Raw genomic sequence first — 144,179 nt, 5'->3', positions numbered from 1 at the left:
CAACTTGAGTATCTATTATACTTTGATCTCTCGAAAGGGATGTCCATTAGCAATGGAGTTGACGAGGATATCTATCAAATTTCCTTTGTAGGTCATTTATCTTGCATAGTGGCACACAATTTTCACCTTTTTCCAACATTAATTTTATACTTTCTTTTGTTCTTCTTATCCACCTTAGTCCACTAGCTCTCCTCAATAAAGACACTTTCTGATACTATGGTAGCATCCCAAAGATCAAAAAGGACATTAGATCTTGAAGGTCTGTTTATAAATTGTTTACTAACTTCCCCAAGGTCATAGATTTAGGGCAATAGAGAACTATCAAAATATCCAAACCTAAGTGAAAAGGAGGGCGCGGGGGGGGGGGAAGTGGCAACTTCTATCTTCAAAGAAGTCAAGGGTTTAGCTAAGTTGGATTTGACAGATTCATCCAAGATCCTTTGATGAGCAGTAGTGGGAAGAGGCAACAGCTTAGGATGAGGGAGTAAAGTAGCTATAGACCCTTCCAAAGGTCAGACATGGGGCTCCATTGATTCCTTGGGATCCACCACAGAACCTGGGGGGAGAAGATGGACAAGAAAGGTCAAAATTGCCAAAATGACTACATTTCCAACATAATAGATCTGTATTTTCATAAACCAATGGTTGAACATAGAACCCCAACTTAGAGTCCAAGGTAACCAATGTTATATGAAGAATCTTGTTCACTAAGATGCTGACACAAATTCTAGCAACCAAAAAGTGAGATTTTGTTTAAGTAACTTTGTCGATCGACAAAATGGATCCAAAGGCTTCAACTATACCTCTAAAAACCTCACTATTCTAGAACTCTAGAGATAGCCTTGGTAGTCTCACCCACATTGGTGCAAAGGCTCCCAAGTCAACGACTAGGTAAAGTTTAGGTTTCCATTAGAAAACATTAGGATTGTTCTTCTTGTTTGACCTTATATACCATAGGCCCATTAGTAAGAAAATAAATCAAATCCTCTTGATCTTTAGAGGAAAAGAAAAACAATCTATGAAGGAGAGGATTAATCTTAAAACTTCCCTTAAGAGAACAAGCCAAGGCTGTCTATTTCCTTAGGTGATCAATAAATGGCCGAAAGATCATGAAATGACCCACTAGGGATAGTTTTAGAGTAGACATCAAGTCACCAATAATATCATCCAAAACTAGGATAGTGCAGCCTTTAACTATGTAGCAGCTAAAGGATTTGGGAGGAGAAGAACCCCTTGTAGAAGCATCCACAATCTTATCAACAAAGGAGTAATTGCTTGGTCGAGTAACTAAAGATGAGCTTGTCTTATTCACCATAGCTAATGTTGAGGGAGTAACAAGAATCGTCAATGGACAAGAACTCACAATAGAGAGAGGTAGGGAATTGGGAAACCCCCCATGCCCAATCAAGAGTGGCATAAGAGGAGCACTAAAAGGAAAATCAGGTAAAGGAAAGCCAAAGCCAAGACCGTAACAAAGGCTGAGGACCAGGGGGAGGCTAAAGGGGGAGGAGATTTTTGAAAAACCATCCAAGCACAATGTTGAATGGGAATTGCAAAGCATTTGATGCCAATATTCATGAAGTTACTGTTAATAATAATAGAATAATCATGTTTGAAGTTAAGATTGAGGGAGCCAAATAATGTATGTCGAACATAGTATAAGGACTAGAATCACTTGATCAACATTTTCATATGAAATATTTATATTAATTGCAACATATTGTAACCTTTTATAAAAGTTAATTTTAGTTATAAATAAATATTAATAATTCAAATAAACTAAAGAAATATACATGTTTGTTTCAATATTCATATACATATCTAATATTCTACCAATAAAAAATTAAAGCCTAATATTTTTTTCTAATTTAACAAAATATTCAAATATAATATTAAATAATATTATTGTTTACACACGCTTATAATTCTATCTACAAAATACAACATCCATGATTGCTAAAAACAAAAAATATTTATACTTTAGTTCAGTCAGATATTACGTATATAATTACTCAGAAAACATAAATATATATCTCATATTTAATAACTAAATTATTAATATTTTTATCTGTCTACCGTTCAATAGCAGCCTGATATTTATAGCTACTAGTCATTATTACCGTAAAAATTTAAAACGTGTTCCAACTAAATATTGTCTACATTCTTTTGGGTCTTGTTGAGGTGCTGGCAAGCACTTGACATGGTTGAAAAAGCACAAACACTAGAACAAAATTTAAATACGCGTACGGCTTGCAAACCTTTCATGAATATAAGGAAAAAATGTGATGATCAGAGGACCTATTCGTATATTATTGTGCTTTGTGAGTATGTTTACAAATGGAAATAGAATGCGATTTGAAATTAGGCAACAATTGATGTAAGAGTCGCATAAATACACTTATCCTATCTACACCGTTTCGTACAGTGGCGGGTTTAACTTGACCATTTTTAATCAATTTCTTATTGCTGGTATTTTCACGTTCCAGATCAGTTATTTTTCTACCCACGGAATTCAGAAACTCAGTTTATGACGGAAACAGTGATCCAAAAATAGTCTAAATTGACGAGCCTGATGTTAAAGGTTGTTAGGCCTTACTCTAAGTCCAAAAGTTTTAAAGCTCGTTCTGTATGCTGAAAACGATTAAGATGGAGTTTTACAGTAGAGATTTATAGTGTTGGGACATGAGAATAATTAAAGCAAAGAAAAGAAGAATAAAGAAACAATTAACAGGGAACGAAGTATTAAAGAATGGACAAGTGGCATGGTCAGAATATTAAAGTAATATGGTCGGTGGCATTTTCATATTCAAACATAGATATACATTTGAGAGAGGTAGCCATCTCTACAGCGCACGAGAGGAAGCTTTTTCAAAGCTTATGTTTACACGATTCTAATTACGACAATTATTAGCATTAATGTAGACATTCAGCCGGTTGCAGAGAGCGAAAGAAAGCGCGTGGAAGGGGCCGCCTTTTACGTGTTCGATTGGTAGAGAAGCTCTCCATATCTGCACGCGAAAAGGTCGTGTCTCCATGCAAGAATTCCGGCCCCATGAAAGAAATCCGCAACGGTTCAAAGCTATTGGGGCGCTGGCGGCTGTAACAACTCCCCCCTCTTCAACGTGGAGTTTCAGATTTTCTCAGAGCGCCTTCGTCAGCAAGTTGAATAGTGCTTGTCGAGCCTGCTGTATAAATACTCATAATCGCATTGGGAGGAGAGCAAAATAAATCTGTCTGCCATTACCATATACTACGTGATGGGCAGAATGAGAATGATTGGATTAGTGTTTTTGTGTGCGGTTGTGGTGTTGTTGCATGTGTGGGGTGGCGGCGCAGTGGACGTGAAGGGCGGGTCATGGCAGCTGCTGGTGAGCAACGGTGGAGTGTCGGCGATGCATATGACCACGACGCATAAAGACACCGTTGTTATGTTCGATCGGACGGACTACGGTGCTTCTCAGCTCCGTCTCGACGGCGGGAGATGCAGGGACGATAACAACGACCTCGCGCTGAAGCACGATTGCTGGGCGCACTCCATCGAATACAACATCGCTTCCGGTGGCCTCCGCCCTCTGATGGTGATGACCGACACGTGGTGCTCTTCTGGCTCGTTCTCTGCCAACGGTGACCTGGTGAGCACCGGCGGCTACAACGACGGCGGCAAGGCTGTGCGTTATTTCGTTCCCTGCAGTAATTCTGCATGCGACTGGGACGACTCGAGGTCGAATTATCTTGCAGAGGAGCGATGGTATGCAACGAATCAGATTCTGCCGGATAACAGAGTCATCGTTGTGGGCGGCAGACGGGCTTTTTCATATGAATTCGTTCCCAAGAAGTCTGGAGAAGGGTACTATTCGCTGCCGCTTTTGAGGCAGACGAATGTGAAGGACGTGGAGAACAATCTCTACCCTTTTCTTCACCTCTCCTCCGATGGAAATCTCTTCGTCTTTGCTAACAAAGATTCGATCTTGCTCGATTATAAAAGCAACCGTGTTCTGAAGACGTTTCCTACCTTGCCCGGCGGTGCGAGGAATTACCCCTCGTCTGGTTCATCTGCAATGCTGCCATTGACGGCGTCCGATGGATTTAAACGAGTCGAAATCCTCGTCTGTGGCGGCGCTCCCGATAACGCCTTCACGTCCGCAAATGCCGGGGATTTTTTGACGGCGCTTCAGAGCTGCGGGAGAATTGTGATCACGGATTCGAACCCTGGCTGGGCGATGGAGAATATGCCTACTCCGAGAGTCATGGATGACATGTTAATTCTTCCCACCGGAGAAATTCTGATAATTAACGGTGCCCAGAGCGGGACTGCCGGTTGGGAGCTGGGTAAAAACCCTGCTTTTGCTCCGTTTCTGTACAGACCCAATTCATCGCCCGGGGTTCGATTCTCGACCCTGACGGCCTCTACCATTCCAAGAATGTATCATTCCACTGCAAATGTCTTACCCGATGGAAGGATCCTCGTCGGGGGTTCGAATCCCCACGTGGGTTACGTTCTGTCAGGAACAGCTTATCCCACGGAGTTGAGACTGGAAGCTTACAGTCCGTATTACCTGGACAGAGCGTATCAGATCTACAGGCCCACCATTGCGGCCTTGTCTTCTTCCTCAGTAAACTATGGCAAAACCATCACTGTTCAGTTCACTGTTTCCAATTACACCCCGCAGAACATTGGGTTCCATTTGTACGCGCCTTCCTTCACAACTCATTCTTTTTCTATGAACCAGAGGATGCTGATTTTGGCATCAAGCTCTCAAAAGTCAGTGAGAGGAACGTACTACGCAGTTGTGACGGCGCCGCCGAATTCTGTTATTGCGCCAGCAGGGTACTATATGCTGTTCGTGGTGAACAACGGGGTTCCAAGCGTGGGCAAATGGGTTCATGTGTCTTAGAAGGTAATTGAACTGTCTTTCTTCTGCCGAAGTCATTATTTATGTAGAGGGATGGGAACTTTGGGAAAAAATTATATTGTAAGGATTTATTTGGGGAATGGTTATAGAGTACAAAGCATACTCATATATACCATATTGAAATTCAATTGGTAATACTTAATATATTATGTATGATTTCAAATAAAACTAGAGATAGAGCAGGCGTGACAATTCTTACAAATAAAATTTCTTGCCTCTACGTATTCTATTCTTCCCAACCGATGTCAGTGATTTCGAGAGAGCTGAAATTGGTCCAAAAGATAAATTTGTAGAGGAAACTGTTGTGATATAAGTCTATAATAATTTTATAAAAGACTTTGAAATTTCAATAAAATATGTTTGATGGTTTTTGTGATATAAGCTTATAACAATTTCATAAAAGACTTTTAAATTTAAATAAAATATGTTGGACGGTTTTCATTCTGAAGAGAGGTGGTCTAGTAGTTTAAAATCACAAAATGGGAAACACTACCATCCTAATTAGAAATCGCATGGAAAAATGTTAAACAATATTACCAATTTGAATAGAATATATTAGACATGTAACAATAATTGCCTCTTTAGCTTTAAGAAATTGACGCTAGTGTTATTTGTTTGGAGAGAGTTGAGGTACAAATCACAAATCACTGTATTTAGGAGAGTTGCATGAATTTTGAAAGCACAACCATTGTAATTAAGAATCTCACTAAAGATTACTGTATGATGTAATATATTCGAAAATGATATATTAGACATCTTATTACACATACCACCATTGTGCAAATTTATTTTCTTCTCTTCAAAGAGAACAATATCTTGTGGCTAGTAGGCAAAACATATTTGGCATATAGTACCTCGTACAGAATATTTTTTCTTAGATAGGCGTGTCGATGATAGGTATGATGGTGAAATCAGAGCTATCAACTCTTTAATTATTTTAGTCTGTTATATTTTTTCCCCATAGAAGCCAATTACTATGTTACACGGCATCTGCATGGAAAATAACAAAGCATGCCTGATAGCTTCTACGCTACAGTAATTCCATATTAAATTGATTTTCTGGGTCCCTGATATCATCACATCTGGAAGATTAAAGCTTTAAAAATGACAAATCAATAAAGAAACCGGGCTCACTTCGCTAATTAATCTCGCTGTAGAAAGCCATGTTAATTGCCAATCACTTTCGCTGAACCAAGCAATCGAAGACAAAGCAAACGCTATACGTCTAACATTTGGAAATAATCAAAAGTTTATCGCACAGAAAGTAATCAGATAAATTTTCATCATTATAAAGTTCATGGAGAATAGAGATTAATTCTCAGAACCATCGTCACACACAGGAAAATTTATTTCATTTTTGTGTATACAAGTTCCTTAGTCCAACTAGTATGAATTATATTACTATTATTGAAAAATGAAATAATTATAATAAAATTCAAGTTACCAATTGATATAATTAATTATAATATAGATTAATTCTACCAATATAATTAATTATCATAATTATAATGTAGATTAAAGTAAAACATTAAAATTAGTAAATTTATAAAGAAAAAAAATAAAATTTTCAAGTCTTTACTTGTAAAATTTTAAATTATGTAAAAGAAGAGGAAAATTTAAAAAATTAAATTACCTATTTTAGTCAAATCAATAAGTTAGAATGTCAATACATATAGGATAACGCTTTAAAAAAACAAATGGGATAAAACTATTAAAAAAAAAAAATTGAAATGGAAAATATTATTTTTGATTTATCCCTATATTATTTATCTAAAAAGTGAAATTTAGGATGTTATTTATTATTGTAAAATTTTAAATTATGGAAACTATGAAATAATGGTAAATTTTCATGAAATCACATGTTAATGAAGATCTATAATTAATGATTATGTTTAATGTATTTGAACTAAATTTTGTAAAAATTAACAAATTAGTTTTCAAAATATGTATTCAAACCGAAGTTACGCTTAACAATGAAGAAATGATTAGAAAATTCTAAAATAGAATTACTTAACAAAGTTGAACTATCTATGTTTTTTTGAACTATTAATTAAGCATCAAATATATTTTGAAAAGGTCTAAAACCCTATTATACAATTTGTTACCCTAACCAAAGCATTAGTAAACCAAGAGGCAACATGTAGAAAAAAGACAACTCTAACACAAAATTAATTTAATTCAAATATTGAAAATCATATGTAATATGAACTACAATTCTTTTGAGGTTTTCCCTTATCCTAGTACATGGCACTTTGTTCTCTTTTGTATTAGCTTGAGCTTTCTTCTCGCTAATGCCACGATCATCACCACCATTTTCTCTATGTCAAGTTTATCAAATTTGTTACCCATAACACAAATGATTTTAAAGGTTTCCTTAATATAGCCTTAAGTTTGAAAGTGACTAGACTGAAGAGATTATCATTGGTACCTTCAAGTTTCTCTCAAGAGAAATATTTGTTCCCTCAAAAAAATTTCTCATTGTTTCAACATCCTTAACCAATATGCTTAATGAAGCAACAAGGGTCTTCCCTTTGTTTTCATCGCAATGAACATATTTATGTTATTTAAGTTAAATATCTTTTTATAATAGCTAAACATGAATGCTATATTCATTGGAATTATGGTCAGTTCTCTCCTCATAATTTGTGACAAACCTCATGTGGATTCTATAGGTATAGTGGTTGTATTGGGCATTGATAGGTCAATCTTTTGGTGCAATGGACCTTATTGGCGCTCAAAATTGTAGCCCAATTTTTTTGCATTATTGAAAAAAATTGAGCCCTATGAGCACTTTTAAATGAGATTGTACCTGGCTATACCTTTGAGCCCCAAGTGGTGTTTTATGTTTCTAACACCCTTCATCCAGCCTATCCATGTATTCCATGAAGTTGAACTGACGTTTTGAACCATTCTGTGAAGTCCCATTTTGAGCTAGTGTCAAAAGTTGCAATTCTGCCCAGGTGTCAAATAGCGACTAGAGGCCCAATTTGCATTTGAATATCTTTTACTCAGGAATGTGTCATGACCCACCACTTTGGGCGTGCTTAGTGTCCATACTAGAGAACCTACGCTCCAAGTTTCAAGTCATTTTGAGTCTGTTTGACTAGGTTTCGAACCCCTCAAAGTTGGTCATTTACTATTTTGTGCATTTGTATAGTTGTTCACAATTCTGGAAAGCCCTGTTCGACTAGTGGTATCTTTGACCAAGTTGACCCAAATAAAGAAATTCTTTTTGAATTATGTTCTAGGTGTTAGACACTTCATATGTTCCAATTTTGAGATCATGAAAAATCCATTTAATCAGTTTGCTAACATGATTAAAAACCTAGTTTACATTATTTTGTTACGGCTAAGGTATCCTGATTGATCCGTACCCTTATTCAAAACATTATAACTTTAATCTTGTGATGGGATAGCCTAAATGGATTGTACCATTGTGTTGTATCCTAGAAATCCTTGAAGTATGCCAATTCCCAAGTCATGAAAAATCCATTTGCCTATTATTTTATGTCCGTCCATTTCCCAAAAATTACTTTTTGACACATTTCCTAGTTAAAATTTCCAAGTGCCTGTTTTCGGAAATTTGCCAAATGCGTCCCGTGATTCGTCATGAGCCCAAACCGTAGAATTATATTCTCCTCATGGAAAAGAACCTATACCTTGGTTTTTAGAACCCCAAGTGATCAATAACCTAGTTTATAATGTCGAACCCAAGCCTAGTTCATGTTTTTTAACACTGTTTGCCTACAGGATAATTGAAGTATGGATGTTTGACAATTAAAATCTTTTGACTGGGAGTTTTTGATGGGCTAAGAATTTGTAGTATGGTAGAATGTGTAGGATTGAACACTCATGTCAATTTTTCGTGGCTTGGTTAGTTGGTTGAATCAATTTTTAAGGCTAGCTGGCAGGCCTCCAGACACAAATTCACAATTTGCAAACTTGATTAAAAGTGAGTTTTAAATAATGAATTGATTATTTGATTTGAATCATGTTAGTGTGAGATGTCCAATGGGGTCAAGGGACAAATATGAGGATGCCAGTTATTTGGAAGGCAAAAAAATTTTAATCGGACCCGCTTTGGAGTTTGGCTAATTTCTTCAGGCATGGATGATTAATATTAAATAAACATTATCATAATTCAGATTATGATAATGCACGATTAAATTTCTCAAATGCATGAGAAGAGTTTCTACTTGATGAAAACACTCTATGGTGTTAAAGGACAAGTGAGGCTATCATTTTTAAGAGGCAATGTAGTTTCATTTTTTATTTTTTAAAAATGAATGAATGACTCTTTCTACAAGTCAAAGGCAAAACATTCACATAAATTAAAAAAAGTAGCCCTGTGTTAAAGCCATGAGCAGCAGGGGAGCCAAAAGAAAACTTTGAAAGTGATTTACCACTAAAGGAGTTTCTTGAATGTTATAGGCATAAAACACAACAGATATTCTAAAGAAATTAAAGGTGAAGCTGAATAAGTATATTTGGAGCATTATTCTAAACTTTGCATATTACCTTTTTCTGAAAGGTAATATCCAGTTGTAGACTCTTGTTCTATTTCACATTAAACAATAATATGTACAAAATTAAAGAGCAATACACGGTGGGTAGTGAAGTTGAGTTATCAACAAATCAAGGTGATTGTGGAATTTATTTTAATGATTAATATGATTGTTGTGAGTCTTGCCCAAAGTATTTATAGAAGTTTGAAGACACATTCAATGCCAAGCAACACCCCGTAAAGAGGTGCAAATTTAATGGTGAGACATTCAATATAATTAAGAAAGAACCAATGCATTAAAAGGTACCACCAGGAAATCCCACACCAAAGACAAATCACGCAAAGAGGAATGTGTGACAGCAAGGAAAGGGGGAGCACTAAAAACTCCCCCAAAGAGGTGATTGAGGTTAAATTTTATTTTAATAAACTCCCACACATGGAAAAAGAGAAGGTGGCAAGTAAAGAAAACCATGTAGTCCACTCATGATCAACAACTCCCTGCTCCACATCAACAAGAATAGCCCATGCAATACAAAAGGAAACTAGTGTATGGAGTAGACACAGTATACAAAAGAGGGAGCTGGCTACCAATAGCAAGGAAAGACTATAGTCTTTATCTGAACTGAGATGAAACATCAAATCTTCCCATCTGTATTTGTTGATTTAAAAGCTGCAATCAATGCCATGAGAAGTACAAAGGTGGCTAAGATGAAGCGATTTCAAGTGAAGAGCCAGATCTTGCATGAAGTTGCAGGGTAGAGAAGCAGTTCAAACTTTTATCCCACATTGGTTATATGGTTGCCTTTTAAAATCTTTAAATACAACTGCACACATATCCATAGCGTCAACAAGACAACAGATTTTGAACAGCTAAGCCTGTGTGTGTGGGTCCCAATCGACAGTTAGATGATGTTATCAGCCAAATTTTGAACTAGTAAGCAAGAACGATGACATGGAATCTAGGCTACGAGATCATGACACGTGGCAAATTGTGTGGCCATCATTATCTCGCCAAGGAGAAGTTGCTCACGTGATAAAATGGTGACATAGCGAGTGTAAAGGTGGTGATGACATGTGGTGCTGATGTGGAAGGAGAGTCAAGATGAGATGTGGGTCCTGTTTGAGTTCATCAGCCTATAGAAAAGTGACACATGGCACTGTTGGATGGTTAGAGAAAATCAAAGGTCAACAAGTGGCATTGCCTGATTGATTAAGGGATACAAAGGAGTTAATCATTTTGAATGAAAATTTTGATTTCAAATTTTGAATATTCTATAGTTCAAACTATAGAATATGTTAAATTTTTCATTTTTATTCTTTTATTTGTGCAAAGCCATGATAGAGTTCCAATCTTCAGAAGGCCATAACAAGAGCAATTTTTAACCAAAATAGGTACTCCAATATACCACCAGAACCAAAACAAGATGAAAATTTTGAATATGAGGTTAGATTGTGCATAGGTATTCACCAGTTTGTGCTATAGGCCATTTTGTAAATTTTGGGGCATTCTCAGCAGAATGAGTTTTTTTCATCATTTAGCATCAAAGTTTGTTAAAAGGTAGTTCTAAAGGCTAGTTGGGATATGAATGTGGAGAAAATTAACTCTAAATGGTTTTCTTGCATTCTAGAGGTTATATTGAACTAATTTTCACTTTTTACTGTGAATTCACTCTGGCATCAAAAATCAGTTATGATGGTGAATCAAATTTCTGAGATATTTGATACCTTTGAGAGGTAAAATCCAAGGATTTGATTTATAATTATAGAGAGAAGGTAGAGAGATGTTTTTTAGCTTGTTCAGGAGGTCTTCCAAGCGGACACATGTCAATTATAGAGCAGATCTGGGAATTCATCTCCTCCTATATGATTCTCTTTCTTTCTCATTGTAAGGGTTCTAATTTTTCACTATGAGGCCATTGGTTCCAACTCTTTGGAAAAATTTTGCACATTACTATGATGTTAGGTTTTGGTTCAAGTCTTGATGTATTTCCAATACTGTGACACCATTCTTCAACATAATTCTCTCATGTGAACATCAGTTGTAGAGATAATACAGATAGTTCAGATCTGTTAGGTTGTTTCATGTTTTAATTTCATGCATTTGATTGTATTGTTTCAAGGAAATGAATACATATGAGCAATAATTTTACTAGTTTCATTCTGGTTCTTGTCTCCTGTCTCAACAATCTGTAAGTCTTATGTGGTCTTGGAACAAAGATCCAAGATCCATTTGCATCCCCTTTAGGTTGTATGTTTGATGTATTTTGTTGTTGGATTAAAGGGCCAAATAAATGCTTGATATGTTTAACAAGGTTACTGGTTACTTAAGAAGGATATTTTGTGAGAATAAGATCTAAATGAACATTGATGTCTGAATCACAAGGTGATTAGATAGATTTGATGTATGGGTATACAAAATATGTCCTGATGTCATAGATGTATGTTTTGAATTCATGGAATTGCCCAATGGATTAGGCAATGATTAGTTATAGGATTACTTGTTATACTGCTGCATATTTGAGTTTGTGTTGAATCAACATCATTAATCAAACATTTCCCCTTTCATGTTGAAAGTTATTCAAAGTTTAACCCACACTTAGCTTACCAGTTTCATGAGTAAGGTCATTAGCTATTTCATGCTTATGAAGTATTGGTTAAGTATAGAAGATTTAGGGGTTTTTATTTGTTATTCTAGATTCTAATTATGCTCATTGAACTAGTCACATAATTGGATCCTAAGAGGTTTACCCACCTAGGTTTTGCAAAGCCTGAAGTGAAGAAGGAGTGTAGCCTTATAGTTGGCCCAAGTTCTTGGTGAATTGTGTCCATTATTGGAGATAGCTTCTCATAGATGCAATCTTACCCTATATACTTTGTTTTTAAAACACTATTAAATTAGGAGCCAACAGACCCCAAACTCATAACAAGTAGTATTAGTTCTTGGTTATAGTCTCAAATCCCCTTGGGTAATGTTAAGGGGGGAATTGTTAGAAAAATGGTTAATGCCCCCTTCGAGATCTATGAAAAGTTACTAACTGCCTCTTATGGATTCTATAAGTATAGTAGTTGTATCAGAGGTTGACATGTCAATCTTTTAGCACAACAATAACCACACATATAACAATATTATTCTCACACACGCGAGCGCACACATGTGCATGTTAATCTAAACACCAAAAAAGTATTATACAAATGAGAACATAAATTAGAAAAATTATCACACCAAGACAAATATGTTAAGAGATTCTTATAATATCTTTACAATGATAACCTTTAAAAAGAAGATCATATCTCTTGATTAACTCAAGAAAGATGGGTTTTGATATTAAAAGTAGTCAAAACTAGGTTATTGGCTCAAATAAAAATAAACAAGACACAAGCCTTCCATGTTTAAAATAAGAAATTAAATAATATGGGAGTTTAGTAACCAACTATCTAACCACTTCTAGCAGATAGTACTCAAACTGTAACAAACTAAGCTAGAAGTATAGATGTCCTTAGTAATAAAAGTTTCCATAATCCATGTAAAAACCAAAAAGGAATTAAACTTAAGCATAAAATAAACTAACAACAAAAAGTAATCGACAGAAAATGAGTTTGAACCCTCATTTCTTCTTCTCTTCCTAGGGGGTGCTTTTGACAACAACACATTAGACCAATCATCGTGTGAGGAACCTATAGAACTTCTAGAAGTTGTTAGCCTCCTCCTCCACTTTAATCCCCCACCTTTTCCTATTGTAAAAGATAGTGGGTGGTCACCATTGCATGCTTAATTTTGACTGCAAAGTCTACCAATGTGTTGAAACACGTGTCAAGTTCTAACACATTATGCTTAAGTTTTTACATCCCCACCCACATGTTCTTAATCTTAGCTTCAATCTAAACAAATGTAATTATTTTGAAGGGGTGGAAGGGGGGAGGTGGGATAATTGATAAAGACCAATCTAAGTATTTATATATATAATGTAAATTGGACTTAGAGCAATTATTTAATTGTTTAGAAATCAATAACTCTCAAATCCTTTTTCCATACTAAATTATATATAGTACCTTTCTTATTATGGGTGAATTTAATTGACTAGTATGTTATATTTACATTGTTATTCAATTTTGACAACCTTATTAATATTTATATGTACATACAAAGTAAATAAATTAAGTCAATACAACCTAGATTTATAAATCATAACATTGACAGCTTCTAGAAAATATACATGACAATAAATTCTTCTCTTTTTTTTCTCTTTTCTTTCTTTCTTCTATCTTCTTTTTCCTCTCTACTTCTTTCTTTTTCTCCTCTTCTTCTTTCTTCCTTTTTTCTTCTTCTTCATCTTCAAAGATAGTGCAATCCACCAAATTCTTAGCAATGTCTAGGCCAATTTTTTTTAAAGGATTTGTTCCAGTATCCAAAAGTGATGCTAGTACTATCTATCTACATAGTGTCAACACTAATTGTTATCTATGGCATCTTTGCTAGTTCTTTTGCCTCTTCCATTTCTATATCCTTTTTAGTCCATGTTGTTGTTGTAGGTGTAGGCATTATATGGATTCCCCCCCATATCATTTCTTTCCTTTTCCTTGTTGGTTTCTACTGAAGTCATAGCTTTCACAATGACTTCTTTAGTTTCCTTATTGACTTCCTCATAATTGCCTCCCATTATGAGTATTTCTCTTTTCTTATTCCTCAATAAAGGCTCAATGATTTTTGTTATTCTTCATAAATGTTCATCATTTTCAACTTTACATAATTTCCTTACTATGATTACCATTATCTTTTTATTCTTTTTAACTACTCTTTTCTTTCAGTTTATTAATCTCACAAAGAGATCTTTTGGGATTTGTTTTTGTACATCTTCAAATATTTTTTAGACAAAATCATATGCATAATAACTTCATTTTCTAACTAAATTTTGTCAATACATGTATACAAATGATAATATTTGTTTAATAGAACAAAAATTCCATCACTAATGATTACACAAATAATTATTTCTATCTCAGGTCTCCAAGGTCTCCTTCTAGTAGGAGCTTTTGGCTCTATTATTTCTTTTACTATTACCTCAGCATCTTCTTCTTCTAATTCATTTGATTCAGACTCAAAAGTTTGTGTTTTTATCCTTCGAGTGCCTTTGTACTTTAGAAGTGCCTTCCTCTTCTTTTTTGGACTGATAGCCATCTACTTGACTCTCTTATGCTTAGGAGGTTGAGTTGGCTCTTGTTTAACCTAAACTAACCTCATAGACCTTCTAGTGCTAGGAGGGGTGACTGTCTGCACTTTAACAATGCTAACATCTTCTTCTGGCTACGTTTGAATTGGTCAAATAGATTGAGGTTGCACATGTGATACTATTGCATAAGTTGCATTTGGTATCTATACTAATGGATCCACTATAGTTACTCCTTCTGTAGCGCCTCTAATTTCTAAAGGCATAGCAATTATTATTTTAGATCATCTACTAGCCTTCATTTATGTTGCTATAGGGTATGTGCAAGATCATGGTGTACCAAACTATGGCCTTAAGTGGCAGTGAAAAATTAGCAAATCAGGTTTATGTCAACTTGACACATAATTTTGAAGTGGTTATGGACTTTATATCAAAAAGTTGTAACAAAATAATTTGTAGAAAATTGAATGTAGTTTCTAAACTACTAGGTCTTATCAGGAGAAAAAAATAATTGATTGGTCAAAAGTTTGAATTTTAATGCAGTACTAAGAAAATTTCAGGGCAAAAATAAAAAGTAGGTGTATGTCTGACCACCTTAATCAAAATCAAATCATAATTTTTTTTTAATATAATTATAGATATGAAAACTAGACTCATGCCCGGATGTGACGCATATTTTTTGATATTTTTATTCCAAATTTGATATTTTTAGACCACCCTAACTAATAGAAAATTTGATCAAATTTTTCATTTTTTGTTTTTTTCTTATACTAGGTGAAGTATAGAATGTGACGCAACTTTTAGATTTAAAAAATATTATACCATTTGAAAGTTATAGCTATTTTTCATTCAGTATGTCAATCAACACTTTACAATAATCTTCATTGATAATTAACTAATAAATACTTATCGAACTCAGAATTTGACAAAAATTATATTGATGGAATCTAGAGAGCGATATTAAAAAACCCATTTCGTTTCATTCAATTTCGATCAAAATAACATTGTCAGACGGCTACCCGAAGTCTGAGTATCACTAAAACTCTCTATAAACACATCTTTGGGGTTGACCGGGCACGCTTGGTAAATACCAAGCCTGATCGGATATCCGATTCAAAATCGGATATCCGATATGGCTCAGTAGTCAAATTCCAAAAATCTTCAAATTTTGGAGGGAAATTCGATTTAAACGTTCTAGTCTTTTATTTTAAAATTATTTCACTTATATTAATATGTAAAGGCATATTTTAATATATTATATATATATAATAACATAATGTAAACATACAAGATATAATCTAGTAATATATAATAAAATCTTATGTTAATCTTATTACAATCTATAAATATAATATATATTATTATTATTTTTACTAAATATAATAACGTAATTTATATATATATAAAATACGTATTATATATTATTATATTAATATGTATGTTATTAATATATACAATAACGTAATATTTTCATTAAATGTAATATGTATTATATATTATTATATTAATATGTATAATAATATAATATTTATATAACAACGTAATATTTTTATTAAATATAATATATATTATAAATATTATTATATTAATATGTATGTTATTAATATATTTATATAATAACGTAATATTTTCATTAAATATAATAATGTAAGATGTATATGTATATATATATATATATATTATTATATTGATATGTATATTATTAATATATAAGAGTCAAAGGGGGTAATAGGGTGACCTATAACCCTCTTTGACCCATTAAACGACGATATATGTCTCTAGGGGTCCTAGGACCCCTAGGGACATATGTCATCCTTTAATGGGTCAAAGGGGGTCCCTTTGACCCATTAAATGACGACATATGTCCCTAGGACCCCCAGGGACATAGTCGAATCGTTCATATCGGTCAAAGGGGGTCATAGGGTGACCTCTGACCCCCTTTGACCCATTAAATGATGACATATGTCTCTAGGGGTCCTAGGACCCCTAGGGACATATTCGAATGAGTATTATGGGTCAAAGGGGGTTATAGGGTGACCTATGACCCTCTTTGACCCATTAAACGATGACATATGTCCCTAGGGGTCCTAGGACCCCTAGGGACATAGTCGAATCGTTCATATGGGTCAAAGGGGGTCATAGGGTGACCTATGACCCCCTTTGACCCATTAAATGATGACATATGTCCCTAGGGGTCTTAGGACCCCCAAGGATATAGTCGAATCATTCATATGGGTCAAAGGGGGTCATAAGGTGACCTATGACCCTCTTTGACCCATTAAACGATGACATGGACATATTCACGACCCCTAGGGACATATTCACGACCCCTAGGGACATATTCGAATGGGTAATATGGGTCAAAGGGGGTCATAAGGTGACCTATGACCCTCTTTGACCCATTAAACGATGACATATGTCCTTAGGGGTCCTACGACCCCTAGGGACATATTCCAATCTTTCATATGGGTCAAAGGGGGTCATAGGGTGACCTATGACCCTCTTTGACCCATTAAATGACGATAAATGTCTCTAGGGGTCCTAGGACCCCTACGGACATATTCGAATGGGTAATATGGGTCAAAGGGGGTCATAGGTCTCTCACTCATTAAACAATGACATATTTCTCTAAGGGTCCTTGGACCCCTAGGGACATATTCAAATTGTTCATATGGGTCAAAGGAGGTCATAGGGTGACCTATGACCCCCTTTGACCCATTAAACGACGACATACGTCCCTAGGGGTCCTAGGACCCCTAGAGACATATTTGAATAGGTAATATGGGTCAAATGGGGTCATAGGGTAACCTATGACCCTCTTTGACCCATTAAACGACGACATATGTCCCTAGGGGTCCTCAAACCCCTAGGGACATATTCGAATCATTCATATGGGTCAAAGAGGGTCATAGGGTGACCTATGACCCTCTTACACCCATTAATCGATGACATATGTCCCTAGGGGTCCTCGGACCCCTAGGGACATATTCGAATCGTTCATATGGGTCAAAGGGGGTCATAGGGTGACCTATGACCCTCTTTGACCCATTAAACGATGACATATGTCCCTAGGGGTCCTAGGACCCCTAGGGACATATTTGAATCGTACATATGGGTCAAAGGGGGTCATAGGGTGACCTATGACCCCCTTTGACCCATTAAACGATGACATATGTCTCTAGGGCTCCTAGGACCCCTAGGGACATATTCGAATGGGTATTATGGGTCAAAGGGGGTCATAGGGTGACCTATGACACTCTTTGAGCCATTAAACGATGACATATGTCCCTAGGTGTCCTTGGATCCCAAGAGACATATTCGAATGGGTAATATGGGTAAAAGGGGGTCATAGGGTGACCTATGACCCTTTTTGACCCATTAAACGACGACATATGTCCCTAGGGGTCCTAGGACCCTAGGGACATATTCGAATTGTTCATATGGGTCAAAGGGGGTCATAGGGTGACTTATGACCCCCTTTGACCCATTAAACGATGACATATGTCCCTAGGGGTCCTAGGACCCCTAGGGACATATTCGAATGGGTAATATGGGTCAAATGGGGTCATACAGTAACCTATGACCCTCTTTGACCCATTAAACGATGACATATGTCTCTAGAGGTCCTAGCACCCCTAGGGACATATTCGAATCGTTCATATGGGTCAAAGGGGGTCATAGGGTGACCTATGACCCTCTTGACCCATTAAACGACGATATATGTGGGACATATTCGAATGGGTAATATGGGTCAAAGAGGGTCATAGGGTGACCTATGACACTCTTTGATGCATTAAACGACGACATATGTCCTTAGGGGTCCTCGGAACTCAAGGGACATATTCGAATGGGTAATATGGGTCAAAGGGAGTCATAGCGTGACCTATGACGCTCTTTGACCCATTAAACGACGACATATGTCCGTAGGGGTCATAGGACCCTAGGGACATATTCGAATCATTCATATGGGTCAAAGGGTGTCATAGGGTGACCTATGACCCCCTTTGACTCATTAAACGATGACATATGTCCCTAGGGGTCCTAGGACCCCTAGGGACATATTTGAATCGTTCATATGAGTCAAAGGGGGTCGTAGCGTGACCTATGACCCCCTTTGACCCATTGAAAGACGACATATGTCCCTAGGGGTCCTAGGACCCCTATGGACATATTTGAATTGTTCATATGAGTCAAAGGGGGTCGTAGGGTGACCTATGACCCCCTTTGACCCATTAAACGACGACATATGTCCCTAGGGGTCCTAGGACCCCTAGGGACATATTCAAATAGGTAATATGGCTCAAATGGGGTAATAGGGTCACCTATGACCCTCTTTGACCCATTAAATGACAACATATGTCTCTAGGGGTCTTAGGACCCCTAGGGACATATTCGAATCATTCATATGGGTCAAAGGGGGTCATAGGGTGACTTATGACCCTCTTGACCCATTAAACGATGACATATGTCCCTAGGGGTCCTAGGACCCCTAGGGACATATTCAAATAGGTAATATGGGTCAAATGGGTTAATAGGGTCACCTATGACCCTCTTTGACCCATTAAATGACAACATATGTCTCTAGGGGTCCTAGGACCCCTAGGGACATATTCGAATCATTCATATGGGTCAAAGGGGGTCATAGGGTGACTTATGACCCTCTTGACCCATTAAACGATGATATATGTCTCTAGGGGTCCTAGGACCCCTAGAGACATATTTGAATGGGTAATATGGGTCAAAGGGGGTCATAGGGTGACCTATGACCCTCTTTGACCCATTAAACGATGACATATGTCCCTAGGGGTCCTAGGACCCCTAGGGACATATTCGAATGGGTAATATAGGTCAAAGGGGGTCATAGGCTGACCTATGACCCTCTTTGACCCATTAAACAAAGACATATGTCCCTAGGGGTCCTAGGACTCTAGGGACATATTCGAATGGTTCATATGGGTCAAAGGGGGTCATAGGGTGACCTATGACCCCCTTTGACTCATTAAACGACGACATATGTCCCTAGGGGTCCTAGGACCCCTAGGGACATATTTGAATCGTTCATATGAGTCAAAGGGGGTCATAGAGTGACCTATGACCCCCTTTGACCCATTACACGATGACATATGTCCCTAGGGGTCCTAGGACCGTAGGGACATATTCGAATGGTTCATATTGGTCAAAGGGGGTCATAGGCTGACCTATGACCCCCTTTGACCCATTAAACGACGACATATGTCCCTAGGGGTCCTAGGACCCCTAGGGACATATTTGAATCGTTCATATGAGTCAAAGGGGGTCATTGGGTGACTTATGACCCCCTTTGACCCTTTAAATGACGACATATGTCCCTAGGGGTCCTAGGACCCCTAGGGACATATTTGAAGGGGTAATATGGGTCAAATTGGGTCATAGGTTAACCTATGACCCTTTTTGACCCATTAAACGATGACATATGTCTCTAGGGTTCCTAGGATCCCTAGGGACATATTTGAATCGTTAATATGGGTCAAAGGGGGTTATAGGGTGACCTATGACCCTCTTGACCCATTAAATGATGATATATGTCTCTAGGGGTCCTCAGACCCTTAGGGACATATTCGAATGGGTAATATGGGTCAAGGGGGGTCATAGGGTGACCTATGACCCTCTTTGACCCATTAAACGACGACATATGTCCCTAAGGGTCCTAGGACCCCTAGGGACATATTCGAATGGGTAATATGGGTCAAATGGGGTCATAGGGTAACCTATGACCCTCTTTGACCCATTAAATGATGACATATGTCTCTAGGGGTCTTAGGACCCCTAGGGACATATTCAAATCGTTCATATGGGTCAAAGGGGGTCATAGGGTGACCTATGACCCTCTTGACGCATTAAACAACGATATATGTCTCTAGGAGTCCTAGGACCCCTAGGGACATATTCGAATGGGTAATATGGGTCAAAGGGGGTCATAGGGTGACCTATGTCCCTCTTTGACCCATTAAACGATGACATATGTCCCTAGGGGTCCTCGGACCCCAAGGGACATATTTGAATACGTAATATGGTTCAAATGGAGTCGTAGGGTGACGTATGACCCTCTTTGACCCATTAAACGATGACATATGTCCCTAGGGGTCCTAGGACCCTAGGGACATATTCGAATCGTTCATATGGGTCAAAGGGGGTCATAGGGTGACCTATGACCCCTTTGACCCATTAAACTGTCCCTAGGGGTCCTAGGACCCCTAGGGACATATTTGAATCATTCATGAGTCAAAGGGGGTCATAGGGTGACCTATGACCCCCTTTGATGCATTAAACGATGACATATGTCCCTAGGGGTCCTATGACCCCTACGGACATATTCGAATAGGTAATATGGGTCAAATGGGGTCATAGGGTAACCTATGACCCTCTTTGACCCTTTAAATGACGGCATATGTCTCTAGGGGTCCTAGGACCCCTAGGGACATATTCAAATCATACATATGGGTCAAAGGGGGTCATAGGGTCACCTATGATCCTCTTTGACCCATTAAATGATGATATATGTCTCTAGGGGTCCTAAGACCCCTAGGGACATATTTGAATGGGTAATATGAGTCAAAGGGGGTCATAGGGTGACTTATGACCCTCTCTGACCCATTAAACGATGAGATATGTCGCTGGGGGTCCTAGGACCCGTAGGGACATATTCGAATGGGTAATATGGGTCAAAGGGGGTCATAGGGTGACCTATGACCCCCTTTGACCTATTAAACGATGACATATGTCTCTAGGGGTCCTAGGTCCCCTAGGGACATATTCGAATGGGTATTATGGGTCAAAGGGGGTCATAGGGTGACCTATCACCCTCTTTGACCCATTAAACGACGACATATGTCCCTAGGGGTCCTCGGACCCCAAGGGACATATTCAAATGGGTAATATGGGTCAAATGGGGTCATAGGGTGACCTATGACCCTCTTTGACCCATTAAACGATGACATATGTCCCTAGGTGTCCTAGGACCCCTAGGGCCATATTCCAATCATTCATATGGGTCAAAGGGGGTCATAGGGTGACCCATGACCCTCTTTGACCTATTAAACGACGATATATGTCTCTAAGGGTCCTAGGACCCCTAAGGATATATTCGAATGGGTAATATGGGTCAAAGGGGGTCATACGGTGACCTATGACCCTCTTTGACCCATTAAACGACGACATATGTCCCTAGGGGTCCTAGGACCCCTAGGGACATATTCGAATCATACATATGGGTCAAAGGGGGTCATAGGGTGACCTATGACCCCCTTTGACCCATTAAACGACGACATATGTCTCTAGGGGTCCTAGGACCCCTAGGGACATATTCTAATGTGTATTATGGGTCAAAGGGGGTCATAGGGTGACCTATGACCCTCTTTGACCCATTAAACGACGACATATGTCCCTAGGGGTCCTTGGACCCCAAGAGACATATTCGAATGGGTAATATGGGTCAAAGGGGGTCATAGGGTGACCTATGACCCTCTTTGACCCATTAAACGAGGACATATGTCCCTAGGGGTCCTAGGACCCTAGGGACATATTCTGATTGTTCATATAATATAACATATATATTACATTTTATATATTTTTATATTATATTTTATATTTATTATATTAATTTAGTATATATTATAATATAAAATATTATTATTATACTATATTATTATAATTTATAATATATTATACTTTTTTATTATAATTTATATTATAAGATATTACTTTTTATTATTATATTATATTATATATATATTATATTACATTACTATATATTATAATATATGAAATATTATATTATATTATTATAATATAATATGTTATTATAATATTATTATATTATAGTATAATAATTAATATAATAATAAAATTATTATATTATAGTATAATAATATTATTATATTATAGTATAATTATTATTATAATAATATTATTATTATAATATAATAGTATGATATATTATTTAATAATAATATTATTATTTTATATCAATAATAATAATATTAAATAATATATCATACTATTATATGATTTTAATTATTAGTCAGATATTGGATTTAAAATCGGATATCCTATATGATATTGGATATCTGATAAGGCTCAGCTTAACCTTCCAGGTTTGGTTCTTGGATAGGTAAAAAAAAGTCAGAGCAGATTTTGAAGCGCTTTTAGGCGTCTTCAAACTCTTTTTTTTTCACATCGCCACTTTTTGGCACACCATGATCCTGCACATACCCTATACCCATGGCATCCTTGAATTCTTCTCTACTCATGCATGATTTCTATAGAATAGTGTCTATCTTCTTATCAACTCTTTTCTTGATTTCCTTACTATGGAGTTGAGTGTCTACCTCTATGACCTTTTCTTCATATATGCCCCATCTAGGACACACACACACACACACACACACACACACTCTCTCTCTCTCTCTCTCTCTCTCTCTCTCTCTCTCTCTCTCTCTCTCTCTCTCTCTCTCTCTCATTCAAGAATTATCTTTGTGTATCCTTCTATTAATTCTTTACACATTTCATACCCCATAGGGTCAATGAACTTAGCCCTTGGTTCAACTACTTCCATATATGTTACATCAGTTTCAAGCATGAAAAAATGTCATCTTTGAACTTGTCTAGTAGGGACGGAGGGATTATGTATCTTTGTTTCATCTCTAAGCTTGAAAAATTTTGATCATTGTGGTGATATCCTCTATCATTCTATCTTCTAGATGCTTTCTCTAATGATGAGTAATCAGGTTCACAGTGCATCTTTCAATATTCCATGAACATAATCTAGAATTCTAGGGAATTTTCTTATAGCTTGGAAGAACATGTGTGTGATCAATGACTCAAATCTAAATACTACATTTGTAGTCTTCTTGATCATTCTATCTATATTATCTCGTATCTACTGCTTAAGTATCTCACACATGTTGACCTTATCCTTCTTGACTGTCATAAGGTATACTATATGGATGAATCCAAAAGGTAAAAGGTTTAACCTTGAACTGTTGTTCATTTTGTATTCAATAACCTTTCTTATCAATTTGAAACCAGTCTCCTTGATCATATCTAGCTTCATGTTCCTGCCATTTGATACAATCTTCAAGTTTGTTTCAACTAACTTCTTAACATTCTTAACATTAATGATATTTCCACCTTCATTTCTTAGTTAAGTAAGTCTATGAATTATATCATTATCTATCATGATAGGTATGACACCAACCCATAACATATCCTCATGAATTTGAGACAAGATAATCCTTGTCCACTCATGCTTGTCAAATTTAGTGTAAAAAATGTCCCTAGTGATGTTTAACTCATTCAAATTCTCAAATCCTTGGTTGAATGATAGGTCATTGTTGCAAACTAAGTCTAGGCCATTTTGAATACATTTTTTATGTATGCTCTCAAATTTAGAGTGCATGTATGCATGCCTATCGTCCAAGTGTAATACATTTTTGGGTACTTGAGCAAAAGCTCCTAATGAGTCATCTTCTAGTGAAATATAAGGATGCTTAGTACATTTATATCTAGGTCTTTAACTAACATCACACATAGTAGGGATTTTGATTTCCTTCAAATTTAAATTCTAAATTTTGATTGCATAAGTGATAAATACCTCAAATTCGTGAAACTAGAGCTTGTTAAATTTGTTTCTTAAAGCACTTCTATTTAACCTTTAAATTCATTCCAAAGATCTCTTTTAAATCTTGCACAATCAAATTGTACTCAACAGTTTGATTTAAACATTTAAATCACATCCAATTTACTTCTGCATTAATTGCATAAGTATGCAATAAATAAAAAGGTGTTTCAATTTACTAGTTAACTTCTTTTTCTTTGTACACTCACATATGAACTTCAAACAATATGTGTGCTTGGCCATATCTTGATTGCGCCATTCTTTACTACATACTAACTACACAAATCTTCAAACTTCTCCTAAGGTTTTAACTAGGTTTTTGCTCCTAAATTCCTAGTGTTTTTCTTATTAAATAAGTTATTTAATCAGATAATATTAGATTACCAATTATCACTAACTTCAATATGTTATCAAGTGCTTCACTTTATATTACAATATATGAACTTGATGGTCCCTTAACTTTAAAAAATGGTTTATCAAGGTTTTCTACAAGATCTTTCACATCTTCTCTTTGACTGTTACTGTTATTCTCATTTCTTATGTTGTTGTTTATATTCCTTCTAGGGTTAGGGCTTCTCATGTTATTTCTCATGTTCATCCTACAAAATCTTGTTGTTTCATGTTGTTAAAAATATGATAGACTATAAGATTGTTTCCATATCTAGGTCTTGACTAACCAATTTGTGCTATGCAATCTCTAGCAATATGTCCAAAGTGGTTGCACTTATAACACATAATACCATTCCTTATAAAACTGGTTCCTCCAATAGGTCTATTTTTCTTAGGGCTAGTACCTCTAAATATTCTACCATTATTATTATTATTATCAAATTTAGGCTTTCTATAATTAATTGCTCTATGACCAAAACCATGAAAATTATAACAATAACCAAAAATAGGTTTAAATGACTTACTTGTACACTCTCTTTTATGATTATGGTTAGATGTACACGATTCATTCAATTTATGATTAGATATATATATATATATATATATATATATATATATATATATATATATATATATATATATATATATATATATATATATATATATATATATATATATATAATGATTAGATGTATATGATTCAACATTAAAGCACATGATGAAAATTATTTAAAGATACATGATTGATGAAAATGTATATGTACACATGTATAAACTCCTAAACTTCATATAAAATGAACATGTAAGCATTCAATATAAGTCCTACATGTGTTAGATGAAATGAGTTTATGTACAATGACACAAGTCCCAAGTTGCATGAAATGAGTTCATGTACAATGTATACACATGTGTAAGTCCTAAGTTACATGAAATGAACACATACATACATGATATAAGTCCTACAAGTTATGTATGAAATGAACATGTACACATGTCTACACATATAATTTTCCTAAGTTACATGAAATGAACATACACAAATGAAATGTATTCAACGAAGATACATACATATATGTACACATACATTTTAATTGGATCAAAGAGTGACTTGGTAAATTTATGAAATATCTAAGAAATTTCTAGAAATATGAAATATCTAAGAAAGTGTTACAAATATGAAATATGTCAACTAGTTCCAAGTGGTTCCACATGCTCATGGAGAACATTTAATATTATTTCATTGTCCTCAATATGTAATCTCCACTTGCGACATCCACCTTTATGTTTAACTAGATGTAGAGAAATAGAGGTAGCAATAACATGGTGACTATATTGAAGCACTTTATTGTCAAGTTGGTAATCAACAAAGTGAATTCCATATTTCAATAATCTATGTTGGCTTAGATATGCTCCCTCCAAAACAACTGAACCTACACACCATGCATTTAAAGGTTAATTTAATGTATATAGGTAATAAATAAACTTATTATTTAATAATAAATTAATATTATATATATATATATATATATATATATATTCAAACAATATACCAGCAGGGAATAACATTTCATCACTTTCTTTAGGTTTAGTTAACTTCATCCTTTATGTAGTACAACACAATAAATAGTGACTCACTCCTACATTTCTAGGACCAACAATAACTGCAAAGACTTTACCTACACACCATAAATATCATACATGTATATGTGAGCTCTAAATTGTCTTTGTGAATTTAATATAAATTTATTAATTTTACTTACCAATTCAAACTAGTCTAGATATATGGTTATAATCAATATAAATCAAAGGAATGCCATCAAAGTTTTCATCTTCATCTCCATTAACTATATCAGTAACAACTAGTGGCACCAAAGTCCATAGACCTACATATCCATGATCTTGATAAATGCATTCATTGCAATTCTTAATAATGCAATAACAACAAAAATATGAATCATCTCTCGTGTATAATGTCAAAAAGCGATGATTGGTACTCATAATAGAATGCAAGGATCATGTTTTTTCTATTCTCTTGCAACCATGTATAGTTTTTCTTTGAACACCTAAAGATACATATTTAATATATACAAAAAAATTAGAGATAAAAAATATATATTCATGTACAACATGTATAACTCAAATTAGATAAGAGAAATATATACACATGCATAATTTACATGGTGTCTCACAAAATACTCTAAATGGTACCACTTGACTCATTCTTGATGATGTGTCAACCTCATTTGATACAAAATGTGTCTTGCACCATTCAACACTATCATGTGCATTATTTATGTGAACTTTCTTATAATTCATTTGATACTTTTGTATAGAACGTTTGATGCAAGCTCCAACACCATCATGTTCACCTTTTCCATGTCCACTTTCAAACAAAATCCATACATGTGGCTCATTTTCATTACAATGATATCAAAAAAGTGCATAAAATGGTCTAGATGATTTGAATTGTGCAACACACCCATATGACCAAACATAATGCTTATCGATACTTATGCCTCTTTCCTTGATATATGCAAAAACATTCTTGAAACAATTTTCTACATAATGACTATCATGTTCTTTATCATCACTTATGTAGAAGTTATATTCTTTCTTGATGAATCGTGCTTCATTTGTGCTTTTAATACCATCCAAATCTAATTGTGTATGATGATAGCACACTTGTACCATAATAGTTACCTAATATAAAAAATAATAGTCTAATTGAATAGCCTTTTGATGAACGAAATAATAGTTTTCTGCAAAATCAACAACTAATAAAATGGTTCCAAGTGGAAAGTTATCTCTAAGTGTTTGAAATTGTTGTTCTTGCCACTTTGCAAAAAAAGTATGATAAATATATGGTTGTATCAAAATTTTAAATTTGTTCACAAATTCTACAACACTCATGTCCTCTTTAACATATTCTAATCTTTTCAATCCTTTCCTAGATTTAGTTTCATTCTTTACATATTTGTAACCCTTGCAAGTTATCATTTTTGTGACATCAATATCTTTATTTTTCAAAGGAAAAATAGCCAAATTATAACATGTGTCACATGTTCCTATAATGCAATTTATTTGACCAATAGGATCATGATCTATTTTGTCAAATAAAATAGATGAGATGAACTCACTTTGTCTACTAGGAGGGGCATTTTTATAACTAAAAGTTTCTTCTATAAATTTTTGATAAAGTTGGTAATGGACATCAAATTCAATATGATAATGAAAACAACTTCTTTCTCCAACATAATATGGCTTCAATCTTTCAAATAATATTTGCCCAATCATTATATCAAGATTTGAACTACAAAATGAGACATACATTTCATGTTGTGTTATGTCCAACCAATGTTTTGTATGATGTTCATAACGAATCAATTAGCTCTAACCCTATGTCTAAGAATATCTCTAGTATTTGATAAAGGGTGAGTATTATCATTACAAAATTATATAACCAAATATTGATTCTATTATCAATCCTATCACAATGAGTAGCTCTTTACATAATTGCCCAATTTCTTTCTAAAGTGCTATCATCCAAAACCATTATCCTCTTAACATATTTTGATATGGCTTTTCTACTAAAACCAATATGTGATGAAATAGAAAATTATTGTCTCTTTAAAGTATACTACTACCAAGAATAGATGTCAACATAAATCTTCTTGTAGTGCTCTTATCTTTATTTCAAGTTGTCTTCCCTATAGAGCTCAAACCTTTCTTAACATTTTCAATAATATCACTTTTCATGTTAGAAAAATTTATCTTTTTTGATGTTGTGTCTCCACTTAACAATTTTAATGGCTCTTGAAAGTTTTTTTCTAAAAGAACATGAGAAAGCACTTGGTCTTTTTCAAGTGTTTCCAAAAAATAAAATTTACTTTTTATTTCATTTACTATCTTATTCAAAGCTCTTTTTGTGAAAAAACTTAATGATTGATTATTGGAAACTAATTTCAATTTATCCACATCCATTGCAAGTAGATGATCTAAATTTCTATGAGTGATATTTTTCTTTACACTTATGGCTAGTCTTATATGTTCATCTGTACGAATTCGAGCAACTGATCCTGACCCTTCTCCAACTTCCATTGATTCATGTCCTAAATTGTCATGTCTTGAAATGTCATGACTCAAATCTTCTCCAACATGCATTATCTTGTCTTTTGACTATTTGTTAAGAGCTACATACATATAAATGAATAAAATTATAAAATTATTTATAAAATTGAAAATATACATACATATGAATTTACATATGTACATACCATCTCCTTTTTTAATGATAATTTGCTAAAAAAAAATCACAATTTTTTTGATCTACACCAGGTGATCCATTTCTTGAAGACTTACTTTGTCTTCCCTGCTATTGTCCCATCTTTAGTCTTCAAAAAACTATCAAAATATTTTGAATTTTCTTCAAGACCTTCAAAAAAGTATCAAAATATTTCAAATTTTCTTCAGTCTTCTTCCTTTTTCTTCAAAAACAATGAATTCCTTGCAAGGTTGTTTTAGATTGATTTGAAGAATAAAGAAAAAATATTTTTTATATCAACCAAAAGTTTTTTCAAAAAAATTAGTATTAGCTGATAGACTTCGGTCAAATGTCCCTCAGACGACAAGTACAAAAAAAAATTAATTGGCAAGAGCAGATAGGGGGCTTCATTCAAATCCATGTGGAAGTTCTTAGGGCAAATATGGGGCTCTGTTTGAAGGTCCATGGAAGCCCCTTGGGAAAAAATGTCTCTTCTTTCAAATCCCTATGGAAGCCTATTGGGTAGACATGGAGGCTTGTTCGAAGCCCCTTGGAAGCCCCTAGAAGACAAGGGGCTTTTAATGAAGCCCCATGTGTAAACCCTAACGACACTCCATACCGCTGAGAAACAACCACTAAGGGATTTAAGCGAAGCCCCCATCAAATAGTCGAAATCCACCTTGGGGGCTTCACATGAAGCCCCAAAAATGGGCTTTGTGCGAAGATGGCTTCAGGAAAAGCCTCTAAAAATGGAAATTTCAATAAACTTTAATAATTTCTATCAATTTTTGCCCTTCAAAGGGTTCATACAAGGGCCGAATAGGTCCAAATTCTGAAACTAAACATAGAAAATTGTTGTTCTCTCAATAAGATTCTAATGAATATATCTTTAGCATATATTGTGTTTATTGTGATGTTTTAATTTTAGTTTTATTAAATATAGCATTTTTTTGCCATTTTATAAATCTTTGTTTGAAGCTTTGGGAAAAATAGAAAATGAGAGAATAGTATTTTTTAAATATGATCATCAAAGCTATATGTGTTAGTTTTCTACCAAATCAAGAAAAAGTTCATTTTGATAAATAAAAATCAAATTATATTGATAAAAAATAACCTATGTCTAAATTATCATTAGTGTCACACTTCCACTAAATAAAAACTATTATTTTTGATGAAATTTAATGAAACTAATAAAACTTGCTTGATATCGATGTTACTATTCTAGCCTTGAAAGAATTTTGTGATTATCATATTGTTTAAAAAAAGTTATGTTGATCAAAACACCCATTACTCTTTGAAAATATTGATTTCCATATAAACCACTTCTCAAAAGAGAAGCAAAAATGGACTTCAAATGAAAGTTTTAATTTAAAAAAAAAAATTCTTACAAACTAGATAGAAAATACTAAAAATCACTAGTTTACATCATTGTCAAAATCCTTATGGGTTTTTAGTAATATGCATTTGAAAATGAAGTAAAAAATAATAATCTACTTTATTGTAAAACTTGGCCAAAAGGTGGGAACCATTACCATTTTAGTTGTAGTTGGTACTCAAAAGCTACTATTAGAGGATCTACTATAGGGTGTATCTTCACAGGATGGTCCTCCTTCTTCCCATTATTCTTTGATCTTTTTGTTCTCTTTGTTGATATCAATATGCTTGTTCTTACTAGTCAACTCAAGTTTCTCCAACTCTTCTTGATACAACATATATAAGTAGACATTGAAGTAGTTTACAAATTGAATGTTTGAAGTAATTATTGTAATAAAGAAGTAATTATTATGATTAATATATAATACATAAATTTCTATTAACTTAAACCACAAATAATTTGAATAGTTGACCTCTAATTCAATTGAAAGAAAAATACTTAACAAGAGTGCAAAAAATTAGTAGTCCATGATGTTAAGACCTATAACATGATTAAATTATGAAATCACAAAAAACTTATTGAATGCTAACATTTAGCACTCATGTACTTACGCTTAAATGATATCTATCACTTGAGACTATAAGCCAAAGTAAAATTCAAATTTACCATTAAAAATAAATTAGACACAATGTGCCCTTTTTAAAAATTGATGCTCCCTAAGAAGAACTAAATCAATAGGAAAATACGGCAAAAGGCAAAATGAGCGATAATACATTTGACAAAAACTTATTAAATTTCCATATTTTTTGACAGGATATTAATGACACTGACAAATAATAAATTTATTCTTATCTCTTACTCACCCCCCTATTTTTTCAATTTAGAAAAATAAATAAATGCCCAGGAAATTGGTTTTTGACGAATAAAAAATTAGAAAATTGATTCTTATAATTGATTTTACAAATACATGTTCAAAAACTTTAGTTTGTAACATTTTAATTTTCTCACCAAATTAATATTAAGGGAGATAATAAAAACATTAGTTCACTACCTTACATATAAGACATAGACTAACAAGAGCTGTGTTGTACAGCTAGAGTCTCGTCGAATACAAGAAAGAAGAAGAAGTAAGACCTATGTTTATTGTTTAGGTTAACTAACCAAAAAATGTAAAACATGGTGATATAGCTACATGTTGGAGAAAATAGATATTTGATATAAGAATTTAATAGTCATAAAGGTTGTATTCTTTTATGACATATAATGTGACTAAATAACTATATAATTATAGGAATTACATTTCAATATATTATAGTAAGACAAAGTCATTCAACCAAACCACTAATTCATTCAAAACTATTAAATCTAACATTATTCTTCATAAATTGTCATACAAAATTAAATGATATCTTAAGAAAAACAAGTTATCTTTACATTATCAATACAATATGTTACCTTGTTATCCTGTATGAAGGAAGATCAAAATATGAAATCGAAGTTAAAAATATTAAGGTGTACACATGGATGTTAATTATTTTATTAATAATTTTAAATATTTAGCTTGATTAAAATGTTTACCATTATTTCTAAATATTAAAAGAAAAATATAATTTCAAGTTAATAATTATAAGCTTTGCATGAATCTTAGGTTGAGATATTGGATTTGGATGGAAATGCGAAATGCTTCACTGATAGATGGGACTTTTCTTCTACATCAATCAAATTATAATCCCAAATATATTAGATACTAAATAATAATGGAACTAGTTTAATATTGAGCTTTTTCAACTAATACTTATTCAATTCCTATCTAGAATTTTCATTTAGTGTTTCCAGAAACCCAATAAAAATAACTATTGATAAAAAAATTATTAAGAACCAATCAAGAAAAATAAACATTCTATAAATAATTCAAAATAAAAATAAAACACAACCAAATATTAAAATAGTAGAAAAAATAAATTTAGATGTCAATTCCAAGGATTTAAACTAATGTAAAGTCAATCAATCTGGAAAATTATACAACATTTATAAATTGCAGATCTATGGACCATGTCATAACATTTTTAATAATAATAATAACCTATGCGCTAATAAGCTTTTATTCATATTGATAAAAAATTAAAATATTTTATATTTGCATAGTCATGAAATTACATGAGATGACATATGCCTTTGAAGTAATCTGTCGAACACACCATATGCATTGTTTGTAATGCCATATTTTGCTTGTTTATCTAGCAGTGTGTTTCAAACATAATAATTGCCCAAACCATCATTATTCATGATGAATGCCCTTACCTTCTAATCTATTTGCATCATTTTTAAACTATGTAACTACCTATTTGATTCTATTTATGTTTTAATTTCACCCTCTATGTCTCAAATGTAGGATTGATTCACTCATTATTATCGCAATTCTTTTTTCAGTTGAATTCTTTCTTTTGACTTGTATTGATTTCTTCACTTTAAAAATGACATCTAAAAAATTATGAGTTATGATTTGGTGATGTTCTTTCTTAAACTAGGGTTATTATCTTAATCGATTAGTTAGTTAGATTAAATGTAACAATTGAGAGATGCCAAATAGGACTGAAACAAATAAAATTATTTGAAGCAAACAAATGGATTTCTTTTTCTTTTTATTGATGTCAATTGTCATTTTTTCTAGAATGTTTACACATCAATGCACATGTTATATACAACTTTATGTACTAACTCATTACTATATTTTAATCATGGTTGAATAACACAATAATTAAGTTGTTTAAAACTATGTTTAAAAAAGAAATGGTGATCCAACACTTACTTTAAAAAAAATAGTATATGGAAAAGGTTGGGGTACATGGATGGATCAATATCTAACATTTAGTGTAAGATTGACACTTGTTATCCACTCTAGTGCTTTCAAGATTACCTTTCAAAACCATCCTCATGATCATTATAGGCCCCTTTAGAGCAGATATAAAAGTATCCACTTTTATTCTATTGAATGAAACATTGTGGAGTTATGCAAACTAGAAGTTAATTATTATTATAGAACATGATACTAATGTAGAAAACATGCAATATGAATACATTTGTAAAATTATTGGATTAAATAAAATTCATAAATTGATTCAAATTTCAAATTTCAAGATTTAAAAAACTATAGTATAGATGAAAACTCTATATAGAAACTATATAAACATAGGAAATATTTGTTGTCTAAGACAGTTATGTTGAATGATACAACCATTATCATAGCACAAATTTAGACCAAAGCTACTTAAATGTGTTAGAGTAAATAATTAATTTACTAATTATTTATTCTATTACTTAAGCTTACTTAGGTAAATGCATTTATTTATTAGTTGTTGACAATACGGGAGTTTTTTCTCTCCTAAGTCATACTTATCCTCTCACATTGTTCGAGGAATTTCCACCTCAAGTGGATGTATGCTTAGTTGTCACACTTATCTCCTAGTGTCTTCTAGCTTCTTCTAGGAGATTCCTTGAGGCCTTTATAAGCAGCCTCTCTCTCATTGTATTTTGACAACAACAACAACATATCTCATATTGCATATTGTAAATACAAATTTTCTTGTGTTGCAATATCTTGTCTCTCATGTCCATTTAGGGTTTTTCCCTTGCTCCATGCTCTTCTTTCCTTGGCTTCTCTTTGATAGGTTTTCACATGCAGGTGATCTTGGGCATCTTCGGAGTTGGATTTCATCAACTCCAACAAAATGTACTCTTGAAAGCCCTTCAATCTTCATCTATTGTATGCATTCCTCACCTTCCATTCAAAATAAAAATATATATACACAACATAGACACCTACAAAAAACTCTAAAAATTGGCAATTTTAGCCAACAAATAATAAATCTTAAAGCCTACAAACTCAAACATAGATGATTTGGACTTGCAAAGACAATTTTATTGAAAAGAAAAAACAAACAAAAAGTGAGTAGAAAGTGATAGAAAATGACTATAGTGGCCATGTAAATTCCCATGATAATTTCTTATCAACATAGAAAGCCAGGGTTTCACCAATCTGAAACTCTGTTAAATAAAAATTACAACCTTGGAATGGAGTAAAACTTATTGAGAGTTAGCAGCCTAGTGATCAACTTCCGGTAATCAATTGCTTCTTATTGGTGATGATTTTGTTGTTGCCATTCAATTGTCTTGATATCAAATTTATGCCATTGTAGAATCACACAAAAACATGACAAAAGAAGAACATTGTCCCACATGTATATTGCCACTATAATTCTACAATAGACACATTATAGAGGAATACCACTCCTTATATAAAAATCATGCTAATTTTTTGAGTTAGAAAATGTAAAATACTATTAGGAACCATGACGAGAACCAATGGAAAAAGAGAAATTAAATTTCAAAAATTTATTTAATTAAAAAAATTCTAGCAACCTTAGAAGAAAGGGATTTCTTTTCCAATTTCATTGCGTCCAAAATAAAAACTAATACAAAATATCCAATTTAAAACTATAGTCTTTGCATATAAATAGACAAGACTAATAATTGGTATATATAATAAATATTTAAATCTTTCAATAATACCTTGATGTTTAGCTACTACTAATTGTCACCTTACAAATTTAAAACATGTTCCAACTCAATATTTTCAGTTCTCTTTGTGGTCTTAATTAGTTGTTGGGGAGCACTCTAGACATGATGGACAACAAAACATAAACAATAGAACAAAATTTAAATACACTTTACATTTTTAAAGCTTCTATGAACGCAAGGAGAAAAACATGATTAGAGGGAATCTTCAAATATTATTGTGCTTTGTGGATACACATAGTGCCCATTTGGTTGCTGGCATATGAATTGAAAATTAGAATAGAAAATTGGAATGAGAATGGGAATAGAGAATAGGAATAGGAAATGGAAATTCCAGTCCTGCTTGGTTCAGTTGGAATTCGATTTAGAATATGTTAATCCTTTATTTGGTTGTACAAAATTGGAATTGGAATAAGGTTGAATTTATATTTTATTATTTTTTCTTTTAGTTTTATTTGTTCTACTTTATTATTATTTTGATATTCTTTACAATAACTGTAAAGAAGAATGTATTTTTCTTAATTCATTGAAGTTATTGAGTAATTAAACTATTTAATTTTTTTTTAAATAAATAGATAACATCATGAAAATGTTAAACATGATAAATAATCATGAAACTAGTAAAATATATTTATCATTTATATACAAAATTATAAAACAAATAGTCTCCATGATCATAGTTAAGTTAAAAAACAAAATGGACATATGTCATTGCTAAAATTTGTCCACCATGAGGTATACAAAGTCATAACAAAATTTACATCTTCAGTATCTATATTTTAACCATATTTATGCATTTGGTCCCAAACCGCCATAACCAATATTGAGATTATAGAAATTAGAACACAAATAACACATCGTGCAATCATGATTTCAACTTTTTCCATGGAAGCAATCTTCCTAGCAGCAATATCTCAAATTTTTCACAACTTGCAACCATTCCTTTAATCTTCTATATAATTAGATGTGGTTGACATAGATGGGCCATCAACGACCCACTGAAAGTAATTGCATCCATTTTCGACCTTTTATTCCAAAACTACACAAGTATTTTCCATAATAATTTATTACATAAAAAATAAGTAACAACCTTTCAACTATTTGGACAATATAGAAATTTATGCCTATGATTACACCTTGTGCATGAGGTCTTCATGAATATAGTACTAGTGCCACAGTCACACAATGGAAAACTATCCGAAGCCATAAATCTTATATAAATAAGCAACACATATTAGTAGAGAAATTGAACCAAGAGCTTATAAGTTCTAAAATTCATTATCAAACTTGCATAAGAAATACACACTTGCCACAGTGCAACTACACTTCTAAAGGTTTGTGTAATTTATTTAGGACTACACAAATAATCAACAAGTTCCAGAAGGGGAGGTAAAGAATAATTACAAATTATAAACAAAATATTCCTGCTGCTCAATGTAAACACATAATAACATAACTATAACAAATGATATCTATAGGTCATATATGCCATCACAAAATATTGATTATCATCTATTTTTCATTATCTTATATACCAAAAATGAATAGGCATTGCTATTGTCTGCAATATATAGTAGTTTCGGATCTGATTAATCTATATGCTTTGATAGCTGATGATATGATTTGATAGCTAATGATATGATTTGATAGCTAATGATATGCCTCGTCAAATGGAAACCTAGCTTATATAAACCCCTTTGCAAAATTCACTACCTTGGCAAAGGAGGCATCTCTTCCAATGCCTTCTTCCTTTTCATAATTCATGATTTCTTGAAACCATCTTATTAGAATACTGCCTTAGTGCAACAATTTATCCTCAAATAAATATTTTCTTGGAGGGCTCTATGATTCCAAGAAACCTAATTTCCATCTTCAATGACAAGGAGCTTGAATTATTAATTAGTTTTCTTCCAAAGATTCATTATGAGTTTGATTTCCACTCTTTTCTTTCTTATGTATGCAAAAATTATAATAGAATTCAGGCATTGATTTTTAATTTCCACTCTTTTCTTTCTTATGTTGGCTTTTGCTGCGTAGATGGCCTTGACTCTTGGGTAAGTCTAGTCATTTCATAATTGGAAGCTCCATTACATTGGTACTAATGGGTAGACTTAGTAGTGTGTGAACAACATATTTGGTGTTTAACATTCGACTATAATCAGTGGTAAGAACTTTTCCTACAATTGCAAGTTTGAACATCCTCAAATCGGAAAAGAAATGAAGTTCTCAAGCACTCCTCCACTTGATTTTATGGATGTGCTACACCAGCTTAATTCTTGCACTGAGTGCCTTATAAAAGTATTTTCAATTCATCAAGTGGGATATGATCAAAAGCTTTGGAGAAGGGTGTGGGAATGCATCTATTCATATGAGACTTTCTAGATATTATGGTTGTGACTGCCCTATTAAATGTGGAAGCATATATAGGTAGACCAATTGTTTGACAAAATGCTTGAAAGATATTTCCTTCCATAGAATTCAATGATAGATTTTTGCATAATGCAGATTTAAAACTAAATAGAAATTTATAGTACTGAGGGGCATATGAAAAGAGACATCCTCCACATGCAAAAGTGGATGATTCATAAGATATGATCTTGAAGATGTAATCTCATGAAATGAAAAATGTTTTAGGGTATTCCTAAAATTACCATGTTGAAAATAATTGATAAACTAGAGCAATCAAATGCAAATAAAATTGTACTTCATAGTTATAATTTGAAAAAACCAATACATTAAAAATAATAACTCTACAACAAAAATATAACATAACCCAAGCTAGAAAATACTAGCTAAAACAAATAATAGTAGCTACAACTCTTCTTTTCTTACACCCTAAAATGAAATATCATACTAACTAAAACAAATAATAGTAGATAAAGCTCTTCTATATGCATATCATAAGTATTTTTCTTACCTCCTGCTCCATACTTAATTGAGATGAAAATCTAGAGTCGGATGACTGTCAAACTCCTTATGACACTCCTTGTTAACTGAGAGGGCACTTGTGGAGTTTGAATATAAGATATTATCAGTCTAGTTAGTAAAAAATCATATGCTGATGTTTCATTATGGAATATAATTTTGGAGTAGCTTTAACTACAAATAATTTTCACAAGACTGGTTGAGGGATCAAAACTATCTACTAAGTGAGAAGAATGTAATAGAAAGATTATTTTTTATGATATAAGTTTAATATTATAATTTATAGCCACAAAAATTATAAGTACAAGAGAAACAACATTTACAATAATGATATAAATGTAAATAAATGAAAATCCAATCATGCACATAATAGTTGAAGGTTCCACAATTGCAAAAGTGTGATAAAGTCAAAATGGAAACACAAACTAAACATGGAATGTTGTGTTAGGAAATCATTGAAATCCTCCAAATTTTTATGTGACATACTCTTTCTTCTCTTTTATACTCATCTCTAGGAAACCTCAGGCTTTTGTTGGTTCTAAAGTAAAAGTGTCATAAGACACAATCAAAGTTTGTTGACAAAGTCTAAGTATGGCCTTGAGGGTTGCAAATGCAACTGATATATCTTTCTTAGTTTCCCCTTTATCAACTTTGAAAAGTTGAGACTCCCTCATGCCTTCCCACATATCTTGGATACTTTCACATATCACATCCATAGAAGCAACCATGCTTTCCTTCCTCTTCTATGGCCTCCTTGATGATGCTATAGAAGTATTTTGTCTAACATATGTACTAGAATCATTCGCCCCAAGGAACCCTTCATCAAATTTGGTAGTGTCATCCATTGGCATATTGAAGCCCCCATCATTGTCAAGATCAATTGCCTCATAAAAGAGGTGCCCATATTCATTCTCTTGGGCCATTGCAACTACAATTGCATCAACAATGTCATTCCCAACAATCACTGCTAAGTCATTGTAATAGAGGAATGGTTTCCTCTTGTACACTCTGGCATTCTTGAAATCCTTTTGCTACATGAAGACAAAATTAAGGTATTAGATATTTATCTTTCATTACTTTTGATTAAGAGATATTTAACTTACTTACAAGCATTGTGTAGAGTAAGTTACCTTTAACAACTCTTCCCATATAGTATCATCAGCATCCATGCACTGAGAACTCTCATTCCATGTGAAGTCACTCATATTTCTCAAGTCTTTCATCATTCGATAATCTTTCTTCCATGTTTTCAATTTATTCTTGAAGTTGTCTCTTACTAGATTAATCTTCATATCCAAATTGAGCCACCTTTCAATGCTGGTCCAAGCTTCTTTCTAAAACCCCCCTTTTCCTTTTCTTCCTAATATGACTTGCTCATGGAGTATATCAATCAATTTTCACTCCATATTTCATCTCCAAACAAATTTCAAATTTCTAGGTGAGGAAGCAACAATAGAGACATGAACCCCTTCATAAATGCTCATCAAGAGATTGGTGATTGACATTTTCAGCAATTGGTAGCTTGAAAACAATATTTTTAGATGCATAAAACAAGATGAAAACAATAAGAAACATAAAACACGCACAAATGAACAAGAATTGACATAAAAATTATAATGTGGAAATCTAAATGTGGAAAGGTGATCATGTTGGGTGGATTTTTAGACATTTTACAGGCTTATATTGCACAATACTTACACAAGCAATAGGTCTTCACTTGGTTGTTTTCCCAAGTATTAGTAATGATGAAATATGCAACATGGAAACACATTTATGATATAATATTGGAGTATTAGACTATGTTATTTGAAGACCAAAATTATTAGAACACTGAAGAGTATTCCCATTCATGCATATGAACAATATAATTGAAAAATCATTCAACTGTTAAATGTTTACCGCCTAGATAACATAAACCAACCAAAACTAAGTAGTAATAAATTACTTTAAGATATTGATAGAAATACATAGGGTGGATGAAATAAACTAGTCATCTAAGTTCCTCATTGATTTTTGTTGTTTGAACCAAAAACCACCAACCTCCTCCTCTCTCAATGGTGACATTGTTACTTATATTTAATAGTCACTATTAATACCCTAATAAACTGTTTGTCTAGTTTACCATTCTCCACTAGAGTTATGATGCTATTGCATAGAAGGAGAGTTACCATGCTATTGCATAGAAGGATTAGCTAAACTATTACCACAAATCTTGTTTTCTATTGACAACTTATATGGAGTTGATCCTTGTTCAAAATTTCATTCTTGTTCTTGTAATACTTAAACATGATAATATATATAAAGTACCACACCAAGAGTTTTAGGTACTATTCTATTTTTCTTCTATGTCTAGTGGTTCATCCTAGATTTTCACAATGTGGAGGGTTGTAGACTTCAAACTATAGAATTCATCCATTTGTATATGAACATGGTTTGGAGATGGTGAGATATTTCCCTACATTTTAGGGAGGTAATTCTTTAATCCTAAATTTGATCTCCTTGCTTGCATGAATAACTTATTAACTATCATTGTAATAATCTCACATGCCAACATGATCTAGTTCAAGGGAGGCTTATTGACTTCATGCATACTACACTAAGTTGGATTTCAATTGACTAATGCCTTTATAACTATGTAAGTTAGATTGTTTGAGGTGATTTTGCATGTCTAGTTGTGGAATTGTTTGCATTTTCTTTACCATTTATCACATACTTTGTCCATGAAAATTTATTTACTCTATGATGATAAACAATGTTTCAATGAATGAGATTTGATATTCAATTGAATTCTTGCAAGCATTCAACATCCAAACAAAATTCTATAAATATAAACTCATCTAAAAAATAATGGTTGGTTATTTTTCCATTGCCATGTGACTGCAAGTGCCAAGCATCTTCTAGGATTTTAAATCTTGCAAGTCTAGTCACATGTTGAGGAACTCCTTTTGTAAATTACATTTGGTCATTTGTAGATCTTCTAGAAAACCCTCAAGTGGAAAACTATGCCAATGTTTTAGCCTAAGTTTTTCTCTTGCTACATCTGTTGTTGTGGTTGTAATATAAATTTGATGAATGCTGCAACAATCATAAGTCATTGCATTTTTAATGTCATTTTAATATTGCACATGGATTTGTCATTTTTCTAATAATAATTTATAACCCAACATAAGACATTGGCCATGGAAATAATGATTCTCCATGCACTTAAAATGGAAAATTTATTTTCATGTTCTACCTGAAATGACAATTTTATAGCACATATTACAAAAATATAGGATGACCAAATCAAAAAAAGATAACTAAAATTAGATTGAGTCTTTATAAGATTGCCCTTCATCACAAGAACAAATTAAACATTCTTTGGCTGATTGGGTAGTATAGCTGACCTATCCATTACATCAAGCCAACTCCCTCTTGAATGATGACAAGTTTGTATATTAATACTATGAGAAAATCTAAGAGAGGCACCCTAATCTACAAAGAGATTTTTTCAAATGACAAGGAATAATGTCATGATATCTAAGACTATTTAACAAGGAGTATTTTTAGAATACTTCATATACAAGCCACAATAAGGAAATTGGATCTTATCATTTGAAGTGATGTTTGTGTGTTGTTGTTAGGTATTAGTCACTGCAAGATAATGCATTCTTATATAGATGAGAAAATATTGTTTTAGAATTGAAATATAGAAAAATTTATTGAGAAGACAATATAACACACTTACATCCCTTTCAAACACACATTAAAATTCCATAATATAGATGACAAAATACTCATATCAAAGCTTCATATAAATATTTCTGAAACACAAAAAATGTCAAGGTAATTTAAGCAGATCCATACTATAGGTCATAGAAAATTTGCCTTCCTCCATTTAAGCGTAGATAAATGTTCATGTTTTGTGGTACAATTAAGTGTGAGAGCTGTAGTCTTCCCACATCCTTCGAGCTATTTCATCTCAAAAATTTGTCCAGTCATCTCTATCTCATTGATTCATCCCATAAGTCTCAAGAAATGGCACATTTATTAGAGAATGACCATTATTGTCTTCTAATTCCACTTCGGATGGAACACTGTCCTCCACCTTAATGAAATTGTGTAGTATGGTGCATGCTAATACAATCCTTTTTTGGGTCATGATATTATAGGATTTCGTATGCTTTAGGATAGGAAACCTTTTCTTGAAAATAGAAAATGTATGCTCTATTAAATTCCTAAGAGAGGAGTTTCGGTGGTTAAATAACTCTTGAGGACTATTGATTAGGTTTGCTCTACAAAACTCTTTTAAGTGGTAATGAGTACAACAATATGGAGCAATAAATCTAGGTGAATTTGGATATCTGACATCAACTAAATAAAATTTTCCTATGCAAATAGAAATTTTTTTTATAGTCAAAATATAACATAGAATTTTAAATTTCATATAATCATGTAAAATATGAATTAATATGCTAGGAAGAACCACAAGTGTATCTTCTCTAAAGAGAGTTGAAGCAAACACTTTACTATCTGCAACTGACCCTTCCCAACTAGCAAGAACATATTGAAATTTATAGTCAAATGAACAAACACCTAAAACATTATGTAAAAAGTTTTCTTTTCTATCATGATATTTTTCTTGGTTGTCCACTTCAACAGTAACTGGCACATGGGTTCCATCAATTGCACCAATACAATCCTATAAAAATAAATAGTATTATTTGATTCTATAGAAAACAAATATATGTCACTATGATATTTACCTTGAAGAAAGGAGCAAAATAGTCCTCCCCAATGATTTCTAGAGGAGTGGTTGGAGTAGGGGGTAAAGATAATCTTTATGTAATACTAAGATAACCTTCAAGACTTTGTATAAGTATCCACTCACTATCTCTCCCAAGTGACCAAAGTTATGGCTAATCTTACGATTCCTTAAATTGTGGCCAAGTGCAAGAACATCAAAAGTTGTTCTTCTAATGTTATGTTTATTGTATCTTGAATGCTCCCTTTTGTCTTAGAATTTTGGCCAAGTGAAAGAAGGCTACTCTACTCATGTATATTTTGTCATGGCAATCTACATGATTAGAATAGATAATATGCTTATAAAAAGGACATGTAACTCTTCTTCACTTACACCCTTATCTACTATGTCTAGAATAAGGGTGGAAAGAAAAACAACAAGCAAGCACATGATCTTCAATTTCCTAATAATGGCTCCTTGAACTCCGACCTCGTAAATAGGATCCATCAAATACCTAGAACCACAATATGGACAAAATATTTCATAAATATATAGCATAAAGAGAGGAAAATTATGAAAGTGAGGGAGCATAACTTATTCTCTCAATATCCAACATCCAACATAAGTAAGAGTATAGTATATGCAAGTAGAGAAAATTTCATGCAGATATTGGTTTAAAATCAGCATGATTCTATATAAGTTGTATAGATCTTTAGTAGGTTAATAATCTATTATAAAAGAAATAAATTTGGTGTCCTTGGTGTTTGCCTATTTGGTATAAACATGCAATAGTGTTAGGCAAGTAGAATACGGTGTATTCACCCAACATAGAAATGTGAAATAATGTACCATGTATCCATGCCATGCATATAATAATAAGCATGAAATAGATTTTTTTGACATATTCTGATCTAGAAATAACATAAGGTTCATAAATACTGTTCGATACCATTAGTCTCCCAACACTCCCATTGTGTCATTGGCTAGTAGAATACACATCAAGGTTGTGGAGTTCAACTTTAGAATTGCCAACTTTATTTGTGTAAAATTTTCTAGTGTCATTTCAAAAAACCTAAAATGTGCATATCCTACAACCATTTCTAGTGTATGAGACATCATTTTATCTCATCTTGTGAATTATCCCCATCTAGACATCTCTTTAATTATGCATTCATCATTCTCCTTGCAAAAATCTGAAAGGAAAACTTGGTCATCAACACATGTACCACTGTCAAATGTTATATAAATATCCATACCTTGTTCTAAAACAAACTATTGACTAAGAGGATTAGGAAAGTCTTGTTGTCTCACTTAGCTATTGCAAATATATGGTACCACTAATTCTGTTAGTCTTGATCAATTATTATTTTTTTGTTTTGGCTCAACTCACTTTTTAAATTTGGCCAATTAAAGCATTAATTCTTAGTATGTCAATATAATTGATTCAGATTTTGTAAATTATTCACTCTATGATAATATGCCTCTATCAAGCTCTTCTTTTTGTGTGGTTACACGAAGTTCTTCTTGTCATATAACTCCTTGCAAACTATAATTATGTCCGAACAATGAATAATATCGCATGTGAAAATTATGGTTTGGTTGAACTCTTGTCAAATTATTGATGCTAATCTAATACATGATTTATTTAGCTCCACAAACCACAATAGCTCCACAAACCACACTCTAATACATTTTCTCAGGAGGATTTGATTTACCAATTGTAGGTATCTTTGTTGAATGCTTTCTATGCATAATACATAAATCTTTTTAGCAGTATGGTTTATGGTGCTTCCATATCATCTCATTATAGCTGGTAGATATCATGCTCATGATTGGTATTATATATATTCATCCAAAGATCCATATTCCTATTAAAACCATCTAAGTCTAGAGGTAAAATCCTCGAAGTTGAAGGTACTCCATTCTAAATGCATGAACAAGACCATGATAGTATTCATCCAAAGAACCATTTGAATCTAGAAGTAAAATCCTACATAGTTACTCTATTACGAATACATATAGTTAATCTAGAACCATGATAATTACTCTATTACGAATACATATACAAGAAAAAGAAACTAATTATAATTAGTGAAAAAATGATATATAGAAACACCTAAACTATTCAAAGAAGATTGACTAGATGTTAGACACTCATCAACAACATGATTGCAACTACACAATTAGATTAGCCTTCAAAACAATAAAAAATAAACCAATTAAATGGACTATTTCTCTTCTTCATATTCTTCTGATTAACTCTTCATTTATTTTGGGGACTTCAATAAATTTTAAAAACAATATAATTAGACAGTAATTATGTATGTTGTTGTAGCATAGATAACTAAAATAAAGAGTACCATGCTTTTCCTATGGTTGTACCACTAATGATGAACCATGTAAATGCAATGTTGTTTGATTATTATTAGTGCAACTATTTGTTTCTATAAACATGAGTTTATGGAGAAATCCAAATCCAAAGAGAAGCTATGGGAAAATTTGTGGAGAAATTGAAGAAAGATGGAAGAAGCAGGTAAAGGGAGAATTCAAAAAATTGTTGGAGTAAAACATTGGAATGTGCATTCTGGGTCAAAAAAACCTTGCAATCATGCTAGAAGGAAAAGAAGAGAAAAAAGACAATGGTGATTTTCAATGCGAGTTGGAGAAATTGAACACGGCAACATTGAAGACCATGAATAATGACAATAAGTTATATATTTAATTTAAGAGATGTAAGCTCATGGTTTCCCCATCAAAGTAATTGACTTTAAGCAATTGCATTTTAATTGGAGCATCTCAACTACACATTTATGTTTTATGAATTTTTAGAATGGTTGACCAACTTCTCTATTTGCAATAATGTTAGGTGCAAAATGCCTTGGAAAAGAGTACAAATTTGTTGATATGTGTACCATTTTTCAATTCTAGCAGACAAGAACAACCAAAAGGTTTGTGCACAGTTATATTTTCTTAATCTTCCAACTAATGATACTTATTAGTCATTAGGTGGAACTTCAGTAGAACGTATGAAGTATCATTCTGAGAACATCATATTTGGAGTGCAAGATATCACTATGAAAAAACTTCAACAATCCAGTCGAACCGTTGTTTTCTTAACTGACATGTTCAATGTTTAGGATTATAAGTGTTCAAATATTTGATGGTTCACTTCAGAGATTGCCACCTGGGACCTTCCAAGTACCAAAAAATAAACCAATATAAATCATCAATATGTAGCTTTCTTCCGTCTAGAAGAAACAAACAAAATCATGCATGATGTGGCAAATGCAGGCTTCACAGACTGAAAAGGAACATTAGAACATGTATGAAGATGATAAATATAAAAATTAGTGGGGGAATAGATTTTCAAGGTTAAGTAAGTCAGAGAAAATATTGCTGCTGGAATACAATGCAGTGAGTTAGAGAGAATATCATTGTTGGGGACCAAAAAAGACAAAGGCAGAGCCGTGAAATGCAGATGGGTCCCAATGAAATTCTACAAAAAGGAAGAGAATCGTATGGGGGAAGAATAAAAAATGAAGCGCAAATGTTTTCTGCATTTGGGCATTATGACACGAAACCCCTTAGTGCCTTCTGAATTGAAAGTTCGATCAGGTCCAAAATATCTTATAGGAGAAACCCCTTAAAAGGGGACAAATGAGAGGTGAAGCTGAGTTAGTCGACCAAACAAACATAAACAACCCTCATTCATAAACGCAACGACCAAATCAAAATGAAAGCAAAGAATGTAAAATGGGAAAAACATCATGCCCAAACACGACCATGACGATCCTCACAAAAACCTTCATTACAGAGTGAATTAGGCAGGAGATGTACCATGATAAAGATGAAGAGGATTGGAGACTCCTTAGATGCCAGGCACACCAGCTGCTTAGCCCACGCACCTCATCTAACATAGAGTCCAGAGCAAAAACATTCAACATAGAAAATGATGGGCCTTCCAAAACGACGGCCAAAATGAAATAGGTCTTTGTCGAACAACGGATTCCAGGAAAAGTGTTATAGAGAATAGGAATGGTCCATTCCAAAAACAACTATTTTTTTTGGAATGGACATATGCTTGTTTTTTTGGAATAAAATTGGTATATGTATCCCTATGCCTTAGTCTGATTTGATACACCAAACAAAAGATACCAAAACAATTCCTATTTTCCTATATCTATACCAGCAATCTACACCAATCCGTACAGTTGGAGCTCTGGTCTTGACCATTTCGAATCATTTTTTAATAATTTCTTATCGCTGGTATTTTCACGCACGTTCAAGATCAATTATTTTTCTGCCCACGGAATTCAGAAACTCAGTTTATGACAGAAACAGTGATCCAAAAGTAGTCTAAATTGACGGGCCTGATGTCAGGCTTTAGTCCAAGTCGAAAAGTTTTAAAGGTCGTTCTACATATGCTGAAAACGATTAAGATGGAGTTTTAATTACAGTAGAGAATTATGGTGTTGGGACAGAATAATTGAAATCAAAGTAAAAGAAGAATAAAGAAAAAGCTAACAGGTAAGTAAGGAACTATTAAATAATGGATTTTTTCTTAGAAAGCCGTGTTGATGATAGGTATGATGGTGAAATCAGAGCTATCAACTCTTTGATTATTTTAGTCTGTTATAGAAGCCAATTACTATGTTACACGGCATGTGCATGGAAAACAACAAAGCATGCCTCACAGCTTCTAATTACAGTAATACCATATTAAATTGATTTTCCGGGTCCCTGATATCATCATATCTGGAAGATTAAAACTTAAAAAATGACAAATCAATGGCTCACTTCGCTAATTGATCTCGCTGTAGAAAGCTATGTTAATTGCCAATCACTTTCGCTGATTTAAGCAATTGAAGACAAAGTAAACGCTATACCAACATTTAGAAATAATCAAAGTAGATTGCACAGAATGTAATCAAATAAATTTGAATTATAAAGTTCATGGGAAAATACAGATTAATTGTCAAGAACGTACATCGTCACAGGAAGGAAAATTTGTCTCATTTTTTGTCTAGAAGTTCCTTAATTCAAATAGTATGATTAATAAATCTACAATAGTTTTTAACACATGAATTATTTCAATATTATTGGAAAATTAAAAAAGTTATAATAAAAGTCAAATTACCAACATAATTACTAATTATAATATAGATTAATATTATCAATATAATTAATTATAATGTAGATTAAAATAAAATTGGTAAATTGGTAAATTTATAAAGAAAAAAGTAAAATATTTTTCAACTCTTTTAGTTGTGAAATAATAAATTATGTAAAAGAAGGGAGAAATGTAAAAAGATTATATTAACAATTTTAGTCAAATCAATAAGTTTGAATGTATGTACATGTGGAATAAAAATATAAAAAATTTACTTGGAAAGAAAGATTTTTTTTTTCCTTTGTACTATTTATCTAAAAAGTGAAATTTAACTTATTATTTATTATTATGAAATTATAATTTAATAAAAACATGAAACTATGATAACTTTTCATGAAATGATATGCTAATGAAGATCTATCGTAAATTATTATGTTTGATGTAGTACTATGTTATGTAAAAATAAGAAAGTAGTTTTTCAAAACATTTTTTGGAATTCAAGTTATACCTTACAATAAGAAACAAATTTGAGATGTATTCCTTCATTCTATGTAGAAAAATGATTTAAAAATGCTAAATTAAAATTATAAAACAATGTTCTGGTGTCTATGTTTTTAAGCTTCAAATATGATTTGAAAGGATCTAAAACCCTATTATATATTTTTCACACTAACCAAAGCATTAGTATACCATGAGCTAACTAGCTAAAAAAGGACGAAACTAACACAAAATTAATACAAATCAATAAAAACAATGTAAAAATGTTTCTTTGTTGTCTCATTAGTTTTAGCCTTTGGGAAGTATCCAAAAACAATATGGCCCTTTGTTCTCTTTTGTATGATCTTGAGCCTTCTTCTCCTTAATGCCAAGATCATCAACACCATTTTCTCTAGGTGAAGTTTATAAAAAAAATTCACCTTAACACAAATGATCTCAAAGATTTCCTTAAAAGTCTTGACTAGAGTGAAGGTATTATCATTGATAGCTTCATGTTTCTCTCGAGGGAAATAATTCTTCCCTTAAAAATTGTTCTCATTATTTCCAAATCCTTAACCACTATGGTTAATGAAGTAAAAAGGATATTATCTAAGTTGAAAATATTTTCATAATGTATAAATATGAATGATATATTTGTTGGAAAAATGGTCAGTGCACCCCTCGAGATTTGTGACAAGGGACTAACCATTACCAATAGATTCTATTAGTATAATGGTTTTATTTGGCATTGATAGGTCAATCTTTTCATGAAATAGAAATCACACTTGTAACAAGTGGCATCAGAGCTTGGTAACATGCTCAAATTGCCTTAGGTAATGCCAAGAGGAAGATTGTTGAAGAAGTGGTTAACACCCCCCTCAAGATTTCTAAGATGTGACTAACAACTTCATATGGATTCTATAAACTTATAGTATTTTTATCATATGTTGATAGGTCAATATTTTAGTACAACAATAACCACACTAATAACAATATTATTTACACAATTTTTAATATATAATATTTCTTGATCCTAATGCTAGAAGTTTATCATACAGATGTAAACATAAATTAGAACAATGATCACACCAACATAAATATTTTTAAAAATTCTTAAAAATTATAACTTTTAAATAGAAGATGATCAAATCTCTTGATTTACCAAAGAAAAATAGTTGCTAAAAGGAAATCCAAATATTTATAATATATAATGTAATTGGAGTTAAATTTTGAAAACCAATAACTCTTTAATCCATTTTACATACTAAAACATATATACAATTCTTCTTGTTATGGGTAAATTTAATTGACTAGTATATTTTTGAAATTGAAAGAATCCAATAATGGGGGTTGACTCGAATGATAGGATGTTGTAGAACAACTAATAGTAAGGAAAATACAAAATTAACCAACCTCCTTTTCAACTTTAAACCCCCCCTCCCCCCCACTAAAGTTTCCCAACTATGATAAAGTAAACTATAGACAGTATACATCATCAAAATACAAAAATTATACTAAAATAAGTCCATAAAAGAACCATTAACAAAACCTTCATGGGTCAGGTGTTGTAGTAGTAAGAATAAAAAAGCCTTCAACTTAAACTAAATGGAGAACTAGTTCCCCTTATTCTTTTCCCTCCCCTTAGGTTGATCTTATAGAAGTTGGAGCCAATCGTCCACCAAGAACCTAAACAGTGAACTTGTAGTATCCATTCCCATAGTAGAAGTTAAACCCTCCCTGTTCACATGCAAACAGTAAAGGGTGGAGGCCTTCAAATGCATCACCCTTACAAGAAACCTAGTGACCTCATCAAATTTCTTCTCCATGATCTCTTTCCTTTCCTCCAACCTTTTAAGGTTTCCATTGGTGACCCTGGGATCTTCATTTTGAATACCAATAGGGGACTGTGGGGTGTCCCTCTCAAGGGCTTGATCACCTTTTTCAGTAGGACGCTGGGTGGAGGTGAGAGTCTCCCCCTTCTCACCCCTAACATATCAGGGTTATTATTCTTATGAGTATTAGAGGCAATAGATCAATGGGGGATCAACTGACTACTTTCCTCACCCTTATCATCACTAACAATTTATTTTTCCTCTTCTCTAACATATTTCCTTTGGGAGTTCTTTCTCTTATATTTTTTCTAAGGTGTTTTGTGCTTTCCACTATCATTGGATTCAGAACTAGGGGGCTTTCAAGTTTAGGTCCAAGGGCAACGTTGACCTTTTTCTTCTTATTTCTTAGGGATCACATCCTTCCACCTTCAATTTCAACATCTGAGTCCACAACCTTGATATTCTTCTCTATTTTTATTTCCTTTAGGAGGGTGGGTTTCAAGGTTTTGGTTTCCATGGTAGACAACATCATAGTAGAGATTTGTGGGGTAGAGGTAGAAAGAGCCAAATTAGGAAGAACCACTTGCACATCTATAGGTTGGATGGGGAAAAGGTTCTTATGAAGATCATACAATTTATATATAAAGCCCTAGTGCAGGGTAGTTTAGGGTTTCCCCTTTTAAATATCCTCCCCAACCCTAAAGATGTTCTATTCCATATAATGCAAAATAAAAAATGGGAAGAATATGAGGTCACAATTCTTTAAAAATATTTAATATGGGGAAATAGTAATAGTAGAAATCTGAAATCTACCCTCAAGCATGAGATATCTCATAATAGCATAGCATACCTCCTTCTAGGGATCCCAAATCTCCATTCTAACAAACCTACCATGATCATGCATAGGGCTTTCTCTAGGTCATAAAAATAGATTGAGACTCATTTCATTAATGATTTCCTCCATTTTGTTCCCTCCAGGGAGAAATTACCAACTTTTTCTATTACATGTTCATTGATCTTGAAAGAGATCCCATTAAAAACCATCCTCCTATTAGTCCAAGCATTCACAAACTCCATAGAAAATGCTTCATCGTGTCCTTAAATGCACTGCATAAAAGACACCAAAAACCACCCTCTCACAGATACATCCATGTCACCTCTTTGTACATTTCAACAATACTTGGATCAATATGAATATGGTTCCCACCCATTTCCCCACTCTTAGCCAAGTCCTTAATGAAGTCCTTAAAGATATCTAACATACCCCTAGCTTGTCTTGGGTGAAGGCTAGAAAAACTAGAGAGAGCACGAAGAAATTCATAACTTAGGAAAAAGAAATGATAGACACCCAAATACAATGACATCAAGAAATAATGCCACTCAACAAGGTTGATCCATGAAAACCTATTATTATCTTTGGTACTTTTTTTCTAACTAAAAACCACACTTGCTTTCTTCTCAATATGGGTAACTTTAATTTTAAAAATATTTTTGCTTTCCCTTTTGACATGATCCCACCAAATCTTGCAAAAATTAGAGAACCCTTTTAGGGGAGTATTGCCAAATTTATCACCCTTTTGTTGTCCAATCATGGTGCTATATGAATTAATAGTTATACAGTCACCTTTTAGCAAGCCACCCCATATAATAATTGTCATCCTCAAGGCAATATAAATAGTATCAATAAAAGGTGTCATCAATATTTGGTATCTTTTTTAAAATTAATTTTTCGATATGAGCTAGAAGCTCATTCATTTTTTTCTAGGCACACATGTCCATGGATTCATGTCCTCTCATTGCTAGTGTATCTGCCATTCCGTTGCCTCATGATAAATATGTTGAATGGATACATCCTAGAATCTTGATATAAAACTATGACAATCTTTAATTATTTGGGATAAATTCCACCCAACTCTACTTCTTCCTTTTAAATCTTCAATAATTAGTTGTGAATCTCCCTCCATAATCAAATTTTGAATATCCCATAGGTTGGAAAATTTAAGACCCCAAAATAGACCCAGAGCTTCACCAAAACTACTACGATTTTCTCCACTATTTAAAATGTTGCTTGGTCAATAGCTTAGAGTTGTCAACTTTAGAGACTAGGTCCTTAATTCAACAATTATCTACAATAACACATTCAAAAGGAGTCTATGGGTGAGAGGTAGTCTACCATTTTCAATGAGGGACAAACTCATGTAAAGTGTTAGTAGGGTAAGTGAAAGAAGTTGGCTCTTACTTTTGGGAGAAAAGTGGAAGTGTTTTTCCTATTTTTGAAATTTCTTGTCAATTGATGTCAAAATTTGAGGCATTTGGAGATTGTATATTAAAAAAAATTTGAAATAAAAATTGTAGTGTTTGAAATATAATATTTAAATATGCAATCTATTTGTGTACCCATATGATAGATTTTGTTTTTGGTATGGATCTTTAAAAACCATTTTTTCAAAATGTTTGTTTCAGGACCATAACACACTCGTGTATAAAAACCATAATTTGACACAAATAAATGAATTTTTGTAAATCATTTTGAAGGAAGTTACCTAACACACCAAAGATTGATGATATTATTTTTCCTTAATTTTTGTTATTATTAATTTTTAATTGGCTATAAAGGTAAATTTTAAAACCTCTTGTGTACAAACACCATAATTTGATCAAAATTTCATTTTTTTAATTTTTAATTTTTTAAAACTTCAAAATAATTGTATGTAGATTGATGACATATAAATTAATTTAAGAAAAAACAAAAAATAAAAAAGTTATTAAAGTTTTTATGAACCTCACTATTTTACATTTAGGTACCACCTTTGATTAAAAAATAATGCAAAAATAGTACATAAAATCGTAACACTATAAAATTTATATTTCTAAAATAAGGATAGTGAGAACTCTAATGGGTTTTTGTTTCGTAAAATTTTTTGATCAAGAAGACCCTCTAAAAATTATGGCAAGGCATGAATTTGTCAGTGTAATGCCTAAGCCAAATCTTGAGAGGTCAAGGCATAGCCTTGGTCTCACCAAACCTATCCTGAACCAAATCCTAAGGTAGGAAAAAAAATTCCACCCAATGTTATAAGAAAGAGACACGAGTTATTTGAAATTAAAAAATGGGTGCCCATTTTGAAAAAGTCAAATCAATATTTAAAACATAGTTAAAATACCAAAAAAAAAAAAAAAAAAAAAAAGGGCGCTCATTTTTTAAAAGTAAAAATGGGTACTTAATCTTTGGAAAATGGGTACCCATTTAAAAAATATTATGATATTTTTTATTTTAAAAAAATGGGTACCCATTTTTTGAAAATTAAAACAAGCACCCAATTTTTTAAAAAAATGGGTGCCCATTTTTTGAATTTTGGATTAGGCACCCGAGCCTAAAATGGGTGCTTGTTTCTAAAAGAGCGTGATCTCAAACCACAAACTTCCATGGAATTAAGACCCAACTTCTTGCCCAGTAATCAAGTGGAGAGTGTTAGTTGGGGGGGGGTGTGATCTATCCATGAAAATTTAATTGTTTCTTTCCTTCCATAATTGCTAATAGACATGTGGGGGAATCAATTTCCAAAGCAATCTTATCAGAGGATGGTAAACATGGATCTCCCATCCAAAAATAAACTATTGGACATTTTCATTGAAAAACTATTGCACACCTAATCTAAGAAGGATGCCCAACCACACTTCCCTAACAAAAGGACAATAAATCAACAAGTGGGGGTGGATTCTTCCTCTATCTCACACAATTCACCAACAGGAATCCCTGCCTTTTTAAGATTGTCAAAAGTTCACTTTGGGAATGATCCCTATATTCTAGACATATTTCCAATTAGTAAATTCATCTATACCAATCAAGATATTTTAGCCTAATTTAACACTAAAGTCTCTCAAGGTATTATGTTGCCACACCACAACATCTTCTATAGGGAAAGTTGGGACCCATATTTTTTTCTAGGTAGTTTAGTTGCTTTTAGGCTAGAGGATGAGCTAATAGTCTCTATTGTAGCTTAATCCATCTCCCATTGTTATTGATATAAGTATTGACTTTCAAACCAAATCAGTCAATACACAACTACTTCAACTAACCGAATTGAGACTAGTCTAGTGGAGAACCCAACCAATTACCCTCCTAGAATATAATCTACCTCCCATACACCATGACCCATCTGATACCTTGCCTCAAAATTTTCTAACTTTTCACAATATTAGTCCATATCCTCGAGCTCACTAGAAGACCATTATTTCCAAGGTAATGTTGGGAAGTACACCCCCCACCCCCCACCCCCATATATTTCACCTTCACGATCTTGCACCACCCAATCTCCTACTTTAATTAGCCCTCATCCAATATTTGACATTAAAGCTTTTTTAAGATAAGAGATTCTCCTGAAATTTAACCCCACTTGAGGTTTTGGTTTACAAACTATTTCCCAAGCCACTAAACTCATACTTGAATGCTTCTCCATCCCTATCCATAGAAATTTACATTGGATCTTCTTAATAGAGTATCTAACCTTACGAGAGATTTTGAATAGGGATGGGAAGTAAAAATGGATACCTTGTAATGAGGCAATAAGGAGTTGTAATTTAGCAACATTATTCAAAACCTTCCCTTTCCAACTCAAAATCTTTCTATGTGTGTTTTTGACAATGGTATTGCAAAACTGGGGTGATACTTCCTTAACAGTGAGTGGTAGTCTTAAATAAGCATTGCAAAGGTTATATTGTTGCCACTCTAGTTCTCTAGTGATTTTATCTTGTAAGCTCCTCATAGTGTTAAAGAAGTAGATTTTTCTCTTATGATAATTGATATGTTGTCTTGACACTATAACATAATCCCCTAGTACCATTTTCTAGTGTTTAGCTTCCTTGATAAACACAATCCCATAGAGAAACATGTCATCCATGAGCTATTGTATCACCTCTAGGGGGAGAGTAGTGGTTGGTTTAATTCCCTTTAATTGACCTTTTTCTTCCATAGCCAGGAAGTTCCTTCCAATCACTTTTGCCACAATAATGAAAAAATATGGGGAGATAGGTTCTCCCTATCTCACCCCCTTGTGGTCTAGAAATTTTTTCTTGGGGTTCCACTAAAGAGAAAAAAAGTTGAATAGAGTTAACTATCTCTCTGACGAACTTGATGAGTCTCTCATCAAAGCCTAGTTTCTCAAGAATGTTATAAAGAAAATCTCGTTTCACTTTATCATAGGCTTTGGAAATGTCCATCTTCATGGCCAGACCTAGATTCTTGCTCATTTTCCATAGAATGCATAACTTCATGGAAAGTGATGATTACAATTTGTCTTCTAGGGACAAAACTATTTTTGGAATAACTAATGAAGTTTCCTAAGAGACAATTTGTCTTCTAGGGACAAAACTATTTTTGGAATAACTAACAAAGTTTCCTAAGAGAGGTTTTCTTCTATTAACCAAGACCTTGGATAGGATTTTATAAAGCCTATTATTGTGGCTGATGGGTATGAAATCCCCCCATATTCGTAGGTTCACCAATGTTGAGAACAAGAACAATATACATCCAATTTAGCTCTTTAATGAATCTCCCTTTATTTATGAAGTCTCCTACAACATGGGTGAGATCATATTTTAGAATATCCTAGAATTCCTAGAAAGAAGCTGGTGGAAAACCATCAGGGCCTAGATTCTTATATTCTCCTATAGAGAAAACTATCGCCTTAACTTCCTCAAACTCAACCCTTTTCATGAAACCCTGATTCATCTCATTGTCTATCACTAGGGTTGATACTCCTTAGGAGGTCATCTCTCTTATTGAGATCTTGAGGGGTCAAATTTTGGTCATGGATATCCTGGATTTGTACGTGGAAGCCCAATTACTCATTTCCTCCTCCACAAGTTCATGAACTTTGTCATTCAACAATCTAGTGATTGTGTTTCTTTTTTGTGTGCATAGAAGAAGATCTATGGAAGAGGGCATTATTTCTATCCCCCTTATTAATCCACTATATATGTGATTTGTACTTTTGAAATATCTTCTCCTTTATGATTATATACATCAACTTCTTCCCCAATTTCCTTTCTTTACCAGTGGCCTCCTCAGACACCTCCATTACTAAGAAAAAAACTGCCACTCCTCTAGTTATTTCTCAATATCCTTTCTTTTCTTAAAGATATCCTCAAAAGTATATTCCATTGGAAAACCTCACTTGAAATAATTTCAAGTTTCTTAATAATCCTAAACATGGTCGTTCCCTCCACTGTAGTGTTCCACCAAAACTTGATACACTCCTCAAACTTTGGGTGAGAGTTCTACATAATCTCATATCTAAAGGATTTAACACCATCAAAGTTACATTTAGCCTAGCTAAACAAGATCATGGAGTGATCCAAGAGAGTCCTAGGAAATACACAAAGGGAGGTGGATGGGAGGATATCCTAACCTCACCTAGATGAGGTTATTAATGTCTCTACTACTTGAGAAAGTAAAGGGGGAACCATGGAGGAATACATCCAAGAAGTCACTACCTCTAAGGAAACTAATTAAGTCATGCATATGATTAGAGTAATCATTGAGACCTCCTACTTTTTGGGAGGATACAAGGGGTATTGAAGTCCCTTGTGCATATCAAGTTTCTGGAATTATTTCCACCAATGATAGAGAAGCATCCTCCCACACTTGAAGTCTTTCATCGCAAGTATTGGAAGCATATTATAGCAATGCCTCTTGACATTCCAGTCACCTCACTAGAAGAAAAGAAAGCACCAAGCTAGATGTAGGCTAAAGTCTACTCAACATTTCTCCAAGACATTTTAACTTCTTATATAAAGATAATGTCCACCCTATGCTCCAAAATATTTCTTTCTACAACATACTGCTTCTTGGGGCTATTGAAGCCTCTTATATTCAAGGAGATAAACTTCATTTTCTACATCTTTCAATATCTTCCAAGGTAAGTTGGGTATCTTGAGCAATGTCTCAAACAATAGCTTTTAGTTTGGTGGTCTTCTCTAGAGATCTTCCAACCTTAGAATCCAAACCAACATATGCTTTAACAGAACATCTCGATTTCCTCTTGATTGTGTTCCATTCTTCCTTTGGGTCAAAAAGAGTTTGATCTGGGGTCAACAAATACTCCAAATTCTAGTGAATGAGGGAGAGGGCCTCATGACATATTGGAAGTGATATAATTAGGGAGCCAATAGGATCACACCAAGACACCATTTCAATCCTGCTTACATAAGTATGGTTCAAAACCTACCTGCAATCATCCTTAGGAGCTTTCATACCCTAAGCAAGCTTTGAAATCTGTGGATTAGATCTAATTATAGAATACAAGAATAACACCCCTACACCCACCAAGATAGATGTCTAATTTGGATCCATAGGCTTTATCCCCAAATTCACCGAGTGGGTCCCCAAGATATCTTCCAATGCCTCTTTGGGGATTTTTCCTTCCTCTAGACTATCCTTAACATTTTTTTTCATTGTTATATTTACAATGTTAGGCAATTTTGACAACTTTTTAATACTTATATGTTCATAAAAAGTAAAGTTAAATAATCAATACAACCCAAACTTATAATTCATAACATTGAACTCATTTAGAAAATATACATCACAATATATTTACTTTTGTAAATTAATTTTGTTGCATGTAATTATATCATTAAAATTTCTTAAAATAATGTTAATATGTGCACAAATATATACTAGAATTAATTGTGTTGTTACATTTAGTCTATTTAATGGAATTAACACGATTAAATCATTTATCTAGACAATTCACAATATATCATTTTCAATTGAATGTTAGTATTGTGAGTATAACTTTTTCTTTAATTAAATTTATTAATTATTATTATTTGCAAGTTAAAAAGTTCTCTATGATGACACTTAATTTTATCCCATATAAATTCATTACTCCTAGAAGATAATAATATATATGGATTCAAAAATGCATATAAAGAATAATGTTTCAACCTATAGTTCACATGAAAAGAGTACTTAATTTATTTATATTAGTTTTTAATTTAAAATATCTTTATTGTCCAATATTTAACTTAACAAATACTGAATTAGTTTTGATTTTATGTTCTAGATTTAAAAATGAACATAAATAACAATAATAATTAGATTTAAAAAAAAATCTCACCTATTTTTCTTGGGTTTAAATACATTTATATTAGAATCTTTAACAATTATTATTATTATTATTTAATTTAAATTAGTTAACATATATTTTGGTAGTCATTTATACTTATTTTATGTCAATTTAAAGTGGTTTGGATCCTATATCCATTCTTCTTTCATCCATTTCTAAATCTTCGATTAAATTGTGTGATTGATTTCACCCTTTCATAAATATATAAATATGATTTTTCTCTCTAAGTTCAAATATATTTTTCTCTTTATTAAAGAATAATGATAATTGCTTGTCAAATCATGTGAAAGACTTCAAATAAAACACATAAATAATGGTATTTAAGTACATGTTTTATGTCTTAATTATTAAAGAAAAAGAACCCATAAAATAACATACTTAAAGATCTCAAATATTACATCACTATCAATGATGAATACAATTTGCATTTTGTATATTCTATCTACAACATGTTTCGTCTAATTTGGACTCTCAAAAAATAGTAAGATCTTATAGGGACTAATGGCTATCCATATCTTCTTAGGAAGAAACCTTCTTGAAACAAAAATCCAAGATCTAATGGCTGAAAGAAGATGATTGAAATACTAGATTCTTCCATCTTACTACTCTAAAACACAAGAGTATGTAAAGAGAATTAGATCTCTTCAAATTGCTAATGATATGGTGGGTTCAAAGGAAGATGGCATTGACACTAAGGCTATAAACTATTTCCATCAAAGGGGAGCTATTGATGATGGAGTTGATGACCCTTTTGACCTATTAGGATGCATTCCTATGCTTGTCTACCTAGATCACAATGCTTTTATAGCTAAAAAGATTGGTAGAGAAGAAGTTATATGTATTTTCTTTTCCTTCCAAGTTTTTGAATCACTGGGCCCTGATGGGTTCCTCCTAGTGTTCTTCTAGAAATATTGGTATATATTGTGGGAGATGATATTTTCAAAGGGGTTTGTCACTTCTTTAGAAAATGAATAATGACAAATAAGACTAATCAAACCTACATTGTGCTCATTCCTAAAAAACCTAACCTCATTTGTACATAAGACTTTCATCATACCAATTTGTGCAATACTATTTACCAAATTATAGCCAAATTCTTAGTGAACAAAATGAAGTTGATCCCAGAGAAAATTATCTCAAAAAATCAAAAAGGCTTTGTTGGTGGGAGGAATATTATGAATGCAGTCATTTCTACTCATGATATATTAAATTCTATGAATGCCAATGAAAAACCAACGATGGTTCTCAAGATTGATATTTCTAAAACCTATGATCTAGGGTGAAATGGTCTTTCCTTGAAAAGTGTTGTTTAAATATGGTTTTCTTGGAAAATCCCTCAAGATGATTATGAACTATGTTACCTCTAGGTCTTATTATTTCCTTTTGTAATGTTTGTCCCTTGGGGTTTTTCATTATGGGTATTGGTCTCAAGCAAGGAGACCCTCTCTCTCCATATCTATTTATAATTGTGGAAAATATTCTAAATAGGAACCTAAATAGACTCACTTGATCTCAAACTCCATTCATGGTGTCAAAGTTGCTTCTAATATTTTGCCTTCTACTCATGAGAAATTCATGGATGATACTCTCCTCTTTGGAGAAGCTATCTTATTTGAAGAAAATGCTTGGAAGTCCCTATTAACTAACTATGCCAAGTTATATGGTCAATATATCAACTTTCATAAGAGTAAACTTTTCTTTTTAAATATCACACAAGACATTCAAAGAAACATTTTTGCTATGCTAGAATGCCAAATCTAATGTTTACCTGATATGTATCTTGGCCTACCCTTCTTGCTAAAGAAACCTAATATTGTATACTAGAATAGTGTCATTGAGAAATTCCAAAAGAAAATGGCTAGATGGAAAGGTTCAAACTATTAAGCTTTGGGGGTAAGCTTCTTCCCCTTAAAGCTTACCTCCAAAGTATCCCAATGTACCTCATGTCCTTTTCATTAATTCTTGTGAATGTGGTAGATTCCCTAGAATTTTTTAAAAAAAAATTGTTGTGGTCTAGAGTGGATGAAAAGAGAAAGATGGCCCTTTTCAATTGGAATAAGGTATGTACATCCAAGGAGAATGGAGGCCTTGGTATCAAGAATTTTAAAACTATGAACAAAGCTTTGATCTCTAAATTGGGTTGGTTAACCTTAGAAGGAGCTAAATATTGGTCTAAAATCTTAAGGGCTAAATATTTATCTTATGGTCCTTTTTGCTTATACCTCAGTATGAATAAATCTAATGGTATCTGTCCTCTAGAAGAACATATTGAAAACCAAAGGCTTGATTAGAAGAGAAAGTAGAATGCAAATATGAAATGGTAGAAGAAGCTTATTATGGGAAGAAATATAGAAGGATGAGGTTCCCATCATGGAGGTGGTAAATAACCAAGCATCGATGGACCAGTTAAGGGTGAGTGTGCACAAAAAGGTGGAAAACTACCTAGAATTGGGAAATGAAAATGCAAGATGGAAAGAGTTAATTAGATTGTGGAAATTCCAAAGAGATGCCAGAAGAATTAGGAATTTTAGTAAGGAGGTAGTCACATATCTAATGGATATGCTCTATGAACCTAGTCTTTAAACCAATTAAAAGAAGATAAATGGAGCTAGAGATATAACAACAACAATATCTTCTCGACTAGTTCTTCCTATAGAGTGTAAGAAGACAATCTCATGGGAGACAAATTTTGGAAGAAAATTTGGATTCATAATCTACAGCCTAAAATAAATTTCTTCTCATGGGTAGTGGCTCATGGAAAAATCTTAATGATTGACAATCAATCTAAACATGATTTGAAGTTACCTAACATATGTTCTCTATGTGAGAAGGATGTTGATTCTATTAGTCATCTATTTTTTGGATACAATTGTTAATTGAATGTTGTCTTTGATCTTACACAAATGTCATATCAGTCATCAGTTAGCTTCTACCGAGCTGACAAGGCTAGCAAAGGAAAGTTAGCTTCTACCAAGCTCACTCAGTCAGCAAAGGAAAGTTAGTTTCTACCGAGTTCACTCAGTTAGCAAAGGAAAGCTAGTGTCTACCGAGCTCACTCGGTCATCGAAGGAAATATGGCAAGAAGTTAACTTCCACCGAGTTCACTAGGAAAGCAAAGGAAAGTCAGTGCTCATCGAGTTCACTCGGTCTCCAAAGGAATTTTGCAAGATTTTGCAATATTTACCGAGCTTCACTTGATTAACACTAGAAAAAATTCTGAAGCAATGTTTACCAAGCTTCACTTGGTTAATACTAGATTACCGAGCTAAGTCAGCTAGCAAAGGATTTTATTATTTTGATTGTTTCATGGAATTAATGTAGCTGATTGATGTTTTTAGTTATTGTAACTTATATTTGAGTCGACTTGATAAATCTGAAAGGTATTTATATATAGATATTCAAGTTGTGGAATAGTGTGAGTGTGAAAAAGTAAATAGAAGAGAAAATTCTGATGAAGGATAAGATATCTTGGAGGTGCTGCAAAGTCATATTTGATAAGTAAGGATTTAGAAAAGCAGAACATGGATCTATAATCAACAAAAGATAAGTTGCATATCATTCAGGTCATTTCATTGTTGCTTTCTTATCATTGTAATAGTGAATTCAGAATCTCTTTACAAAGTTGGTTTAATAGCCATTTTGTAAATCCTCTAACAAGGTGATAATTCAGTTGAATTTTTCTAAAGACCTCTAACCAGGCCACTCCTAATAGGGTGATTAAATCCTCTAACAATGTCACACCTAACAGTGTGTATTGTAACCTTTAACAGGGTTGGCTCCTAACAGGGCTCACTTCAGAAGAGTGAAAATTGGTGACAATTACTTGGTGGTTTTTCCCATATTGGGTTTCCACATTAAATTTGGTGTCTCTTGTGTTCATTTAGTTAATCTTTGCAAGCATATTAATAACTTTGAATGCTAGATGAACAGTAACTAGTTAACTTACTGAGTTAAAGTATTTTTGCACTATTTACCGAGTATCAGCAGTAAATAAGCATTTTAGACATCTAAGGGATTTTTGGACTTGTATTTGTAGTAACTGATTCACCCCTCCCCTCTCAATTACTTCATCTATATTTCCAACACTATTGTTACATTGCCCTTTCATAGTTGAGATATGAAATTAGGTGATTAACAATTGTTGTTTATCCATGATGTTCCCTAAAAATATTAATGATCTGATGATTCAATGGATGGTTTTTTCTTTCTCTCACCCTATCATTGTTAATACATGGGAATTAATTATTCTTGTTGTTAGTTGGTGTGTTTGGAAACAAACAAACAACAAGATCTTCAAAGACAAGAAGGATATTTCCTTCACTTTCCACATCATAAAAAATGTTATTAGAGAAAGTATAAATTGTGCTTACTTCCCCAAGAACCTCAAGTTCCCTAGTCTACTAGACCCAAGGCTAAAAAAAAATTGGAACATTAATCAAAAGTTTGATAGATATTAACTAGCAGAATAATTGGAAAAGGAAAAAGTTCTACTAGATTATGCCTAAAAGGGGATGGATGAAATATAATGTGGAAAAATTCTCTAAAGGTAATCCTGGTGTTGTTGGAGTAGGAAGAATTATTAGAGATTAGAAAGGTGAAATGATCCTTGGCTTTGTGAAGTTGATGGGAATAAGGTCAAACAACTATGGTGAGGTTGTTACAATGTGGTTTGGTATCAAAACTCAGTAGGACTTAGAAGTGGATAAAGTTGAGTTGGAAGGAGACTCAGAGCTAATTATCAATTTAATTTTAAACAAATTCAATTGCCCTTGGAGAATTTCCTCAATTTTAAATGATTGTATAAGATGATTCTTATCCTTCAACAAAGTTATTATTGAACACACCCTTAGAGAAGGGAATAAAGTTACTAACTATTTGGCCATGTGGGGATTAAACTATGAGGAGTGGATGATGGTGACTAAGATGGAATGAACACAAGAGTTAAGTCTATATATTTTAAATGGTAATAAAAATATCATGCCATAAAATAGGAATACCAAAGGTGATAAGTGGATTGTTAAGTTGAGTCATCAGGGTTCATTTTCTAAGAGTATAAAAAGGTATAATTTGAATGGGCCTTTGTGTAGTGTCAAGCTCAATAAATGCATTAATAATATAGTTTTAATCTCATGAAATCGAAAAGTACTTCCCATGTCATTTCTTTAATCAAGCTTTGTTATGAAAATCCTACCCCATATCTTCACCTATTATTTGCCAAGGTGGTTAATAATACTAATGTCAAGTATTTAACCAGAGACACATTGGAACATGCTCTACTCAAATAAGGCTATACATGAGGCATGCCATCATGATTTATTAAATTTTTCACATTGACGATAGAAAAAGACCTAACTATGTGTAGTGGTACAACACAAGGATTGAGAGTAAGATTTGTGACATGATTTTAGACCTAAAATTATTATTTTTGCATCACCCTCATTTGGAAATGAAATTTCCTTATTCCCTCTAAGTTCCTGAACAATATCCATAATCTTTAGTTGTCAAAGGAAGTTGCCATGATGAGTGATATTGTAGAGAAAAATATTGTAAATCTAAACTTGGGTCCTCATAATTCTATGTAGTTGTTTGAGAAGGAGAACACCATGAGAGGCTCACTGAAATGTGTTGAACCCATAAACCATAAAGAATTGGAGTAGAATAAATAAATTTGGGGATATTTTGCTAAGGAGGGTCTACATTTGTATATCGACATGATGAAAGACCACAACACTATTCTCTCCACTACGTTTGCTAATTCTTGGAACAAAGGACTGGTGGTGATGCCAAAACTAATTGGAGAAGAAATGAGCCTAGAATGTGTTGGCATTAAAGTAGAAAGGAATGGTACATTTGAGTATAGTAAATTTATGCATAACTTCTTTGAAGGAATGAAATAACCTATTCCTGTGAGCTCTAGAAATGGATATGATAGGCTTTCTCTCCCTAGCTCTTTTGGTGCCATTTGTTACTAGTTAATCAAGTATTTCTCTTGAAGTTTTTTGCATGACCTATCATGGATATCATTTTAGACATGGGGAAAAAGTTAACATTTTGATCTTCATATTTTCCTCTTTGGTCAACAACATTATCCTGGGAGAAAACCCTCCTATTCACCACGGGCTCATTTTTCTCCTTTATCACCATGTTTGTGCTCACCACCTGGGTTTTGGTAGATGACTCTTGCCCATAGATAACCCCAATAGCACTAAAACTCCTAATTCCTTAGTGGTCTTTGAAGAAACATGTGCTGGTAAGTCCCAAATGGACTTGCCTCAAATTTTGGATAACCCCCATCCCTCTACAACTAAGAAAAATTATATATCTTGAGAATAATCCCTTTTGATTGAGGCCTCCAAGCTACAAAAAAATGCTTCTGCAAAATCCAACCCTGCTAGTACCCCTAAATAAAGGAAAATGGTGGAAGATATTATTGACATCGATAAAAATAAAGGGTAGGGAAATTTTGCTAATGAGCAAGAGGAGAGAACTACTAACTTCAAAATGAAAAAAGGGGAACTCTAGCTTCGGGGAGAGAAGATCCACAAGGTCAAAAAATAAAAAAGGGAAGAGTTATAAAGAAGAAAGAAAGGAGGACTTCCACAATTCCCATATGGAGGACAAGGAAGAAGACATGAAAGTGGAGGAAAAATTGGAGAAATATGGGTTTTGCTCCTCTGATAAAGCTGATTTTGATGCAAAAGAAGAAGAAACCGATAATGAAACTCACTTTCCTCAAGATAAGAAAGTGGTGGTGGACTTAGGCATTACAAAAGGTGAAGGGATTAAGATTAGTGAAGGTTGGAGAAATGATGAACTCCCTTTCCATTATCTAGATGAATTTGGATGACTTCAAGAAGTTCTGTGATAATAAATTTGATGAAATACATGAGAAAATCGAAGAGATTAATAAATAGTTCAAAACTGCCGTTATTGGTATTGAATTGGGGTGATTGTTTCCTTCATTTCCAAAGCGTAGAAATAAATGATGATAAAGGTTGTGTTTGGGGTCATCAATGAGAAGATAAAATTGAAAAAGGCGAGCCAAGCCAAGGAAAAGAATTGTGAAGAGATAAAGAGTGCCATCAAGATTGAGAATCAGATCGAAGAGACCAAGTAACTTAATGAAAATTGGGAGAACATTAAATAGGCTTAGTTTCTTTTCCTTTGTTTTTGGTACTTTTTTTGGGTTTACTATTGGTTTCTTGTTTTATGTGTTGCATTAAAAACATTTCTATAATCTCTCAATCATGGCAAAGTATATGTTAATTGATTACTTTGTTTATCCCCATTGTTGTTGGGGTAGTAAGTGTTTGAACATGGTTAGTAAGCTTAGTATTTTAAAGTCTAGACTTAAGTTAGCTTTAAGTATGGATAGTTTAAACTATTCTAAGAACATGGATGGTTTTGATTAATTTTGTCTTTTTGTAAGTTCTGGGTGAGACTCTAACCGCTAAGGTTAGAGTGTGCTTCTTTGTTGCTTGGCTGTAATGGCCCAGGGTAGAGATGGTTTGATTACTTTCATGTTATTTGGGTTCTAGACCCTCTTCTTTCCTTTTCTAATCAAAACATGTTCCCATTGACTAATTATAAGCCATTTGAATTGCTTCTTAGTTCTATTGAGTCTTTCAAGTAAATATTTTTACACATGCATTAATTACAATTGTATATAATACTAGAAAATCATGTCATTTCAACTTTAAAAAATATTAAAAAATCACTAAATTATGTGTAGAACCAAATATGTATTCCTAGCTAAAGAAAGAATACAATTTAAAAACATGTATTTGTAATGTCTATATTAGATCTATCATATTCTTTTTATTACTATAAATTTTCTCTATATTATCAATTATCTTTTATTGTAGAATAGTATTTAAATGGATATAAACAAAATCCTTAGATATATCCGTTTCATAAACCTTATACAACTAATAGGAAAATTACTTTTCCATCATATGTTTCTTTGACTACTTGCTACCATTATAGCAACATCCTCCTCGAGTGGAGCCATTCATGAGGCGTACGTCACTTTTTTGATGGATTTGAGTGAACAAATCTGATTTCGTCTAGCGAATCTAAAGGCTAATAGTAAGGTCGGGAAGCATCTCTTGTGAGAAATCAATCATTAAATCCACGATAATTTACACATTTTAAGAATAGCATTGATACGATTGGGCACATATATCCATGTTTGGTATGTCACATGAGTTTGATAAGTTTGGCGAATAATTTTTGATGTATAATTGTGGAAGGAAGTGGCGTGCACACAACGTTGGAAATATGTGGAAGCAGCATTTGTCAAACAATAGTCGTCATCATGTTAGCGTCCTAACAATTTCGTCCATATCTAGACCTATTTTCATTGACATTAGTGAGAAAGTCTTTGAAATTTGAGGTTTATTCCTAATTTGTTATGTCTTGTAAGGGTGGTGATGCGCTTCTTTACTATGTTTCTAAAACGTCCAATTATAGATGGAATGTCTAAATGAAACTTCTGGGTTATAATTTAATTACCACTATGTTATTTAAATTAGAAAATTATGTTTTAATTAGTGGAATGTTTGTTATGTGGTAGTTTTCTATTTAATTATTCATTCAATTTCAAACTATTTTGAATAAATAGATAGTCTTAAGTTCTCATTGCTACTTAAATAATTTCATTCTAAAACATAAATATTTATATTAGAATAAAGACTAATTTTATATTAGGAATGTGATTTCAAAGTCTTTGTATAGTTACTAACAATGTGAGGTTGCAATTTTTTTTCATTTTAAATTTCATTTTATTTTTTAAATGTCCAAGTACAAAATGAATAAGACAATAAAATCAAAGGGTTGTGATTTGATAAGTTAACTCACTTTTCGATTATTTATTTAGTTGCAAACTACTTTAACCAAATTGATAACCTTCAATTCTTATGTCTCCTAAAAGATGACCTAAAAATGTTTACATTTACATCAAATTATAATTTCAAATATAATATTACCAATATGATTCTCGCATCTTTTTATAAATATTATTAATGTAGGACTATTAACGCCAAGACAAAATTCAAAGCTTGGTATTGATATTTAAAATCTAGAGGATGACTTATGCAATGGTATGATTACCAAAAGTTAGTTATCAATTGACAACTTAATTACAAGAGAAATATATTACACCAACGATCCCCTCCTTAATATGTTAATCCTAGAATTATTATATGGTCTTTCCCAAGGGACACGTACCCCCTTCCCCCAGAATAAAAAGGATTATAAAAATTCATGTTGATTATGTAACATGAATGCATTGTTTGAAAAAATATTCATATGAAGAAAACAATCTCTCAACCAAGTAGAGATCCATCAAGAAATCTCTTGACCCTCAAAAAGATTTATCTTCAAGTTGTATTCTTAACTCCTTATTCTTTAAATCTTAAATCACAAAGTCTTGAATTATTCAACAATGATCGCCAAGAGATGCAGTAGATCTTCATCACTGTCTAGTTATTATGAAAGGGAATGTAATTAGAAAAATAACCATATTGAGCTCAAAATCAAATCCCAAACTTGCCTCCATAAAACTCTTCTTAAGTCATGCATTCTTTAAAATTTCTAGCATTAGAGAACATAAGCAAAAAATTCAAAAAATGTTGCTCATGTCGAACATCATTTCAAAGAAAGAAGCTAACTTGACATGATGTAAATTCTTCCATCCTCTTATACGAATTTTGTCCAAAGACAAAGGCTCAACGTACTAAGCCAAAATTAGTAGTGCCACTGTAAGTGTCCTGAATAAAATGCTTATCATTTCTTGCAAGCAACATTATCTTAATCATATTTTTCTACAAACCCATGTTGTATAACCCTTTTTCATTCTTGATCATATACATTAAATGTAATTAGAAAAATAACCATATTGAGCTCAAAATCAAATCCCAAACTTGCCTCCATAAAATTCTTCTTAAGTCATGCATTCTTTGAAATTTCTAGCATTAGAGAACATAAGCAAAAAATTCCAAAAATGTTGCTCATGTCGAACATCATCTCAAAGAGAGAAGCTAACTTGACATGATGTAAATTCTTCCATCCTCTTATACCAATTTTGTCCAAACACAAAGGCTCAACGTAATAAGCCAAAATTAGTAGTGCCACTATAAGTGTTGTGAATAAAATGCTTATCATTTCTTGCAAGCAACATTATCTTAATCATATTTTTCTACAAACCCATGTTGTATAACCCTTTTTCTTACACTAAAATAAGGTATTATCTCTTTTATTTTTATTTAAGCATTTATTATTACTTTGTTGATTTTTTTTTAAATACCAAAATGAAGATATCCTTTCACCCTCATTTATTCTACTAGAAAGAATGTAATCATATCTTCCAAATTTTGAGAAGTGATTTGATTAAGTGTAAATTTAAAATTATTGTATTTTTAAGGAAAAAGTAGTCAACAAGATTGGCTTAAATTCACTATCATCAATTTGGTTCTTAACCTCTACCAATTTCCCATGAGAGATCGAGGAAATTTCCTATATGGCTCAACATATTATGAGTTTATCTTCCATTTTGAACAGAAAAAATAAAAAATTTAAAGAAACCTTTACATGAGCTACTTTTACTCCAAACAACTTATTCATATTATCCTAGAAATATCTATCTAGATGAATCATCTAAATCTATATGATGGAGTTTAACATTTTAAAGAGAGACCAATAATATCATTGGCCTTTTCATGTATACTACTTCCATTGAACAACCTACTCAAACATATAGGTTGTTTTTATTTTCCACTTAATATTCCTAATAATTTTTTAATGATTAGTTCCATTTAAATTTTGCTTAAATTTTAAATATTTATCTAATAGAATGTCTATTTTTGAAAGTGTAAAGCAAAATCAACCTACTTAAGAAAACTAGTCACTTTTACCAATATTGCTATTTTTTTACATGTTATAGAGCTCAAATTATACTCGAAAGTAACCATCTTTATAAAACTCTCCTATAATATCCTTATTATTCAACCGATTCAAATTGGTTTCTTCAAAACAAATAAAATAATAATTCCTTTTAAGATAGTGGCAAAGGCTTATGATAAACCACAAAATTGTTTTAAAGTACCTTCTTATAAATTTGAAAAAAAGGACTATGTATGAGACTTGCCATAAAGAGGGGATGTAGAAATTAAGTCAACTATCACTAAATACAAATTAGATAATAGATGTTAATGTGTAGTTCACCTATTGAAGAATCTTAAAGCCTAACCAAAATTTTTGACTTGACCAATTGGGTTTAGACATAATTGTGACAAGTGACTCGGTCATTTTTAAGTTCAAGAAATGCTATTCTAGAAATTAGGACTTACATGGATAGTGCCAAAAACTAAGTTTTTGCTACTTCACATTGTTCCCAGTATGTGGTGGACATGCACATATAAATTAAAATGATATCTATCATAGACTTGAATTACTTAAGGCAAGCTCCTAGGTTACATGCACACACATATGGTTGGATGGATCAATGATGAGAAATACTACAACTGCATTGATGACAAATTTAGTAGTTTCTTCATATCCAAGTATCATGTGTTCTTTTATGTGGAAAAGGAGAAAATAATATATGGGGCTATATTGGTGTTTCTTCATGCAAATTCCATCACAATAAAATTATAGCATATTCACTTTTCTTCATATATAAGCTTACTAATTGCAATGTATTATGCTAATAGAGACATGATTGACATAATTTTTTTATTTTATTAAATTATGAAATAGCATTTAATTGAACTTATTTATTATATTTGATACTTTTGTGGGATATGAAATATATTATGGAATTAAGGAAGCTAGATATCCACTCATGTAAAAAATTTCTTTTAGCTTTTAAACGATGTTTAATTGTGAAAATGTATTTTTTATTTGTTTTTTTTCTAAAATGCTTTAATGAGATTTAACATATATTGCGTGATTACAAAAAAGAATAATCACTCTCATTCCTTTCATATTTTAATTTTTTATTGTATTTATTGATAAATAAATCATTATTTTCTTATTTTATTTCTCTATGATTCAACATGTATTATGTGGGAAGGAATGTAAGATAATTATTTCCATGTATTCTCCTTTCAAATTAATTTTATTATATTAAATGATGATTTTAAAAAAAAATCTATTTGTGGAATCTATTGAATATGGCATGATTAATAATGCAAAATATGCTCATCAAAATTTTTTACTTCTTTTGAATCCTTATATTATATTTAATTACTTTTTTGGCTTTTGTTTCTTATATGACACTTAAAAAAAAATTAAAGTGGAAAAGGGCCTCAATATAATAGAGATTAAAAAAAAAAAAAGACCCATCTTTTACCAAAATATTTTTCAACAAAATAACCACATATAGTAAAAGAGTACTAACATAGACTCAAATTTTATACAAAAGAATGATAAACCCTAACTATTATGAATTGAAATTGGTCCCAAAAATGGGCCCAAAATAATAGTTTTTGTATTTTGGGATTAATTTGAGTACTATGGGATCAACCATTTTTATTTTTGTGCCATCCTCAAATTTAGCACCCATAGGTGGATGTTCTATTAAGGCGCATTTTTTTGATTTCCATGTCCAATCTCTATTATGCTTTTCCCTAGCAACATGATTCTTATTTTGCCACATCATTTTCACCATCCCAACACCTAGTGGTAATTTCTAACTCAAAAATATTTCTAGGAACATAAAATTTTGGGCTTTATTCTCCTTCTTGTTTTGGCCCAAATTTGACCTTGAGTGCTATGTTTGGATTTTAGTGGGAAATTAAATCTCGTGGTGTGCCTAACTTTTTTTTTTCTTGATTTTTAAATGTAGGATGAGGCATATAAACAAACCATCTTTCTTCATTTTAATATCTACCTTATATCAAGTGCAAGTAAGTTTTTGTAAGGAATTCAAGTGATCAAGTAAGCAAGCATGCAAGTGATTTGATTTAAGATTTCAAGGAAAGTATCTAAGACCTATTTTATTCTCTATCATCCAAGTCAAATACAAGGAAATAATATCCATAAAATAAAGATTATATCCCGTGATGGCCAAGTAGATAAGTTCTCAATTAATCAGTTGAATACCTTTGCTTCCATCACTAGTCATCATTCCTTTATTGAAAGTGATATCAAGCATATCTAGATTGAATAAATATGAATAAAATTGATAGATACATATATTCGTAAGTGAATTCTTGATTATATTCTATATTTTAATAGGTTAATAGTTTTTAATCAATCACCAATATCATCTAAGAATTTTCCTAAGGTAATGAAGGAATATGCCAAGGTCTAGAAGACCAATAATCAATAAGAAAATAATAACAAATCAATAATAATTATATATAACATTTATATTCTTATTTATAGAGACAGCTACATGATAAATATGTGATAAATAATGGATAAGATCATCCATACTAGGTAGAATCACATGTCAACCAAAGGAGGATTATCTTTCTTCATACAATCAAGTATGTGCAATAATGTGATAATATCTCTAAAGGTATATCTCACTAATAGGTATATTCCTTATAATTTTTCCTAATCACATCTAGGATCTCTAAGGCTCTTTATTATCCTTACTATGGTTCACTTACATAACCATTCACTAGGTGAAAATCTCATTTTTCTTCCCTCTCCATAAAGACCTCTTTACCAATTTAAGTCTTCACACTCTCCTCACTAAGCCAATAGGACATCACATACCAATTCTTCCACTTCTACTCCTATGTCAAGGCTAAATCAATATTGGAAGGTCTTCAAAACATACCATTTCAACAAGGTTAGGGGTCTCGTTTCTCACAAGTTCCTTGATTTCCTTACTGATTTCTCCAATTTGGCTAGTATCCCTTTGAGCCCCCAACTAGGCCTCCTATTAGGGTTTTCAACTAATATCTCAATAATATCCTTAACAAAGCTCTAAACTAAGATCTATTATAGATACCATTTTTATAGTATTACAATATTGTCAAGGTCTCAGGGGCTTGATTAGACCATACACCTTGATCCTAGAAACAAGCCTATTTATAAGGGTTTAGTGCTTAATTATGCTACGTACAAAGTTTGAAGAATTGAAACACCTCTCAAATAGGTTCACCCTAATTCCAAATCTTACACAGACCTCCCCACACTCCTCTTCACTTACAATCCCTAGGACTAATCATGTCAATCCCTTAAGCCTTTTATTCTTGGTTTGTAACTGTCAAGCCCCTAGCTGAGTAACACTAGATTTTCCTAGGGATTGATGCCAAAACTAGCAGGACTACTCATATTTAACCTAAAATTCATATGTACAGTATTTACATAGTATCATAGCATATTACAAAAGCTTGTACAATTTCAACCATTGAATTTCATGCTAGGGCCATTTTTGCATCTGCTACACTATATGGGCTAGTAAACTAGTCATAGAGAGATAATTTTATTTAGTAAAACAAAGCAATAGAACTAGAATCCAAACTGAGAAACAAAAAAGTAATTAACTAATCATATATTTCTATGCAAAGAACATAGTAAGATCAATCCATTAGTGCATAGTTGATTGAGTTGCAAGTTGGCTATGACACGTTTTACAATATAATTATTTGTTTCTACTAACCACAATCCATATAATGATACTTTCACCTTCATCTTTGACTAAGAATGAGCTTAAACAACTCAAATTATCATGTCTAATATATGTGAGCTGATCCCTAACTAATTCTTGGTTGAGTTTGCACAAAGTTGTCAATGTTGTCATGACAGCTTTGCAAAGTTACTATAATGTCATTGACAACTTTTGCAATTTTTGCATCCTTACATTTCTATCACCCATGTTTGATCCCAATGGGACTAGTATGATATAAATAGGAAATATAACTACTAGCATCTTTTCCCACATTTTTGGATTTAATTCCCTCCTTTTTACCCATTTTCACCTATGAGAGAAACTTTTGGAATAACTTAACAATGTTGACAATTAAGACTTCACTCTCAGTATCTTGGTGTCCAATTAAGACTTCCCTAAGTTAACATACCCTTCTTAGATGTACCCCATACACTATCTAGAAAGGAATCTTGTAAGGTCTCCTACTTAGATAATAATTTAAGGAATTTTGTTAGGGTATTAGACAATTAAGACTTCCCTCTTAGTATCTTAGTATCTTGATTCACCCCACTCAGCAACTTGGTGTCAAATTAAGACTTCCAACAAACCTTGTGACCATGTTTGGTATTTTTTGTATAAAGACCTAAAAATGCACTTGGGAATCTTTATTAGTCCTTATTTTCTATTGGCTTGGCCAAAGCCAATTACAAGACAAAATTTAAGTTAGAGTTTGACCAATGCCCTAGGTGCTCCAACACAATCCCCTCCCCCCTACAAAAAAGAAGTCAATTTAACCCTAGGGATAGGAGTTCCATGTTTATGAAAACTTGTTGAAAAAACTTTCTAATACCCATGTAGCCTCTAATTTAGGCTGACATTGGGATTTAATAATATGTTCTTGGTAAACACCATGCCTTGTCTAGTTCTTGACTCTTGAATTTAGAATCTCCTCAGCTTGTGACTTTACTTGAGCAAGTAGTTTGAGCTCTTTTACATCACTTTCCACCTCTATAGCTTATTTCTTATCTCATACATCAAGACCCCTATACTTGACTAGATCTTGCACATTAAAAATAGGGGAGATAGATAACTCCTTAGGAAGATCTATCTTGTAAGAATTATGTCCATATTTATCTAGAATTTTACATGGCCCTATCCTTCTCATTTGAAGCTTGCTTGGAATAACTTTCTATAACCTAGTCTTGTTAAGGCATATCATCACCAAATCCCCTATTTGAAATTACAAATATTTCTTATTGTCATTCTTTTTAGCCTCAAGCCTTTGATTTGCATCAATCAATGTCTTTTTGACATGGTCATCAACTTCTTGTTGACCATATTGTCAAATAATTTGTCAATTAGTGACTAAACACTTAATCAGATTGATTGTCTACATTGCTACCAAGTTCTACAATTTCTACCAATATTCTCATATAGCTAGTAGTGTATAACAAGAATTTCAATTGCAACTGAGCTTTACAAAGTCTGCCAAGTTTCATAAAGTCTATCAAGCTCATCGGTGCAAACCATGGAGGAAGTAGTGTTAACTAAGCACTATAGTGTTAGCTAAGTTTATCAATATCTACCAAGTTGGCAATGTTAACAAAGCATAATAAATGTAGTGTTGATCAAGACCTATGGTGTCATCCAAGCATTTTAGTGTCTACCAAGTTCTTTAGTATTTACCAAGTCACCAAGTCCTAACCAAGTTTGAAGTAGTCTAGAGTGATCAGTGTGGATCAAGCACCAATTTCAAATGAACTCTAGAGTTTTTCAAGTTAATAGTGTTGTTGAGTGTTATGATATCACCCATGTGGACTTCTGAACCTGAGTTCCAACAATGAGCTAACTCAGTGAAGATTATTGAATTTGGTGTTGTAGCTAACTTTAGAACATAATTTATAGGATTGGTATATATAATACATCTTATCATATCCAATACATCATCAAATAATAACAAGCAAGAAGAAGCATGAGTGTCAAGTAGAAGAAAGCCACAAGAAGTATAAGGAAAAGTAGAGTCTTATCTATCAAAACAAGGTGATCATTGTATTTCAAAGAAATCTCATTTAGCAAACTATGTTGTAGATCATATATGAGCCACTAATTCATCCTAACAAGTGCATCAGCCAAATCCTCTAACAAGGTTGATTTAATACTTCTTTCCAAATATCCTAACCAAGTGCATACTTAATTGTATGTTGTAAATCCTTTCACAAGGTGGACCTAATAGTCCTTATTTCTCCTAACAGGGAATATCACCAAAAGTGATCAATTATAAGCTTTAATAGGCTAACTTTATACTATATTACTAAAGATTGTGGGTATCATCCCCACCCCAATTTTACTTTCTATTTGGAAGGTTTCTGGGTTACCAAATATTGTGTCAAGTATTATTTCTTACAGTCTTTCATGTGCTATAATTAGATCATATTATATTGTGAAGGTTTAATTGGTTTTAGTAAATTATAAGTTTTATTGGTTCTTGATTCACCCCCCCTCTTAATCACCTAGTCTACACTACATTTCCAACAATTGGTACGAGAGCAGTTGGTTCTCACATCAAAAGTTTAGTAGCTTGAGAAAAGATTAGAGGCAATGGAAGTATATAGACTAGAGAAAGGTACTGAAAAAGAAAAGTTGGATCTACAATTAGCCATGGAAAAATTCAAGAAAATGAAGGAGCAACTCTGTCAATCCTTGAAAAGAACAAAAGATCTTGCAACATAGATGAATGACAATCTCTAGATCGAATAAATTTTCCATGACAAAAGTTTAGATGAAGTTGATGTAACAATCAAAGATCTACTTGAAAAGAATCTTACTCTTGATGAAGAAGTTAGAAAGTTGAAAAGAGAACAAGAAATTCAATCAGTCAAAATGTGTGAAGACATGGAACAAAAGGAAAAAGCCAAAGAAGAGAAAAAAATTGCTAATTGAAAAGATAGAAGAAAAAGACAATGGAATTCATCAACTATCTCTTCAACAAGTAGATCTGATTGATCAACCCAATGATGCAAATCAAGAGCTTATCAACTTGAGGAAATATAATGAAATATTGCAGAATGACTTGAGTATAGAGAAGCAGACCAATAGAAGGATAATGATTTCTCAAGAAATCATAAATCAATCGGTCAATCAAACTCAATTTAGACACAAAGGAAAAGCTAGATTAGGATACATAGAACAAGGTGAATCATCTAAGCAAGGAGCTCATAAGAACAAAGGGCCTACTTGTAATTATTGTGGAAAAATAGTGCACACATCAAACAAATGTTGGAGTAATGGGAAACCAAAATTCAATGGAAAGTGTTATAGTTATAACAAGCCATGACATAGAGCAAGTGAATGCACAAAGAAACCTAAGATTGAAGGAAAGTGTTTCAAATTTTGCAATAAACAAGGACACAAATCTTCAGAATGCAAGATAAAGAAATAAAACCCAAAAAAATGAATTATCAAAGCTATTTTGGGTTGGGATTATAACACATGGTACAAATGTCATTATTGTGGTGAGTATGGGCACATTGGAGAAAATTGCATAAAACATCACACGAGGAAGAGAGACCCTACAAAGAGGTGTTTTGTATGTATAGAACTTGGACATCTAGCTAAAAACTATATGAACCAAGGTAAAGTTGAAGATGAGAAGAAAGAAAAGGATGATAAAATTAGAAGTCAAATGAGGCTGCCATGGGTAAAGAAATCTCTAAAGAATTCAAAAAAACTCCTAAAAATATTGAAACCCAAGTTAATGAGTTAGGTAACTCAAACATTTCAAACTAGTCAGCCATAAAGATCACTAGAACTATTATTTTAAGGAGATACCTCATATTGTAATACTCCTAAATTGGCACATTGGTATGTTGAACCTATTTCGGTCTATCAATCTTACTTAAAGTCCTATTGTACTAAGCAATTCTGATTTTGATATTCTCTACTCGACCTAAGTGTCAAATGCAAAATATCATTAATTTGTATTAATTAGTTACTTCATTTAATTCCTAAATCAAATTTGAATTAGCTAAATTAAACCTACTAATCTAATTTAATTTAATTATGAGTCTTTGTACTTTCATTAAATTAAAAGCACCCCTTTAGCTATATACACATGAGGAATTAACTATATTTGATTTAATTAATATATCCTCATTCTAATTATTGAATTTAATTATTCATTTATGAGGTCATATTTAACCTTTTAAATCAAATATCTTCTATTTATTCTCTCTCTTTAGTTTAGAATAGAAACTCTAAGTGAATTGAAATTAGAAAAGTCATTAAATTAGTTAACTCTTCATCACACTCAGAAGTGATTAGTTAACTTTCTTTTCACAAGGAAACTTTCTATTCTAATTGAATCTCATCTTTGATCTTGACTATCTATTCTATTTGATCTTGTTTGTTGATCAAATTCTTGGATTCTATTTAAGAAGCCCTCAACCTCTCATTTTGAAAATACACATGAAAGCATCAAACTTATGCTAAATTGATTACCCATTTCTTGTATTCACAATATCATTTATTTTCACATGCTATCTCTGATATAGTTTAATAATGCATATATTTTGGATAATTTGCACTCATTATTTCTAGATTAACTTGCATACATTTAGATTAATCTTGCATATCACATAGCTTAAAATCCTTCATTCTAGATGTCTGGTTGCTAGCTTCTTGATTTGAAAGTGAATAAAAAAATCAATCTAGTTAGGAGGAAAAAGATTGACTTGTTGAGTTATTTCAGATGAACAATCTCATGTTCATTTTTAGATGATTCTACATATACTGATCATGTTGAAGTGTGGTTAATTTATAAGTCATAATTAGCACTCACATTTCTAGTGTCCATCATGGGGCCGAGAAATCAATTTTATGGACTCATCTGTTATTTATTTTTCAAAATTTTGATGTTCTATCATTTCTGTCCATATAGTTACTTGGTTTCTCATGTGAAAAATCCAATTCTCGCATGAAGAAACTTAAGTTTTTCTCCTAGTTCTATACTTTCTAATGTGAAATAGTATATAATTGTGTGGTTTCTCACACGATACACAACATTTTCGCACATGGGTTTTTGTATAATCTCGCATGAGACTTAGCTCCAATAAATACAATTTTTAGTTTTCATATTCTATTTTCATAATGTTGTTTAATCTAACAATTGTTTCTGAAGAATTTGATTTCTTTTTTCTAATTTTTGAGAGCCTAATAGTAATGTGCAGATCACTTGTCGAAGATACCTCATTATAAACTTAGAAACAATACTAATGGTTTGATTATAGGACACTTGGTCAAAGATTCACATGTCAAAGAATGAATTCAAGCCCACTCAAATGTTGTGTCTTTTTATTGCTTTCTTATATACATAGTTTAATAGGGCTTGTGAACTTCATAGGGCTCTAGAAAAAGGAATAAGGGAGTATGCTCTTTGCTACTTGTTAGTGATTCCCAAGAGTAAATTAGAAACCTAGACACCTTTGGAAGATGGTACTCAAGGGAGGAAAGAAAGCTAGTGTTTCTCCTATACAAATCTTTTTTATGAAATGATGATGGCTTCCTTTTAGGAAATAAAAATCTTTAGAAAATAAAAGTTGGGATTAATAACTAGCTTGATGATGGATGTGTTTTTTGTGTTTGGGTAAGGTGATGAGGTAGAGGAGTATGCTCTTTTCCCTTTGGGAAAATTAGAAACTTTGACCCTTGAATCTGAGCCACCAGTCTGAGTTAACCTTTAGAGGGCATGTTGGAACAATCCAACCTTTGGGAATGACCCAAGTGAGCACACACCTTTTCCTCGTGATTCCAACTCACTATAATAAAGAAGCTTTGTAGAGTAAAAGAATCCAAAGTGATGTTAATTTCCTCTTCCTGATTTTGATATTGCATATCAAGAAGAGGATCTATATGTTGCACTAGGCAGCACTGCCCCCAGCCTTGCGAGTCAAGTGTGTGCACTTACAGATGCTGGTGTGGGTTGTTAGCCTCAACTTCATTCATGAAGCCAGCAGGGGTTAATATGAATGGAATCCAAGTAAATTTTTTTTAGATAGTTGCTATCGGGTACACCTCTAAAAGAGGGCATAATCTTTGTGCAAAGAGGGGAAAGAATCTCTCATGTAGATATTCACCACAGGAATGTATCTGGATGCTGGAAGTTGGTATACACCCTTGACCCCTACCACAAGGGTTCTCTTTGAGTATATATGTTATTGAGTCCTTGGAATGCACCAAAAATATAGGCATCCTCTAGTGGGGTGACATGGCTATGTGAGGTGAATGCATGCACATAAGTTGTGAGACAAGGGTTTTAATTCCTCTACCATTTTTGGTTATAGGGATAAAGAGTGTCCTTTTTGAGTCTTTAAACTATCCAAATCATCCAAACAACAAAAGATCAAGACCCCCCATCCTTTTGAGTTTCTTTATCCTTAGTTGGATTGTTTGTGACTACTTTTTGCTTCTTGTGTCTAAAGAAAAACTATCTATGTACAACCAAAATAATGTCCAAAATCTTAAAATAGTGCTGATATATGCTTGAAACTTGTGAAAAGTGCTAGTCCTCTATTCAAAAACTATCAAAATAATTGAAAATATCTTCAAGTACAATCAAACATGTTAGTTTGGTTCTTTTCTCACTTGTAGTTCTATAAAACTTCATGTGAGAAAACTATTAGTTTGCATTTCCTCACATGGTTCTCTTTACTTCCTCACACCTTTGTCTGCAAATATTTGCATGAAACATTGTCAAAACATTGCATTTTGAGTCGAAATATTATCTTTTTTGATAAAATTGTCCTTTCCTCACGTGGATCTGTGCAAGTTCTCACGCAAGAAAACAAGTTCAAAATTGTTGTTCTAAAATTTTGCTTGGTTCATTGTACTTCCTCGCATGGCTCTGTATGAATCATTGAACATGGTTTCATCCTAAAATTATCATAATTTCTCTACCAGTGTTATTTTCTCACCTCTATTTGTTTGTATTTCCTCACCCTCGAGTCATTTCTTCACACAAGTTTGTCCAAATTTGTGAAAAATAGTGAACTATTCTGAGCTCCCTTGGCAAAACTTGATCCAAGTCTGATCTGTGTGTGAAACACTTGGTTATTCTTCCACCTATAACAATGTCAAACTCTAACTTCTTACTTAGTTGATAACTTTCAATTTACACATGATCTAGTCTCTATACTTGTTTGTCTTATTTACTCTCTTGTGTTTTTCTTACCTTCCATCACATGTGATAGTCACAACTCTCGGCTATTCTAGTCATTTCTCCAACTATTTTTACCTAGATAGACAACACCCTTATCTGTAGTGTTATCCCTATTTAGACTTTTTTCTAAGCCATTGTCTATGGCTGTTGCCACAAGGAATGGAAACTTTTTTACTCTCTGTATACCACAGTGTGGTAGAGCTAAAGGTTGAAATCATAGTAGAGATCACTTCCTATTTTACACATAGCTTGAATCTAGTGAAGAGTCCTAATGATCTATTTCACCTATTAGTCCACCTCATCTTCAAAGAACATTTTCCATAAACTTTCAGTAAACTAGGAATCCCTTGTATCAAGAGAATCCTGAAACTAGTAGAACATCTATGTCTTCAAACAAAATAGTTGAATTGTCATTCAGAAGACCTTTCAACTAACCTATATTGAAACCTTCTACACTCCCAAAATGATTGATCAAGACTAAGGAAACAAAGAGTATAGTAAAGGACAAGATCACCAAAGAAATGAAAGACTAAAAGAACCTTACATTGATGAGGATGATCAAATTGAAGAAATACCTCCCAAAGACATAGAAATTTTTTGTAAGGATAAACACTTTCAGAAACTAATGGAAATCCTACTCAATGAAGAGAAAGATAAATACTTTCTCAAGGTCACTCAAGAAGGAGAAGAACTACCTCATCATTTTAATGTTGAAACAATTATCACACATGAAGAAGAAACTAAAACATCCAAGTTACAAAAGCAACTAAAGATCATGAAAGAACAATTGGCCCAAATGATGTGTGACAAGGATAAACCAATGAAAGCATTCACCTTAGACACTCTTTGTCTATTTTTTTTTGACAAGAGTTTAGATAAGCCATGTTTTCCAAGAGGATTTGAGTTAACCAAATATGACAAATTCTTCAAAATATCTAATCCCCAAGATCATTTAAAGGAGTTTGGTGCTTTTTCTATGGAATTCATGCACAATCAGACATATCTCATGTGTTTATTCCCACAGTGTCTAAGGGGTTAGGCCATGGAATGGTTTTCAAGGTTTCCTACTAGTATCAAAAAATTTGATGAGATTGCTAACCTATTTGTTCAGTAGTACTCACACAACATACAACATCTGATTAACATATGTGACTTTTATAACCTCAAAAAAAAATTGGGGAACCTTTCCTCACATTTCTTCAAAGGTGGTGACAATTGTATACCAAATATTCATGAAATATTCCTAAATAGAAAAACTTGACATATTCATGGATAATCTTTTGCCTAATTTTGGGTATTAAGTACAACTTTAAGATCCACACACCTTTGAAGATATTATCACATAGGCTTTCCAAATAGAAGAGTTCATGGTCAAAAAGGGTAAGATAACCCTTCAAAAGACATTAAAAGATGATCTACCTCTAATAAAGACAAATCCAAGTATATGAACCAGAATCTAGAGGTAGTACATGATGGAGTCAATGATAACATTATTCCCAAACTTGTTAAAGTGGCTTTCAATCTCAAAGATAACATCAAAGCATCTAAGATAGCTGAGAAGTCTCTTGTAGATAATAGGACATTTGGGAACAAAATGAACTCATCTTGGGTTACATGCCAAAAACAAGAGTACACACCTCTTGGTGAACCTCTGGATTTGGCCTATAAGACCTTGTTGCAAAACAAGATCATTTCTCCATTAGACATCTCTAATCCTTATGATCCATAATTGTGACCCACATGGTGGAATGAGAGTGCATTTGGTGAATACCATCAGAACAAGGGTCACAAAACCAATAATTGCATCAACCTATGTCACAAAGTTCAAGACTTAATTGACAATGGTGAAATTGTTGTGGATGGACACAATAAGAATTCAAATCACAAGGCTTTTAAAGAGCCATTTCCATCCTATGAGAAAGGTGAAACCCCTAAATAGAAAACCAATAACAAGGTCAACTATACATACACTTATGACAATGATGTGATCAACATGGTTGAACCTATGGACTATGAATATTATGATGTTATTTGAATTAGAGGAAAATAGGACAATACAAAAATAAAAACACCATTTGTCTTAAGAGGTGCTACATTTCCTCCAACTAATCAAGAACCGTCACAATCTTGTGCCAATGGTGTAACACGTTCTCATGCTAAGATAATACTTAAAGGCCCTATGCCTTCTACTGCTAAGTTATATCAACACAAAGACAAACCTCTTGCTAGTCGATCCAGAAAAGGTACACAAATTATAACACCTTTTGTAGTTACCAGCTAGTATTTTTGACCAATTGCAGCAGACAAGTGTTCAAATAATGATCTTTAAATTACTCAAAATCTTGCCTACTTATAGGCAGATTCTTGAAAGAAAACCTCAATGAGACAAATGCACCTCAAAATTTCAATCTTGATAGGTTTCAATCTATGGTGGGTCACCTAACCTCACCTCACTACTTGTCCTTTTCTAAAGAGTATGATAATTCACCGAGTCATCCACATAATCAACTATTGCACATTGAGGTTATGATACATCAAAAATGTGTTTCTCATGTGCTCACTAATAATAGAGCTGGTCTAAAAATCTATTTTGTTACTTTGCTCAAGTAATTGGGCTATTTTGAAGATTCCATTGATCAGCATCGCAAAATAACCATCAAGAATATGATGAAGTCAAGCGCAAATCCCTAGGTCTTATTGTGTTGCCTCTCTAAGTTGGTCCAATAGAAAGAGATGTTACTTGTCAAGTCCTAGACATTCCATTAGCATACAATATCTTGCTATGGAGACCATGGATACATGAGATGCAAGTTGTGCCTTCAATGTACCATCAATGCGTCAATTTTCCATTCTAAGGCTCTAAAGTCACTATACATACTAATACTAATTACAACTATAGCATGTTGAAATCTTCTAAAAGATTTGTACTTGCTAATAGGGAATCTATGAATCATCATGATGATAAGATAAAACAAATCAAGAAGTCACTCAAGTTGATAGAAACTAGGATGGGTGAGTATGAAATAGAACCTATTCTATCTTTGACATCTCTTTCTGAGTCTCCCCATCATTATGGGAGACCATTTGAAGAAAAGAGACATTTTATGCTATCACCTCAGACTAAGTTAAATGACACCTTTGTCAAAGCTACTATACCTCTAGAGGAGGAAGATGAAGATAGAGCTATCGCTACATGGGTATATCGAGAGGAAACTCTAGTGGATCTCATCGAACAGTCCTGTGAGATTACTTCGAAAAAGTATGGTCCTGGTCTTAAACTCATGAAATGCTTTGGATACAAAGGGAATGTTCCGATTGGCTATAACAATAATAACTTGATTGATCCTATCAAAGCAATAGCTAGAAGGTCTCAAGATACAATAGGCCTAGGCTTTAAGAAGACCCCCTTTCATCTAGCGATTAATGAATTTATACGAGAATTTGAAAGTTCATCTGAATGTTAGTCACAAATTGAGCTAGATAATTGTGAGGAAAATTTTGATGATGAGGATACTTATCCTAATTATCTAGTTCTATTTGATCTTGCTAATTTTTTTGTAGAACTAGATGACTTTGTACCATGTTTCATCATTGTGGATGTTGACACTGATTCTTCTGAAAACACTACTAACCCTCCTCACATTCAATACGAACAAGGAGAGTCTAGTCATATGGTAGTTGTTAAATGCCTCTAATAAAAATAAATATGATAATAAAAGTAGAGAATGGGTTCCTATCATTGTTGGGGAATTCTATAATCTCTCTCCATGTAGCATAGATTCTCAAGAGTATGAATTAAATTCTTTCTTAGAGGCAACTATAGAAAAGGATGTAGATCAAGTGCACATATATGAAAATAATCTTGAAATAGGTGGCCCATATAGGGTTAGGCTAGATGAGTCTCATCCAACTAGTGTCAACAAATCTTTGATTAATTTTGTTAGAACTCAAAGGCATTCAAACACACCTTTGGACAAATGTCACTCTAGGTGTCAAATTACTTGTCCAAGCATTTGATGACTATACCATTAATTCCATTGAACCTACCACATCTCTCTTACTCACCTATCCCAAGCTCATAGACTAGAATTCTAATATATCTAGTGAAGTCTCTACCTTCTAGAATGACTATGTTCTTGCCTGTTACTTAAACATTGTCAAACAAGTAATGTCCTCCACTAGCGAATAGAGTGTCAACATGACTGAAGATGACATCAACTATCTCAATCACATAATAAAAAGACAAAGAAATAGAAGGTTCGATGGTGAAAATCACATTGTGGCAATATCAGAACCTAAAATAGTAAAAATAAAAGATGCATTATTAGTGTTGATAGAGCCAACATAACCAATCAACTTGGGAACAAAGGAACAATCTCATATGATACACCTCACATAGTCTTTATCTGCAGAAGAGAAAGAGGAATTCATTTCCTTATTTCAAGAGAAAAAGATAAATTTTTTATGGACATACTTAGACATGCCAAGATTGGACCCTAATCTCATAATTACATCATTTATCTATTGCACCTGAAGTAAAATCAGTCAAACATAAGCTTAGAAAAATGCATCCTCATGTGGCATTACTCATTAAATTTGAATTGGAAAAGCTTCTCAAAACTAGTTTGATCTAGGTTGTCAATTATGCTAAATGGATTTCAACCATTGTTCTAGTCTCCAAGCATGATAAATCTATCCAAGTTTGTATAGATTTCCAAGATCTGAACTTAGCATGTCCAAAGAATGATTTTTCACTTCCCACCATTGATATGATAGTGGATATGACAACATGATATGAAATGTACTCATTCATGGATGGTTTTTCTAGCTATAATCAGATTAAAATTAGACTAGAAGACTAGGAAAATACTTTTTTCATTTGTGCATGGGGCATCTTTTATTGGAATATGATGCCCTTTAGTCTAAAAAATGTTGGTGGCATGTATCAAAGGGAAGTTACAACAATCTTCCATGATATGATGCATACGACAATGGAGGACTATGTCGATGACACCTTCATGAAGAGTACAAAATTCAAAATGAGACTGAATCCCAAGAAATGTGTGTTTTGTATCACTTCCAAGAAACTACTTGGTTAGATTGTCTCTACAAAAGGAATCAAGGTGGATCATGAAAAAGTTCAAGAAATCATGGACATGCCTCCGCCCCATAACATTAGTCAAATGAGGGGATTGCAAGGAAGACTTCAATGAATTCACAAATTCATCTCACCATTGGTGGATAGATCACGTCCTTTTACTAAGACTCTGCATAAAGAAGTGAAATATGACTGGAACAAAGATTATTCTTAGAAGTTAACATAGATAAAGAAATACCTTGCTAATCCACTGATCTTGATGCTTCCTATCTATGGGAAGCCTTTCATTTTGTACATCTCAGCAACATAATCATCTTTGGGTATCTTGCTAGCTCAGGAGGACAATGATAACAAGGAATGAGCTATCTACTATATTAGTCATACATTGATTTCCTATTAAATGAACTATAGCATTATTGAGAAAGCTTGCTTAACAATCATCATTGCTTCCCAAAAGTTGAGACACAATATGCTAGCTGATACTATATGACTAGTTGCCAAAATTGATCCACTAAAGTACTTAGAAAGGTGGCTCTAACAAGGAGGTTAGCCAAATAGGTCATGATACTCAGTGAGTTTGATATTACATATGTTGAGAGGAAGACTATCAAAGGACAAGAAATTGCTGATCAATTAGAAAAAGCACCAATGCAAAGCCTTCTTCTACTGAACATTGACATTCTAGATGAATCTATTTTAATGCTAACACATCAAACCTGGGTGATGTTCTTTGATGGTTCCTTCACACAACACAGATCCAGTGTTGGTATCTTATTCATAGCACCACATAAGTATTCACTGCTTGAGGCATACAAGATTTTGTTTCCTTATACCAACAACATTGCATAATATGAAGCCCTAATCAATGACATAAAGATTGCAATTGAATGTATAGTAGATTACTTAAATATCTTTGGTGATTCAAAAATCATAATCAACTAGGTAAATGATGTGTATTAGATAAATGATAAGAAGTTGATACCTTATAAGTGAATGGTAGATGATCTAAAGAAATACTCTATTGATGTAACTTTTTAGCAAATTCCCTAGATAGACAAAAAAGCGACTGATGCAATGGCTACTCTTGCTTCCATGCTACATACGCTAGAGAATGATTTTCAACAGAAGTTCCTAGTGGAGATGTTAATCTACCCTACCTATAACTCCCTTGAATCTTAGATGATCTATCTTATCTTAGGACATGATTGATCTCGCTACCATCATATCTACTCTTACCTATGCGACCAAACAATTCTAGATAATCTAACTTGGAATGAAAAAAATCACCTTATCCATACTACTTCACAATATGTTATTATTGCTGATGACTTGATTAGGAGAGGTATTGATGGAACACTCCTTAGGTGTCTAGAACCTAATGAGTCAAAACATACATTAATTTATGTACATGAGGGCATTTACAGATCTCACTCTAATGGTTTGACACTAGCTTGTAAACTTATCAAAGTTGGTTACTATGGGCCGAATATGAAGCAAGAGGCAATCAAATATACCAAGTCCTACAAATAATTCTAGCTCTATGGGAATCTAATTCATTCTCTATCCAAGGATCCAATTCCATCTATCACATTGTGGCCATTTCAACAACGGGTCTTTGATTTAGTGGGTTCGATTCACCCAGCTTCTTCAAATGGACATAAGTTCATTATTACAAATTTAAACTACTTCACTAAATGGATAGAGGCAGTCTCTCTCTCTATAAAAAATGTAAAAACTGTAGCTCTATTCATTATGAATTATATCATATGCAGGTATGGTGTAACCATCCTCCATGATTAGTGATAATGGGGGACAATTTAAAAACAAGGATCTTAAAGAGTTGTGCTCAAATTTTAGAATTAAGTAGCATTGCTCTTCTATTTATTACCCATGGAAATGGCCAAGTGGAAGCATCCAAAAAGGTTATCCTTAAGATCTTACATCATATAGTCAAAAATCTAGAAGGGACTGGCATCGTCAAATTAGTCTAGAAGGGACTAGCACCTTCAAATTAATCTAGCTTTATGGGCTTACACAACAAGTATCAAAACTCCAACAAGAACAACACCCTTTGCTTAGGTATATGGAATGGATGATGTGCTTCCAATTGAGTTCAAGATTTCTAATTTGAGAGTCTCCATGAAAGGCCTCATTAATAATGATGACTATAGAATATGTTGACTTTAGGAGCTAGAATTGTTAGATGAAAGTTGACAAGTAGTGTGTGATCATCTTTGGGGTTACCAAAAATGCATGTCTAAAACCTACAACAAGAAAGTTAAGCCATGTGTCTTCCAAGTGGGTGGTCTCATCATGTGGGAGAACCCTAAAAATTAAGAATGGGTACATAAAGAGAAGTTTGAACCCAACTAGATTGGTCCATACATAGTTACTTCATGTTTGGATCTAGTGCTTACCAACTTTCAACAATTGAGGGAGAATCACTCAAGGAGCCAATCAACACTCTTTATTTGAAGAGGTTCTATAGTTGGCATGCTTTTAAAAAAATCTTTGTAAATCCTTAATAATCTTGAAAAAATCATTATCTTGGTGAAAGCCTAGCAATAGGCACCTTGATATTACCAAAAAAAATTTGAAAAACAAAAAAGTGCCATTGATGAAAACCTAGAAAATAGGCATCATGGCAACAAAAAAAGAATCTTTGCCAAGAAGGTGAAAACCTAATAAATAGGTGCCTCTTATTTTAAATGCTATATCTTGTAGCACATCTTTTGGCTCTTGTATAGTTGCTTTATTGCTTTAGTTTGGTGCTTTTGCTCATGCATCCATGGATTGAATTTTATCATAGACTTGAGGAAAATGCCCCACAGTGTCATAGGAATCTCTTTTGCATTAGTCACCAGTTGTTCTAAATACATCTACCTACTATTGATTATGTCACTACAAAGATTCCTCTTGAAGAAAGTCTCTTAAGTGTCAGTCACCAATTGTTCTAACTAGGTCTACCTACTATCACCTGTGTCACTACAGAGATTTCTTGTGAAGAAAATCTCTTAAGCTTTAGTCACCAATTGTTCTAACTATGTCTATCTACTATCACTCAGTTGCCTACTAATGTTCTTCTCACTAAAGGCTCCTCTTTGATGTTAGTCCCTAGTTGTTCTAACTATGTTTGTCTACTATATTCCTCCTATTGAACAAATTTCTTTCACACATGTTTTGAACATCGACACTTGAGATCAATCCTATAATACTAATATTGAAATGGAAACACTAATATTATTTGTACCATGCCAAGCTTTTCTTTGTCTATTTTTCTTTCACTTTATCATTCCCCTTTGAGAAACTCAATGATGTCACTTTTGACTAAGAGAAGCTAGGACTAGAGGCATGATCTTTTCTTTGCTTTCTATTTGATGGTTTAGTTCGAATGATCTAAAGCATCCATATACAAGGGGTTTCCACTATAAGAGCTTCTATCTCGGATTGTATGGCTATGTGTACCTCGACTCATTTTCTATGGACTCTTCACTGAGGTTAGTTCTTTTCTTTGCTTGTTTGAGTGAATTTTGTATGCTACAATAAATATTGATACTTATCCTGCTAAGTGAACATATGGGTCACTATGAGTATACTTAGCACACTTCTGTCTCAAGTTACAAACACAAGGGTCATTGTGGATATAACCTTTATCAATTACTTAGCATGAAAAGGATATCTCGTGTGTCTATTGTGTCTGTGTGCAAGAAACATTCTAGTCATCCTAGCACTTATGCTCTGATGCTTATGCTCACTTGGTATATCAAATGGAACAAATATTCTAGTCATTCTAGCTTCTTGTGCCTTGAATTCTTACATTTAATCCTAAAAAATCAAGGACATGTGTCATATTCATATTCACATGATTGCAATGTTAGTGAGAATTGTATGACATTTGTGAATTTAGCTAAACACTTAATGATGATAATTTTATGAGTTTGGTAACTAGACCAAGGGTTGCATCTAGCACAGGACTTTATTGCATACTCCACTTGCATAAGCACATGGTTTGATCACTGCTTCACTTGCATCCTTTGTCATGAGATTTTGTTGGTTTCTTCAAAGTATCATGTTTCTTCATGATTGTACAAGCATTTAGCTCCTTGGTTTGTACTCTTGATCTTCATAGGACACCTGTCATTATCAACAAAATTGCAACATGCATGAGATGTTAGATCATTCACATTTTTTAATTTCATACACATACTTTCATATTCATCTTATCTACACTATATTCATACATTTCATCAATTTTCATTCAATCAATCATAACATTAACATCTCATGTATGACAAACTATAAGAGAGAAAGTGGTACATGTAAAGATACTTGAATCAAAAGATATCATATATAAATCTCTCCAATGAAGTCAAGTTTCCATTGGTACAAAAATGAGTGCTACTCGAGCACTATCAATCTCAAAATGATATAAAATGATGTTGGCACATCAATTGATACACAGCCAAAACAAAATCCAAAGAAATAAAATCTAACTACTCTATTCTCCCTCATCCCTAGGTGGAGGAGGAGGAAGAGGGGCATCTAGTCTCATTGCCCATCGTACCTAATCTGATGCTCTCACATACTCAAAAAATTTGGGCATCTACTCTAAAGCCTCAAGAACTATTGCGATGTATCCTATATAGTAGTAAGTTGAGTAGGCACTCTCCAATAAAGTCTCCTCTCGCTATTTCTTTAGCTCTATACAAAGACCTTGGATCTCTTGCTCTTGATCCCCTAGGTGCATATCTTGCACCATCATTTATATCTATCTCAGCTAGTTTTCATTGTGTTTCTTTCAGATGCTCTTGTGTCCTCCTTAGGGCATCTTGATGTGGCTCTAGCACAGGTTGATCCTACATCTCTTGATCACCTATTATGGGCTCTGGCTGCTCAATTGGCTACTCTAGCTCTACATGTTGCATTTGAGTATCTCCTCCTATGGCATCCAATGTTCCCATCTCACCCTGTAGATTTCTCTATTCTATCCCATTACCACCAGAAACTAGATCATCTCCATCCATTAGGGAGGAATCTATACCTACATTGTATGCTCTCATGGTCTCCACTATTGTGGCTACTGTGGTAGCTACTATCATTGTTTCTAGGGTGCCTACATTGGCTATACTAATACTACCATGCCCATTGGATCTATGAAATAAGGGAAGGGATGACCCACAAAGTGCTCCCTATGTGCTAGAGTCATCCCCCTATCTACAACTACTGCCATGTAATCCCACTGTGTCACAACAATGGAAAGCACATCAATCATGGATCTACCTTGGTCTAGTCTAACTGACCACCCTCTCTCCACATCTAAGGAAAAATAGGCACATGTGTAATACTCTTATGAGATGTTCTATGGTTGACCATACTATCATCATAAATAAGGTGATGGAAATATCTTGATCACCTAGATCGAGTGACCAATCAACAATTGAGAGGGAAACATGTGTCCTAACTCCACATGCATGTCATCCCATACCTTAGTTTCCCTCCACAACCACCATACTACTACTACTAGGTCATCTAACTAACCTCTCCTCTACTTGGTCTTACCTAAAGTAGTCTAGGTTATCTATCCTTAGTATCTACATATATAGGGCTAATGGTCCTATCTCATATCCACATAGATTAGCCTCATAATAGGCAAGTTCTCCCATGCCAACACTTGAAGAACATAGATGCCTCTAACTATGCTCTTCCTCTCATGATATACCACCTCATGCATCTTGTGGTACATGTGGACCAAGATACATTGACCCCATTTGAATTGCACGAGCTCATCTAGTATCCTCTACAACATCCATCCCCATCCACACTTGAGTCTATGCTAGCCTCTATCAGGCATTAGAAATAAGCTAATGAATACTCCAAGTATTGCTACCAATCTATGAGTGGGACCATATCTATGCACTAACTCATCCCATGGGATAGCTCTACCCATAATGAGGTCCTCCTAAAAAATGGCCCTCAATGCCAATGTACCTAGTCTTGGCTAGATATCATACTAAACTCATGGCCCATGGAATGGTATCTAGAATTTGATAAATGTCCTTTGGTGTAATAGTCACCTCTACTAATGACAAGTGAAAGTCTCCAAATGGAAACACTCAACTAGTGCAGTTAGTAAACCAAGATTCACCATTAATATGGGGATATCACAACGATATAAGAGGCCAAGGTAGCCAATATGCATGCACTCCCTAGCATCTAACTACCGAATCAATTCTCTGAAGGGAGGATAATGTGATCTAAAGATAACATATGGAAAGCACATCTACAAACATGAAAACAACATGAGCATGATCAGTATCAAACATGCAAAAATGACTAATGATAGAAAAAAAATGACAATGAAAAAAATCAAATTTTCAAATTTTGTTTTTGCAAAATAGCACCAATTTTTTGCACAAGATTTCATTTTCTCATGCAAGATTACACTTTTTTGTGCAAGATATCAAATCTTCATGTGGGAAACATCAATGTAGTGAGAGAAAATCCAATGTCATTTAGGGTCTCTTGTACAAGAGATGGGTAACTCCTATGCGAGGAAACCTAGCACCTCTAGTGAAGAAGTACTATTTTGGTACTTCCTCATGCGAAAGAGGATTTAGGTGAGCATGAGAAAACTAATCCTTGCACAAAACCTGATAGTAGTTTTTGGAAAAAGCCCAAAAAATGTGCTAAAAATGACAAATGAGTAAAAAATTAGATGACAAGGTAAGTAGTCAATGACCCATCGGAGGGTTGTACTCTGTTAGCTGGTTGTGTCACTTAGAACACTTGAAATGATGAAGATACACAAGGAAAACCATTCTTTCCTCAGAGCTCTCTTTTTCACAAAAGACAAAAGAAAAAATGAATTAAAAATGACCCTTTGGGCCCATATATATTTGGTATCAAATTCAAAATGTGACACTTAAACAACTCAAAATCACATTTTAAAATTTTGGGACTAACATGATTGAACACTTAGGCTTTCCATTTTTCTAATATTTTGTGAATTTTGGAATATTATTAAATCACTTTTTCTTCAAATTTTCCAAATTTTTTGGAAAAGTCAACTTTGGGCGAATTAGTCAACTTTGGTAAAACTTGGTCTTTTGGACCTCAAAATCACTTCTAATTGACTCCAAATTTTCTTCAAACTCTTCTAATATATTGTACATGCTTTTGAATATCTCATTTCTTTAGTATCTTCCAATCTACTACTTTGTATCACTGTTCTAGTGTTTCATCTTTTGATTTTACTCCTAAGGGGCTAAGATGATTACATCATTGAATCTTTCAAAACTTGCTTCAACTCAATCTAAATCTTATGTCCTTATTAATCAGGGTATCTCATCACTCAGAGCATCTTTGTTTCTCTAATCTAGCATCATATGTCATCTATCTCATCTTTTGATCAGCTGATCAATCTTATAACACTCCTTATCATAGTTTGATGGACAAGTATCAGGATAATCTAACCCTGACTCTTGAGGATCAAGTCTCATTCTAGGGATGATTCTATGACTCGTGATTGGATCTTGTTATCTTCTAATGGACCAATATTTAGGAGTTCTATCTGGACTGTAGAGGATTAGGCTTCATTCTGGAGATAATCCTAACTCTTGCTAAGAATTAAGCTCCATTCTAGAGATAATTCTAAACTCTTTCTTTCAATCACTATTTGATGGATAGGTATATAAATAGTCTAACCATGATTCCTAAGGATTAAGCCTCATTTTGGGGATAATTCTATGAATTATGATAATATTGTTATCTTTTAATGGATAGGTATCAAGGCAATATAACCTTGACTCATAAGAATTGAGTCTAGTTCTGAGAACAATTTTTTGAAGTTTGGTAATATTTGTTCTTTCATAGTGGTATCTATGTGTTCTATCTAGATTCCCTAGGGCTAAGCTCTATTCTGGGGATAACATTAAAACCCTTATTAATTGGTCTCTATGTCATCAATCTTGGAACCAATCTCACTTCTTGGTCTATAGTTTTAGACTTATGATTTATTTGAATCAACGTACTACTCACACATTCATTCAAAGAGGGGCAAATTTAACACCCCTAAATTGGCACATTGGTATGGTGAATGAATTTTGGTCTATCAGTCTTACTTAAAGTCCTATTGTACTAGGCAATTATGATTTTGATATTCTCTACTTGACCTAAGTGTCAAATGCAAAAAATCATTAGTCTATATTAATTACCCACTTCATTTAATTCCTAAATCAAAATTGAATTAGCTAAATTAAGCCTATTAATAAAATTTAATTTAATTATCACTCTTCATACTTCCATTAAATTAAAATCACCCCTTTAGCTAAATACACATGAGGAATTAAATATATTTAATTTAATTAATATATCCTCATTCTACTTATTGAATTTAATTATAAAATTAATAAGATTATTCATTTATGAGGTCATACTTAACCTTTTAATTCAAATATCTTCTATTTATTCTCTCTCTTTAGTTCATAATAGAAACTCTGAGTGGATTGAAATTAGAAAAGGCATTAAATTAGTTAACCTTCAGCACACTCAAAGTGATTAGTTAACTTTCTTTTCACAAGAAAACTTTCTATTCTAACTGAATCTCATCTTCGATCTTGACCACTAATCAAATTATTGGATTCTATTTAAGAAGCCCTCAACCTCTCATTTTAGAAATCCACATGAAAAGTATTGAACTTATGCCAAATTGATTACTCATTTCTTGCATTCACAATCTCATTTATTTTCATATGTTATCTTTGATATAGTTTAATAATGCATACATTTAGGATAATTTTCTCTCTTTATTTATTGACTAACTTGCATACATTTAGATTAATCTTGCATATCAAATAGCTTACAATCCTTCATTCTAGATGTCTAGTTGCTAGCTTATCTGAGAGTGAATAGAAAAACCAATCTACTTAGAAGGCAACAGATTGACTTGTTAGGTTATTTCAAATGAACAATCTCATGTTCATTCTGGGATGATTCTACATATAATGATCATGGTGAAGTTTGGTTAATTTATAGGCCATAATTAGCACTCATGCATATTAGTTCCAGCCATATAGAAAGAAGATCCATATCAACATTTCAGATGCACAAGGATCATTGAGTTAAGATGTCAGTTGAAGTTATGTCTTAAGACCTTGTCAAGCATGGTTAGGTTGCTAGACCTAACCGAGTTTAGATACAAATGATGAGTTGAAGAGTCTACTAAATTGAAGGTATCTTTTGAGTATTGAAGAGCTAGTCATGATGGATAGCTTGTCACCAAGCTAGCTATTGTATGACACATTAATGATAACTTTAAAGAAAAAATTGAGAAATAAAAGGTTATTGTTTCAATAAAAAAAATTATAGAAAAGAGTGAAGAGTACATTTGAGCCCTTGATGATTCTAAATATATTTTTCAAAGTTTATTCCTATATTTGAAGTATCACTAAGTGTAATTGCATCTTTGAGTAGCAAAGTGAAAAATATTTAGAAATGTTGGTTTGAGGTGTTGATTGTAAAGCCCCAACATTCAAATTGAGTTTAGCAATTGCAAAATAACTTGACCCAATTGGAGATCAATCTCAAATCCCTCATAAGGTACTCCTAATTGATGATATATGGTTATTTTATCATTTTTGAAATCTAGGAATTGGGAACCCTAGAGTTAAACCAAGAATATGAAGAGTTGTGTGTAGATGGAAGTTTAAAACTAGAACACAAACATTTGGAAGCAAAGGGTTTGACCCATATCCTACACATGTCAAGGGAATTTCAAGGAAAATGGATTAGGTTTATTCTCAACCAAGTCCATGACATGCACCTATGGCTTAATCAATCCATTCAAATCATGAAGAAGATGATACATAGAATCATAGGGTTGCCTATGCTCAACAAGGTAAAAACTACCAAAACCCTAGGTTAGGTCAAACTTTGTGAAGAAAACTCTTGCAGAGTGGGATGACAGAGGTATGAAGTTGAACAAAGTTACTAATATGGAAATTGAGTTTGAGATACATGTTATTGCCTATAAAATCTATAGTTCAAGAAGATTGAGCAATGTTCCATGCGAAGTTGTTGACGTTGCATACAAAGTGGTCAAGAATAACCTGTATTTCAACCTTGCCAAGTTGTATCTCAATCAACTTAGAAAAAACATGGAGAGAATCAAGTCATCAAAGAATAATCCATGTAAGTTTGGATCACTCTTAACTTGTTTATTATTTTATATTTTAGGAACTTTTTCCTTCCAAAGGCACTGTGGCATGGAAGAAGGATATAACTATTGTATATCAAATACATGAGTTTATAGCTGATATGGGAGACAAATTTGAGAGCATCATGGATGCATACTTTGAGATATTAAAGGAGAGAATGCAAACTATATTTAAGATTTCCAAATAGTTAGTAGATGATTATGAATAAGATATTTGTTTTCTTGTGGATTGTGACAAACTGCATATATAGGCAGTAAGGTGAAGGGTGGAATGGGTGAAACCTCAAGGATAAGAGGTGAATATTGATGACACCAAAGACATAATTTAGGCTCTTTTCAATGATCCATTGGACCCCAAGGCACGATACTTTGGTACCTATGAAGAAGCCAAGGCTAGGATTTCTTTGGAAATCAAGCTTCCTTGGGGTATGATGAGTGGTAGAAAATAGGTGGAGAAGATTCCAAAGAAGAGCAAGAAATCTAGCTCCCATCTTTTGTTGATAGAAGGAAAGGAAGATGATGTTGAAGAAGAAGAAGGATAAGAGGAACCCATAGAAGAAGAAGAACCTAAAGTAGATGAGCTTCCTAAGAAGAAGGGGAAGGTTATAATCACAATGGATACAAAGTCCTCCCCTACAGTATTCACAAGATTACTTTTAAAATATAGGAAGAAGCTCAAATTGCATGATGATGAAGATGAAGAAGAAGATTAACAAGTGATATTCAAAAGGTCACCCCTCACCTTTGAACAAAGACTAAAAATACTACAAGATGGTGGAGGTATGTCTGATATCCATTTTTTGAAGTATGAAACAAGAACTAAAGAAGATCAAAAGCAAGTTGAAGAAGCATTAGTGGCTAAAATGACTAAATGGAAGTACTCCCTAGAGGAATTGATAAAGAAAGTTCCTAATATCCTGTTGAAGGTTGTTACACATCATTGGAATAATGCATTAAATGTTGTCAAGGACATCAAAGAAGAAACCTTGAGACAACTTATGCCAATTCTTTCTGACAACGAAGTGAAGGAATCATTGGAGAAGAATGAACAAAAGATGACCCCCAGGTTCAATAGATTCCTAATTCTATCAAAAGATATTGAATTAGTTGTGTAGTCAAACACAATTGCATGGAAGAACATCTATGGATTGCACAAGCCTACTAAAGAGGTTGTTGAAATAGATGATAAAGATGATGTGGAGAAAGGGGATGTTGAGAAAGAAGACAAGGATATATAAAATGTAGAAGAAGATAATGAAGAGGATCAAGAAGAAAGTGGGATGATATTCATAAAATTTAGGGTATTCAAGACTTAGATCATGAGAAGATAGCAAAAGAGGTAATGGCCTCCCTCCTAATACCACCTAACTTATAGAAGGCTACTATCAAGTTAGTTGAGGTAAATACTATCTTATCAAGTACTTAGTTGACTACTGGAACAATTCTATTGAGTGCAATGATGAGTGTTGTTTCCATCACTTCATCTAACAAGCAACAAGCTCCAATCATCTCAACAACAAGCCATACCGAGTCTCATCAAGGTATATCAAATATTCCTACTATTAGTGTTGTTTCTCCTTCAATTGATATTTTTTCTACTATTGTTTCTAATATTACAAGTGCAATGATAGTTGAGATTAAGCATCAACCAAGCACTGAAGGTTTGGGCAAAGGAAAGGAAATTATTCCTTCTGATGTACATAAAGAAAATGTTAAAGAGGTAGAAACCTCTAATGAGGAAATTTATCTAGAGGAAGACATTGTCATACCATATTAGAATCTCTCTAATCTAACCCTTGATCAAATGGATACCCTTGGTGAGCTATGGAAGAAATGGGAAGGATAGAAAAAGCTTAGAGAAGAAAGAAAAAGAAAAATGAAGTGCTTGAAGACATTAGGGGCATATTTGTTGATGCACTAAGTATAGATGTTGATGAGAAGAAACCTATTTTGGATCAACATGTTGAAATTATTCACAATTTTAATGAGAAATTAAGTGGAAACGACAAACTGCTATAGAGGGAAGAGAGGAAATTTGAAGATAAAGTTTTGGAGAAGGTGGCTCAAAAGATTGGTATTGATCAAGTGTAATGATCCATAATTATTTCTAAATTTCTAAATTCTTTAAATAATTTTGTTTATTTATTTTTCAAGTTGATTGATACATCTAACTTCACCAAGGAGATAAATGAAAAATTATCTAAGATAGATACTGATCTAAAGGAAAGTGCACACCAGTTATCACTTGACCTTAGCACTAGCTCTGCACATTCAATGAAGATTAGATATCTGATAGATTTACAAGCATAATTGTTAAGGGAAGAAGCCAGGATAAGGGCCAAACTTGTAAATATTTAGAGTATGTTAGTTCCCAACATGGATATAGTGCAAAAACATATTGTGCATGCCATAAAATTAATTCATGACAATATTTTCTCAATTTTTGATCACATGATGGAACTATCAGCCGAAGTATAGATATCACTCTACACTTCAAAAGTTTTGCAAGAGAATTGGGACAACTTCATGTCCATAATTTTGAAGATACATAATGATTTCCTTTCACATTCTGGCATTACCTTGTAATTATACATTTTTTGGAATTTGTATTGGAAAAGGGGGAAAGTAGGTTATATCATACAAAATTTATATATACAAGGAGGAAATATATGTATAGAAAGGAAGATATATATATACATAGATGAAAATATGTACGCAAAAACAATTTTGAAAAATAAAAATAAATATTCATAGTTTACCGAGCATTAGACAGTAGTCAAAACCAAGTGGAAGACCCAGACAATTGATAGAGGGAGTATTGACTTATAGTTTTTAGTATTAATATTTTGGTATGATGAGTGTTTCTATCACTAATGCCAAAGGGGGAGATTATTGACCTTATAGTCAAATAATTTTTTTAGTTAGTGACTAAACACTTAATTAGATTGATTGTCTAAATTGCTATAGGGCTCTATAGTTGCTACTGAGCTTCTCATATAGCTAGTAGTGTATACTGAGCATTTCAATGTAGTTGAGGTTCACAAAGTCTTCTAAGCTTTGCAGAGTCTATTGAGATCATCAGTGCAAACCACGGAGGAAGTAATGGTAACTGAGCTCTATAGTGTTAATCAAGATTATTAGTGTCTACTAAGCTAGCCATGTTAAAAAAGTAGAATAAAGGTAGTGTTGACCGAGCTATAGTATCAACTAAGCATTTCAATTTCTACTAAGTTCTTCAATATTCACCAAGTCATCAAGTACTCACTGAGTTTGAACTACTCTAGAGTGATCAATGTGGACCAAGCATCATTGTCAAATGAATGCCAAAGTTTGCTGAGTTGAAAGTGGTGTCGAGTGTTAGGATATCACTTGAGTGGTCTTTTCAACTTGGGTTCCAGTAGTGAGCTGACTTAGTAAAGATTACTGAATATGGTATTCTAGCTAACTCTAAAAGGTAATTCATTGGATTGGTATATATGTAATGCATCTTATTATATCCAATGCATCATTGAAGAAATAACAAGAAAGAAGAAGCATGAGTGTAAAGTAGAAGAAATATACTAGTCTAAGGAAAAGCATAGTCTTATCTATCATAGCAAGGTCATCATTCTATTTCAAAGGAATCTCACATAGAAAACTGAGTTACATATTAGAGATCAACCACCGATTCATCCTAATAGGTATATCAACTAAATCCTCTAATAAGGTGGACTTAACAATTCTTTCCAAATATCCTAACCTAGTGCATACTTCATTGTATGTTGTAAATCCTTTCACAAGGTGGACCTCATTGTCCTTATTGCCCCTAATAGGGAAGATCACCAAAAGTGATCAATTACCCATGCCAGTTCAACTTTCTATTTGGAAGGTTTTTGGGTTACCAAATATTGTTTCAAGTGTTACTGCTTTTAGTCTTTCATGCATGTAATTAGATTATATTATATTGTGAAGGTTTAATTGGTGAATTAAAGTATAAGTTTTATTGGTTCTTGACTCCACCCCCCCTCTTAATCACCTAGTCTATACTACATTTCCAACATTTCCTTCATGGACTGATAAAAGTGCTCAACATGTCCACTTTTCCCTTCTATGCCTCCAAGCTTCCTATGTTAACATACCCCTCTTAGGTGTACCTCATACACTATATCAAAAGGAGTTGTGTAAGGTCTCTTGTTCACCTTGTTGCTATAAGAAAATTTATCTTGGGATGTGCTTTAATCCAACATTTGACCATACTCCTTGGTCAAGAATCTCAATATGTTTCCCAACACTCTATTGAGGACCTCTATTTAGCTATCTATTTGTGGATGGTATATCAAGCTAAATGATAAGTTTGTATCCTAATTTTTCCATAATGTCTTCCATAAGTGACCCATGAACTTCACATCTCTACTTGATACAATACTTAATGGTTACCCATGCATTCTTACTACCTCCTTGAAGAAGAGTTTAGAAGTATGGTTAGCATCATGACTTGTTTTGAAAGGTACAAAATAACTAATCTAACTTAACTTTTCTACAACCACAAAAATAATATAAAAAATATAGTTATTTCTATGAAAACCAATCATGAAATCCATGCTAATAGATTCCCATGGTGTATTTGGTATAGGGAGGGGTTGATAAAGCCCTGCATTTGTAGCACTCCTCTTTTCTCTTTGACATACTCCACATTCTATTGGAAATACAATAGGGAAAGTAAAATCTAAGAGCGCAAGGGGGTGAGGGTGAATTAGTCTTTCAAAACATTAACCCTTAAAAAAAATTCACCACGTATCCATCTCATAATTTTCATATAAACTAAAATATAAAACTAAGCATGTTCATCCATAGCATGACAATAATATACATTCAACACATATATGACATAAGATAATTGGTTACCTAGAAACCCTCCAATAAGAAGGAAAACCTAGGGTGGGGATGACACCCACAAATCTTCACTATTACAGTTGTAAAGTGTATCCAATGAAGGTTACAATGTTTGATCATAAGCTATGATCTACCTTGTGAAAGGACTTCCCTATTAAAGGCTTACAAAGATTATTAGATCTTACCCTATTAAAGGATTTCAACAACTTATTAGAAGTGTGTTTGGTTAAGGGACTTCAACTTATAATAAAATAAGCACTTGGTTAAGAGATTTACACAAAAAATTTCTAGAACTTGAAACCTGTTAAGGCTAATTTGTTAAGAGATTTTACTGATTCACCTATTAGAATGTCTCAGCCTTGATCCTTTTGTTAGAACTCCCTTGATAGATAAAAAATCACATTTTTCTTGATGTATACTTTATCATCTCTAATCAAATGTATCACTTCTATCCTCTCTACTTTCCTCTATTCTCTCTAAATGATTATGTAATGCATATCTCAATCACAAATCCTTTGCCACCATGAATTCTCTATTTGTGCATGCAAGCTTCTCTCTTTGATCATTAGCATCTTTATGGTTTTCCTTCCTTAAGAAGACCTAGGTGACTTAGAGTTAGGTAAGAATCAATGATTTATATTTACCTATTATTCCACTTAGAACATCCCTCAATCTGATTGGTTGCATATACTATATAGGGATTCTCAATATGTCTTCAAAAATATCTTCTAGAATAAAAAAACAATCCTTAAGTCAGCCCAAAAATGGTTTACATAGTAGTTTGTGCCATTACAAACAACTATGTCCAAAGCTATTTATTCGAAACTTAAAGCCTTTGATGCTCAACACCCACTATATCTTCAATGGTGTTGCCCATCTCTTGAAAGACTTAGAATCCACTATTCACTCAGCATGTGAATCACTTGGCATAAACTGATTTGGTTGATACTGGAGTGACTTGGCACTAACTATCTTCTTGGCACATACTAGTGCTTGACACTTACTATATATTTCACTTGGCATGCACTTTGTGCATATGATTAAGTATAGTCACTCATATGTCAAAACCAATCTAAGATTAACAATCTCCCCCTTTGAAATGAGTGGCAAAAACAATTTTTCATGCTTATATAACCTTAACTTAAGCATAACTCAGATAATCTATAATTTGTACTTGGCTCACATACAAAATTCAAAACTTCAAAATTTTGCAAAACTTATGACTTATCAGTCATACCTCAAGACTCTATAACTCCCCTTGAGTTGATTCTTCTATGTTTTATTTGAAGTTGATACTCCTACTAAGTAAATGTTCTCTAACTACTAGTTTACTCTATTTCTGCAATACTTTTTCTCTTCAATATTCCCCTTTCTCATTCTTATTCCCCCTTTTCCCTTAATTCCCCCTTTTTTTGACACTTATTTCTTGGGTGGTACATGAATAGTGTGTTTGTCCAAAAATGGTTTATGGACCTCTATTAAAATGTTGCATCCCAATTATTTTACACCATCTCTAGAGATTGAATTTGAACATCTAGCTTGGTAGCAAGGTCTACTAGACCTTCATGAGTAGAAAGATGAGGATTTTTCTTCATCAATGTTTCTACAAAGGCTATTTCCTTGTGGAGCACCTCCATGTGTGAGTTGAACATGGCTTGAATACTAATCAAATTAGCTCAAATATTTGCATCTTGTCCGTGTAGTGCAACTAACTTACCTTGAGTAGAGAGAAGTCTGTGAAAATGTAACTAACTTTGACTAGGAGATGATTGTAATGTTTTACTTATTACATTTAGATCTTCTTCTAGTTGATTAACATATATTTGAACTTTTTGTGTCAAGAAATTTACATCACACAACTTTGTGTATAGAGAAAATATATTCTCTAACACCTTCCTCACATCTTCCATTTTCATTGCTAACTCAATCTTTCTAAGTGCAATGACACTACAAATATTTTCATCAACCTTTGTTAAAAACCTCTTCTCAGACTATTCTAGAAGTTTAGTGTTTGTGTCCAAGTCTGTAGTGGTAGCATATCAACCCCCATCACTGCAACATATACCACAACAATAGAAATATGTGGAAGCACATGCACAAAACTATCAATTTGTACCATGATCACACAACTATATCTCATATAAACATGTGCAAAATGTGCATCCATGTCTACATCACTAATCTTATCCACTAAGTTCACTAGTTTCTCAATGATAGGTTATCTCCATTAGGTTTAGGGAGGCTAAATGGATCAATAAATATGTCATTGATGTCATATAGCACTTGCCTTTTCTTATGCTCCTTTCTTAGCAACTCTTGATTCTTCTTCCTTGCTAGAGCCTCTTACAATATGCTCATCTACTCTATGGTGATTTTTGATAAATCAAACTTTGGAAGTTCAATCACCTCATCTAGGTTGACATCTCCATAAGATGTGCCTTCACCAACCTTAGATTTTTTAGGACTAGGCCTTGATGATTACAATGGTGTAGCTTCTACACTAGGCCTATGAAGAGTTTGGCTAGGAATAGGGGTTATAGAGCTTGGTAAGGTAACCAATGTCTATATTGATATTTGTTCCTCTAGTTTCATAGCCAAAAATGACTCTTTCATCCTATTGGCCTAGTTTTTCACTTTGTATAATTTTGTTACACTCTATAGTGAAAAACCAATAGTGCTATGTCTAAATTTTTGAGATGTGTCAAAGTCCTACATAAAATTATTAAAGATTTTCATGAAACTCTTGTCATGTGCCCTAGTTTTCTAGAAGTGTAGAAAGTAGTGCTTTATAAAATGCATGAGAAGCTTTTATTCTAAGGTTATACTCTCACATTTTCTCGTAATTATTTTTAAGTTACTTTTCTAGAATTTAAAAATTATTTGTTAAAAACCCTTGCTTTAACCATGGTTCTACCTTTGTTAATTTCCCTAACATTTTCCTAAAATAATTTAACTATTGTGGTTTACTCTTGTTTACTCTTGCTAACCATTTATCTAAAAAGGATCAATGATGAGCACTTGCCCGCAACATGAATTTGTTCAAGCTTTATGAAATGTAGTAAAGTGCTTTCTTGCCATGTAGCATCTTGTGATGTTGCCCTTTCAATGCGCTGCAAAAGCTTGTGATGTTAGAGTGACTTTATAATTGTCAACTGATCATCAAAGCACATTGGAATTTCAATTTCCTTCATCGGTTGAGCTCAAAAATTGAGTTACCTTTTATTTTATAACATTGTACTATTGATTTTTGAAAGATCTATGGTAAGTATATTACCACTATATAGAGATGTGTGAAGTTTAACTAATGCAGTAAAGCACCCACTTTCCATGTGTACTTGGATGAGGTCATCCACCCCCATTTTGAAAAAGGGTAGTAGTACAATTAGTATAGTTGGTAAATGTCAAAAATGCTAGATAAATTACATCATTCTATTGGTTGCTCTTATTGATTGTGTCATGAAAGGTATGAGATCTATGCAGAGTTGATCTTGGGAAGATCAACAAAAGGTGCATCCCTACAATATAAAAGTGAACAAAGTTTATCCAAAGTGGGGAAGCATCTGATTGCTACATGGACAAGTGGGACCAGTCATTTAAAGGGTCACCTAGTCATGCCAAGGTGAAAACCATATTGACATGGTACACAATGATTGGTGGAATAGTCTATGTGTTCACTGAGCTAGAAAGTGATTGTACCAGTGGACTCATAACTTTGAAGCTAAAATTATCAAGATGGAAGGATTTTTATGAACATCGATCTTCCAAAGACTGATGATTGACACTTCACTACTTCATGAATGTGTTCAAACATTATGAAATGTAAGAATGCACCTTGTTGACAAGTGGCAATTTCCAAAAAAGGTTAATGCAACCATTTTGATTTCAAATCAAGCCATCTAATTCTTCTTAATCAACAATTGAATTTCAAACTTCATAGCATAATAGAAAATTTGGCTATTGAAGCACTAAATTTTATCAATGTTGTCTTGTGTTAGCTTAATGATGTAATAAAATTCCTAATTCTCCGTTATTGAGTAAAAAGCCTATAGAATTCTTATAGCGCAATGATATCTAGAGAAAAGGGCAAGATTTTTCAAGGATTTCAACACATTGGTGAGTAATTTCCATAGCAGAAAAGACAATAAAAAGTGGGTAAGTCATCTAAACTTCTAGAAAATTGAGAAATTATGATTCCACTAGGTTAAATTTCAAAAATGCCTCCACAAAAGGATTTTTTAGGAAAAGTTGATTACCTAAAGAGGGTGGTACATGATCATTTCCTGGAACAAATGCCACAGTCAATGAAGGAATTAGCTAGGGGAAGAAGTTTATTCCAAAAAACCCTAGGTTACTAGTTGGTGAGGGTTTCTATGACAAAGAAAATTGGTTAAGGGATGCAAAAGTGTCTGTTGGAGGGTTAAAGCTTTTTTGGAAATGGTTTGTAGGAAGGAGATTAAATACTCTAGTAAACAATGTGTAAGAATTCGATATAGGAAAATTGATTGCTCTAGGAGTTTTCTTCAATGATGATCTACTAGCAATAATGGCAAAGAAGTATGACTTGATTACTAGAATTGTAAAGAACCATGTGGGTGATAATCTCTTTATGGTTTCACCTAAGATGATCAGAGAAGTTTTTAAGTTAAACACTCACCATGCTATTAATGAAAAAATAGACATAGAAGACCTCCAAGCTAGGTATTGTACAGAAAGAATATATCTAACGAGAGGACCACTATAGGAGCATTTTGTAAAAATTGGATCATCACCCTTGGTGACACAAAATACCCTTGAGCCTTTATTGAAAAAATATTTCAACCCTAGGGCACATGCCTTATATTTTTCTCTTTGCAAAATCTTTGGCATGAATGAGTAGGATCACATCCTAGGCTCCATTGTTTTCATTATTGCTCAAACTTTTCAATATGGAATGAGTTCAATTTTTTGATTTTTCTACTCACTTAGTAGAGGAGATAAATAATGGCTTAATAGGGATTACAAAGGCCAAGGTTGATAAGTCATTTTGTTGGTACTCCATGCTGATTTATATATGTTTATACAATGGAGTTACCTTTTTCTCCAAGGAGATGAAATTGAAATTAGAGAGAGATGGAGAGAAGCTCCTTATTCAATTATGGAGTGTAGACATGACATGGGAGGTAACTAATGCTAGTTTTATCAGGTTTGATAGATATTTTGGTTCAAGGCTCAAAATGTTATTGATAGTGGATAGTCCTAAGATACTACAACCTCTATTAGAATTAATTAGATGTAAAGACCATACTAAAGGGGTGTTGGTTAGCCATAATTGGGGAGATATCATCCCATATCCAATGTCCACTATTTTCAAAGTTTATGGTTTTTTGGGAAAACCACATGTGTTACCATACCAAGTGCCTTTAAAAATAGGGATTGTTGAATTGTTATCGTGAATTGGATTAGTTGAGGATAGAGATTTGCTAGGTAAATCTAAAGGTACATTTTTTCCCCAACCCACTATTGTTCATAATTTTGTTTTTGTTAAGAAGGGATGGAGGAACTTGGGAAAAATCTTAGATAGATATCAAATGGCCTAGACCCATGCCCATTTTGTAGACTCAAAGGGATTTTATGACCTCCTTAGAGAAAGGAGTAAGGCTAAGATTCAGAAGAAGATTGTATATTTTCTTGAGGACATAATACGAAATAAGTTTTCATTGAAAGAGCAATAGGTTAGGAAAGAAAAATGGGTATTTTATAGTAAAGTCTTAGACTTTATAAATGCTTTTGAGCTAGATTATGATCTTCTAGTGGATATAAAATATTGGGGCATGAAAGTAGATATGTTAATGGACAATTTTTCTAGGATTATGCAAACATTGATTGAGAAGAAAGAAATCATAACATAAGCATACCTAGACAAGGCCATTGAGGTGGAGAAGATGTTGGCAAGCAAAATGATCTTGAACCTAGGACAATATACATTGCAAAATAGAGCTAGGTATGTAGTGGCTAGAAATTTACAATATGCTCCTCCATACAAGAGATCAAGGTCCAAGAACTCACCTAACACACATACACTCAAAAAGAAAAAGTTAGAGTTAGGATCACTGTCTAATGTTGAAGAATACTCACCCACCTAGACTCCACTTAGGATAGATGATGAAACATCCTTGAGAGAACAACTAAGAAAAATTGGAGGGGAGAGGGATATTATGGTCACAACTACTAATATTGAAGGAGTACTTGAAGAACCTCCTATGCCATCATTTGAGCTTACTGTTGGAGATTATAAAAATAAGGAAATAGATCCTACAATAGCACAGGATGCCAAAAAATTTATTGTTGATGAAAGTTTTGTGAAATCTAGAGGTTTTTACCAATTCTTATGGAGAAGAAACATTGATAATTTTGAAAATTAGTGTAAGCTAAAAAACTAGACCAATCTAATAAAATGGACTTGGAATTTGAAGAAGAAGTTAAAACTAACTTCATGGAGGAATTTGCTCAAATAACCCCTGAAGGGGGAAGAAAATTTTTAAAGGACTTAGGAATTCTAATCTTGCTTGAATTAGACATAGCTAATGCTATGATCTTTGATTCTATTAGGAAAGAGAAAGATACTTAGTTTAAAACTGAGGAAGAGGTTCTATAGGCACACAAAGGACTAAAAATAGTAGCGATCACCAAGAATAAATGATATGGTTTATTGAAAAAATGGAGAAAACTAGAATACATGAGGTTTCAAGTACTAAGCATACACATAACCTTATGGTGTATAGAGCAAGGGAGGTAGACAAGGAAAAGCTATCCAAAATGACTGGGGAATTAATGGACTTTGGGGTTGTAGTTGTTGAAAAGGATAAAAACAAATTCGTGGAACTCAATGCCAAATTTGAAGAAATACTGAAAGCACACAAGGAGAAAGGAAACAAGATACATCAATTGGAGGCTTAGGTATCCCAAATGGATAAGGAACTAGGAAAGATAAAAGTAAGAGAATCTAGCTAGCCCCAAATTACTTATCCTTGCCTCCCAATTAAGCCATTCAATTCAAATCCCTTGATAAAATTACCTCATACTCCATAAAGGCTAGGATTTTATACTACTGAGAAGTTTGATGAAGAAAATAATAGACTCTAGGCCTCGCATGTAGAATTAAATGATTTATATGAGGACAAAATAAAAAAGACAATCTTATATCTAGTAGATAAGATTGAATGGCCAACATTTTATGAACAACTAGTACAAATAATGGACATGTGGACTAAAATAAAGAATGGTGAAGATGCTTTAAACCCTATCATGAGTAAATGGGGCAGCAAGGACAAGGATATCACCCTTTTGTTGATTTTAGTTATTAGTCTATCTTGTGAACAGATAGAAAAAATCTTTGATATGGCTAATGATCTATTTGATTTTGATGAGAAAAGAGTTGCAGTACAAAAGAGATAATAATTTTCTTTCCAAAATATCTTGCTGAGAATTTTGAGCACCTTTCCTATGCACTTAAAAAATAGATAAACTAAAAGAAAAGGAGGAATGGTGCAAATAGTTAGATGATTTGTTATGCCTCAAAATAAATGGAGTTATAAGTGAAAAAGGGCATTTTCTATGGGCAATGACCACTGAAGAAATTGTTAAAGTGCAATTATTCTATATTTCTATTAGAGAAGATTTTTTTGAAACCAATAAGTTAGGAGATTTTGTGTTCAAAAAGAAATGGGAAGTTTTGAGTTTTGATTGGCCAGATGATATAATTTTTAATAAATGGGTGAAAGATTTTGTGCATTTAAAGTAGTTAATAACTAAAGAAACCGATGATGAGGAAATGGACCAAGATGAGATGCAAGCTACTAATACATTAGTTCAACTAGAAGAAGACAAAGAAGAACAATCAATTGTAGTAATGAGCACAATGGTCCAAACTAAATACATGACAATAGGAGAGTCAAGTGTAATTATTGTTTTAATAGTACATGATGACGTGCATGGAGACCCTTGAGTTGAAACTTAACTCTATAAACATCAAAATTAGGTCCATCACAAGCAACTCCATTGGTTATAGCCTCTGAGGAATGCCAAAAACCTTAAGCCAATCATGAACCTCCTAGAAACAAAAGGTGTAGTAGAAAGTGGACCCCACAAAATAATATTTATGATATAAATTTTTTTTGTTGCACTAATTTTTGTCTATTATGACAATAACATTGTAAACATTTTTCTATCTTAAGCACAATTGTTAGTACTCTCTAAGCTTGAAGCTTGTTGCATCTCACACTATATAAGTGAGATTCCAAGGCTACATAAAGGGTCCAAGTCATTGCATAACTTTTAGTTTTGCTAAGCTTTATTAAGTCTAGTTGTTGATGCAAGTTTTATGATTTATTCTTTTGCAAATCTGAGAATACATTATTTTTTCAGGATCATAATGTCTAATCTTAAATTGTTTTGAGTATTGTCTAATGTTATATAATTTTCAAAGAGAACTAATACAAAGATGAATTATCCTCATATCTTTTCTCTTTGAGTTTTGTCTCCATTTTTATTGGCTAGTTATTTTGAGATTGTATGTACAAAGCTCATTCAGTTTAATGCAACTAGGTTAAGTTGTATGTTATTTCATTATTGCTTTTGATTCAATGAATTAAGTAAATGCTTCAATGAATGTGACAGGATCTCCAAGCAATAAGAAGGATTTATTTAAGAATGAGTTTTAGGGAGAATTGTTGATGATAATGATTGTAATGTAGACAACTAGGTAAGAAAATTGGATAGACTCTAAATCCCAATCGATGAGGAATTGATCAATTAGTTCAATTTGCATATGAAGAAATCATTGATATGCATCAAACTCAATATTAAAATCAAATCAATTTGAATTTAAATGTATGAAGACTATCATAGCTAGCCATTGCTTGTTTACATTTAACCTCCAAGTCTTAGTTAGACGCTATTGCCCATAATTATTTGTAGATCTAAGAAGAATTGTGACCAATCTACTATAAGGGATGAATATTGTTATAAAATGTTAGGGAATGAATGAAATGTGAAAGTAGTATCAAGCTATGAATCTTTTATCCCTTAGGTGCACCTGCGTTGGTTTTGCAAAGCCAAAAGAGTAGAAAGTATTTCATGATTTTGTTGAAGTTAGGTCCAGATCTGAAGAGCATCTAGTTGTTTAAGGGAAGTAGCTAATCCTTAGGTTATTTTAATCTTCATTATCTTGGTATCAGGTGTCCTTGTTACTTGGTAGTGTAAAAACACCAACAAGTCCTATCCTCCTTCTTCTACTTCTCCTATGTTAAAACTACTTTCACTGAAGCATTTGACACCAATGTGCTAACATTTGATATCATTGGGTCCTTTCTTTGGTATACCGCAATGGGCATTGGAACATGAGTGTCAGAGGTGACACTCAGTTGTACTTTTGGACCTCTATTCTTTTTAGATTTAGGGGGCATGCTAGATGTATTGGTGTTTAGTTTCTCCCTTGTTGATGGTTTGCCAATCTTTATTGTACTAATTAATAAATGATTAGTGCATAGTTTAGTAGCTAAATTTGAATCCTATATAATCCTCTTCAAATCATGCTTTATAAAAGGATTGATGTTCTACATAGTGTTATCAGAAACATCCTTGGTCTTTATTGTTTCTTGTTGACTAATTTGTTCCACCTGAGTGGGATTGGAACTCAGCATATGTACCTTAGGTACATTATGCTCTTGTTGCTACTCTTCTTTAGATGTTTCCTATGGGCCTCTTTTTCCTTTTATGTTCCCCCCTCATGACCATCCTTGATAGATCAATCTTTTGTAACCTCAACTACCTCTTGGTCATCTTTGTCCTCATCTACCTCTTTAGGTGCTTGCTCAATAGATTTTTCTATTACAACCCATAGATAACTTCCCATATTTGGGTGTTTTGTTTGACAACTTCTTCAATGTTATTCTATAAAATTTTGAAGGCTCTATATTTGGGAGAAAATTTACCCTTTTATTTATTAATGACCTTAGTAATAGATGACTTATCCAATTTTGGCATTACTCTAGCAAGAGTAGTCTCCCTTATATTCCTTTTAGTTGTTAAATTGTATTGCCACCTTTTCTCAATTTTGTCATACATACTTTTGGGTAGAGAGTTGGAAAGATCAATAGGGGTGGTCTTGAATGTAGCCATCATCTTATATAAAGATTCCTCAACCTTATTCATTTCTACTTTTCCAAGTTTGTCAAACTCAACATGTGTGAAACTAGACAAATTTGCATTGTTCTTAATGTTATCACACAAGTTGTCTAAATCAAAAGAGGGATTGTGGCTTACCATTTGGAATTGAATTTTTCATCTAACTTGGTCCTCTCCTCACCTAATTCATCTGGAGCTATGTAAGTTGTCTCCTCTTAGGTTGTTCTTGCTAACTCTACTTTGCAATATTAGTTGATCTTTTACCTTTGGGTTTGTTAGCTTCCTATGTTTTCTTTCCAATAGCCCTTATGCTAGCCCTAGTGATAGGTACTACTGGCATTTTTTATGTTGGCTTCACAAGCTTCTTTGGTTTTATTTTTGGTAGATTGTTTTCTTTTATTTTCTTCTTCTGTATAGGCTTAGGTGCTTCACTAGCTTCTTCTCCCTCAACAACTTCTTTATGTTCTAATTCCTCTTCTTATTGGTCTTCTCCTTGACCTTGTGTTAGTGCAAGTAGGGATTGATTAGGTTTCTCATCTTATTCATCCTCATCATCATCATATTCTTCTTCTTCTTCTTCTCTTTTCCTTCTTCTCCCCATTCATCAATTCTCTCTTTAAGCTTCTTCATAATTTTGTTCTTCTTTCTCACCATAGAAGTTGTCTTCAAATCTATTGTGATTCTGGATTTAGCTTCCTCATAATCCCCAAATGAGGTTGCACCTTTGTCTACTTCCTTTGCAAGCAGTGATGTGATGAATGTTGATACCTCATCCACATTGATTTCATAGGGCCATGGCCTAAGCCATCTGACCCTAGGAACATCTATTTAAACGCAAGTAAAATCAACATCATGTAGAAGGAAAAATCCTCATAATATTTCTCAACTAGTGAAACTAGTATCCTCAACCTCTATTTCATAAACTTTTTAGAGTCTTCAAAATAACTTGTCATGATTGACTCAAAATTGTCCCCAAGTTGCTCTAGGAACTCTCCAATTTGAACTACAATTGACCTATTAGTCTTCCAAGCAACTTATCTTGTATCTCAAATCCACATCCATACAAGACACATTTTTAAATCTACTCGATTGAAAGAACTTGTGAGCAATAATTCTCATTGTAAATACAATTAGGGGATCTAAAATTGTGTCAATTTTCATCCCTCTTTTGTTCCACATAGCCCATGTATTTTTCTCAATAATCTCCTTCACATGAATTCTCATGGTCATAGGTCTATCTAGGGTAGGATACATTGTTACTCATTGAATGATCCTTTTAGTGATCTTGTTAGGGCCATTGTCCAACCATACAGAGTGATCATGTATTTTGCTCAACACTATCTTAATCCATTCTATTTTGAATACATTTGGAAAATCTAGGGCATGGATTACCCCTTTTGGAATAGAGACCCTTGATTATATCAAAATATATTATTGGTTAGTGCACAAGCCACTCTCTAACAATACAACCTAGGGCTCCATAATATGATTCCCAATACTCACACTATCTAAACCAGATCAATTTCAAAGTCTTTAACACTTCTATGAGGCATAACAAGAGAAAAAATTAGGCCAAAAATTTTAGGGATAAAATATGGCCTTCTTCAATACTAGATGCAGTTCCCAAATGTTCTAAAACACAAACTCCACAATACTTTCTTAGGAAAATCAACCTACACACCTAAAACTTCAAATAGGGCTACAAGGAGAAAATTAGGATTTATGATGACAACCTTCTTTGGAATCCACCATATAAATTCTTAAATACCTTTACACACTCCAATCAATTAATTAAAAACCCTCACCAAGTTAGGACCATTGACCAATCGCCTAACTCAAGTTGTTTGCAAATCTCTCCTACACCTAATAGGGCTAATTAGGTCACTTATACAAAGAAAGTACATGGAATTCAACACTTCTTCAAAAAAAAAAACTATTTTAATACCTCAGTGACATGCCAAAATATCTAAATCAAAGTTCTTATGTTTCTATTCCACCCCTGGGCCAAGTTTTGCCTCAAAAACCCAAAATTGGACAATCACATTTAGATGCATGTCTAGAGGGTTTATTAATTACTCCTCAAATTTCTTGCCTCCTAATATAAAATCCAAAATTATTAAAATACATCCTTCCCCTTTCTTTCCACCAAGGCTCATATTTTTCCCATGGTGGAATCTTTGGGAAAGAGAGATTTTCTCTCAAAACCCTAGTTAGGGCCTTCCTGCAACCATCAAGCACACAAAAATCAATTTCTCTTAACTATTATGACTTGAAAACCCCAAACCAATTGCAAAAACTTCATATGAAATTTCTTCAAATTTTCCAATTCTTTAGAGTCTCATGTTAATCTTTACAATTCCATACAAATAGTTTTTCATGCAGATGTGGTAGGAAAACATCAGATTTTATTGATTTCAATGCAAAGATTACATAAGATTCTTCTCTTCTATCTTGAGAAAGAATTATGAACCTTATTTATGAAATTACTAATAAGTTTTGATTGATAAAGGTGGTAGTGAATGTTGTAATTCAAAATCTTGCATTTTTGTACAAAGGTTGCATTATGAAACACTGACAACTTTGACAACTTTTTGCAAAAGTTGTCAAATGTCTTCAAACTCTACCAAAATTTAATCCTAGACTCTACCTAGGAAATTAGGAAGGTTTATATCATAAAATAACCATTATTTAACCTTCTAAATGACCTTATCCCATTTCTACCTAGAAATTGCCCATAAAAATGACTAAGGTAGACAATTAGATTTATAACACACCTAATGTCTCCTTGCCTTACAACTTGGACATTATTTCTAGCATTGGATTCTAGATCCAACTACTACCCTAACCCTTTGCCTTTGATCCTCTAGATGTGCTTGCAATGGATGTAATTGAAGGTACTCCTAGGGTGCATTGAGCTCAAGTCCTCTTGAGATAAGCTCTTGCAAACTTAGGCCTTTTTTCTAGATCTCTTGTTCATCCATCGATACAGACTTTTCTTCAAGACATCCATACCATTTAACCAAATAATTCTTGTATACATTTTTCCTAGTTTTTTTTTATGACCTTGGTATCTAGGATCTTGTCAGGTCTCCTTGGTTCATGCATTGGTATCTCTGTAATATCTTCTTCAAGGTGTTCAAGCTATACTTCTAGACCTATATTCACATCATCTTTATATGTGGCTAGATCAAAAATATTAAATATGGGAGGGATACCAAGGTGTGAGGGAAACTCTATCTCATAAGCATTCATTCCATGCTTCATCAATATCTGATAAGGTCCTACTTTCTTCATGAGTAGTTGGTTTTCTTGTCCTTCAATAACCTCTCCTCTTTCAAGTATGCTTAGACCAAGTCTCTAACCTACACCTAAATATCTCTTTTATATTTTTCTTTTTCCTACTTATACTCCTCTATACTCTTCTCAAGTACCAACCTCACCGAGTCATGAATATCCTTCATGCTTTCTACAAACTCCTCTCCATGAGCATTGATTGGAGTTTTGGAAGGTAGTTCCTTGATTTGTAAAATACCTATTGAATTCTGCCCATATACTATTTGAAAAAGGCTATTCCCTATACTCTTGTTGATTGAGTCATTAAAAGGAAACTCTACTTGTGGTAGGACTAATTCCCATTTGTCTCCATATTGCTTGTCAAGCATCTAAGTAAATTTACAAGTGACTTGTTGACCACCCCTTTCTACCCATCTATTTGTGGATGGTAGGTGGAGATAAAACTCAGATTAGTTTGCAATCTCTTCCATAGGGTCCTCCAAAAGTGACCAACAAACTTTACGTCTCTACCTGAGAGCATGGTTAGAGGGAACCATGTATCCTAACAATCTCCTTAAAAAATAAACTTGTGATTGTTGATGCATCATTGGTGCTTTTACAAGGGATGAAGTGGGCCATTTTACTAAATCTATCCACTACAAAATATATGCTATCATTTCCCTTTTGTGATCTAGGAAATCCCATCACAAAGTCCATGCTACAACTCTCCCAAGGCCTTGTAGGAATAGGAAAAGGTTGGTATAATCCTACATTAGTCGATATACCCTTGGCCATCTAATAGATTGTACATGTCTCCATAATCTTCCTCATTTTATTCTAAAGTCTTGGCCAATAGTAGAACCTTCTCACTTGTTCCAAGGTCTTGTCCAAGCCAAAATTTCCTCACATGTTGCCTACATGCTTTTCCCTAATGATGTTCTCCCTCATTGAACATTGTAGAATGCATAGTTAATGCACCTTGAGCAATAGCCCATTTTGAATCAAGTAGTCAACATATTCAATGTGATATGTTTTAGAGAAGTTATAACACACCTTATAGATGTCTTTAAAATCACTATCCTCTTTATACATGTCTTTCAATGCATTGATCCCTACACTTTGGAGTTGGATTTCTTGCACAACTAGGTTCCTCCTACTTAGTGCTTCTGCCACTTTATTGGAAACTCCTTTGTTGTGTTTGATTGAAAAGGTGTAGTCTTGGATTTATTCTACCCATTTCATGTGTTTGTGGCTTAGTTTCTCTTAGCTATTCAAGAAACTTAAGGTTTGGTTGTCTATGAAAAAAATATTTTTTATAGAAGGAGGTATTACCTCCATTTGTTGTCTATGAAAAAAACAAAATATTTTGGAAGGAGGTGTGTTATGACTAAGGAATATAGTTATAAGTCATAAGAGTAGTATTTCCTCTTGGCTTCATTTAGTCTCTCACTAAAAAATGCTATGGGCCTCCCTTCTTGACTCAAGATATCCCCTTTAGCCAAGTTAGAAGCATTACATTCAATAGTAATAATCTTTTGAAATTTGGGGAACACTAGGATAGTTTTCTCTGTTACCATCTTCTTCAACATTTGGAAGGCCTCTTTTTCATCCTTTTTTGACACAAATTTACATTTTTTCCCACCCTTGATGGTCTCAAGGATAGAAGCACATAGTTGATTTAAGCCCCTAATGAACCTTCTATAGAAGGAAGCTAGCCCATGAAAGCTTTTGACTTCAGTCATGGTCCTCGGAGAAGACCAACTCAAGATGGCTTCCACCTTCTTAGGATCCATTTTTATGTTACCTCATAAGATTATAAATCCAAAATAAATAAGTTCTCCCTACATAAAAATAGGCTTGTCCAAGTTAATGAAAAGCTTTTCTTCATGCAGTCTTTTTAACATGAATTTAAGATGTTCTAAATGTTCCTCCTTACTTATACTAAAAAATAAGGATGTCATCAAGGTATACTATGAAATTTTTTCCAATGAATGGCTTGAGAACTTCATTCATGAGCCTCATGAATGTGCTTGGATAATTTCACAAGTGAAAAGGCATCGCCCTCCTTTCATACAAGCCCTCATTGATTTTAAATGTAGTCTTCTAGTCATCACCATCCCTAATCCTTATTTGGTGATAACCACTTTTCAAGTCTATCTTGGAATAATACCTTGCTCTCCCTAGTTGTTCCAATAGGTATTCTATCCTAGGCATAGGGAACCTATACCTAATAGTAATTTTATTTATTGCTCTAGAATTAGTGCACAATGTCCATGTGCCTTCCATCTTAGGGGCCAAAAGGGCAAGTACTACACAAGGGCTGAGGCTTTGTGAAATCAATCATTTATCTAGGAGCTCTTGTATTTTTCTTTCCATTTCTTGATTCTATTTTGGAGTCAGTTTATATGCTTCCTTATTAGGAAATGTTGCTACTAGGATTATATCTATGTTATGGATTATATCTCTAATTAGGGGTAACTCACTTGGCAAGTCCTTGTTGATAGTGTCTTTATACCAGTCCAATAGGTCTATAACTTCCATAGGAGCTACATGTTTCAAGGGCTTCACTTCCTTCACAATTTTCTTAGGTATATTCTCACCAGTAAAAATTACTAGGGCATAGCATGGAGCCTTTTCTTGCTTCACAACTTTTAGAAATTATTTTCCATCTAAAAACAAAAATTTAGCATCTTTTTGTTCCTCTGCAAAATTTGGTAAGGGTAGGAGAGTTACCTTTTCACCTTTGTGGTTGATGGAATATGTTTTCAAATTTCCATCATGTTTTTCCTCCACATCATATTGCCATGGTCTCCCTAATAGAAAATGATAGGCATTAATTGGCACAATATCATAAAGAACTCTATCCTTGTACTTTCCAATCTAAAATTCCAGCCAAGCTTGCTCTTCTATGATAGTTTGTTGATTCTTTGTGAGACAAGACACCTTATAAAGGTTTGTATGTGGTACCTTCTTCAATTGCAACTTCTTTACTACCTCCTTGCATACTAAGTTTTTAGTAGACCCACTGTCAATCAACATCTTGCAAACTTTGTCTCCACACTTACATGTGTTTCTAAACAAATTCTTCCTTTGTGGTGTTTCATGAGAGCTTTGGGCACTCAATAGTTTCTATATCATCATAAGGGCTTCTACCTTCTCAGGTGCTACATAATATCCATGGGCTTCCTCTTCTTGATTGTCCTCTTCCCTGACCAAGTTTGCTCTCCTATTAGTCTGATTCTTTTCCTTTTTAGGACACTTAGATGCCAAGTGCCCTGGTTGGTTACATCTGTAACACCTTGGAGGTCCTGATGATCTCCTTCCAAATCTCCCCCTTGAGTCTCCTCTGCTTCCCCTATGGGATCCTTTATAATTTTTCTCACTAAAGTAATTTTCCTAACTTGTGTCTCCATAGTATCTACAGGTTTTTCCTCTGCCACCACTTTATTCTCTTCCTCTATCTCCAAAATCTCTCTGGCTTCTTCCTTTTCCTCCTTGGTCTTGGCTCCTCTTGAGCTTCTCCTCCACGTTCAATGCAATTTGAAAGCATTTCTAGATTGTGTTACGAGAATATAGACTTGGTTCATCTTGGATATTCATCCTCAACACTTCAATATACCTAGCAAGTTTGACACACTTTTGTTCCACCAATTTGGACTTCATAGTGAGTTTGTGGACCTCCTCAGTGTAACTAGAGACATTCATCTCCTTTTGCCTCACACTCTTCCTCTTTTTATGAAGTAGAATCTCATTGTCCTCAGGTACATAGGATTCCTTTATCAAGGTAACCATCTTCTTCCATGTACTTATATGATTTTTATCCATCTTCACCCTTTCTTCTTGAGTGAAATTCCAACAAGTTAAGATAGATCCCTTCAACTTGGATTTTTCTATTCTCACCTTCTAATGCTCTAGTATTTCCTCACAATCCAATCCATCACTTCTCAATCCATCTTCCTACTACAGACATGAAGATCAAGTTTAGTCTCCATGGTCATTCTCTCCATGGATTTCAAAGTCTTTAGGAATAGACTCTATTCTATAGGGATCTCTTCTTCTTCCTCATACCAAGGGGTTAACTCATCACTCTCCTCCTTCCCATTCTCAAAGTTACCACTGAATCCTTTGTTGACTTTTTTTTTAGTTTTTTCATCTCTTTCTTCATTTTCTTCCTCTCAACATCATGCTCCTCCACCACTCTTAGTAGTTTAGCATTTGTCATTCTATTAGGAAGTTCATTTTCATTTTCTTCTCCACCATCTAACATGGTTGCAATTTGTCTTTCTCCATAGATATACCAAGTTTCTCTAATACCATTTGGAGTAGAGACACTTGATTATATCAAAATATGTTACTAGTGAGTAGACAATCCACTCTCCAACAATACAACCTAGGGCTCCACTATATGATTCCCAATACCCACACTATTTAGACTAGATCAATTTCAAAGTCTAGAACACCTCCTCAAGGCATAACAAGAAACAAAATTAAGAAAAATGTTTTAGGGATGAAATACGGGCTTATTCAATACTAGATGTAGTTTCCAAATATTTTAAAATACAAACTCCACAACACTTGCTTAGGGAAATCACGCTACACACTTGAAACTACAAATAGGGCTACAAGGAGAAAATTAGGATTTATGAAGGAAAAATTCTTGGAACTCCACCAAATAAAATCTTAAACACCTTTAGACACTCCAATCCATTAGCTAACAATCCTCACCAAGTTAGGACTCTTGACCAATCCCCTAACTCAAGTTGTTTGAAAATCTTTCCTAGGCCTAATAGGGCTAATTAGGTAAATTTTACAAAGAAAGTACAAGGAATTCAACAATTTTCTTAGAAAAAATATTGGAATACCATAGGGACATTCCAAAATATCTAAATCCAAGTTCTTATGTTTCTATTCCACCCCTGGGCCAAGTTGTGCCTCAAAAACCAAAAACTAGACAATCACATTTAGATGCCTATCTAAATGGTTTAGTAATTAATCCCCACATCTCTTGCTTCCTGATCTAAGACCCATAAATTCTTAAAATAAGTCCTCCTACCTTTATTTTCACCAAGGCTCAGATTTTTCCCTTGGTGGAATCTTAGGGAAAGAGATATTTTCTCTCGAAACCCTAGTTAGGGCCTTCCTGCAACCAACAAGCACACAAAAATAGATTTATCTTAACCAGTATGACTTGAAGACTTCACACCACTTGAAAAATATTTGTATGAAATTTATTAAAATTTTAAAATTCTTGAGAGTCTCATGTGAATCCAAAAGATTCTGTACAAATAGTTTTTTAGGCATATGTGGTAGGAAAACAACAAATTTTATTGATTTCAATGAAAAGATTACATTAGAAACTTCTCTTCTATCTTGAGAAAGCTTTTTCAACCTTATTTATGACACTCCAAATCAGTTCCAACCAATAAATGTGGTTGTGAACTTTTGGATTCAAAATCTTGAATTTTTTCACAAAAGTTGCATTATGCAACATTGACAACTTCGACAGCTTTTTGCAAAAATTGTCAAATGTCTTCAAACTCTACCAAAATTTAATCCTAGAATCTACCTAGGAACTTAGGAAGGTTTTGATCATAAAATACCATTATTTAACCTTGTAAATTACTTTATCCCATTTCTACCTAGAAATGTCCCATAAAAATGACTAAGGTAGACAATTAGGTTTATAACACACCTAATGTCTCCTTGCCTTACAACTTGGACACTATTTCTAGCACTAGATTCTATATCCAACTACTATTGTAACCCTTTACCTTTGATCCTCTAGATGTTCTTGCAATGGATGGAATTGAAGTTGCTCCTACACCATCTTTTCTCGCTACAATGTTCTTTTCTCCTTCAACACTCCATCAACACATAGTTTTCCATTTAAATCTTTGATTTCCATGTCTCCAATACTTCCAACCTTACAAGTGTAGCAACATATTACATATTGTATCATCAAAACTTGTGGTGGTATCATCGATAATGCACCAGTTGGATCTCCCTTCTATGCAATCTTGGGAATAGCTTAGAAATGTGGTTGTTTAATCTCATTTCTTATTAATTTAACATTTAAAAATTATTTTACTTCATTCCTAACCATAGTATACGAACTATATGACATATAAAATAACTAGGGTTTGTAGTAATTTAGACAACATGACTTGGTACATGATAAATACCTTATGAATCTGATGATTGGTAATGAGTGGTAGCTGAATCCATTTCATAGATGCTTGAATACTTCTCTCCAATTTTCCTTAGTCTCTTTGTGCTCTGTTTGATCTTCAATGAATGCAAATGAGTCAAAAATTGACCATATAGCCCTTAAAACTTGACAATAAATTCTCAATGCTTACATAGTTGTAAACTCAAATATCATAGAAATTTCAACTGACTCAGCTTACACGTGATTCTTTTACACTCAACAACCATAGTGAGCTTGGCCAATACTATCACTTTTAATAGTTTGGAATCAATTGAAATTTAATTTCCGCTTGGAAACAACATGAAAACTAACAAAAATTATAGATTTCTTCTATATTCTAACCAATACATTTCATCTTATTCTATGCATATATAATATTTTTAGAACTTAGATTCTTGGAACTTATGTAAAATATATCATTGAAATATCAGTCACACATACCTTTTGATTGCCTAGTTGGGGGTGTTGTGATCACCTAATCCATTGGATGAAGTGACCTCACTACTAGGTACTTTTGACCTCACCTTCCTTTGTTGAATTCACTACTAGGTACTTTTGACCTTGTTGGACAAATCCTACTGATGCGACTAGTCTTCAAACAACTAAAACATGTAGTTTGACTCAACCACCTACTATAGTCACTTCTGAAATGTGTTCTAATATAATTCTTAGAAACATGTCCATACTCTTGATAATAGTGACAACTATATCTTGCATTGTAATCCCAATTATAGGATTTCTTAGTATGGTTTACCTTAGCATACTTGTTTGATGACCTATTAGCCTTGGATATGCACTCATATTTTCTATGTCTATAATTCTTATAGTTGTAGTAGTGACCTAAAAATATTTGTGTGCTTGTAGTCTTGGTTTTGCATTCATGTGCCTGAAGTCCTTGATTGTTGCACTTTTGACAGTTACCCATTAATTTTTTCTTAGGGTTTTGATTTGCATTGTTGCTATTGGAAGCATGAATGCTGATGATATTCCTATGGGGGAATATTGAGATATGATGATATGTTACATTCATGAGTAAGTTTGTCAGTAATGTCAATATAGTAGTTTTCTATAGAAGAACACAAAAAAGGTCAAGTTGGTATGGATGACTAGTTGAGTATTCTAACTATCCAAGGTTATGGGAGATAATTATGAGTATCTAGTATATATAGTTAATGTTAGAAGAAGAAATGATAAGTCTGCAAGAAGTTATGTAAGTTTTGGTGATGTCTGTTTTGAGATAGAGTTTACAGAGGCATGTTCTAGTAAACTTTTTATATCTCTTAGCAGAGTTTATGTTCTAAGAATTGAGGTTGAGGATATAAAAAAGACATGTTGGTGATGATGTGGATAAGTTCACTCATCATAATATTGTGTGTAAAAAAAATTATTCAAGTTGCAAGGTGGAAGATTAATGGTATTGCTAAGTGTAACGTGTTCTTAATGAGGTCCTATAATAATTAATTGAGAAGGTATAATAGCCAACTCAGGGAATTGTTTTGAGGACTTGGTATAAAGGAAGGAAATTTTCCTTTATCATGCATGACATGAATTATATTGATGCAAAGTAATTGTAAGAAGAGAAAGAGAAAAATGTGAAATTGAGCAGAGTAGAGTGGAAGTGAAGGAAATTTCATTGCTAAGGTTATGCTAAGTGATCCAATGTTTGATATTTGGATCTAAGGTTTGTGAACTAGTATAAAAGGCTTGATAGTGAATGGTTTGATTGATAAAACAAAGAAAAGAAGAACATAACAATAAATTGCATGTTTTAGTAGTGAGCTCTTCTTGTAGTTGAAATTCCATGTTTGGGAAGTGGGCTCTTCTTGCATACATTATACTACAACACCTAATAGGGTTGGTACAATTCCTAATAGGGATTCAAAGTCTCGTAACAAGGACTCTATGTACTAAATGTTGTAATAGAATCCTAATAGGGTCCATCCTCTAACAAGGAATACTTATATTAGTACATCTTCTTGTGGGCATCATTTGCATCGGGGTTTTCCCTGTGATCAAGGGTTTCCATAGTCAACATATTCGGTGTAATTGTCTATGTGCATCTTATTATGGTTGTTGTTTACTTTGGTTGAATGGTTAAGTTTTTTTAAAGAAAATAAATGTTTTAATTGTCAAATAACTGATTCACCCCCCACCTACCTCCCCCCCCCCCCCACCTTGCCCCCACACCCTTAGTTATCTTGGTGGACTATTGTTTCTAATAGTTGCTCCTACAAACATTTCATGTATGACCTATCTTTCCACAATTATGACAAGTAGGTTTTTATTTCTTACCTTTGTTGTTTCCTTTTCCAACACTTTTAGATGATTTTCCTTCTTCAGTGCTTGTGTATCCAAATCTAGTAGTATCATCATTAGATCTAGGAGATCTCATTAGTTTCTCACAATACTTGATGGCTTCACTAGGTTTGTTGAAACTCTTCGCAAAATCTTTTTCTCTTTTCACATCATTCCTTAATTATTCATTCTATAATTTTAGGGTTGTGATCTCAATATCATTTCCATTTAGTTCATGATTGGTAATCATCATTTGATTCATTTTTTCTAGTTTCTTGTGAGAAATCCTATTTACCTTTGATGTCTTCTCTTCTAGTCTATTGGTCAGTATCCTTTTCTCAACTTCAATCATTCCTTTGTCTTCCTCAACTTTCTTTTTCTACTTAGTCACCTCACATAGCATATTGATTGGACTTCTTATTCTATCTTAAGATTTCTGACCTCCTTAATTAGGGCACCATTCTTTTCCATCAGATCTATAGATGATACATCAAATTCACTTGAGTTTCCATCTACAAAAAATTTAGTATTTTCATCCTCTTGGTAATGTTTGTCATTCTCCTCGATAGATATCTCTTTTTTTTTTTTTAATGAACGCTTCAAATCATCTCTTGCTTCATTCAACTAATGTAGGGAAAGGTGGATTTCAATCTTCTAATTCTCAATAACTTTTTCCAACTTATAGATTTCCATCTTCAAGATCGTTCCTCAAAGTTACAAAGTTGTCCTTTCTAGAGAACAAGGCTCTGATACCAATTGTTCAAAATACAATAGGGAAAGAAAACTCTAAAAGGGGTAGGATGGGGGGGTGAATCATTCCTTCAAAAATTTAAAACCTTAAAAAATTCAGCCCCCCTTAGTGTTTACTTTCCCTATTGTATTTCCAACACATTCCTCCACATTCTTCCTTACATCCTTTCACATCTTAGGCCAATATTAGAACCTCTATACCAAACACTACTACATTTAACCTCATTTTCCTACCAAAATTTTTGACCATCAACTAAATAAGTTTAGGTTGGTTGGAATGTTAAGGCAAAAATTTCTTTTTTTTACATGTAAGCCCCATGTTGGTCAAAATTTTGACCAAAATGGGGGTGGTGGTCAAAATTTTGACCAGCACAGGGTTTATACATCTAAAAAAAAGAAACATTTCTTACTTTATGTCTTTCACATGTGTGGGTTCATTTGGGTTTTCTGTGAATTTTCACATGGTTTTTGTAGAGGGTAGGGCTAGTGTTGAAAGTGGATCCAAACCCTGCTATGGCTATAACAAGATTAGCGAATGGATGTTAGCTCTCCTAGGTCATCAACTAGTGAAACCCCATTATTGGTAGTGGTGCTTCAATATATAGGCTAGTCTTGCTTCTTCCTCTATCTCCACCTTTATCTATATCTCTACACTTGGCCCATCATACTCCCTTACTAGGGATTCAACTATTGCTTTTGCATGCCCATAACATATAATTTCAGCTATAGCAAGGCAACTATGACCACTAGATTTAACGAAATAGAATGTTAATCAAGTACTCACAGAGGAAAAATTAGAGACTACGGGTTATTTATTTTTCCTTTTTTCTTTGTTTCCCTATTTGAGGGTTTATTTTATGTAGAGGGTTTTGGATTTATAAAATTGTTTCAACCATTCATAAGTTTTTCAAGAGTGGTAGAGCTTGCAAAGTTGGATGGGCTATTTGTGAAGATCCTTCTAAAGGGCCACTTTTGGCACAAAAGATCCATAGTGTTAGCGAGGCTTAGCACTTACCTACAGAAAAGAATACCTATAAGTGACTTAATATGTATTCTTGAATAGAAACACGTGAATTAGAAAAGAATACTAGTAGAAATGTTTGCATTCTCCTTTTTCCAAATCCAATAGAGCCTCATTAAATTGGTTTGCAATAAGTGGGGAAAATTTATAGTTTGTGATGAAGTGAGGGTACTAGATCTGAATAACCATATAAATATACTCAATCAACATGATGGACCCTTCTAGACTATCAGACCTTAGCCAAATGTGCAAGCAATAGCCTTTCCCTAATCATTTGTCTAGTTTTTATACCTAGCTACAAAATCCTCAAGCTCACTTTCTTCTATGAATATTGTTGGATTGTTGGTATCAATAAATTCCTAAGTGTCTTCTCTAGCAATTCTCAAAAATTCCTCACCATTGTTATCCCTCACAATTCTTGTGTTTGGGTCACATGTATGAGAAACACGCAACAAAAATTCTACATCTAAAAATATTATTTACACCACAAATTTTCCCAAGTCATATCTCCATGCATTTTACTCTGAGTTTTCAAGTTTCCCCTACCCTAAAATAGTATGAATAGTTGTAAACCCTTGGATGGTATGGGGGCATCTGAGATAAAACCATATTTATCAAACAATCCACCATCAACCTTCCAACACTTAACTAGTTTTGGACCATCATAATTATCATTGGTCAATGGATGTAACTAGTACAAGAAATCATAAAATATGTTCCTTTTATGTAATTCATCTTGGTGGAAGATTGATGAATTCTAGGGCTTCTACACAAATAATTTAAACTATATAAACTAGGGCTTGTATAGAAATAATTTAAACTCTATAAATTAAGGATTTCTGACCTCATAATTTCAATCTAGTAAACAATGTACCCCAATTAAAAAAATTCACCTCACTACAATAGTTTACCAACCAAAAAACCACAATCCTCCATCAGAATTCAATATAAATTTGCCCAAGAATTATACAAACAAACTCTAAGAGAAAATCCTACTTACAACTTTTTTGCTTAATCTTGCACTATATTTTTCTTAGAAACATGACCTCAATAAAATGGATAGCTTCAGATAAATTTTAGGCCTTGGTAGAATGTAGAATGAATTGAAAATTGGGCACTTCGTGTCTTTTTATTACCTTTTATAATACTTTTTTGTCTTCTATTAATTCATGTGAATGAGAAATTAACTTGAAACCTTCAATTCTTCTATTTTAAATCTCCACCAAATTCGCTTGATCATACAACAATTAAATCTCCAACCTCTTTTGACTACAAACTTATTAAAAATTCCCTCAATAAATCAACTAGAATATTCCACATTATAAAAATCTCCAAGAAAAAATCCTATTAGGATCAAGCAACACTATGAGGGGGCTAAATCACTATTGCAATACTTTGCACCAATCAATAAATTTGAAACTTGGTCATAAGCATCCACATATAGAAATATATACTTTTTATTACCCCTGACTACTCTAGATATACTCTTTGTTTAGGGCTTGATGTTTGACCAATACTATTATGGGAAATAAATTTCAAGTAAGCAAGAAGATTGAGTCCATATTAAGACTGGTTTGTAGGGCTACCCATTAATAGGAGACACTTGATCCTATTAAGAATACTTTTCATGAAGACACAATGATATAGTATTCACACGAATGCTTCACATTTCAAATAAAAAAGCCTTGATGTTGTGGTTGGTTGTCTTTTGTTGGTATATCTCCAAAGCTTAGTGGAAGAAACAAATTGTCAAAACAAAGATTTCTGGTTATTGAGTAGATGATAGCTGCATCACAAAACTTCAAAACTTATAGTGTTGCAAGATGGTGGGGTTTTGATTGAAGAATTTCATCAATCCCTGAATGAATGTGTCATGTTCTTGCACCCCTCAATTCATCAAGGATTTTGTAAGTTTGAATGCACATTATGAAGACACTTGTTTGGTCAGAGACATAATTATTTTAGCAATCAAGATATGTGACTTGTCTCTTAAGGTGCAAGAATTACTATGATTTCCTGATTGAGGTTCGGGTTAGTCAATGGGAAGTCAATGGGACATGTTTGATAGAATATCAACACCATCAAACAAGAAAATTCTAAGTTCATTTTCCTTGGTGAATCATATCACCATAATTGCACCATTGGGCATCTAAGATATTAATGTTTGATTCATCAAATTCAAAGAATAAACACATGTAAGAGCTCACATATAAAAAATGGACCTCAAATTGTAACAATATGAGATATCTAGTTAGAACCTTCTATGAGATGATGCATTAAAGAACACACATATTGTATCAAAGACAGAAGCATGATTGCCACATGAATTTGGGATTTTCCACATTTCACAATAATCACTTGAATAATGTAATGGATACATTCTCATGCTTCCCAATAGAGGTGTTAACTCTTTGGCTTATTCTAATCAATGATAGATTGAGTAACTACATTGTGAGCCATTAAAAGTCTTCAAAGGGGAGAATATTCACAACCTGCTATTTCAAAATCTTATTTGATGAGTTTAGGTGTCTCATATCATACAACATAATGTCTCTATTATTTATATGTCCAAAATCATATTCTTTCCAATAACCAATCGATACATATCATTAAATAATAATGTTTTATTCTTTTATAAGAATAAAATATTATCCTATCAATAAAAAGGTAAAGTAATTTTAAGAATTAGTTACATAACTAACAAATTATCAAGAACAATATTTATTGTAATTGGAGGGGATGTGCCATGGTTCTTTTAGGGGTTTTTGTACTTTGAGGAGGGAGTCTTTTTGTTATTGTTTTTCTTGTAATAGAGATACCCATTTTTTTAATGTCATATATTGTATAGATTCTAAAAATGTGGGTTCATTCTTTGAAATTGGATAAAAGGGGAAGCATTATTGAGTCTATGAATTGATTACTGATTCTTGAATGATGTTGAGTTGTGTCTTATTGTAATCATTTTTCAGTACCATTGATAATGTAAATATGTAGCTTAGTTTGGATTTTTGTTTTTAGATAAAGTTATCCATTGAAAAGTAATATAAACTTTCTTGTGTCTTCTATTTAATCTTCATTGGTGAATGTGAGGGAGCAAGCTATTTACCAGTTCCTTGTGTTCTCTTTCTTTATATTTAAGCCTCTTTGACATTTATTCTATGTTTATAGGTAGATGTGTGTAAGTCTTTACTGCTTTCAAGTTTAAAGCATTCCCAAAATTTTTATTTACCTAAAGAAGGGACATATACCTTCACATCAAAATTTAGAGAACATTTGCATGTAACCATTTCAAATGTCTCAACTATTGGTTATAGATCTTGTCTTAGGTTCTAAGAATTAGAGGGTAATTTGGTTAAGTTAGTGAAAAGAAAAATCTATTCACTAATATCATATGAAATGCTTCAAGGATCTAATTTGTCAAGACTATCTTCAAGGCTCCTAAATGAAGGATTTGGTTTTGTAAACTTTAAAAAAATTATACTCAAGGGTTCTAAGGTTCCAATTCAATTCAAAGACCCCAAATCCACACAACTCTTCATCAAACTATTCAAAAAGCCTAGTAGGTTGTTTAGCAGAGTGGCAACAAAACCAAAAACTAAATAACTTAGACTTCTTCCAAGAAACCTGACAAGGTAATGGTATTTATGGATACCCTTTTCAATTTTCTAAAACATATCAATGAATTTCATATAGTTACTTTGGACCAACACACCTATTCAGCACTGATGCCCTATTTTTAATGCATAAAAATGACCCAATTTACAAAGGAAGTACCCCTGATGATCTCCTACTAACCCCAACTCCTGGAAAATGTCTTCTTATGTCTTCAAATGCTTAATTCCAAAAGGAATTAGAGTCCAACACTCTACAACTAAGAAATTCCCAAATTGTGCCCTTAAACCCTTGTAATCTAGGGTTGCCTCAATATTTTGATTCTCCACACTTTTGAGCCAAATTGGTGATTGAATCACCTTTCATTCTCCATACTCAAATTTTCCAAAGCATAAAATGTATGCCTCAAGTGGATAGATCATCCATTGCTACACCTTGGTGTTCAACATCAATAACTTTTCCCACTATCTCGACTGTGATCACCTCTATTCAATCCAACTTTGTATATGCTCAGATAGTCATTTATAATACAAGTTAAATTAATTAATTCCATAAATATTAGGCTTTCATACTCATGGAATGTTATTCAGTACTCCAAGAACCCTACTATAATAAAAAACTTAAACAAAAACCCAATTGGTAACAGTTACTGGCACAACAAAAAACTTAAAATAAATTGTGAAGTTGGTCAAATAGAAAGTCAAATGATCAAGAAAACCCTATCACTGCATAAGGAATTCAAACCAATCCAATTGAGATTCTAGGAATCATACAATTTTCTGAAAATAGAGTAGTTTTACACTACTACATTTAACATCATTTTTCAACCAAAAATTTCATCCATAACTAAATAAATTTAGGGTGGTCAAAATGTAAAGGAAATTTTTTTTTTTTTTTTTACATATAAGACCCATGTTGGTCAAAATTTCAACCAACACAGGGCATACACATCCACAAAGTTCAAAAAACATTTTCCCAATTACGTTTTTCACGCCCGATTGCATTTGACATTTTTGGAGCATTTTCACATGGTTATCTCTGCATTTTCGCATGGTTTTCTTTGAGCCCAGTTTCGTTTCAAGTTTTCTCCACCCACTTGATTAATGATGCCTACTAGCCTTGGGAATAATACAAAAGGAGGCCCTATATTTGCATCAATATAGGGGGGGCGAACTAGTAGTTCGAAACTCTTGATATTGTCTTTCTTTCATTCTTCTTGATGTGCTCGACTTCAAAAGTTGTTCCATTCACGACCTCTAATCACACCTGCATCTTCGATGGTCAAGGAGAGGGATTTCTCTTCGAGCATATTTCCATAGGTACATGTGTATTTTTGTTGTAGGTTTTTATGATAATATTGAAGATGGAAGTGAATACTATTACTATCATTATTATTTTTATGCCAAAGTTCAGCCATTGTTGTGTAATATAAATGGGAGAGTCTTTGCTCAAGTGTTTTTTCTCAGTGATGTTTTGATGATAAGTGTTAAAAAGAGTCTAGTTGCAAAAAGAATGTAACGTACTTGTTGTTTCATTTTATTGAAAGTGTATAGATGCAGATTTATCATTTTGAATGCTGGTCTATTGTAACAACTATTATACTTTTTGTTATAGTAATGAAAGAAAAAAAAGGAAATCTATATGAAAAAGTTGTAGTTGTAAAAGCTTAGAAGAAATAATAACGAAATTTTTTTTGTTTTATAAATATAGTTGTGTTGGTATCATATTTTTCTTGTTTTTTTGTTTTAATAATACATAATTATATTGTATCATTTAGACAACAATTTCATATTCAAAAAAAGAACAAAAAGGAAAAAAAATTGAGTTTGTTTCTCTCTTCAACTCTAGAACATTCAACTTAAACATCAACACATAAAGATAATAATTTGAAATCTGGTGTGTTTAGTGCTTGGAGTTGTACCCTCAATACCTAGGCCATTTGGGCTATAAAACATGATATTCATGTGATTCTATGTTAGATGATGATGATGATTATGAATAATCACCATCTACTACTAGCTCATGTAGTGATAAAAGGTCTTCAATGCACCTCTAACTACAAGTACGCCATGGAAAACTTGTGATGGAGATGACTCCTCAAACTAATAGACTATCATGGAAATATTTTGATGAAGATGACACCTACAAATACTGGACTATCTTCAAAAGCTTATGATGAAGATGGCACCTAAATTTACTAGACTATAATTGAATTGATGTACTTTGGATCCTTCACCGAAAGTCTCTGTCATTTTTTTAGAAGATGATTTATCTTCTAGTTCAACCAAAAGAATCTCTCTCCTATATTTCAACATTACATTTAATTGTTGCATTGCAATTAGGTCTTCCTACAAGGGTTTCCATTTGGATGAATAACAAACTTGTTGGTTTTTTAAAACTACTAAGCAACAAAATGCTTAATACTAAGATGACAATACTCACACAGTCTAAAGACTAGCCAATTCTTATTATCAATTGTATGTGCACACCATTTGGGCCAAACTTCTACAAAACCAAGGGTGGTTTTCTACTCTTTTGGCTCTGCAAAACCAGGGTGGGTATACCCAGGGATGATACAAGATTGAGAAAACTGTATGAGAATTATCTTAGTTTCATTCTGATTCTCATCTCAAATTCTCCAATACATGTACAATTCTTGATACTTTAATAAACACATCCCATATAACAGATATGGCCAAAACTCTTCTATAGGTCTGCAGATGTTCTCAGCAATAATGGCTAACTAAAGCTAAAACATTCCATGCAAACAAGCAGAGGCCAACTTTGAAGATCTACAGGAAATAAAAGTAAAGTTGATTATAATTCTGCATTTTGACAATCATGTGTGACACATTTCTCTTTCAGCTTGATTAAATTTGATTAGTTCCTAAATCATTGGGGTTCAGAGTCTACTACAAATCTCTAGATCTAATTTGTTGCCTTACAACAAATTTTATCAACAATTCTTATTAGAAATCATCATTCAAAATCCTTTCCACTACTACAACAACCTTATCAAATTCATCAAAGCTTTTACTTAATCCATTGAATTAACAGCCATGATAAACAGATATACAACCTAATTGAACTGCATTCAATTGCACAAGCCTTTACTTATACAACATCAAGATAACCAATTAATCAAAAGGAGACAAAGTTCAAAAAGAACTGATATGGGGACAATTCATAATTTTTATTCATTTTCCTTGAAAATTGTATACAATTTACAATAGACTTAGAATGACCTTCAGAAAGAAACACAGATCATTCTATATTCATGCATTCTCAAGATCTGATAGAGAAAATACATCACAAATTTTTGCTCAAAAATGGTGGACCAAAAAAAGACTAAGTGTATCACTTAGCAAATAGAATTCAGACCTTTTCTCTTGCCCTGGAATTTCACTTATATAGTGTGAAATACAACAAGCTTCAGGCTAAGAGAAACTGACAGGTGTCTTTTAAAAGGAATATCTACATACACCTATCAAAAAATGACAAAACTATGGGTAACATAAGATATCAAAATCAAATCATTCCTTTCGGTGGGTCAGCTTCTGTTACATGTTCTGATGTTGCTGAGTTGGCTATTGATATGATTCATCTTCATATGTAACTACAAAATTAGCCAACGATGAAGCTTGTTCTGACGAGGGCACATTAACCTCCACCTATAGGCTTCCACCACCTTCATTCTACATGGTAAGGACAACTTCTACCTTTTCCTTTTCTTTAATTGTATTGGCATCTTGTGGTCCCAGTTCTGCAACTGAAAGTGACAAGTTTTTCTTGTCTTCTTCTTTTGATTGGGTTTGAGTAGTGATGGTATCAATGATTTGGACTTCCTCACCTTACACCTCATCACTGTCAGTTTCATCTACATCAAACTATTCACTAGAAGGCATTTTTGCCATCCACCTGTCAAATAATGTGTCATCTGGCCAATTGAATTGCAAAATATCCTTCTGTTTCTTTATTATATAATCAGCCTCATTATCAATATCAACAAATTTTTGTTTTAAAGAATCAAAGAATATTTTGGCTTTCACCATTTCTTCTATTGTGGTGGCCCACCGTGCATGCCCTATTTCATTTATGACTTGATTCATTCTTAAACAGAATAAATCATCAAGTTCCTTCACCCATTCCTCTTTTCTTTTCAGACTATTTTTCTTATCTAGGGCATGAGGAAATAAATTGAATTTTTGGCTCTTATATTTGTCTAAGTAGCCTATTATTATCTTATGTAAATGTATTCTTTTTCTATCAAAATTAACAAGATCAGAAACAATGTCAAAGGTTTTATCAATCTGATCACCTAGAATTATTTATAATAGATAGACACAATAAGGTTATTGCTTTCTCCCTTCTCACCCATTTGTTCACAATAGGCTTTAGAGCCTCATCATCTACTTTTAACTCCTCCTAGATGTTAATCACCCTAGCCAATTGATCATGGATTAGTGGCCATTTAACCTTGTCTCCTAGATATGTAAGAGCTATTCTTAGTTTATCTTCATATTTAGATTCCAACTCTACATGCAAGGCCCACAGTTTACTCTTTTCTTCTTCAAAATCCTCAGCAGTGTAATACTTTGGCCCTTGGGTTGTGTTTGGTATTTCAATGAGGGGGGTAGATTTGAAAGGTTCAACAGGGGGGCAAGGGTATGTTATTTTAGGCCTGGTGGATTTTCACAGTAGCTTGTTCTCAAGCTCAACTCTCCTTTTTACCTCTTTATTGTAGGCATCCATAACTGCCTCATATTTACTTTGTAATTCAAACATTTCCTTTTCCTCCCTTTTAGCAGTAGCCAAGGAAAACTGAGAATAATTCACATTCATGTGGGCTGCCTATATGTGTGAGGTATCAACAACTCTCCTCACGATAATATTCCCTATCAGTCCTGAACCATCAGGCTGTGCTGATACAATCCTGGATCCTCTTCTTAATGACCACATAACAAGAGCAGCTTGATCATCACTAAAAGAAATCCTTGTAAATTCCTTTTTATTTGGGTGTTGTAACTCCAGTCTATTAGAAACAGAGTTGAAAATCAATGCATCTGCAATATCCCAATTAGGCAACAATAGTATGTTAGAATTTTTTACCATTTTCCTTCCCTCCTCAGGGGTAATGTTCTAGAATTCTTGCATCATTTTCTCCTTTATTTGGTTTTGGATGGAGGCTTCATCCATTTCTGGATGCTCCATTTTCATGTTCTTACATCTTTCCTCAAAATTGTGGATGTTTTCCCTCCAAGCAAATTGATGTAAAGCCCTAGACCTTACAAAACTATCATCTGACAAAAATTGCTGGCTGGCTTGTTCCAAAACAGGGTCCAATTCCCTTCCCTTAAAATCAGCTACAATTAGCTCGAGGCTTGGCACAGGAGGTTCCTGGGGGTTCCCTTCATTGACCTCTGCTTGAGTGACAAAAACTCCCCCTTGTGATCCAATTTGTTCAATTTGCTCAATAGTGAGTTGCTCCTCCTCGGTTCTCAAAGGGGTTTGTAAAGGTGAATACTCCTCAACATGAGAATCCTCCTCTCTTATTATTTTCCTCCTCTTAGGGGAGGGTTCAATAGGCCTCTCTTCCAAAACCCTACTAGTGGACTCAATTATTTGTTTGCCTTTGTCCACTGTATTCTTTTTATTTTGAACAATAGTATATCTCGGCCTTTTTTGGACAGTTAATTGACCTGCCCTTATATTGGGAGTAAAACCCAATCTTCCCATTACTTCCCTGGCCTTATCTGGGTAGAACCTAATAAAGAATTGCTTCTTTTCATTCATTTCCTCTATTATTTCAGGAAAATTATTCATAAGTTTTCTCATCTTATCTACATTTGTAACTGCATCATCCAAAGGACTATAATCTGGATCAAAATAATGAATGAAATCCAAAATTTTAGAAAAGACTTTCCACTTTTCTTTCCTAGTCTCTTGCTCCTACAAGGAGTACTCATTCCTTATTAAGTCTTTAGGAAAATAAAATTTATGCTCAATTTTACCAAGCTTAATTCTCTGCCTCAGATCCAAATGATAAAATCCTTCAGAATCAAAAAAACGAGGATGGGAAGTGGCCATCTTATAAGGATTCAAAATCGTGTGCAAAGAAAGCCAACCTCCTTTTGTGATTACAAAATGATGAGCCACTGTGCAAGTAGGAAAAATTGACCCCTTTTGTCTTTTCAATAGAAGGGCTTCCTCTACTCCTCCCAGTTGCCACAATATCTCAGCAACTCCTACCTTCAAAGGCACTTGGTAGGGTAGTATGTGAGGGCTTCCTTTAAAACCATATATTCTAAATACAATAGAAACAGAATATGGAATGACATCTCCCCAATTATGTGAAACTTTCAAACCACTTGGGTTGTCCATAGGCCTAATGAGATTCATTAATGCTTTGGGGATTCTAGGATTGTCCCTTAATAGGAGGCATCTCAGCTTTGAAGTGAAATACCTATGAAACCTGACAAAACTGGCATTCTCTGCATCCCAAGTCATATCTACACTCCACAATTGAACTGGTGATGCTTCCCCACTCTCTTCTCTATCTAATTCCATTTCTTTACTAAAATATGTTACTCCCTTGAATAATAACATGTGCATTAACAAAGAATAATGGCCAAAATTTTTTTCCACCTTACCCTTAGCAATTCCAATCAGTCCAATGTGAATCTCCTCAGCTAAGTAAGAAGAAAAATCAAAAATTATATCCACACCAAAAGAGGAAATTTGAGTAATCATATACATAAAATCCACAGGCATGAAATCTTCTTCATCTCTCCCAAAAACTTTACACAAGGACCTATATATTTCTATAGCCCTAGAATTGAAGTATGCCCTTTTGAAAGGCTCCCTAGAGGATGTTGTTATTGCTAGTAGTGTTCCAATTCTACCTATGTGTGCGCTCAGCGCTCCTTGCCTAACTGCATCTCTCTTAGGCATATACTCATTTTCTAACCCTTTCAAATCAATGGGCACATGATAATCAGTGACAGGCCCTAAACTAAAAACTTCCCTAATCTCCTTTGCGCTAATTGTAATCAAGATTTCACCATCAGGTCTCCTCACTACCCTAAGGGCTTGGTCGTAATTCTTAGCTATAGCTTCCAAAAGATCATAATCCATGAAAACACTGGGAACCACCATTTTCCCTAGACCAAAATTCTAGATGTTGGCATGTGGGGCAAAAAGGTTCCTCTCTGAAAACCATTTTTTGAATAAAACAAGACCAGTCTGTGAAGTTGTTGCATCCATAACCCAGTTTCCTGTCATACAGCCCATCTGCTATTTTCAGCCTAGGGTTTAATGAAGTTAGCCTCTTAACTTCTATAGTTTCAACAATGGAAGAAGGGAGCAGTTCAAGCAAATCATCGTGGACATTCCTATCCAAATAGTTCTCTTGACCAAAAAATACTTTCTATTTTGGAGCCATTTTAATTAACTCTCGAAGGAATTGAAACAGCAGGAGGATTATAATGCAAGTACTTACTTTAAATTTTTCTCTAGTTCTTCTCAGTGTTATTGCAATCTTTCTGTGAACAAACTGCTTCACTATCTTACCGAATCTGGCATGATCTTCTCAACAACTATTTCTAATTAGAAGTGCTCTAAATCTTTGTTTGAGTACGATGGAATTAAGAAAATCTTCTGTGTTATACTCTATTTTTCTTCACACATGAAGCTTTCATCTCTCATAAATGCATAGGGTGGCACCACCTTCTATATTCAAATTTACACCATGGATTTACAAAAAATCCTACGATCTAGGGATGCAAGCAAAGATGACTCATGTTCCTCTTGAGAAGCTAGTAGTCAACCCAATGAAAATTTACCATGTGTACCTTTCCTTCATTGTTGGCACCTCTGAATTGGACCCACAGAAGTTTGAGGACACATGTCACTTAGGTGCTATCTCGCTATACATAAAGAGTGAGCACCTTGCCATAGCGAGATAGCACCTGTCATTGATCCTGATTTGATCATGCGGATGACATTTGATGCATTTCTCAAAAGAAATATGGTGGGCCCCTTGTCGCCATGTCACTATTTGTAACCTTCGTGCAACTCGCCATAGTGAGATAGCGATGATCATAGATCTGAGATAGATTTGACGATCAGTCTTTCATATATTTTGTGAACAGGGTGTGGGTCCAATCATTGATGACATGATGAAATCCTGGATATATTACCTGCTACTTGGGGCCCATGTTTGTTTATTTCTCGGTCGGGCGCTATGTCGCTAATGGCAAGAAGAACAAGTTCCCAATAGCAACATAGCGAATCTCACTGTCTTTTCTTTTCCCGGCGTATACATGTAACCCATTAGATGCCAGCGTGTTCCAAAGCTTTATAATTGATATCTGATGGAGTACTTTTTGGGACCCACTTACTCTGAAAAGTTGCCATAGTACTACTTTTCATCTGGGCGCTATGTCGCTAATGGCGAGAGACACCAATTCTCCAATAGCGACATAGCAATTTTTGGTGATTCATTAAAATTCAGGGTCAGAAAGATAAAGGCAAGTGAAGTCATAACTACCCTCGTTAATGCATCTAACACATAATAAAACAACACATGTACCACACAGCTTGAAAAAACTTATGATCATCAAAAAATTTAAAAGTGACTGTCGGCCATTATTTTTGGTGAAGGCGTCATGTCGCTAACGGAAAAGTGCCCAATTTCTCCGATGGCGATAAAGCGACTAATTTGAAAAGCTAAGATTTCTGTTGATGCCTTTTGTACCTCAATGTTGTAATTCCCTTTCAGGTTTTGACATGTCTTTTGTAAATGTGATGAAATATCTCTGAAACAATACAATCTTCGGTCATCGTATTTCCACTTGACGGTACCACTTTTCAACTTAGCGGTGGTTGCTATGTCACTAAGGGTAAAATACTTGTATCTTTTCATAGCGAGATAGCGATTGCCATAGATCTTTTAGGGATCGGGCGGTCAAAAACACAAAAGAAAAGATGTGACTCAAGGGGCGAAAAGTTTGAAAAGGATGGGAATCTTCGCATATTTTTAGTTTTGCGCCCAAAAAATTTAAAAGAAAACAAGACCTACGATTTCGACAAAAATTTGCTTCAAATACCTACAAAATATGACTTGGCTAGAAACCCTATTCACCATAGGTGGATCCCAATCTAAATTCTTCTATACCTTGGACAAAGGAATTCGATTATGCAAAAATTTAGACCAACAAAACTATCATGGAAAAATTGTGACGAAGATGCCACCTACAACTATTAGACTATCATAGAAAAATTGTGATGAAGATGACATTAAAAACTATTGGACTATCATGTGTACAAGTCACAAAATGATTCCAACATATGAAATTAAGTGTACTACGTAGGATAGTGATGATTGAATTTCCATGCCCTCCAAATTTGGTGGTTGTAACATGTATACCAATTTCATTTGTGGGATACACACTCTTTAAATATTCCAGGCAATTCTTGAGTGCAGATGTTTCAATTCTTTAGTGTCAAAACTTGAATATATTTCATGCTTATGATTTCCTCTAGCAATTCTTACATAAAACATCATTAAAATAATTGTTCCCTTTGGCAGTGTCAAAGACTGTATATATACAATATTTTTGAAGTTGTTTTGTGCTAAATGAACCTTTTGTGATCAAGTCTTGTAAATATCTTGGTTGGTACAACTACAGATTTCTTACTGGCTTTATACTAGTACCTAAGATTAACATTGATGACATTACTAGAATTCCAAGTTTTTCTCTTGTATTCCTATTAATTGTTCTTGATTATCGAATATGTTCAAGAAGAAACAAATGCCAGTTAATTTACAGACTGTAACTGACCTAAATTTCTTGATGTATTTTTTAAATGTTGAGATGCATTTACTAAGAATTTGTTGTTGTTGTAGGCCAAGCCACAACTGATAGATAGGTCAAAGCTTCCAACTATTATGGATCCTGTGATTATAGAGTTGCTAAACTTGAAATATCTTCAGCAAGTTGCATGCAAAATATTTCTTTTGAAGGGAATTGACATTATTTTTAAAAATACATTTAGTTTATACAATTTCACTCATGTTTTGGTGGATAAAAACTTAACCTTCTTCCACATTTCTTGCCCATTTTATTGCATATCTGAAATAAGACATAATCTTGCCATTTTCTAGTAGCTAAATGTCTTTAACTGTGATTGGAATTTGGCATAAAATGTATTTTGTAGGTTAGATTGTCAGCTAGTTCTAGTTGATTGCCATTTGAAAATTAGAGGTGCTAATCCTTTCATTGAAGATAAAATTTATAGTGCACTACATATCATCACACTTACCCAAAAAAGTTGAGCCAAAAATTTGATTATCTAGATTGAAAGTCATTGTCCACTTCATAATCTTAGCAAGAAGAACACCATAAATGCTTGTGAACCAAGTATTTATGATGAAGCAAGAAGGAAAGAAAAATGAAAAAATGTGTTGAGTCGAGAGATAGACATTGGAAAGAAAGCCATTGATTATAAAAAGTATTAAGATCAAGTTTAAAAATAATTTTTTAATTGACAAGCACAAAGCAAGATTAGTAGCTAAAGAGAAAAAATATTTCCTTGTACATCCATGCACTATCTCCATGATTCCATGTTTGGTACTTCACGTCTTTGCAATAACCACATGATCGATGATTGCCAAATAGTGCCAACATACTATGTGGAAAGGCCCTTTCTAGATCATATTTCAATGCAACAATTTATCAAACGATGGCACTTTGAGGGGACAATGATCATCTTCAACCATGTGACTTTGGCTCATTGCTTCAAATTTATTAGAGGATATAGAAACTTACTAACTATAAACAACAGGTATGTTCTTAGAAAAAAAACCCATACTCATTGTAAATAGCAGGTATGGCCTTAATGCATATTTCATGAGTTGTGGTTCATAAAAACCCATAATCATCAGCTTGAATTGTTTGTTTAATACCCAATGCATTGAGGTGATACTTACAATTTGAATTCATAACAACCATTTCCCATCAACTTAAATTGTTTGTTTAGTACCCATTGCATTGACGTGACACTTACAAGGTTGAAGTATTGCAACTTCCTAGAAGGTCTGCCTACTCAATTCCATGATGATCCAACTTTCCTTGATCCTTGGGAGAATGATGCAAGAGCATCAAGGTCAAGGTTGAAGGCATGAGAAGAAATTAAGGTCTCAAGATAACCAACATGACCATGTTAGAATAGTTGATATAATAAGACCCTGTGACGGTCCTTTTTGATATGTTTGTAACCATTTTAGTTACATTTGAAAACATTAATTAACAAAAACCATATGTGCAGATATAAAAATTAATCACAACATGTCCAATTTATTTGTAGGTATATTTTCTTGTGAAGAAAGACCACGCTTGACAATATGAATCTAGAAGAAAATAATGAAACAATGGCTGCATTCTGGGATCAATTTCGAAGAAAACTTGATAAATGTTATTGTCCTTGCAAAAAGTGTAAGAGTTTAAAGAATTGAAGAATTCTAATCACAACAGCCCAGAGTCATTGTAGGCAATATGGTCGTGTTGAAGGGGGCCACAATTTTTGTCCATTGCTGAATGTGGATTTCCTACTAGAGGAACATGGAGGTGTGAATATCCAAGTTGAGGATAATGCTCCCATGGAAGAAGATGATAATGTGCCAGAGGACATGATTGAAGAAGATGGTATTGCAAAAGTGATGAAGAGGCACACAATGATGGTACTAGCGAATCTAATAATAATTATGAAGATGGTCTTGATATACCTTTACTTGAGAAGGCACACGAGCCCTTATAACCAGGCTCCCAAACAACTCTACTATCGGCTATAGTGTTGTTGGTGAACTTAAAGGTTATGAATAGCATATCCAATGTAGCAATGTCACGTATGCTAAGGTATCTCATTTTTGTCATCTTCAAGGTTAGCATACAATTACTATTCATTATATTAACAATGCATATTTGTTGTTGTAGGTTGATTAGTGAGTTTTTGTTACCACCATCAAAGATTTTGCCTCGTTCGTACCGAGAATTATCTAACATTATGGATCAGATTGGAATGAAGTATTAGACAATACATGCATGTCCCAATGATCACATTCTATATCATAAAAAACATGAATCTACAACAGAATGTCCTAATTGTCATGTTAGTAGATATCAGTCATATCAAATAACAAAAATAGTGCCTCACAAGGTTCTTCAGTACATTCCCATTATTCCACGTCTGGAACGGTTATTCAGGTGCGCTAGCTTGGCACAATTTATGGATTACCATGCACGCAATAGAAGTCAGGATGACATTATGCAAATTCCTGCCGATGGTTCTACATTTAAAGAGATAGAAGAAACATGGTCACACTTTAAAGAAGAACCTCGTAATCTAAAACTTTCATTGGTGGCGGATGGTGTCAATCCATATGGAGATATGAGATCTATTTACTCAGTATGGCCTATTTTTGTTATTAACAATAACTTTCCTCCTTAGATGTCCATAAAGAGGGAGCACATAATGTTGTCAATGATTGTGCCAGGTAATTTTTTATTTTATTTTATAGTTATCTAAATTAATTTATAAATAGTGCATGAAAATGGTTATAATAATTACGTAATGTTTATGTTCATTCAATTGCTAGGTAAATACCAAGTTAAAGATATGAATATGTAAATTGAGCCCTAATTGACGAGTTGTTGAAGTTATGGAATGGCATCACTATGTATGACATCTTTAGACCGATAGGACATCGACAATTTCAATTCCATGCAATGCTTGTATGGACAATACATGATGCCCCTGGGCTAACTCATTTTTGCGGTATGTTATATTGTTAAGATCACATATTTTTGGTCTGTTATAATGCTTACACATTACTATCAAATGCTTAAGTTGCGCATGATAATTGTACATGATCCAACTATACATGATCTTTTAGGTCTTCAGACAAAGAGAAAATTTGCATGTCTAGTTTGTGGTCCGAAGATGAAATGTTGTCATTCGAGAAGTTTAGGAAAGCAGGTGTTTGATGAGTTTAGAAACTTCCTCCACAATAATCATAGGTGTCAAATTTTCAAAAAACATCTTTTCAATGGGAAAGAAGATACATCATCGGGGCCATGAAGAACGACACCTCATTTATAGAAGTTGGAATACGATCGACTAAATCATCGAGGTAATGTTCAATTTTTCGTCCAAAGTTTACAATTTGTATTTTGATATTGTCTTATATTTATTAATGTTGTAACTGATGCTTGTGAAGGTCATCAAGGCATCAATGACCAACTTCCTAGAGGAATGAAAAATTATCCTACTCAATTTAGTAGGTTACCATACTACAAGGATCTCCTAATCGTGCATTTGTTTGATGCTATGCATATTGGAAAGAATGTAACAGAGACACTATGGAAAATGTTGGATGGAAGGCATGATAGAGAACAAATTGCTAAAATTTGTACTGACATTCATGAATCTAATCATGCACTAAAAGTTTTCATTGAATCAAATAGAAATGGAGAGTGCATAAATACAACTGCCCTTCCTTGGTTATTAACAAAGAAAAAAAGTGATGCATTAAAAGAAGTCATAAAATTAAATAAAAATTCCAATAGGATTTGCTACAAATATAAGCACTCTTCTATCAAAGAAAGGTGATTTTGGGCCAGGGTTGAAGACACATGATTGGCATACCTTCCTCAAGGTAAGTCATGTTTTCTATTTACAGTATATTTGTAAGATTGAATGTAGTACCAGTTGCATTATTTAATAATATATTGAAATGATCATTTTTTAATGATTATAGTTCGTCCTACCTCTATCCCTTCCACAACAATTTGAAAATAGTATTAAACAAGTTATATATGATCTTAGAAAATACATAAGGTTAGAAGAGTGTTTTTTCTTAGATTTGTAGCTTTTTATCTTAAATCTATTGTATAATTTTATTTGAAATCTCCTCTATGTGTTTTTGCGTGTTGAATCTCATTTAGGTGGTTATCATCTAAAGAAATTGATAAAAAGATATAAAATATTGGAAGAGAAAAATTCCACAGCTTATGTGTGAAATGCAAAAGTGTTTACCTCCAACAATTTTCAATGCTCAAGAACACTACCTCATACATCAAGTTGAGGAGATTGAATTTTGTGGACCTGTACAAGCTAGATCAATGTGGATGGTTGAGAGGCATTTTAAATTTATGAAGGGCTTGGTTTGACAAAGAGCATGTCCTGAGGGTTCTATAATAGAGGGATATATGATATACCAGAACATGGTGTATATCAGTGAATATCTTCCAAATTTTGTAGCAAGTATCCATCTAGATCGCATTTGGGATCCCAACTGTAATGACAAATTCAAAGGGAATACCTGACGGGAAAAGATAGATTGCGGAGGGTGAGAGGTAATTATAAGTTTTTTTCTATAATTTAACAATTCTTATCCATCATCAATATATATAAGTTGTTTCTAACTGGTGGAATTGTCTTCTTTATGGTTGGTCATGAGTGGGATGCACTACACTTGTATATTGCAAACAATCTTGATTGGATGATAGTGTGGATTGAACAGTCTCAAGAAAATGGTCGCTCATTAACATGGGATGGTGTTGCATCATTGGTTAAAGAAGCTCATTGTAATGGAGATCCCAATGCTATGCCAATGGTACTTGATCTAATATATGGCTTAAGAGATACAAAGGTATGCATAAGATTACTAATCATGAGACATAAGTTTAATATCAACTCACAGATCAATGAGAAGATTCTTGACATGTTTGAATAATTGCAGGTCAAACAACACAAAGCTATGTACTACCATGGCTATAAATTTTGCATAAAAAAGTTAGATGAAATGAAGAAAACGTGTGATTCTGAGATAAGTGTTGTCTTCGCAGTCACCAATATTTCATCTAGAATTGACATACATCCTCAACAATCTGAAAATTGATACTATGGCATTTTGGATGATATACTTGAGTGCAACTTTAATTCATTCAAAATAGTTCTATTTTTCATCAAATGGTTTAGGTTATGACTGAATTGAAATGATCCCGATAGGATTATTATTGAACACGACAATGGATTTACTATGATTAATACAAGGTCATTTGAACTAGTCGGAGATGAGCCCTATGTTCTTCCAAGTCAATGTGAGCAAGTGTTTTACTTTGGTGTTCTAGACAAACTAGGTTGGTCATTTTTTGTTAGACATGACCCAAGAGGAAGGCTGATAAAGTATAATGTGATCAAAGAAGAAGATATTGAAGAAGCACAAGAGGAAGTAAATGATTATTAGGAACAACAGTTACCTAGTGATGAAGAAGAAGAAGATGGTGATGATTTTGGTCATGCTAATGATAATGGTAATGATTATGATGATGATGATGATGATCATGATCATGAGCATGGTGATGAAGATGGTGATGATCATGGCGATGATGGTCATGATGATGATAGTGATCAAGAGGATGATGATGGTGATGGAGATGGTGGTGGTGATTACAACGATCAAAGTGACAAGTACGATGATGGTGATGATGATGATGATGATGATGATGACATGGATGATGATCATGATGATGAATGAAATCTTCAGGTATGATCAATGTCAACTATGATGGGGTCTTGTATGACCAAATATTTCTTTCCAAACCATATGTGCACATATAAACATTAAGTAGAACATGCCAAATATTTTTTTAGATATAAACATTAGTTATGATAAATTTTTAACTTAAGACAAATGATTTACATATAAAATCTACTTTATTATTAATATTTTTTTTGGTAAGTCTATTACTTTAATTTCGCTACTGATTTCTAAGACTTACTAATTTTTTTCACAGGGCGATATGGATGCACCATGTCAGACACCTTCAGTAGAGGTAAACATTAATTATTGTAAATTATAATGTTAATATAGAAACAAATGTCCTATTATTATGTTCTTTTCTTTATGGCTTTGGAGTTATTTTGATGAAAGTATACAAATATTTGATGTCACAACTGATAGGAAAAAGCTGCAATGATCGCTGATCAAATTCAATCTAAAATACGAGCATCATATCTACATGACATTGGCCTTAGTACTGACCCTATATTCATCACCCAAAAAATTACACAAAGATACACTGATGAGCTTGTTCAAATTATCATCAAGGGTGACAAAAGTGAGGAGAAAGAGGCACTGAGAATAGAATTGGACCATAGAATCCAATCTTTGAAAGTAAGCAGTAATTCGACTAAAGCAGTAATAGAAGTTCAATAAATATTAATATTTTATAGTATCTTATGGATCATGATCTCTAATTTTATGTGTTCTTGTATAGACATATGTGCCAGTTGCAACATCACATGTTGAACATGGTTAGGGTTGTTTCACAGTACCTTCGTGTAATTAACACTTTGTTTGTTTTGATCAACATGATAACACTTACCCCTTTTTTGTCGACGTTTCTCGCTAGTATCCCATTTGATCTTTATCCATTGCAAATGTCTTTGCTAGCAATATTCTATTCTTCAGCTCATGATGAAGTGTGGACTCCTCCTTTGGTTGGTGATCCACTATTGTCTGCTACATTGTCAGCAACAAGGACCATGCAAACATCATCATCTATGCCCAGTAGAACTAGTAAAACCTTGTTTTGCTATATTTTGTAATGTCTTTCTACAAGTTGATCAACAATAAAGTAGCACATTAGTGCTTAAATGATGTCTACAGAAGCTTGCATACACACAAACACATGCATACACACACCATGTATACATGCATATATATATATATATATATATATATATATATAT

The 144,179-nt window shown here is 33.4% G+C and overlaps 1 pseudogene across 1 annotated transcript; it reads left to right on the top strand.

Annotated features, from left to right (window-relative positions):
- Positions 1 to 3,177: 3,177 nt before the first annotated feature.
- On the top strand, positions 3,178 to 5,120 carry LOC149577571 (aldehyde oxidase GLOX pseudogene; annotated as a pseudogene). Its single transcript, XR_016363634.1, has one exon. The product of XR_016363634.1 is annotated as an aldehyde oxidase GLOX pseudogene (transcript).
- Positions 5,121 to 144,179: the final 139,059 nt, after the last annotated feature.

Source organism: Cupressus sempervirens, chromosome 1, assembly GCF_028749045.1.
Source record: "Cupressus sempervirens isolate cs-2001-9-10 chromosome 1, ASM2874904v1, whole genome shotgun sequence".
NCBI classification, from domain to species: domain Eukaryota; kingdom Viridiplantae; phylum Streptophyta; class Pinopsida; order Cupressales; family Cupressaceae; genus Cupressus; species Cupressus sempervirens.
This window is presented reverse-complemented; position numbering and strand designations above follow the sequence as displayed.